The sequence below is a fragment of the Camellia sinensis genome, chromosome 11 (assembly GCF_055761805.1).
Source record: "Camellia sinensis isolate YWXY chromosome 11, ASM5576180v1, whole genome shotgun sequence".
NCBI classification, from domain to species: domain Eukaryota; kingdom Viridiplantae; phylum Streptophyta; class Magnoliopsida; order Ericales; family Theaceae; genus Camellia; species Camellia sinensis.
Window position 1 is genome coordinate 104,810,512 of NC_138971.1, and position 144,179 is coordinate 104,954,690.

General features: G+C 36.1%; 5 protein-coding genes, 3 long non-coding RNA genes and 2 pseudogenes across 8 annotated transcripts; 9 read left to right on the forward strand and 1 right to left on the reverse strand.

Moving 5' to 3' along the window:
- LOC145802531 (secreted RxLR effector protein 161 pseudogene) overlaps positions 1-1,997 on the reverse strand; it is a 2,080-nt pseudogene extending 83 nt beyond the window's left edge.
- Positions 1,998-27,992: 25,995 nt separating this feature from the next.
- On the forward strand, positions 27,993-29,589 carry LOC145802532 (uncharacterized). Its single transcript, XM_082895259.1, has 4 exons — positions 27,993-28,506; positions 28,612-28,712; positions 28,905-29,265; positions 29,408-29,589. Exons 1-4 carry the CDS (start codon positions 27,993-27,995, stop codon positions 29,587-29,589), a joined length of 1,158 nt encoding a protein of 385 aa, XP_082751385.1.
- A 7,254-nt stretch (positions 29,590-36,843) lies between these two features.
- Positions 36,844-37,630, forward strand: LOC145803195 (uncharacterized). Its single transcript, XR_014345319.1, has 2 exons — positions 36,844-37,207; positions 37,371-37,630. It is a non-coding gene; the product is annotated as an uncharacterized LOC145803195 (long non-coding RNA).
- Positions 37,631-43,193: 5,563 nt separating this feature from the next.
- LOC145802533 (secreted RxLR effector protein 161 pseudogene) lies at positions 43,194-43,580 on the forward strand (annotated as a pseudogene).
- A 9,121-nt stretch (positions 43,581-52,701) lies between these two features.
- Positions 52,702-63,047, forward strand: LOC145803196 (uncharacterized). Its single transcript, XR_014345320.1, has 2 exons — positions 52,702-52,784; positions 62,692-63,047. It is a non-coding gene; the product is annotated as an uncharacterized LOC145803196 (long non-coding RNA).
- Positions 63,048-67,855: 4,808 nt separating this feature from the next.
- On the forward strand, positions 67,856-68,476 carry LOC145802534 (uncharacterized). Its single transcript, XM_082895260.1, has one exon. The coding sequence runs from the start codon at positions 67,856-67,858 to the stop codon at positions 68,474-68,476; it is 621 nt and encodes a 206-aa protein (XP_082751386.1).
- A 13,232-nt stretch (positions 68,477-81,708) lies between these two features.
- Positions 81,709-85,412, forward strand: LOC114256898 (uncharacterized). The gene is made up of 5 exons (XM_082895261.1): positions 81,709-82,494; positions 83,342-83,964; positions 84,064-84,259; positions 84,645-84,741; positions 85,069-85,412. Exons 1-5 carry the CDS (start codon positions 81,709-81,711, stop codon positions 85,410-85,412), a joined length of 2,046 nt encoding a protein of 681 aa, XP_082751387.1.
- Positions 85,413-111,896: 26,484 nt separating this feature from the next.
- Positions 111,897-120,559, forward strand: LOC114286536 (uncharacterized). Its single transcript, XM_028229716.2, has 4 exons — positions 111,897-112,058; positions 112,381-112,823; positions 113,990-114,590; positions 119,953-120,559. Exons 1-4 carry the CDS (start codon positions 111,912-111,914, stop codon positions 120,409-120,411), a joined length of 1,650 nt encoding a protein of 549 aa, XP_028085517.2. The 5' UTR covers positions 111,897-111,911; the 3' UTR covers positions 120,412-120,559.
- Positions 120,560-126,027: 5,468 nt separating this feature from the next.
- LOC114286535 (uncharacterized) lies at positions 126,028-131,823 on the forward strand. The gene is made up of 3 exons (XR_003637572.2): positions 126,028-126,190; positions 130,416-130,457; positions 130,897-131,823. It is a non-coding gene; the product is annotated as an uncharacterized LOC114286535 (long non-coding RNA).
- A 1,283-nt stretch (positions 131,824-133,106) lies between these two features.
- On the forward strand, positions 133,107-137,056 carry LOC145803197 (uncharacterized). Its single transcript, XM_082896507.1, has 4 exons — positions 133,107-133,346; positions 134,024-135,092; positions 135,556-135,952; positions 136,387-137,056. Exons 1-4 carry the CDS (start codon positions 133,338-133,340, stop codon positions 137,027-137,029), a joined length of 2,118 nt encoding a protein of 705 aa, XP_082752633.1. The 5' UTR covers positions 133,107-133,337; the 3' UTR covers positions 137,030-137,056.
- The last annotated feature ends 7,123 nt before the right edge of the window (positions 137,057-144,179 follow it).

Consider the following 144,179-nt stretch of genomic DNA (forward strand, 5'->3'; position numbering starts at 1 on the left):
TAATCAAATCTGCAAAACTTGATTACCAGTAAGAAAAGTAGAAATTTGCTTAAGAAACTCTTCATCGAAAACTCAAAATCAAGAGAGAGAGAGAGAGAAAGAGAGAGATAATTACAAGAATGCTTCTGAATTTTGTGGATCGAATGAAATGGATGATTTCATAGCTTATTTATAGGACTTGATGCACTTGATCGAATGGTTATGTCCCTTGATCGCATCCAATCAGATCTGACCGTTGGATCGACGATCTACGGTATAGATCATTCTTACACCGAATAGATGTCTTGACTAATCACACCTGATCACGATTGGGTGCTATCTCAACCATATGATCGTGCGCATCTCCAATCAACGGCTATGATCAAATCACTCCAGATCAGATATACAACCGTTCGATTGGTTGGTCGACTCACCACCAACGGACGCCACGTGGAGCTGACTGTATTCCACGTCATTGCTCCAACCTGTCCGATGCAAATAGGAAAGCGCCCTCATGACGCCTTTGCTAAGTGCAAAGTGTGCCATCAAACGCCACACAGCCCACTGCCCACACCACGCGCACGCGTATGTGTGCATGTGCGGATTGTGCGAAGCACCATCCTTGCGATGTGAGTGCATGTACACTAGCATTCATCCCATAATACCATATTTAAAGGAATATTCCATGTAGCACTTTATTAAGTGCTCCATGTTTTCCTTTCTTTCCGATGTGGGACAAAGCTCAAAGCTTATTTCATGCTTTCCAAAGAAAAACATGGAAGGTTTTGAAAACACCTAAAAATAAACTATAAATTTGAAAACCCATTTTGAAAATTCCCCAACATTCCCCCACCATTTTCAAAATATCAGATGATGATTCTTGGTTCACTTGGCAGCCTTATGCATAGGTGAAGATATCCTACGATTTGAATCATTCACTTAGTGAAGACATCTCAAAGATAGTTAAGATGGCATAGTAGACTTGTGTTTGAGTTAGTGATCTTATACGACTAACCTGACATGTCTCACGCATAGTACAGGTTACCTCAAGTATTCAAACAAACTGACACGTAGATTAGCCTTGTGTTTATATCCTGCTTCATGAGCGCTCTAGAGTCAAGCTCTTGGACTCATAGGGAGCAACACCACCTCCTACACTCACATAGGCAAGCTTACTAAAAGTACCCCTGTAATTTATAGTATCCTAACAACTCAGTTGTAAGCTTATTAGGAGTTTGCTAACTCATCCTCTTCTTTTCACATTACAGGTACCAAGCATTTCAACCTTGGGATGAAAATGAAATAAAACTAAGTGCTTGCAATCTCGACATATGGTGTGCTTGGGCTCATTGAACTCAAGAATTGATGTTTCTTCAAGCGTTGAGTTGAGTTTCCACCAAGAGTGATTATATTAAGTGGACTTAAGACCTATCCCTTTTGATGTTTTCCACACCAAATCCCCTGCAAGTCCCTTTGTTAAGGGGTCAACCAAGTTTTCACTTACCTTCTGTGATTAATTGCCTGACATAACTATGTCTTAGTCCTATATGCCAAGACTTTCCATTATGGACATGGCTATAGGCCCGTGATAGAGTTGCTTCACTATCACAATGCAAAGATATTTGTGGCATAGGTTTGGGCCATATCTTAATCTCTAACAAGAGATTCCTTAGCCACTCTGCCTCTTTGCTACAAGAAGCCAATGCTACAAACTCTGACGCCATGGTTGAATCTGTTATGCATGTTTGCTTCTTAGAACCCCAGGAGATAGCTCCTCCTCCAAGAGTAAAAATCCAACCACTCATGGACGAGTGATCTTCATGATCAGTTATCCAACTAGCATCTGTGAATCCTTCTAGCACTGCTGGATAGCCATTATAGACTATTCCATAGTCTATTGTTTTCCTCAAGTACCTAAGTACTCGGTTAACAGCATGCCAATGCACACTACTGGGATTACTAGTGTATCTACTAAGTTTTCCCACTGCAAAAACAATATCAGGTCTAGTGCAAGTCATGGCATACATCAGGCTACCTATTACTTTTGAGTATTCTAGCTGATCAACAGCTCTTCCGATATTAGGATACAATTTCAAATTTGAATCAAAAGGTGTAGACATGGGTGTACAATTATATTGATCAAATTTCTTAAGAATTTTCTCAATATAGTATAACCGGATTAGAATCTTAATACCCAGAATTACATCAGCCAAGTCCATGTCTTTCATACTAAAGCTAGACGACAAGAAACTTTTAGTACTTTTAATGACATCATTGTCAGTATGAAAAATAAGCATGTCATCTACATATAGACATATGATTACACCTCTATTGCCAGTAAACTTACTCTATACACACTTATCAGATTCATGTATCCTAAAACCATTTGACACTATTACTTTGTCAAATTTCTCATGCCACTGTTTTGGAGCTTGTTTCAGTCCATATAGTGACTTCACAAGTTTACACACTTTGTACTCTTGACCCTGTACAACGAATCCTTCAGGTTATTGCATGTAGATTTCCTAATATAACTCTCCATTTAGGAAAGCAGTCTTAACATCCATTTGATGGATTTCAAGCTTATAGGTTGAGGCTAAGGAAATCAACACTAGAATGGTGGCAATTCTGGCCACCGGAGCATATGTATCAAAATAATCGATACCCTCTTTTTGAGTAAAACCCTTAGCAACTAATCTTACTTTGAACTTGTCAATTGTGCCATCAACTTTTATTTTCCTTTTCAAAATCCATTTACAACCAATTGATTTGGATCCAGGTGGCAAATCAGCAAGTGTCCAAGTATTGTTACCCATGATAGAATCCATCTCATTATTTATTGCTTATTTCCAGAAAGCAACATTTTGAGACTTCATAGCCTCCTCAAAGGTTAATGGATCTGAATCCATATTCAAAGAAATCATTGTTTGCTTACAATAAGCTTTCCTAGTTCCTTCTACAAAGTAAACAATGAAATCAGGGCCAAATGACTTCTCAATCCTAGCCCTCTTCCTCCTCCTTAGCTCAACAGGCTTATTTGGTTCATTAGGCTCAATTTGTTCATGATGTTTATTTTCCTCTATAGACATCAAAGGAGTTGATTCATTTTGTTGATTAGAATCCAACTTTGGAATGGTTGTGAAACGATTATCATAAAATACTGCATCACGTGATTCAATTATGGTATTTGTTTCCACTGAACCATTGGGCTCTACTACCAGAAACCTATATGCTTCACTATGTATAGCATAGCCAAGGAATATGCATTCAATTCCTTTTTCACCTAATTTCTTCCTTTTAGGTTCAGGCAATCTGACTATTGCTCTACAGCCCCATGTTTTCAAGTAACCCAGATTAGGTTTCTTGTTTTTCCAAAGTTCATAAGGAGTAACATTTCTTCCCTTGAGAGGAATTCTATTGAGTATGTGACAGGTAGTGAGCAAGGCTTCACCCCCAAAACTAGAACTTAAACTTGAGTAAGAAAGTATAGCATTAATCATTTTTGTTAATGTCCTATTCTTTCTTTTAGCTACTCCATTTTGTTGTGGTGTGTAGGGTGTAGACTTCTCATAAATAATACCAACATTTTCACAATATTCTGGAAAATGGTATTCATCGCCTCCATTAGGCCTAAGTCTCTTTATTTTGACATTACACTGATTTTCCATTTCTGTCTTAAAAATTTTGAATTTATCAAGCATCTCATCTTCTAAATGCAATAGATAGATATGATAGTACTTAGAAAAACAATCAATGAATGTTACAAAATATCTTTTACCACCCCTAGTGGGGGTACTATGTATGTCACATACATCACTATGCACAAGTTCAAGCATATATGTGATTTTATCTACTTTAGGAAAAGGAATGCGAGTAATTTTAGATTGCACACAAAATTTGCATTTTTCAAACATATCAATGTCATACTTAGGAATTAAATCTAAATTAACCATATCATGCATTTTCCTAGTATTAACATGACCTAAACGAGCATGCCATAAAGAAAGAGAATCAACAATATAAGTAGAAACATATGTATTATTGATAACATTAAGTTTGAACATTCCTTTATACATGTAGCCCTTCCCAACAAAAATCTCATCCTTAGACAAGACAAATTTGTCTGACTCATATACTAACTTGAAATCATGCTTATTAAGCAAGCTTCCAAATACAAGGTTTTTCCTGACATCAGGTACATGATAAACATCATTAAGACTTAAGACTTTTCTAGATGTGAACTCTAGATCCACCATCCCCTTGCCTTTGATAGTAGCAGTTGAAGAGTTCTCATGTAGAGAACTGTTTCATCACTCACTTGTTCATAAGTAGTGAAACGACTCTTGTTGTTGCAGACATGCCTTGTTGCTCTTGAGTCAATCCACCAGTCACCAGCATCTTCGAGCATGTTAACCTCAGATATAACAGCCACGAACTTTTTCTTGGCATTTGATGCTTCTGGCTTCTTCTTGTATGACCGGCATTCATTCTAAAGTGCCCTGGCTTGCCACAGTGCTAACAAACGCCAATCGGCTTCTTAGCATCTTTCTCGGGTTAGGTTCACGCTTTCGCTTATTTCTGTTAAATCTCTTGCCATCATCTACCATGTGGATCTTGGAAGTCTGAGCCAATTGATTATTTTTACCTTCAAGAAGCCTTGACTCTTCTTCAACTCAAAGGTGTTGTGCCAATTCCTCTAAAGTAAGATCTTCTTTTTTGTGTTTCAGAGTTTTCTTAAAATCCTTCCAAGAAGATGACAGTTTCTCTATTATAGATTCAACTACAATAGATTCATCCATGTTCATATTCTTTTTTCGAAATTGACTTAGAATATGTTGGATCTCATGGAATTGTTCCATAATGGGCTTTGTATCAATCATAGTAATGCATAAAATTACTAACAAGAAATTTCTTATTGGTGGCATCCTCGGTGAGGTACTTTGACTGTAATATGTCTCATAGTTGCTTTGCTGTTTCCAGATATTGATACACATCGAACAAAGAGTCTAACAGCGCATTCAGAATGTGTCCTTGGCAAATGTAGTTGTCATTTTCCCATTTGGTTTTGGTACGAATTTGCTCCATAGTCTCGTCTTCTTGCTCCACCGAATAGGGGGCAATAAGCACATAGACCACTTTGAGAGTGGTGAGCAAAAAGTGCATCTTCTTTTGCCAGCGTCGGAAATTTCCTCCATCAAAACGGTCAAGCTTCATGAAATCTTAAGTCATTTTCTAAATAGACATCGCCATATCTAGATATTGTCTTTAGATTATGGGAACAATTCGTCTTGAATTCTTCAGTTGGTGGTCTTCGGGTCTTCAAAACTTGGCGATGAACTTGTCTATATAAAACATAAATTTGATACTTTAAGTCACGTTACAAAGTCGCTTTTCTAAAGACAATATTTGTACCAACAAAAAGGTGTGCAGGGGGTTACAACAAATTTGCCTCCAAGATACAATGAAGCCTGATCTAAAGATCAAGTCTATTGGCATCTGCACTGACGACAATAGATCAGAATACTCTTGATATAATCAAGAAAACTAAGACACTGATAATCAAATTTGCAAAACTTGATTACCAGTAAGAAAAGCAGAAATTTGCTTAAGAAACTCTTAATCGAAAACTCAAAATCAAGAGGGAGAGAGAGATAGTTGTAGGAATGCTTCTGAATTTTGTGGATCGAATGAAATGGCTGATTTCGCAGCCTATTTATAGGCCTTGTTGGATCGACGATTTACAGTGCAGATCATTCTCACACAAAATAGATGTCTTAACTAATCACACCTGATCACGATCAGGTGCCATCTCATCCATACGATCGCGTGCATCTCCAATCAATGGGTATGATCAAATCGCTCCAGATCGAACATACAACCGTTCGATCAGTTGGTTAACTCACCCATAACGGACGCCACGTCGCCGATGCGTCCATGCAAAGTGCGCTGTCAAACGCCACATATCCCATGCATGCGCATGTGCGGATGGTGCAAAACACCATCCTTGGTATGTGAGGGCATGTACACTAGCATTCATCCTTTAATACCATATTCAAAGGAATATTCCATGTAATACTTTATTTAGTACTCCATGTTTTTCTCTCCTTTTGATATGAGACAAAGCTCCAAGTTTATTTCATGTTTTCCAAAGAAAAACATGGAAGGTTTTGAAAACACCCAAAAATAAATTATAAATTTGAAAACCCATTTTGAAAATTCTCCGACAAAGATTGGCCACAAGACAAACATTGTCATACATAATAGTATATACTATCAAGTGAGCCCAGGAGTTCCTCCAAACACTTCAATAGGGAGTGTGGCGTTGCCCTCTTGCTTGAAGAAGGAATCCCCAACGAAGTGGTCAGAGGAATTCTAGGATTACACGTGATGTTCTTTCAATCTTCTTGTTTCAGATGCTTGGTAAGGCAAATGCCAGTACCATACTATTTATAGTCGTTGCACTATTTTTTATTTTTTATTTTTTGCATTTAGTTGACATTATGGAGGGGCAATGCTTGACAGGATAAAGCTGTAAGCACTGAACCTGGCTGCGAAAATGTGTTAAATGAGAAGTAGAGAATCACATAGCAAGTTGAGTGCCCATCTCTGCCATCCACCTATCTTTCTTTTATACTGTGTAATGCAAAAGCTATTAACAAGTTAACAACTAGATTCGGCAGAGAGAGAGAGAGAGAGAAAGAGAGAGAGAGAGAGAGAGAGAGAGAGAGAATCTTAGCAAGAAATGTAGGAAGTGGCTTCTTATCTGATCAATCTGATCTGATGCAAATGCAATTATACAAAAGCTAGTGATAACTTTACACCAAGTTGTTCTTGATGGCATTATGTTATTGGTCCACATATCTCATTCCTTACATCTTCTCAAGACATTTAAAAAAAAAAAAATGAAAATAAAAACCAAATTTATGCATGTCTCCGGGATTTCAAACTGGTAATTGAAATTTTTATGCAAGGGTCATCGGTTTATATGATTCCACTTTAAGGAACTGATCAAAGTAGATTAACATTTAACCAGTTAATCATTATTAATGCTTAGAAAGCATATCGCTTTCTAGTTTTTAGTATGGTTTACAAAATCAATGGTTACTGAAATAGAGTCCGCAGAGTATGCTGTGGAATAGCAGCCAGACTTTTGAAATTTCCTGTTTCTATCACCAACATATATTCTTATCTTTGATATGGATATGTCATGATAGGCACAGGGCTATGATGAAGATCAATCTGCTCTATTCATTATTCATTACTCATTACTTCTTCCTCTTCTCTCTTTTTTTCTTTTTCTTTTTTCCCCTTCTTTTTGGCTGATATTCTTTATCTGCATAAAAGAAAATAAAGAATGTAAAGAGGCAAGAGAAATCAACTAGCTTAATTGTGGAACTGGATTTGCCCATTTTTTTACTGAGTTCACTTCCTCCCCATATCGAAAAAGAACATGATATTCATTGATAAAAATCTAGGCATGAGAGTCACAAGTGTTGAATTTTTATGCTTGGATAACAAGTGATAGATCAATATCAGAACCATTTGTGTCCATATAATTGTATATTTATATAATCCATGCAAGAAAAAATATCCAGAAAAAGCAATGTATGGTTAAAATTCATTCTAGATGTGGGTCCTACTTGAATTTTTGTGTATCCCTCCCTAATCCTCTTTATATACTATTTATTTATTTATTTATTTTTATCATAGTCTTTAAAAGGTGTGTATCATATACTCAACTATAAAAATTTGTGATGCTTATGAATAATGTTAGAGCTTAAGTATGAGGTTTTTGTGGTGATCAAATTTACAGGACTTCATGATTGTTAATTATCGGACTTTTATGCTATTTTTTGTTATGATCCAAATTACCTTTGGTTATAACACTTTTCAATATTTGGTTATGTGAATCAAAATGGTCTTAGTTATGAGGGTTTGTGATAAGGTTTTTGTAGTGTGCTTTCTTCCCTCTTTTTTTATATGAACCATTTTAATTTTGTTCTGACTCAAATCGGTGAAAGTTATGATTATTGTAGTTGAAATTTATTAATACCAGATGCACCTTTTGAAGGGTGTATATAGTAGCATTTTTCTTTAATTTATATTATATATTTGCAGCAGAAAATTAGCATTCTCCCCACAATTTCCAAAGTCCAAACTTCTTTTTCTTCTTAAATGTCCTAACCCAATAAAATCCATTATACTTGGGCTTTGATGTACGCCAATAAGGTCCAAACCCCTTGAACTTTAACCTAATTCATTCCCAACTGTTAATATAATATTGTTAATTGTATAGCTTTCTTGCTAATTGTATAGCTTTCTCTTTTCCTTTATGCTTTCGGTGGTAATGGATCATCATTTGGTATCCAATGTACATTTCTTCTCTCTATAAAGAGAGAGTTCATTTCTCTTGTAATTATTAAACACATAATACAGAAACATTTTGCTCTCTAGCTTCTCTCACTCTTTGCTCTCTAGCTTCTCTCTCAAACTAATCTTTCATGGTATCAGAGCACATCAACCTGTTCGAAATTTTCTCCTGAGTCCAACGGCACCAAGCCCGTTCTCAGAAAAGCCAACACGCGCCCACACGCGCCGCCCTTAGCCTCTGCGCGTCAACACGACCGCCACCACTCTCACACGCGCCCACACGCGCCAACTCCTGTCGCTCACTTCCGCCACGCGCCCACACGCGCCCACACGTCCGCGGCTCCCATACGCCGCGCCTGCTACCGTACGCGTACCGTGCGCCGCTTTGCTAGTGTGCACCCGCGTGCGCCAAACCAGCTACCGTGCGCCGCGCCTGCGCCTGTCTGCTAACGTGCGCCGTTGCCTTCCTGTTAACGTGCTCCTCCCTGCACTCTGCTAACGTGCGCCGCTGACATCATTGCTGACATCATCTCTGTCCAGCATACCTTTTCTTGCTATTTTCGACCTTCCGGACTCACTGGTACACTCTGTTTTACCTAATTTTGCTCCTACGGATCTATTTCTATTACTTTAACCCTACTCAACTAGTATTATGGATCGTCATGATGCCTCCCATCCCATTTCCGTCATTTTAAATGGTTCAAACTATGTTCTGTGGGCCCAAGCTATGTCCTCTTTCCTCAAAAGCAAGAAGCTCTGGCGAATTGTCACCGGGGATGTGGCTAAACCAGTAAAAGACAGTGCCACTACTGAAACTCCTGTTCATACTGCTACATATGAAGACCGACTTGAGGAATGGGACAGTAAGAATTACCAAATCATTACCTGGTTTCGTAATACCTCTATTACCTCTATCAGTCTTCAATTTGGCCGCTTTCAGCTTGACTCTATAACTACTCCTGCGAAAGACATCTGGGATTTTTTGAAAGAACGATACCAGACTACTGGTCTTGCCCATCAATATCAACTTCAGAACCAACTTCACCGCATGCGCCAAGAATCCACTCAGTCCATTAATGACTTCCTTTCTCAAATGTACTCTGTTTGGGATCAGCTTGCTCTTTCCGAACCAGCATGGCATGACCCCGAAGATGCCGTTTTATTTACTATCCATCGCAACCAGCAAAGGTTGGTGCAATTTCTCATGGCTCTTACCTCATCTTTTGAGCCCGTACGTGCCTCTCTGCTTCATCGCCATCCATTGCCCACTCTTGAACAAGCAATTTCTGAGTTGCTATCCGAGGAGACTCGTCTCGGTACTCTTCAAACTCATCATGTGGACTCTGTTCTTGCCACTCCTCCGTCCCGGCCATCATTTCCCCAGCGGACTACTGCTTGCCTCTACTGTCAGAATCGGGGCCTTCCTTCAACCCATCTCCTGGTCCATTGCCCCGTCAGATCCTGCCGCTACTGCAACAAACTTGGTCCTGGCCATCTGCAACAGGATTGTTTTCGCAATCCCTCTCGCTCATCCTCCAATAGCCACTCCTCTCGCGGTGGCTCTTCCCGGGGAAACTTTCACCGTTCCGGCAATCAGTCTCATCACACTGCTGCTGCTGCTTCCGGGAATCAGTCTCATCACACTGACACTGCCACCTCTGCCGGGTTCTCTAAGTCCCCTACTCCATCTACCCCTCGCTTTTCTCCAACAGATGTAGAGGCCATGCTCAAACAGCTTCTCTCCCCATCTGGTACACCTCCTCCTACTGCTTTGTCTGTCATTCCAGGTAACTCTTCTTGGTATTTTGACTCTGCCTGTTGTAATCATATGACCTCCAGTTCTACTATTTTTTCTTCCTTATCTTCCTCTCCTCATATTCCCTCAATACATACTGCTGATGGTTCTCTCATGTTCATCATGTTGGTACTGTTTCCACCTCTTCTTTATCCATACCTCACGTTTATCATATCCCTGCTCTTACCTTAAACCTTATTTCCATTGGTCAATTATGTGAACTTGGTCTAACTGTCACATTTTCTGCTACTGATTGTTTGGTACAGGACCCTCAGACAGGGCAGACTATTGGGATCGGCCGTAAGCATGGACGTCTCTATGAACTCATTCATCTTCATGTTCCTGCCTCTCCTCAGATTGCAAAACTGCCTCTACTCCGATTGATCCTCAGATTCGTCTCACTCCTCTCGATGGCACTCTTCTCTCTGATGCTACTCTTTATCGCCAGCTCGTCGGCAGTCTTGTCTATCTCACAGTCACTCGTCCTGACATTGCCTATGCTGTTCACATTGTCAGTCAGTACATGTCGGCTCCTCGCACTCCCCACTATACTGCTCTACTCCGCATCCTTCGCTACCTCAAAGGCACTCTGTTCCATGGTCTTCACTTCTCGGCTTCTTCCTCTCTTGACCTACGTGCCTTTTCCGATGCTGATTGGGCGGGGGATCCTACGGATCGACGCTCCACCACGGGATTCTGCTTCTTCTTAGGGGATTCTCTTCTTGCTTGGCGTAGCAAAAAACAATCTCTCACTGCCCGCTCTAGCACCGAAGCTGAATACCGAGCTCTTGCTGATACTACTCAAGAACTTCTCTGGCTTCGCTGGCTCCTTGCTGATATGGGAGTTTCTTCATCTACTCCTACCCCTCTCTACTGTGACAATCGGAGTGCTATTCAGATTGCTCACAATGATGTTTTTCATGATCGCACCAAACATATTGAGATTGATTGTCATTTCATTCGCCAGCATGTTACTTGTGGAACTGTTCATCTTCTTCCTATTGCTTCAGTCGATCAACCCGCTGATATCTTCACTAAGGCTCATCCTCCTGGCCGCTTTAATGATCTTGTTTCCAAACTCAACTTGGTAGATGCTTTCCCTCATTGAGTTTGCGGGGGGCTGTTAATATAATATTGTTAATTGTATAGCTTTCTTGCTAATTGTATAGCTTTCTCTTTTCCTTTATGCTTTCGGTGGTAATGGATCATCATTTGGTATCCAATGTACATTTCTTCTCTCTATAAAGAGAGAGTTCATTTCTCTTGTAATTATTAAACACATAATACAGAAACATTTTGCTCTCTAGCTTCTCTCACTCTTTGCTCTCTAGCTTCTCTCTCAAACTAATCTTTCACCAACAAATGCAACCTATGCATGATATTAGAGTCATAAACTTTTGATTCACGAAAAATAAAATAAAATAATCGTAGGCAACTAGATAAATTTTAAATCTTCATTAACACTATGAATTTTTTTTTTTTTTTTTCAGCAAGGCTTGTGAGTACTTGACTCGGGAGCAATTATTATTATTATTATTTTTATTTTTTATTTTATTTTTTGGCAAGAGAGAGTATGAAAACAATTTATGACAAAGATGCATAGTTTGATCCCCTTGAATCAAATTTCTGGTTCCGCTCCTCATGAGTTCTGAGTTGGCAACTTGACTGTTATAATAACTTATCACAATAACAATCCTCTGCATTGCATAACATGCAACCCAAAAACCAGGCCTTTTTTTGGAAAACTTCAACCTTTTTGAGCAATATTAATATTCTTCATATCCTATCACCCTATGCAATTTGCAAACAATTATTGTAACTGTTCCAAAAAGTAGCCAAAGCCTTCCTCACTTTTTTGTTCAATGCTTCTGTCACGGCAACCATTGCATGATAAGCTCTTCTCATAAGGGAAGGGGTGGGCGCGGGTCAGTTGCGGTTATGAAATTTTTAATCCGTCATCCGTTTGTCAAATTAACAAATTGGAGAAAATCAATCTGCATTCGTCTGTCAATTCGGGAGATGCGGATTGAGCGGATTGGTAGATTGACAGATGGATGCAGATCGGTTTGGCGGTTTAAAATCTATAGATTTTCAACATAATTCAACATGTGCGCTTCCTAAAAAAAAAAAAATTACCACAGTCAATGACTTAAAAGAAGTATTACAATCACAGCATGTCTCATCCAAAGAATTTTTTTTTAAAACTTTAGAATATTACAATCACTGTATACCTCATTCACATATTACAATCACAACATGCCTCATTCACATAAAGTATTACAATCTGTGATTTTTAAAATATAAAAATAATTCAAACCATCAAAACCATGAACAAAACAGTAGTAGAGATTATATGCCTCTATATTATTACATCTATATCTATTTTTGAAACAAAAATCAACGGGCATATATCATCTTTTTTATTTATTATTTTTAGAGTTAGATTTAAAAATAAAAAAATATAGATAAATAAATACATTTATTTTTTTTCAATTCAAAAAATATATTCAAATTGAAATTAAACATTTTTCGAATGACAAACATCATAATGCTGCTGCCTTCAATGTAATAATAAAACATCATAATGCTATGTTTTTCCTTATAAGATCAAATAAGCAATAATAAATTAAATTAAGAAAAAACATCATAATGCTGCTACCTTCAATTGTTCCTAAATTTTCTTGTTTCTTACTTATCAGTTTCCACAGTTCCATACAATCATGATTTCAATCCCACTAAATGGGGAAAAAAAAAAAAACTGTCTTGTTCAGAGACAACGGGTGTGTTTGGTTTGTGTTTGTAGAGTAGTTTTTGAAATAAAAAGTACGAAAACTTGTTTGGTTTGTCTTTTTTCAGAAATAGTTTTGGAAAATTATTTTGGAGAGAGAGTTTTAAAAAAAGTGATTGATTTGATGTGTATAAGAGAGAGAGTGATTTTGGAAAGTAGGTAACCAAACAAAATTTTGAGATTTTTTTTGAAAAAATTTGTTTGGTTTGATTATTCTTGAAAATTTTTTTGTAGAGAATTTTTCCCAAATTTTTTTTTTGAAAAACAAACCAAACAAGACCAACATATTTAGAGTCAACAAGTATCACAAGGACAACAAAAAAGCAATCCCAGGTGCAGATTAGAGATTGAGGAGAAGAAGAGAAAGAAAGGAAAGAAGAAGAGAAAAAGAGAAGAAAAGAAGAGAAAAAGAGGAAAGAAGGAGAGAAAAGAATATCTTATCTCACCACCTCGATCGCCGATTGCCTTTCAGTGTAGATTGTCGCTCGTTGTTGGTCGGACGATGTAGAAGATCGCCGTCGCCGCTGGGTAGGGTTTTGAAGAGAGAGAGAGAGAGAGAGAGAGAGAGAGAAAGAGTGTGTGTGTGTGTCTATCAAAGAATGGGTTGATTGCCTTTCAGTGTAGATCGCCGCTCGCTGTTGGTCAGACGATGGAGAAAATCGCTGTCGCCGTCGGTAGATAGTTAGGGTTTTAGAAGAGAGAGAGAGAGAAAGAGAGAGAGAGAGTTGTCTCTGTCGAAGAAAAGGGCTGAGTGTGAGATGAGATCAGAAAAAGATTGGCTAAGGGCATAAAAAAGATTTTTTTTAAAAAAATGAAGAGTGGCGGACAGGTCACGTTCAATGGGTAAAATGGCAGATCAACAGCCACCCAACCCGAACCTACGAAAACACAGAATCTGGACCTGCATCCGGCCTCCACGTGTCATGCATCCACCCAAATGTGGTCGAGTCGGGTCGGGCCAGATGGATTTGGCGGGTCGGTGAATCCGCTGCACAGCCCTACTTCCCATACATAACCATTCTATTTTAGGATATCCTTCAATTTGGGTATGCTTCTTCATTTTTTTATGCTTACATATATGATTCCTAATCATATATATATATATATATATTATAAATTTATAAACACACAATCGATCATAGAACTTACAGAGATATGGTGTCGATTTCAAAATATCATGTCCATCAGTGTATTTTTTGTATTTGATTTTATACTTGATTTTTGTGCAAATTACGCTAGTAGTTCTTGTATTTTGTTCATTGTGTTTTTTTGGTCCTTGTAATTTCAATTGACTTGATTTTGACTATAAATTTATGACTTTATTTCAATTAAGTCTCATGATTACCATTGAGGTAAGTTTTTAATGGAAAATATATATAGATAGCATAGGGAAAAATTAAAAACTTGCTTAGCCTAGTGAATTAACCTCAATCAATTCAGTAATCATTTTTTTATCAAAACACTAATAACGTTATCAATTAGGCCATATTAACACAAAATTCAAAATTAAGTGTTAAGATTGAGTCAATTGAAAGTGTAAAGACCAAAATGATACAATGGACAAAATGTAGGAACTGCCGATATAATTTGCCTTTAATTTTTTGTATTTCAAGACTTAGGGGTCATTATTGTGCCTAAGGTACACCAGAGAGTGCTATGCGCCTTGGTGGGCTCCACTTTAAACTTAAATCATTCATTTTATAAGATTCACTGAGAACATTATCTAGTAGTGTCACATGATATATTCGTTTATTGAATAATTTATCATCAAAATTACATTTGCAATTTGTAGTTTTTAAGTTGAATTTGTTTAGACAGTATGGTTATTAATATTCAATTAATTTAATTTTTTACATAAATAATTTTTTAGACGAGCCTTATTAAATGAACAATTCAGATCTCTACGGAGTATCCTGAGTACGGCCTACCCAGGGGCACAAACCCTCCTTGTTGTGCCGCAGGGACCCTTTGCTCTCCTTCACTCTACTGTTCTAGGTCTTCAATTCACTGCATAAAATTTTAACTATATACTTTCTAATGTATGTTGTCATTTTACATTTATTTTTTCCTTCTACCCTACAAATCTGGTAAGGAATGCCATCACATTCACACATTTGTAACAAAATATAATGATCTGATTAATTAGAAAAGTATAGTGTATTTCCAATTTTTTAATGCCAAAAATGAAACATGTATAGTTAACCTCTTACAAAATACTGTGAAAATAATAACTAAAGTTCAATAATTTACATAAATTTGTTCATATAAGTTGTACAAATAGAACCATTATTTTTATCCAAAAACAATGGAGTTGATATCTTCCTTTCCATTGCAGCAAGCATAGTCAAAAACCATATTGCACATATTTTATCAATGAATCATACACATGGAAGGAAAAAAAATAATTTTATTTCTTCATAACTTGAGATCGGAGCACTTTATTTCCATGCGTTCAAATATAGCTAAAAAGTTTCCATATAGTTTTGGATTAAAGTGTAACATTAACTATAGATATGAAAATGAATTACCCTAATGTCCTTTTTTCCTCTCTCCTCTCTCCTCTCTCATACACATAATTTATAATTCCTGACATTAATTCAATTAAATCAAATTAATCATAAATCTTTAATTATTTACTATAATTCTTAACTTCTTAATCTAATTTTAATTTAATTATATTTTAGGTCACAATTAATTTTAAATACTTAATTATTTATTGTAATTCCTAACATCTTAATCTAATTTTAATTTGTATTTTAGATCAATCCTTGAATATATTTTAATTAACATCTTAATCCAATTTTAGCTAAGTTCGGAGAAAAAGGGGTAAAATTATCTTTTTGTTGTGTTAATTTCACTTTTTTCTTTTAAAAAATCAAGCACACCCTAAGAATAGTGTGTGTGATACGCCTTCCATTCATTTGAATAGAAAAATTTGTTGAAAAAAATAGTTTTATGGTGACTTTAATGAGAAATTAAAGTAGGTCTCAACCATTGGTTGAAGTGGAATTAAATGGGTTTAGATTCTTTGTAACAAGATCTTTATACCATAAAAAGAATGACTACAAACCATTAAGAATTGAATGATAAATTATCTCATAAAGTTGGCCTCATGAATGAGGTATTGGAAATTGTGTATAACTATCAATCCCACATTGATTGTAAAGAAAAACTTTGATGGGTATTTAAACCTCAAGATTTTGATAAGGGCATGAGCCCTTTTGAACATCCAAATTTTTCGAAGGAAATGAGTTATGGATGTTTCAAGAATGGGCTTGGGCTAAAACTATAGTTCAAGTTGGTTATGGAAAAATTGCCACACGCACGTGGGGCCCGGACCAGGCTGGGTCCGGGTCCGGGTCCGGGTCCGAGTCCGTGGATTATGGATCTTGGGCTTAGGCTTGGGCCGATTTGGTGGTCCATCAACCTAATCTTTTTGGGCCAAGTTTGCTGCATATATGTATATACAAACAGGTGTATAGTGTGTAACTCTACACATTGAATCTCTATCAATTTTGTGCATTACTCCAGCAGGTTTACAGGAGTAATGGGCATTGGTGGCTAGCCTTCATGGCTGGAGGCTCATTCTCTCTCCCCTATGGTGTATAAATAGAGACAAACCACTTTGGTTGTCAGCACAAATTTTTGCCTTCGAGAATTATATAGTTAGTTTGCTTAGTCCTATAATTTTCTTCTAGTGTGAGAGAGTGCTACCATTGTTAGGTCGCCAAAGCTATCAGAAGGTGCTTCTGCATTAGCTGGTCTAAACCGTTGTATCCTAGGAGACAGAAGCCGACGTACCTCCAGCACCCACAGTGAGGCGGCTAATATATTTTAAGGAGACTGTGATATCTCACAGGTTTTAGTTTGTGCTTTCTTTACCATTTTATTATATTGTGTATTTCTGTGTAATATAATTGTAAATTCCAGCATATTTTCTTAGTCTGAAATTTAATTTGATTAATCATGAATCTATTTATTTTAGTTAATTACATTATTTGTACAACAATTTTAAAGCATATTATATATGTTTATCATGGAATTAGATAATTAGATTCATATGTATTTTGTAAGAATTTGTGCTACTATTTTGCTCCAACAATTGCACCACCTGTATGGTTTAGATTCATGTGCAGTTTTAATCACAGTCTCAATTTCTTTGTATAAATAGCCTACTATTACATGTGTTCTAAATGTCTCTGACTGTGGTTCACTATGTTGTTGCTTGTGTGAATCTTTAATTATAATATATATATATATATATGTATTTATTTGCTTGTTTCTTGGCTTTGGAAGATCAGAATTTCGTTTAGGATTGGCATACTAGTGGTTTATTCTTGTAGAACCAAAACTGTTGTCTAGTTCATTGGTTTTATAAAAGCAGATTAATATATGCACAGTTTAATTACACTGTTTTGATTTCTTGATCTCTAACATCATTACTAGAAAAAGGGGCATTTGACACAGAACTATTTGCGACGGTTTAAGTGTGTAGACGCGCCTCGAGGGCCTCATGCTACAGTTCAGATTCAAATAATGTCACGGTTCTGAATCTGATTCGCAAAGTGCAATGCAAGACCGATAAATCACCAAAGAGTCCAAATCCGGCAAATCGTTTTGGAAAACTGATTTTTTAGAAAGAAGTGCTAAACATGAACTGCTTTGCCAGATACAGAGTCGCCACCTAAATATTTTATTTTGGGAAAATTTAGGAAACCCTGACTCGTTGCCTAAGGCCGCGTGTCCGTCATCACCAAAGTTGCCTCAGCTCGGGAACTTGGGTACGATTGGGGAAGGTCATCTATGAGCACCCCCGCTCGCCCGATCAAAGATCGGCCTGTACTAAGCATGATTTCTTGTTTTTGACAAACACATGCGTTCTTATTCCGGTTAATTAGCTAGAATTACTATGTGATGCGCACAACACACAAGTATAGACTAGATCGCCTAATTTGGAACAAAGCATCGCATATCCGTTTGTTTGGAAAATGGTTTGAAGTTTGCTACTCGTAAGTAGGCTAAAAACACGGATTTCAATGAATCGTTCCAATTCAAGTAATCCAACCTTCACTCACAGGCATCCAGCCAGTTTATATCAATTAAGCAGTTAGCCTCATGGCAAGTATGCTTTCATGGCCATCAATGACACACATGCGGAGATGCTAAAGTATAAACACTTACAGTGTACTCCGAGCTAAAACAGAAACTAGTTAGTAATTAATGCATGATCCTAGTTCATGTTAAGATGACTAATGCAACATATACAAAATGCAACTAGAAATAGGCTTGGCTATTCTAATATGGCATATGAGATGCGATAATTGATACATGTATTCAACTTAGAATTGAAATACGATGCAGTTAGTATGATACGCCGAGCCCGATGCATGCAAAATATATGAATGTATGCAAACATGTGAAGCATAAGTATGCTAGACAGATGAATAGATGCAAACATGCAAAGCATAAGTATGCTAATTTGAAACATAACCTAAAACTAACCAACGAAAGCAAGTAAGTAAAAGGGAGAAAGAAATGGAGGTTGGAAGACATGTACACACGCACACACATTTATTACAAAATTGGCCCTCTCAACGGAGGGTCCGAATAAATAATACAAACCGACTAATTAACTAACTAACAAGCTAATTAATTATTACACAACCGAATTGAATAACTAGCTACAACAAATTATTACAAGAATTAACTAATTAACAAATTAATTAATTATTACAAATTGATGCTAACTAACAAGTAAGCATGAAAAATAAGCTACTCCAGCTCTGTTCGAAGGAGGAGAGGATGCATGTTCGGATGCCGCCCCGAAAAGCTCTCTGGTTGCTCTTTAGAGGCTCTGTCTGCAGGGTGTCCTCAAGGAATTCCTGCTGAACCTTACCAAAAACATGCTGGGGAGTGCATCAATGGCCTGCTGGCCATGGGGAGCCACTGCCGACCAAAAATGAAGGGGTGCCGGCCAACAACAAGGCACTGCCGGCCACTGATGTGCTGGGACACCAAGCTGCAGTAGAGCACAAAACAGAGAAAATGGAGGGTCTCCCAAGGGTATGTACGCACTATGCCACCCCATATCATCTCAAAACATCAAGGGAGAGGCATAGTCAGATCTACGACCATTAATCACGCATCCCGATGCATGATGGCCAAAGATCCAACTTGTGCAAATCAATATGAAATGAATGCACAAATAAACACATTAAGCCTAAAACTTTATCATGAATCATCAAGAGCATCTGTGACCGAGAATTGAGACACGTTTCATCACTTGAAGTATGAAACGCCCCTTGTTCCTCATGCTAGGATTAATACTTAATCCAAACAACAATGCAATGCAAGGATGGCATACACAATGCTAACTTGAACATGCAATCATGCAATATGACTTAAGCATGCAAAATGTAGTGTAATAAACATGCAACAATATGTAATGGAACTAGCATGCGAAAACATGCAAAGATGGAGCAAGCATGCAACAACATGCAAGACAAGCATGCATCAACAATATGGGCAGACCTCAACTATGCCCAAATCAGTGGCCATAAGTGATGAATTGATAGTATGAAGAGCATGAAAAGGCAAGGCAAACATGCATGCCAATTGGCTCAAGGATTAAAGCACCAAGATGTAACTCTTAAGCACACTTAAAGGGTGACAAGCATGGAAGTATGACAATACTACATGCTCTGAAATGATGTTAGGAATGATGCCAAATCACACACATAACATAAGCATAGCATGCATGAAGCTCAAAAGCTAAGAACTAGCAAAGGGACTTAAGCCATGGCCATACAAAGCAAGCCTCAAAGGGCTAAGGGAACCTAAAACAATCCCAAGGCAGGTCCAAACAAGACCAAAAACAAGCTCAAAGCTAGCCAACACAAGCTAGAACACTAGCCAACACAAGCTAGAACACATGGCCAAATACATGGAGCATGCAAGGCTACAAAAGAGGCAATGCACTACACCTATTGAAACCAAACATGGCATGACTTGGACAACATAAAACAGAGTTACATCATGGTATAACAAGACAAAAAATGCACTGATATGATGAGCCAAAGGCTTAGGCTTAATGGCATGCACAATGATCCATTCATGAGGCATAAAGAGCCAAGGCTCCAAGGCATTAAAAGCATGTCAACTGCAAGTGTATGGCCACATTTCATGGACTGAAATAAACATTTAGAATGATGGCAAAGCATGCAAACATCACATGTATGGCATGATAGGGGCCTCAAAACCTAAGGCTAGCCTAAGCATTTACACTATAGCTATTCAAAACATGAGTGATATGGCCATAGAAGACCAAAACAGTGTTAAAACACCTCAAAATAAGAACAAAATCATGCTGGAGCAAACCCAAAATATGCTAGGATGATGAGTCAAGACATCATGCACATAAAGCTACTAAGCAAGATTTGTTCTACAAGTATATGGAGTATGCAAAATACTACCAAACCAACAAAAGATAGAGTCATGACATGCCAAATGATGCCCAAATACATGCTGAAATGGACTGAACATAAGCTAGGATGACATGCTAAAGCAAGAAGCATATAAAGCTAGTTTATGAGATTTACACTACAAGTGTATTGCACATGCATGGAGTGACAAAACCAACCCAAAACAGATCTAAGGCATGGTAAAACATCACCAAAAACCTACTGAAATGGACTCAACACAAGCTAGGCAAACATGCTACTTTGATGAGCTACAAATGGGATTACACTACACATACAAGATGCATGCAAAAGGTGACCAAACCAGCCATGGAAAGAGCCAAGGAAGGTCCTAAAAGTGACAAAAAAGGGCTTAAACTAAACCTCAAAAGTACAGAGAGGCATGCTCCTTTGGAAGGCCAAAAATGCAAGCAAACAAAAATCAAAAGAGAAGAGGCCACCCCCTTTGATTTGAGGCCTCAAAACCACATGCCTACCACTAAAAATCCATTGGATTTCAATGGTTAGAAGGCCAAACCAAGGCTAGCTCGGAGGCCTTCAGGCATGGCTCAAAACAAGGCCAAGCAAGGCCAACAAGAGGATTGAAGACCCTCAACAGCCAAAAGACCTTAAACAAACTTCAAAAGCACTTAAATAAAAGACTTTTTTCAGTTGAAAGCAAGGCCTAAAACAATATGCAAGGATGGCCAAAATGAGGTACAAAAAGTGCTAAAAATGGAAAGAAGCTCACCCTTGAAGATCAACTTCGAAACCAGCAACTTCAGGGGGTAAAATCTCACTTTCAGAGCTCAAAAAGTCCTCCCAAGAACCTCAATCCAAAGATGGTGGTGTATCTCTAAGTGTTGTAGTGTAAAAGTGCAAGGAAAATGGACTTCAAGGCACAAATCAACAACAATATATATAGAGAGAGAGATATATTTCTTCTCAAAATGCTGAACCTCTGCTAAAGAGAGAGGCTCTCTCCTTATATAGCAGAAAATCAATGCAAAGCTTCTTCAAGAAGCTTGGCAAGAGCTTCATCCCTCCATATATGGAGGGCAGATAAAAGGATTCTAGCTGGCTCAAAAGATATGGAGTGAAACCTGTTGAGACAGGGGTGCTGCTGGCCATTAGGGATGGCCGGCAGTGGCTCATTGATGGCCGGCAGGCTCAATCAATGGCCGGCAACAACAAAGTGAAGGCTGGCAGGGCCAAAAGGTGGCCGGCAGTGGACCAAGAAACACATTCTGAAAGGACCAAGTCATGGTCCAAGAATAGGGCAGAAAGGATACAGGGTTTGGAAAGCTCGAACCTGTGATGTTCCGCCGCAAAGTCGAATACTCGACGAGCAATCGAACTTGTGTCCAGATGTACCTGCAAGTAGAACCGAGTCTTGAGGACGGTCAAAAATGAGGTGTCTACAAAGTTCCGTTGCAAAAAACGTGTTTTTACGACTATATTTAATGACGTCGCGAAATTATTTTTGTTGCGGTGGAAAAACTAAGCCCGTGGCAAAAAGTAAGGTTAGATGCGACGGTATGTTAAACGTCGCAAAATTTTTCTGGTTTAATTTTTTTTTTGCGACGCTCTTTTGGCAATCCGTCACAATTTTCTTTTTTTTTTCTCATTCACTCGCGATGGGCCTTAATATCGTCTCAAATAGTATTCCTAAATTCGTGCCAAAATCCTCTCCCACTCTCCCTCTTTCCCGAAATCCCCAAATTTTCTGTAATCTGTTGGAATCAAAAAAAAAAAAAAAAACCCTTCTTCTATCTCACTGCTCTCTTCCTTTGATACTCTACCCTAATCTCACCTAATCTCACTGCTCTCTCCCTCTCTCTTACCCTCTCTCTTACCTAGTCGTCATTCTATCTCTCTTGCAGCGGCAACATCTTTGTCTAGGTAACCCTCTTCTTTTCTCTCGCTCTTGCTCATGTAGACCCTCCCTCTCACCCAGTTGTCGTTCTGTCTGTCTTGCAGTGGCAACAACAGTGCCACTCTAGTTCTTCCTCCGGCATCCAGGTATAGCCTTCATTTTCTTTCCTCTGCTCTCCTCTGGCCTTCTATCGTCTGTTTCTCCCTGCTCATTAATTCATTGAAACTCTTTTCATTAAGAATAGAACAGTTCAAATGTGTGTGTGTGTGTTTGATTTGTGCGAAAATTGATTTTCCGTTGGTGTGTGTTTGATTTCGGCTCTACATTGTGATAAGCCATAGACTTGGTTTTTGGCTTTGCCATAGGAAGTGTTAATATAGCCATTTAGGATTGTACCCTTGACCAATTGAGGCAAGAAGCGATCAATGTTTGCTGATATTTGATTATTGCTTATGTTGGTGTTTGTATTGCAAAATTGGCCTGAGGGATCAGTGGATTCTGCAGGGGAAGTGCAAAGGAAGAGTAAGACTATGAGAAGAAAAAGACGGCATAACAAACAACCCATGCTTTTGCTTTTGGTTTTTTGATTCTATGTTGAAGCTCTCTTACATGGGTTCCTTCTTATTAAGCTTGGGATTGGAGGTGGGGAAATGAAGTGGGAGATATGACCAAGCAGAAATTATTGACTTTGTGACACTCTCGCCACTATGAGTGGAGGAAAATTCAAGTGCTTCCGGAAGAATATCAATTTCCTCAGTAGGATTAGTGCAATTATTGTTCAAAATCATATCAACAGCTCACACATTTAAATTATAGCTTTACTCCACTTTGTTTCTAATCCTTATTCTAGGCTTGAAAACCATCATTAGCTAACTATCTAATGAGGGAGTGCCTTCTAATAGATATTGCAAATTCGTAGTTGCACTCTCCAGATGAACTTCAGTCATAATTTTATTCTAGTTTTATTAAGAGTATAATAGTAAGGAATTAGTTACTCAGAATTAGTAAGCAAGAGTCTTGCCCGTCTAAGTTCATACTGTTAGATTCCTCACTAAATAGAAACTTCTATGATCATGTCCAAAGAAAATTGTAACACATTGGTAGCCTCCTCTTACCTTTTTCTGTAGCAAAAAATTAATAATCTAACTAACTTCCCCCATGTGAAGTAGATTTGTTAAGAAACAAATTTTAAGAAACATGTATATATTTTGGGTATCTTCATAAGAAAATGAAACTGAAAGCATTAAAATTATCACTCAATTATCAGCTTTACTTGAAAACTGTGTTAATTTGTCATGCCCAAAGAGAATTGTACCGCATTAGTTGTCTCCTCTTACCCTTTTCTTTAGCCAAAAAACTAATAATCTAACTAGCATCCCATGTGTAGTAAATCTGTTAAGAAACAAAGTTTAAGATATATATATTGGGTATCTTTACAAGAAAATGAAACTAAAAACATTAAAATTTTACTCAACAATCAGCTTTATTTGAAAACTGTGTTAATATGCATATTTAGGAGACTTTTGAAAGAGAACAAATCAAGATGGAATGGAGTAGGATGGACAACCTTATTTTGATGGTCTGCCTTACTCAGGTATGAAGGTATGCTGTTGTTGTGAGAGGATGGACTGTTATGCAATGCTAGTGTCTTTTTTTGCTCTGCTTTGTTTTTCAGTGTTGCTTCAGTTTCTGCTGCTTTGGCTCAGGCTCTATTCCTCTGCCTCAGTCTGTCAGTTTGTTTCAGTTTGCTTTGTGTGTGTATGCTGCTATGTGTGTGTTTGCTGCTTCTGTTTTGTCTGTATGCTGCTGCAGTTGAGAATTTAATTTAGTTGGTGTAGTTGCTAGGTTTGATCAAATGCAAAATACACTTTAGTTTGCTCAAATGCATGACAAGGCCTTATTTTTGCCTTAGAAAGGGCTGTCTGGAGGTTTCTGCTATTGGGCCCTGGTGTTAGCAAATCTGCAGAGGATGCTAAGAGTATTATTCATTAGTTTGGTCATTGCATCCTTTGTAGCAAAATCTGCCCCATCAGTAGTAGTCTCGGTAGTGGAGTTGGTTGATTCTGCATTCATAATATCAACAATTGCTTGAATATATGATCTGCCTCTGGTTGCTGTTTTGGGGTTTTGGTGCTGGTTGGTCTGTTTTGATGAATGGTTGGTAGCTGCTGGCCTATCTGGTTTGATGAATGTGGAGTTAGTTGTTTGGTAGCTACTAGTGCAGAGTTGTGAACTGTTGTTAGTCTGCTAACATATGATGTAGGGTGTGTATTGCTGCTATGATGTCTACTGGTGTATTGTCTGCTGGTGTATGAGAGGTGGTTTTCTAATAGATTTTGAGGTGTTTGCTGCTATAGGGTGTGTATTGTTGCTGGTGTCTGATGCTATAGGCTGTATGATGTCTAGTATATGTTGTATTTATCTTGTTTGTTAAAGAGCATTTTTTTAGGTACATCGGAAAGTTAAAAAACACACAGCAGGGCTAAGCCCTCTCCCTAGCTCTACCAATGATGTCTGTAACTAGCAGACTCCTAATTTCTGCTGGTGGTTCATTAACCACCAATATATCCTCTGGTTGCTCCGCTCCAAGCTTTGGTAGTGCATCCGCACACAAATTTCCTTCATTGTAGATATGTTGCACAGTACATTCATACCCACGCTTAATGATCTTAGCATCTTCTATTAAGCCTCTGTATGGAGAGTTGATCTCTTCCACCACGACAAGACCTTGCAATTCTTGATTCTCAGATTCTCATGCTTAGAGACTGTGTCAGGCCTAACATGTTCACTTACTCTTTTGTTTTGAGAGCCTCCCATGGTTTGCCCAACCTTCAACAGCTCCACTCTAGTATTAGGAGACAGATGGCCAATATAATACACATTGAGTGATAATAATTTTTTAAGTCTTAGTCGCCCTCTTTGATTTTGTTTTCAAAATTTGTTTTCTGAAAAATAAAAATAACTAGTTTGATTAGAGTGATACATTTGTAAGGACCAAGATATATTTATAAATGATCATACTGAACCAAGATACTTGTTAATAAACCATTCCCTCTTTAAATCAAGAAAGTAAGATCCAAGAAAATAGAAATTTCTTCAATAAATCATACACATTTCAATTGTTTGACTACTAGAACAACTGCTTTGTGAATTGCGGTAGATAAATGAAAGTACTTACCAATGAAATTGATCCCCAGATGATGGTAGATCGGAGAGAAGAAATCCACCAAATGAATGAAACTCCAAGTGAAGTAGCATGTAATGGCTATTGGAAATAGAATGACACTGCAACCAATGTAAAAAATTTACAATTACTTCCCCTTTGGTTTATGACAAATACATTTGATTTCCTCAGGTTCTAGAAAATGCATCTCTCCCGTGAGGTTTCAAATCACATAACAAATACCCCTTCTGTTCTTCAACCGTTAGGTCAACTATAAGAATTTTATGCTGTCAGTAATTTTAAATTTTAAAATTCTCTTTTTACCCCTAGAATAATCTAATGTATTTGAAGAGCACTATCCTCAAAGCTAAGTCTGCACCTTCACACTTGACATCCCTAGATTTACTATTGCCCCCTTTGTCCCCTGCTTGCAGAACAAGTATATAATATGATCATATGTATGTCTTTGCACAGCATAAAAGAATTTAGACTAAAAAGCTCCGCAAATCAATTCGACTGTATCTATCTCCAAAGCAACAATCTAGTGTTGCAATTCCTTCGATGAGAAACATTTGGAAAAGGAAGTAACATTTAGTTGAATCCTAGAGTAAACAATGAAAAGATTTGGAGATTAAAAGTTACTTGCATAGATCAAACTTAAAAGGGGTGGAGTCCCTTGAGAAATGCACTGGACAGCAGCAGACAATGAGTGTTTCACATGTATGGTCCATCACTGCTTGAAGGGTCATTGCATTTGCACCCATACTTCCAACACTATTCAGCATAGTGGAAACAAACTTTGTTGGAACCTGAGTTTTCTGTATAGGAGGGGCTAACCTTAAAAGAGCAACATAGAACCACCGCATGCAAAACAACTTTAAAAGTGGCTGATCCACATCTACATTAGGAACAAAATCTGAACATATTTCAACAGTAGCAGGAAGTAGAGGTACAAGCAAATCTGCTCCACTCCTGTGGATGTTAAGGCCTAAATCAATAAATATCTAAACACATGCACTGAATTGGTGGTGGGTTCATAGCTGGTACTGGTAGTGCGGTGTGGGTGTGGGTGTTTTTTGTTGGTAGGGGTAATGGAGGAGGTGGTGGTGAAAGGTGATGTATCTGTGTGAGGTGGCTGTGAGAGGTGATGGTGAGAGAGAACATAGATGTTTGATGCTCTGGTTGTGGTAGAGGGCTGGATGAGGAGATGAAGGGGGGTTAGTAAACTTTTTGTGTTTTAGTTTGTAAGGGTAATATGCTAATTTTATTTTTTCTGTTAACCCATTAAAAGTCAAAACTCTGACAGAAGGGAATTGCAATTTTCAGAAACACAAGGGGAATTTGTAGGTAACTGTAATTTATCATAAAAACATTATAATTCTCATTTATTTAAGCTATTACTCTATGAGTCTGAGCATATCTTTGTCTGCTTTGTTCAATCTGATGTACGAGCTTTAATTGGTGCATTCTATTATTACTACCTACTTTGGGTTGGTCCTTTTTCAGTTATTCTAGCCCCCTTTTAGGTTTGTCAACTGTATAATATCCAAAGAGCATGGTCATGAACATGCAACATGATATGATACAGATACGTTGACATGATAAATTTTCACAATGCAGAACACAACATGTAGAGGACTTGAGCGTAAATATAGTTTTATATATTTATCTTGTCATATATATGAGCATTCCTTTCAAAGATAATAAAGATTACAACATAAATCTAATTTCCAAACTTTGAAGTAGGTAAGAATAATAGTTATAAATATATTAATATACATAGGTTTTCTTTTTATCATTGAATCCCAAGTTATTTTGTCCGAACTTAATATGTGTTTCTTATGTGTTTAAGTGATCGACATGTGTGTCTCCCAAAAAAAATTTTCAAATAGAATTTTTTAATATTTGTACAACAGTAACCTAAACACCTTGAGATAAGGAATGTTGTTAATGTGAATCACCTTCTTCTATATAGGTTTGTGACTTTTAAGATTATTTTTTGGTGACTGATGCATTGAATTGTTACGTGGTCTGGTTTTTATTGGTAATGACACAATCTAATCATAATGAAAATTTCTATCTTTAACTTCCATTTCTGTCCATGATATATTTGCTCACCTATTGGAATGTTTGCATTTTTGTCCATGATATATTTGCTCACCTATTGGAATGTGAGCATTTATGATGTATAAAATATTAGAATTGTTGTTATGGTTAATTAATATGCATGTTCATGTGTACAGAATATATATTTAGGAGAAGTAAACAAAATGGACAAGAGTTAGATTGATTTGCCAAATAGGATGTCGAGATAATACATGAATGGGATCGATTGATTTCTAGTGTTTGCATACACCAATAGGGCTACAAGTTCGATGATTTGTTGTCCATGTAGGAAATGCAAGAATCGCTATCATCTTGTCCGAGATAGTGTGCGAGAGCACTTGATTTCAAATGGCTTTCTAAACAAATACAAACATCGGATTAATCATGGAGAGTCGTATACTTCTGTGCATGGTAACTGAGATAATGAAGCCTTAGTGAATGAAAACATTAGGGATGATATGGTGGGAATGATACACGATGTTACTGGTATTTTAGTTCCTAGTACAAGTGTTGTAGGTGATGAACCACAGGCACCAACTAATCCCAATGTAGCAGAACCACTTGCAACTGATCTGCAGTTAGGTCCAAATGTAGAGACTAAAAATTACTTCAAACTTTTAAAGGATGCTCAGAGTGAATTGTATCCGGGTTGTCAGAAGTTCACATCTTTGTCGTTCATTGTTCGACTTTTACATATGAAGGTGCTAAATCAATGGTGTGACACTTCTGTTACCATGTTACTTGAGTTATTGAATGACGCCTTCCTTGAGGGTGCGAAACTTCCTGATTCTTACTATAAAGCTCAAAAGATCACTACAGATTTGGGCTTCACATGTGAAACTTGGGATGTATGCCCCAATAGTTGTATGCTGTTCCGAAATGAATACATCAATCTTGATGAATGTGTCATATGCAAAAGTTCTGGGTGGAAACAAAATAGAGCTGATAGTTCAAATGTTCCTCGTGGAGGCGGTAAACAGATACCCTCTAAACAGATAAGGTATTTCCCTTTGAAGCAAAGATTGCAGAGGTTGTATATGTCATCAAAAACGACCAAGCTCATGAAATGACATGCAGAGGAATGGCAAGATGATGGTGTCTTAAGACATCCTCCTGACTCCCTTGCATGGAAAGATTTTGACCGTCGAAATATTGACTTTGCTGATGATTGCCAAAGTGTAAGGCTTGGGTTAGCATCGAATGGTTTTAACCCATTCAGATTGATGAACATAGTTCATAGCACCTGGCCTGTTGTTCTCATTCCATACAACTTGCCGCCATGGATGTGCATGAAACAACCATTTTTGATTTTGTCGACACTTATCGATGGCCCAAAAGGACCTGGTGACAAAATTGATGTGTATATGCAGCCATTGATTGAGGAGTTGAAGGAACTATGGACTGACAGTGTCTCTACATTTGATGCATCAACAAATCAAATGTTTCAAATGCATGCAACTTTGTTATGGACAATTAGTGATTTTCCAGCATATGCAAACTTGTTAGGATGGAGCACGAAAGGAGAATATGCATGTCCATGTTGCAATAAGGAAAGTAGATCGCGTTGGTTGAAACATGGTAGGAAACATTCATATTTAGGTCATCGCAGATTCCTATCTAGTGGTCATAAATTTCGAAAGGATAAAGTATCATTTGATGGTACTCGAGAATTCAGTCTCAAATCGAGATTGTTATCTGGATCAGAGATTTTGCTACAAGTAGAATCTGAGGGTATCTTAACCCAATACAGGCTGGATGACCTTAAAGAGAGCTGGACCTCGCACTCATAGTTGGAGAAAAAAGAGTATATTTTTTCAATTGCCATATTGGGAGCACAATCTAATAAGACATAACCTTGATATGATGCATATAGAGAAGAATGTATGTGACAATGTATTGTGGACAATACTGGGGGTTGTAGGGAAATCCAAGGATAATGTCAATGCTTGGCGCGATCTGCAAGAAATGAATATTAGAAAACCCCTACACTTGCAGTCAAGAGGGACGAATAAAGCTTATTTGCCACCAACACAATTCACAATGACCAAGGATTAGAAATATTTGTTCTTGAAAATGCTTAAGGACGTTAGAGTTCCTGACGGGTATTCATCAAATATTTCTCGTCGTGTACGATTACAGGATAGAAGCATTTCGGGTCTAAAGAGCCACGATAGTCATATTCTGATGCAACAACTTATTCCTTTGGGTGTACGAGGATTGTTGCCTAAGAATGTTGTTCAAGCCTTGATTGAATTAAGTAATTTCTTCAGATAATTGTGTTCCAAAGTAAATCGTCAAACAGATGTAGCAAATATCCAAGGTTGTATAGTACTAACACTTTGTCATTTGGAGAAAATATTTCCACCAGCTTTTTTTGATATAACGGAGCATCTGCCTATACACCTAGGTGATGAAGCATTGGTGGCTGGAGCGATTCAATTTCGATAGATGTATCCAATTGAGAGATATCTTCTTACTTTAAAGCAATATGTACGTAATCGGGCTCATCCAGAAGGTTCAATGGCTAAAGGTTATCTCATGGAAGAATGCATGAATTTTTGCTCTCAATATCTGAATGATATGGAAACTAAATTGAATCGGCCTGTAAGGAACTACAATGGTGCAGCTAATATGGGTCGTGCTGTTGGTGAAACCACAACTTTCAACCTTGGTCATACTTCTTATGTACAGTGTCATCGATATATCTTGTTCAATACGAAAGCAGTTGAATCATTCCTAAAGTAGATACCCCTCTTACTCAATATTTGACAAGTTTTTTTTTGTTTTTTATTACATTTCAAATATTAATTTGTAATTGATAATTTTTCAACGTATATAGGAAAAACCTTGAAGAATTTAAGATGAAAATGCCTCGTGCTGATGATCATCAACTCCGAAATGAACATTTCAAAACTTTTCACACTTGGTTTAAAGAACATGTATGTATGGACAAATCTAGCTATAGATTACAACTTAGGTCGATTTGCGTTTTGAATTTGCTTTCATGTTTTAAATAGGTTCAAACTTTGCGAAGGACTGATAATGCCACATTTTCCGAAGAGATTCATACATTGGCAAATGGTCCTCATACCGGAGCAAGAAGGTTCACCGGTTACATAACTAATGGGTTTCATTTTTGGGTCAATTCTATGGATGACCGTCAAGCCAGTCAAAATTCAAGTGTAGCTTTGAAAGCAGATACTATTAGTTATGCAAGCCGGAAGGACAAAAATCCTCGTATTGGGGCTGTGTACTATTATGGACAAGTGACAGATATCATTGAAATCTGGTACACCAATGCAATGAAGTATGTATTGTTCAAGTGTGACTGGATAGACAATGTTCGGGGTAAGAAAGAAGATAATTTCAAGTTCACGTTGACTAACTTCAACCATTTGTTGTATCGAGATGATCAAATCACCAATGAACCTTTCATCTTGGTATCCCAAGCTGAGCAAGTTTGGTATGTTGCAGACCCTATAGAATCAGATTGGCAAGTGGTTGTGAAGATGTCTCAAAGGGGTTTATTTGATATGTGTTCTACTGATCCAGAAACTGAGCCATATATGAGTCAACAATTAGAAGAAAATATAATGGTCCGTGATGAAGAAGTTTGCTTGGTGAGGGAAGTTGTAGAAGGAGAAACTGTTGATGTTGAAATGAGAGAGAATTAGGATATTTTGTAATAATTTTTGGATTCTATAATGACACAGTAAATTTTCATGCTTTAATGACTTGCATATTTGGGCATGTTACTTTATTTAACAATTTTATGTGCTTCCAATTTATTTATTATGTTTGTTTTGTATTTACATTATTAACTCCAAACTATTCTCTATATTTTCAATTGTATTTGTTACAGCTTGTTATGGCACAGAAGAGGAAGCTTAATAATCCCTCTCACACTATGGTTGATGTTTTGCGTATGCAGACACAATCACCACCACCATCACAGCCATCGATACTGCCACCACCACCATCACATCCATCGATACAGCCACCACCACCATCACAGCCACCGATATAGCCACCACCACCATCACAGCCACTGATACAGCCACCACCACCATCACAGCCACCGATACAACCACCACCATCATCACAATTGTCTCGACCAACGTTGTCTTCACAGGCCACCATAGGTATACAAATTTGTTATATACTTAAATTATATTAATTAAATTATTTCATTTTCACTATACATAAACTTTCTAATTTCATATGCTAGGATCGACAACTTCTTCATATCCCACCTCAGGTACACGGAAGAGGAAGCTTAATAATCCCTTTCGCACTATGGCTGATGTTTTGCGTATGCAGACATAATCACCACCACCATCACAACCATCGATACAGCCACCACCACCATCATAGCCATCGATACAGCCACCACCACCATCAAAGCCACCGATACAGCCACCACCATCATTACAGCCACTGATACAGCCACCACCACCATCACAACCACTGATACAGCCACCACCATCATCACAATTGTCTCGACCAACGTTGTCTTCATAGGCCACCACAGGTATACAAATTTGTTATGTACTTAAATTATATTAATTAAATTATTTTATTTTCACTATACATAAACTTTCTAATTTCATATGCTAAGACTGACGACTTCTTCATATCCCACCGCAGGTACAGGTTTGTTTTCATGCATTTAATTTATGCTTTAATTTATATGTTGTTTATTTTATTCTGATATAATTTGTTTATTCTTATAATGTGTTCCAAATCTAGCGACTGATTCACAAACCAACTCAAGTGTAACAAATGGTTATGTATCTAATTACATTAATTTAACTACAAGTTATTTATTATCAATTTTTGTAATATGTGTTTTTTTTTCCATTACTCCTCACATGCCCTACAGGTTCTTTATCTTCCCCCCGAGGTCGAGGATTTGCAAAAGGCATTAAAGATTGGGGTACGGGCAAGAAGTTGGCCATTGATTTCGACGCCGACTTCAATCCTACGGGAGATAATGAGTCTAAGTTAACTAGCCAACTTGGGTTCATTGTACGTAATGGGAACATTGTTTCTCTTACGTACGTTGATTGGACCGAAGTGCCTATTGATGTTCTTGAGTCAATATGGGCGGATGTTAAGGTAAAAGCATATTTACTAAATTGTTCAATTATATTATTAATTGAACTAATGATTTAAATTGTACTGTAGGATAATTTACAAATTTGTTCGGAGGGGTACAAACCACGTTGCTTGAAAAAGTGCACTGACTTGTGGAAGGATCACAAAAGCAAGATCAAGAATAAGTATTTTAAGCCTAACAAGGATCATACTAATATCAAAGACATGGTGCCTCCGCAAATTGTTCTAGAACAGTGGTACGATCTTGTTGATTATTGGAAGACTAAGAAAGCAGAGGTATATAAAATAAGTTAATTACAAAGCACGTATCTTTAGAAAAATTATTAACTTTGTATACTTGCGACTTACATTTATGCAAACTTTATAGGACATTGCAGTCCACAAAGCTGGAAGTCGTTCCTTTCATTATATTAATCATACAACAGGACGTATTTCATTCACTCAGATTTGAAGGAAGTTATATATTATTTAGGTAGATATCAATATGAATGTAAATTACTGCGATAATAATTAATTTTTAAATTTTCAGATGGTTGTTGAAGGGTTGCCCACGGATAAAATGAGTGTTTGGAAATATACACGCAATCAAACTGACCCTGATGTTAGGCAAACCATGGTATTTTCAAATCCTTAAATTTGTATTTATATTTGATTTTGTTTGAACTGCCTAATTATATGTACTTGTTATTTTAATTTATAGGATGAGTTTGAGCGCCAATTGTCCATGTTGCCTGAAGATTACCGCACTACCGAAGATGCTCGAGATAGTGTTTTCCACGACGTGGTTGGTGAAGATGGGCATGGATGTTGTCGTATTTACGGCAAGCATGTGCCTTGGAGCATGGTGTATGGAGATAAATCTAAGTCATCACAGTTAGGATCTCAGTCATCGATTGTTGCCGAGCTCACAAAGCAGGTTCGTACGGAGTTGAGACAAGAGCTGAGGGATGAGATTAGAGAGGAATTGAGGGAGGAGATGAGAACAGAGCTTTCGACACAGATACAAGAAATGAAAGATGAAATGTTGGCTATTATGTCCCATGAAAGGAGTACAACTCACAACAAACAGGTTCGGTATAAATAAATGTTTTATAAATATCTAATTATAGCACAATTATATCATTGAATATAAATATGATTAACAAAGAATACAATGAATATCATAGGTAACGAATGCATTGAGTGGACACCGTGAACCTACGGATTATGATGCCGATGAGAACCCACATACACCACCACCAAATGATGAGGTAAACTTTCAAACAATTTGAAAACTTGTCGTTTATCAAAATTTGTCGTTTTGTAACTTTTTCTCCAAACTGGTTGACACACTAAAATGCTCAAACGAGTTTGCATGTAAACGAAACTTGACACGCACAACATAGTAGGCACACATGACTTGTAGGAGAAGACAGGACTCCAAACCGATTCCCGGCTTTAAATCTAGAGCCTAATTTCAGTTTATGAAAACTTATTAGTTAATAACTCTTTTTCAAATTGGATGACGCACTAAAATGCTCAAACGGGTTCGGATGTCAACGGAACTTGACACACACAACATACTAGGCACACATGACTTGTAGGAGAAGATATGACTCGAAACCGATTCCCGATTTTGAATCTAGAGCCTAATTTCCGTTAATTAAAACTTGTTACTTAATAACTCTTTTTCAAACTGGTTGATATACTAAAATGCCCAAATGGGTTCGGATGTCAACAAAACTTGACACAAATAACATACTAGGCACACATGACTTGTAGGAGAAGTCGAGACTCGAAACTGATTCCTGGTTTTGAATCTAGAGCCTAATTTCAGTTTATGAAAACTTATTAGTTAATAACTCTTTTTCAAACTGGAAGACGCACTAAAATGCTCAAACGGGTTCAGATGTCAACGGAACTTGACACGTACAACATACTAGGCACACATGACTTATAGGAGAAGACGGGACTAGAAACCGATTCCCAGTTTTGTATCTAGAACCCAATTTCCGTTAATGAAAACTTGTTACTTAATAACTCTTTTTCAAATCGGTTGACACATTAAAATGCTCAAACAGGTTCGGATGTCAACGAAACTTGACACGCACAACATACTAGCCACACATGACTTGTAGGATAAGACAGAACTCAAAACCGATTCCCGGCTTTGAATCTAGAGCCTAATTTCCATTTATGAAAACTTGTTACTTAATAACTCTTTTTCAAACCGATTGTCACACTAAAATGCTCAAACGGGTTCGGATGTCAGCGAAACTTGACACGCACAACATACTAGGAACACATGACTTGTAGGAGAAGACGAAACTTGAAACCGATTCCCAGTTTTGAATCTAGAGCCTAATTTCTGTTAATGAAAACTTGTTACTTAATAACTCTTTTTCAAACCGGTTAACACACTAAAATGCTCAAACGGGTTCGGATGTAAATGAAACTTGACACGCACAACATACTAGGCACACATGACTTGTAGGAGAAGACGGGACTCGAAACCGATTCCCGGTTTTGAATCTAGAGTCTAATTTCAGTTTATGAAAACTTATTAGTTAATAACTCTTTTTCAAACTGGATGACGCACTAAAATGCTCAAACGAGTTCGGATGTCAACGGAACTTGACACGTAAAACATACTAGGCACACATGACTTGTAGGAGAAGACGGGACTCGAAACCGATTCCCGATTTTGAATCTAGAGCCTAATTTCCATTAATGAAAACTTGTTACTTAATAACTCTTTTTCAAATTGGTTGATACACTAAAATGCCCAAATGGGTTCGGATGTCAACGAAACTTGACACACACAACATATTAGGCACACATGACTTGTAGGAGAAGACGGGACTCGAAACTGATTCCCGGTTTTGAATCTAGAGCCTAATTTCAGTTTATAAAAACTTATTAGTTAATAACTCTTTTTCAAACTGGATGACGCACTAAAATGCTCAAACAGGTTCGGATGTCAATGGAACTTGACACGCACAACATACTAGCCACACATGACTTGTAGGAGAAGACTCGAAACCGATTCCCAGTTTTGAATCTAGAGCCTAATTTTCGTTAATGAAAACTTGTTACATAATAACTCCTTTTCAAACCGGTTGACACACTAAAATGCTCAAACGGGTTCAGATGTCAACGAAACCTGGCACACACAACATACTAGCCACACATGACTTGTAGGATAAGACGGGACTCGAAACCGATTCCAGGTTTTGAATCTAGAGCCTAATTTCTGTTAATGAAAACTTATTACTTAATAACTCTTTTTCAAACCGGATGACACGCTAAAATGCTTAAACGGGTTCGGATGTAAACAAAACTTGACACGCACAACATAATCGGCACACATGGCTTGTAGAAGAAGACGGGGCTCGAAACCGATTCCTGGTTTTGAATCTAGAGCCTAATTTCCGTTAATGAAAACTTGTTACTTAATGACTCTTTTTCAAACCGGTTGACACACTAAAATGCTCAAACGGGTTCGGATGTCAACGAAACTTGACACGCACAACATACTAGGCACCCATGACTTGTAGGATAAGAGGGACTTGAAACCGATTCCCAATTTTCAATCTAGAGCCTAATTTCCGTTAATGAAAACTTGTTGCTTAATAACTCTTTTTCAAACCGGTTAACACTCTAAAATGCTCAAACGGGTTCGGATGCCAATGAAACTTGACACGCACAACATACTTGGCACACATCTTGTAGGATAAGATGGAACTCGAAACCGATTCTCGGTTTTGAATCTAGAGCCTAATTTCCGTTTATAAAAACTTGTTACTTATTAACTCTAAACCGGTTGACACACTAAAATGCTCAAACGGGTTCGGATGTCAACGAAACTTCACACACACAACATACTAGCCACACATGACTTGTAGGATAAGATGAAACTCGAAATCGATTCTCGATTTTGAATTTAAAGCCTAATTTCCGTTAATGAAAACTTGTTACTTAATAACTCTAAACCGGTTGACACACTAAAATGCTCAAACGGGTTCAGATGTCAATGAAACTTGACACGCGCAACATACTTGGCACACATGACTTGTAGGAGAAGATGGATCTTGATCAAAAATTCTTCTTTACAAACTCTTTTTGTGTTTATTCGATTATTGCTATAGATTATAGCTCAATGTGTACAATCATTGCCTATATTTAATAGTATTATCATCATTGTAGGATGTAATTAAAGTTTCTTTGGAGAGTTCTGTAATACCAAGAGTCCAATTGGCGGAGGGACTTCTTATTAGTGTTGATCCGTTATGTGAAATTGATGGAGTTCCAATTGGCCCTGGATTTTGCAAAGTTTTTGTTTTAAAAGCGAACAAGCCGAACGCTATTTTGGAAACAACATCCCGATGTCTAAGAACAGTTAGAAAAGCTGTGGGAAGATACATTGTGTGGCGCTCGATTCATGTATATGTTACAATCTTATTTATTTATTTATTGAAATAAATATCTAATGTTTTACATTTTCTGTAAGCTTGAAATTAATTATATTGTAAATGATTTTTTTTTTGAATTTTTTTTGCAGGTGCAACCCTTTTGAGTACGTGATAATATCTTCGCATATCGATATTAGAGTTTACAATCTTATTTATTTATTTATTTTTTGAAAAAAATATCAAATGTTTTACATTTTCTGTAAGCTTGAAAATAATTATGTTGTAAATGACGATTTTTTTTTTTCTTTTTTGTTTTTTTTTTTGCAGATGCAAACCTTTTGAGTACGTGATATCTTCGCATATCGATATGGGAGCTTACTATTGATATCAAAACAAGCTACATTATATCTGTTTTTATTTTTTTATTTTTTTATTTCTATTGTCGATACTAAAAATTTGAGTTCTTGAATTTCAAAAATTATTAGTATTGTTAGAGATTATTTTATATATTTTTGTAAATAATATTTGATTGACAATTGTTACAAGGTACATACATTATTCTTGGTATATGATTTTTTGAATGTGAATTGGGTGTGGATGTGGATGTGGATGTATTTTTAAAAATATTAATAATTTGTATAGGAAATATTTAATAAAATATGATTTTATAAAAAATAATTTTATTGCGACAATAATAAACTGTTGCTAATGTAATTCTTATTTCCTTATATTTTATTAGCGACAGGTTAACCTGTCGCATATACATATTAGTTCCAATCTTTTGCTACGGTTTCAACTGTCGCAAATAAATCTTTTGCGATGGTTTAAACTTTTGCCATTATGGTATTAACTTAATACTACTTTTTTGGCGACGTTTTAGACCGTCGCTAATAATACCTTTTGCGACGGCAAATATAGTCACTAAAAAAGGTTTTTTGTGACGGCAATCAACATCGTCACTAAAAATGCCATTTTTCCCCTTTTTATGTGTTAGGCGAAACCATCGCAAAAACTATTGATTAGCCATCGCTACAAGAATGCGATGGTTTGTAACTGTCGCAAATACTTTTTGTCACGCCCCTTTTTGCCACCCCCCATTTTCCGTCGCTGCTACGTTGCAAAAAGTCTTTTGCAACGATATATGGACCTTTTGCGACGTTTGAGACCGTCGCAAAAAGTTCGGTTTTTAGTAGTGCATAATATGTATTATTATTTGTTCTAATATAATTTTATTTTATGAGCATGATTCTTGATTTCCTACCATGTTTTGCATGTCATTTTATATTATAATTTTATAATATAATTTGTATACTCATAAGTGTTTAAATTTATTTTAGTGACATGCTAATTAGTGTCTACTTTTCTAGTATCATATATATGTTTCTTAGATCTTAGATTTGTAGGAAATTTGCATGTTCTTTGTTTCCTAGTTTTTTTTAGTCTGTTACATGCTTATAATTTTTCTAGAATAGTTGCATGATTTTAATTGCTTATTGCTTCCTAATTTCTAGAATTGTTAACATGAGTTATTTACAATGTAATTGTTCTAGAATCAGTTACATGTGATTTGCTAGGTTTATTTACATATATATTATGAAGTAATTTCATGTACTCTTGCCTATTAATTTAGTTTATTTATTTGGAGTTATAATTTAAATGTTTATTGTGAATTAATTTCATTCATAACTTATGACTATTAAATTTTAATTTAATTCTTAGAGTTATAGGTTTATTGTGTAACTCTTACGGTTTATTGTTGTAACTCACCTAGCATTTTAATTAGTTAATTTTTATTATTAAATAGTTTGCTAGATGGTTTTAAGTAATTGATTATATTTACAGTTTCTTTAGATTGTTTGGTTTGTATTTTCTTGTGTTTTCTGCTAACTTGCTTTGGAATAATACCTACGTGAAAGGGATTGGATAAAAACAAATACAAAATCAAATGAATAGGATTTGGGTGATGTAAAAACAAAATTTTAGACTACTAACTTTTGTGCTGAACAGGAATACCTAAGTGTTGAAATGTTTTTCGCACTAAATTTCCAGCAATTGTTTGCTTGAGTTCTAGTTATGGTTTTTTTGCCATTTTGTAGAAGTAAGATTTGTTTGCTTGTAAGGTTGGAAGCATTTTATATGCGTGTAATTGTTATAGCAATTTTTTACATTGTTTGTAATTTGGTTAGCAATTTTTAAATTACTTGTAAGTTTGGAACTTGGTTTGATTTTCTGAAATAGAAACCAAGTGTTTAGCCTTGGCTAAAGAGTGTTTCTTATTTGTTCAGAAATGACAACCGAGACATTTGGTTTCAAACATTTGGGGTTTGAGGAAGTCTTTGGGTTTAATAATTTTATTCCCAAAGTGTTGGAAAATCAAGTTTGGAGAAAGTTTTTGGTTATAATTTGATTATTTCCAAAGTGTTTTAGTTTTGATAAAAAAAAAACAAATTTTAGCATTAGCTAAAATATTTCTAATTTTTATTCAGAAATAATGGGCTCAGTTCTGGGAGTACTAGTTAACTTTTATGAGTGGTGTAATTTCGGTAGCAAATTTTATTTGCTTGGGAATTGGTTTGTTTTGAACCTGGTTTATCCCTTGGAAAACTTAATTCTAAATTTGTTTACCATGAACTTGGTGTCAACATGCTCTTGAAAGTTGTCTAAGGTTAACTGGGTCTTAAGTGGGACTAGTGTGACCCCTCCAGTCTTCCTGGAAACTTTCCTGACCATGTTCGATTCTAGGGTAAGTGGTGAGATCAGTTTGAATTAAATTTCAAACTTTGGATTTTCCAGTGTTAAGTTTAGTGTCTAAAAAGAAAAATAGTGAAATTCTATTGTGATTTTTTAGAAATGGCTTTAAGAGGTGACAACGGAAATGTTGTTTTACCTGCCAATCTTAAAGCCTTGCGAGGTTCTTAAAGGAAGATCTAGAGAGATAAAGTGTTATTAAAGGAAATCATAAGATTGCATGATCATACCTCTGAATTAATCAGAGGCGATTAGTATCTTATCCTTGTGCCAATTATAGCGTATATGATTGCTATGTGACATTCCTTGAAAGAAAATATGAGACAACCCGTTAGGGTTGGGTGAATATATTTTTGAATTTTTAAATTCCAAATATATTTTTAAATTGGTGGCTCTTAGTGAGTACAAGATCACTGATCACAGAGATAGAAAACTGGTGGTTCCTAGGAAGTGTTAGACCACTGGTTACACAGTTATGAGATCGTGGTTCCTAGTAGTGAATAGATTACTAATCACATGTCAAGGTATGATGGTTCCTAGTAGTGGAGAGGCTACTAATCATATGACAAGATATGATGATTCCTAGTAATGAAAGAGTCTATTGATCTTATGTCAGGATGCTGTGATTCCTAGTAGTAAAGTGACTACTGATTGCATGTTAAAACATTGTGATTTTTAGTAGTAGAAAGTCTACTAAACACATGCTGAGAAATTAGTAATTCCTAGTGATAAGACTACTGGCCATGTTATGAAGTTCCGAATAATAGACTATTGAACACTGGATTTGTGTTTCCTAATAGTAAGGCTATTGGCTTCAAAGTGATAGGTTGGACCAAATATGTTTGGGTACCTAATTCGGTTGATAACATTTTGGGAATGTATTTACTATGATATGATTTTGAGAGTTTCATAATCATTGTGACACAATGAATTTTTTAAAGATCCTGTATGAATTTTTGGAAAAGGCCAAAAGCCTTTGTATAAATTCTACAAATGTGGGGGTGTCATGCAAAATGTGGTAATACTTAAACCCAAAAGGGTTAGGATAAGCCTAAAAATCTGTTGACTTTGTACTCAATGATTATGCACATAACAACAGTGCATATTGATTTCTTGTGTTTAAGTCTGCTATTCTAGATATGCACAAGAATATTATCATGGAATCACGACATGCATCTTTCTTTAAAAATGTATTTTCGTGTCATTTCCAAGAAGGGGTTCCGAGTTCCATGAAAGAGGTTGAAGGTGACAATGATCACATAGATGATCACGCAGATGATCAAGTCGATGATCAAGCTGAGGAAGTAGATGAGCCAAGAAGGAGTAAAAGGGTTAAGACTGCAAAGTCCTTTGATCCGGACTTCTTGACTTATATGTTAGAGGGAGAATCTCGAACTTTCCATGAAGCCATGACTTCATTTGAAAGTCCTTTGTGGAAAGAAATAATTATGAGTGAGATTGACTCCGTCTTACAGAACCATACTTGGGAGTTGTTTGATCTACCTCCAGGGAGTAAGGCCTTGGGGAGTAGGGATGGCAATTTGAACCCGGCCGATGGGGACCCGACCCCCCGACCCCGAATTGAACGGGTTTTTCCCGAAAAATACTCCCGACGGAATGGGGATGGTGTTCAAAAATCAATCCCCGAACAGATTCAGGCCGGGGACGGGGATAAGTGTCACAGCCCCGTAATCGGCCCGACCCCGTCCCCGTTCCCCGTTCCCCGGTTTATCTCCGATATGAAATTACTATTTTACCCCTATATATATATATATAATCAAAGCATAAAATCCATTTCCAAACTAAGCAGGTCTCACTCACCTCTCTCTCAGAGCCGTGTCTCTTTACCTCACTCATTGCCTTCTCTCTCTCTCTCAGATACACCACCAACGCCATCCAGCTCCCACCACCACCACCACCGCGTCTCTCATCCACTCCCTCTCTTCTTGACGTTGCCGACCACCACCGTCGTCCACCTCGCACCACCACCACCACCACCACAGCGTCTCTCACCACCACCGCGTCTCGCATCGCCGATCAGATTTTTTTTTTTTTAGATCTGGTTCAGATCTGTCTCAGATCTGTTTCACAAATTTCAAATTTGTTTCAGATCTGTCTCATTAAACGGCGGTTGAGGTGGCGACTCCGTTATCATCGAATAATAACTTGATTTCGGCAGTTATCGTAGTGCCGAGGTAGTTGAGCAAGCTGAAGAAGAAACTGAAGGAGCTCTATTTTCAATTTTTTGTTTTGGTCTACCAAAGGAAATAAATGTGTTATGGTGTGTACATATAGACACACTAATGTAATTTATATTCTTTGTTAATTTCTTGAATATTCCATTGATTATATTCTCTCTATTGGATTTGATTTGGTGGACTCTACACAAATTTCAGATCTAATTTACATAGTTGTTGTTGTATTTTTTTGAAGGTTTTTTTTTTTTTTTTTTGGCCAGGGAATGTTTGGGGTCGGGGAAACCCGATCCCCGTTAGGGGGTGGGGGTAGGGGCGGTGATGACTTCCCAGTCAAGGATCGGGGCCGAGGCCGGGGAAAATTTGACCATCATGGATCGGGGACGGAGAGAGTGATCCCCGGCCCCGCCCCGCCCCGTTGCCATTCCTATTGGGGAGCAAGTGGATAAGTATAAAACTAGGCCAGTTATCAAAGGATACAGGCAACGAGAAGGTCTGAATTACTTTGATACATATTCGCCTGTGACAAGGATTACATCCATTTGCATGGTGATTGCATATTTACGTGTTCTGGAGATACATCTGATGGATGTAAAGACAGCTTTCTTAAATGGAGATTTGAATGAAGAAATCTACACGGAGCAACCTGAGGGGTTTTCAGCTCCAAGACAAAATAAGAAAGTTTGTAAGCTTGTCAAAATCATTGTATGGCTTGAAGCAAGCTCTTAAACAATGGTATGAGAAGTTTGACTATGCTATGTTGTCAAATGGGTTCAAAATCAATGAGTGTGACAAATGTGTATATGTCAAAGACACTGACAAAGGTTATGCCATTTTGTGTCTATACGTTGATAATGTACTCATTGTTGGTAGTAATGATGAAATGATTAGAACTACAAAGAGATTGTTAAACTCCAAGTTTGACATGAAAGATATGGGCCTTGTAATTCTGGGTATTATGATTACCAAAACATCTAGTGGTATTGTACTTTCTCAGTCTCACTATGTTGAGAAAATACTTGAGAAATTTGATAAATCAGATACAAGTGTGTCTAGGACACCGGTAGACGTGAGTCTACATTTGACCAAGAATAATGGTTAGAGGGTCTCTCAGCTAGAATATTCTCGAGTCATTGGAAGTTTAATGTATCTGATGAGTTACACAAGGCCGGATATAGCCTACTCTGTTAGCAGGCTTAGTAGATACATGAGTAATCCGAATGCTACTCATTGGAGGCGCATTATGTGGGTGTTAGGTTATCTACGCTACACCCGGGATTATGGGCTACATTATACTAGATACCCAGCGATACTAGAAGGGTATAGTGACGTTAATTGGATATCTGATATAAAGGACTCTAAATCTACTAGTGGTTATGTGTTTACCCTCGGAGGGGCAGCTGTGTCTTGGAAATCATCAAAGCGAATGTGTATATCGAGATCAACGATGGAATCTGAGTTTATTGTTTTGGATAAAGCAACTAAAGAAGCTGAATGGTTTCTCCAGTTCATTGAGGATATTCCAAATTGGCCGAAACTTGTGCCTGCTATTTGTATTCATTGTGATAGCCAATCAGCGATTGGACGAGCATAGAGTAATATGTATAATGGAAAGTCTAGACATATCCGTCGTAAACATAATTCCATATGATAACTACTCTCTAATGGAGTTGTCTCTCTAGACTACGTAAAGTCTAAGGACAACATTGCGGATCTACTAATCAAAGGGTTAACTCGACAGTTAGTAGAAACGTTGTCAAGAGGAATAGGGTTAAAGCTTTTAGTAATGTTACTAGAACGGAAAACCCAACCTAGTTGACTGGAGATCCCAAGATCTAGGTTCAAAGGGACAACCTAATTTCGTGTAACGGGTGAGTCACTGAAGAACTAAATCCTCTTGACCCATTCTTTTGTATAGTGATACCCTGTAACGGTGGAAGGTTAAACTAATGCTTTTAATGACCTAAGTGATATGAATGATCAACCATGGTATAATGTGATATCTTATATAGGTCACCTATGTGAATGCGAAGTGAGGCCGCTTCTTTAAGAATTGGTAAGGCTGAATTCTTTAAAAACACTCACTAAACTAGGCTAGTGTTCTAGGGCTATACCGGACACACTAGTGAGAACAAGAACAATGGTTGGACTAGGTTTATTGTCTCAGTTTACACAAACGACATAATAGTTCAAGACATCATGTTCATTGGTCAGCTAATAAATTCGATAGGCTTTCACTATGAAAGGTTCAAGGCCAACAACTACTTTTTCTGATGCAGGGTTAGTCTCTGTGCTCTCTCTCCGAGTCTTTGTTGTAAACATTGTTCTTTTTCTTTATTCGTTCAATTTTTATTCATGTGGGGGATTGTTGGAACAAATGGTTTTATGGTGACTTTAATGAGAAATTAAAGTAGGTTCCAACCATTGGTTTAGGTGGGATTTAATGTGTTTAGATTTTTTATATCAAGATCTTTACACCACAAAAAGAATGACCAAAAACCATTAAGAATTGAATGAGAAATTGTCTTATAAAGTTGGCCTCATGAATGAGGTATTGGAAATTATATATAACTACCAATCCCACATTAATTGTAGAGGAAAACTTTGATGGGTATTTAAACCTCAAGATTTTGATAAGGGCATGAGCCCTTTTGGGCATCCAAATTTTTTGAAGGAAGGGAGTTATGGATGCTTCAAGGATGGGCTTGGGCCAAAACTATGGTCCAAGTTGGTTATGGAAAAATTACCACAAGCGCGTGTGTGGGTGCCACCCGCCCTCTCGGACCGTGCCGGGTCCGAGTTAGTGATCCGTGGGTTATGGGTCATAGGTCGTAAATCTTGGGCTTGGGCTTGAGGCTTATTGAAATAGGTTAGGTTTGGGCTGGGCCGTTTGGTGGTCCACCAACCTAATCTTTTTAGGCCAAGTCTACTGCAGATATGTATATACACACAGGTGTATAGTGTGTAACTCATAGATTGAATCCCCATCAATTTTGTGTATTACTCTAGTAGTTTTGCAGGAGTAATGGGCATTGGTTGCTAGCCTTGGCTGGAAGCTCCTCCTTTCTCCCCCATGGTGTACAAATAGAGACCAACTGCTTTGGTTGTCAACACAGATTTTTGCCTTTCAGAATTATACAGTTAGTTTGCTTGCTCCTATAATTTTCTTCTTATGTGAGAGAGTGCTGCCATTGTCAGTTCGCCAAAACTATCAGAAGATGCTTCTACATTAGCCGGTCTAAACCGTCGTATCTTGGAAGACAGAAGCCGACATACCTTCAACACCCACAATGAGGCAGCTAATCTATTTTAAGGAAACTGTGGTATTAGTCAGGCTTCGGTTTGTGCTTTCTTTACCATTTTATTGTATTATGTATTTCTGTGTAATATCATTGTAAATTCCAGCATATTTTCTTAGTCTGAAATTTAATTTGATTAATCATGAATTTATTTATTTTAGTTAATTACATTAATTTGTACAACAAAACTAACGGTGACACTTTAATCTAAAATCACACGGGGATTTTCCAACTATATTTGAACCATAGGAGTAAAATGCTCCAACTTCAAATTACAAGAGGGTAAAATAATTTTAAAAAAAAAAAATAAATGTACTTACTCAATTTAAGACGATGGGAGAAGTTGTCATTAAAAATCATATTTAGCAGCAAAAATTTTGGCTTCATCAAAAAAGAAAGAATTTTTTTTTGCTAGAAAACAAAATTGTTATAAATGCACAAAATCTATTTAATTTATTTTTTTATTTTTAAGGTAGGTGCATTCACTGGCCATTCATCACCTACATCATGTCTATGAATTCTTTGGGTTAACGAATTGCCTTTCTTTGGTGAAAAGAGAGAAGGCTACAAATGAGAACTACAATAAATGTCAACAAATCTCCCCCTTAAGAAAAATAAAAACAAAAATTGACTGGATCCTCTAAAATTGTCACAATCCAAACCCGGTACCTAAAGATTCAGTGTCGCAATGAGACAATAACAGAGGTCATAACAGAATATAGTGCAGCGGAGTAACATAAAATGGTACCCAAAATTTTATTGAATGAAGCATATATACATTGGAGTTTCTATTCATTTACATTGTCAAAGCTGGAGTACCAAGTACCTTTTGTCTACCCCACGCATTGGTTCTGACACGTCACCTGAAAGTGGTAAACAATTATAAACACATGGCAGAGTGAGAAATATTATACTAAGAGCATAAGGGTATAAAAGTCGCCATGAATAAATATTTGAACTAAATAGAGATTTGTTTGGTAATAGAAAATACATAAATCATTTTAAACAAAATGTAGAAATTATATAATCAAAATAATTATAACCATGGTACAGAACAAAACAAAGGGTCAATGAATATGTAAGTCCCCACAAACATGCGACCAGCTAGATATTTAAGTCCCTAGGCATGGGACCTTCAGAAGGCCAGATATTTGAGTCCCCAGGCATGTGACCTTCAGAGGTTCACAGAAGTGACAACAAAATAGAACAGAGGTTCAATGGATCCATGACAAATAGAGGGTTACTTAAAGTGACAACAGAACAAAACAAACGGTCACACAAAGTGATAAATCAGAGGGCCAATGGATATTAATGTCCCCCTAAGGCATGAAACCATTAGAAGGTCAATGGTTATTTAAGTCCCCCAAGACATGGGACTTCCGTGGTGATATTTACAAAATCATTGGTCAAAAACACACTTAATAAACAATTTTATCCATGGGTTTCCCTTTTAAGCAAGTAGGGTTCATTTAACAAATAATATCATTTGCAAATCATAATTTATATAAAACATTTTATGATATGTCAAAATATAATAAAACTCACCTCAATATCTATTCCTAATTTCTTTTACCGTTCACCAAAGCTCACTTCCCTCGCATTGTAAATTTGTTTTGTATTTCTCTGTGCTCTTCTTCAGCATAAGCTTACCTATTTATAGGTCAGTTGGTTGCGTGGCCTTCTCATTGTTCTCATTTGACACCTCACATCTCAATTCACTAATCAACCCATTAAGCAAAGTTATCTAAAAGGCAAAATCATTCAACAAATGGCTGCAAAGCCAATCCCACGAAGGAAAAGTTTATTTCTAATTATTCTATGGCCCAAATATTAAACTAATTGCATTACCATCTTTTAGTAAGACACAATGTTCCTTAATTAAATTACATTTAGCACAAACAATTATAAAATTAAATATTCTTTTCCAAATATCAATTTAGCTATTTATATTATAAGGGAACTAATTTAGCTCAAAGTATTCAAAAATAAATTATCATATAATTTCTGTAAAAGGTATTATTCAAGGTGTTATAATCTTCCCTCTTTTTAAAATTGCATCCTCGAAATTGATTTATAGGGCCGTCTTTTTGTTTCTGCTGCATACTCTGATAGAATTATTTCCTACTATTTTTTTTTCCATATTTTTTTTCTATATATTTTTTTCTTTTTCTTTTTTCTTTTGTCTTTTCCTCCCTGTTCCACTACTGAGGCATCAGGCACTTACCTTCTTCTTCTTTTCCTTCCTCTATCGAGCGTTATGTCTAGCTTTCATAATTTCAACAACTACGGTGCCTGACAATGTGTCTGCCCTCGATTTCCTCCTACCGCCCTCTCCTTTGTCTTCTTTGTCCTCATCGTCCTCTTCATTCTCTTCTTAAAGAGAGCCTAGAAGGGAATTGATAGAGTGAAAATTTACCCCAGCCTGCCAAATTCTTCCAAATTCAATTCAGTTCAAATTTTCCTCTGATATGGTGTCCTTTCGTCCTCTTACCCTTTTCCCTAACCTCAACCAAACTACAATAGGGATAACTAATTCTAGCTCTTATGTGCCTTCTCGAGGTACTCCTACCATTGTTTTCAACTTTCTTGTAATGTCAGTCGAACAGATGATAGCAGCATAGTCTGACATCGAAGCCAACTCCTAAGCACTAAAATCATGTGTGGAGACCGTGCCTGCAGTATCCAATTTTTTGCACCAATTGCAAAGCAGAACAAATGAGGTGCAGTGATTGTCAGCATAGCTTTCCCTCTTCCAGCGTATGTATCAAGATGCTCGGCGAGAGATAAGCCAATTAAAGAGGTAGAATAAGGAGCTAAAGCGCCAGGCAACTAGGGGTGTGCGTGGTGCGGGTCGGTGCGATTTAAGAGTAAAATAGAAACCGTATGGCGGGTGACGGATTAATAAAAGTGTCACTAGAATTTGCCATTTTCCTTATCAAAAACCGACGGTTCAGTTGGCAAATAATGACGGATTTGCCTTGGCGGGTCGGGTGGATTGGCGGTTTATTAAAAATATAATTCAAATTACAAAACTTAAATCAAAGAGTAAAAAAAAGACAAGAGATACCGTGATGTTAAGCATCTTGCGAAGCTTTCTTCTGATGTAGCAAGTGTAGCAACAACATGATAATATCAACGACTATGCCATCAGTTCATTACAAACATCTGTGGAAGCTACAATGATAAAATACAATACATAAAATTAATATCATTCAGGGTTTACAATATATTGAAAAGTATTTAGATTGAAAAGTGAGTTGATGCAAGTTTGCAACATGGCTAGAAAAAAAAAAAAAAGGATTGAAAAGTGAATTGGAATCCAACTTTATTTTGGATTACTGACATCTTGAATTCCCCTCGAGCAGCAATATAATACTATATTCTAAGGTACAAAACAACAAGCAAACTTAAGTAAAAAAGAATTTTTAGAATCTTATAAAGCATGATTTAATAGCGGTGCGGGTCGGTGCGGTTTGGAAGAAAAATAGAAACCGACGGATTGATAAAAGTGTCACTAGAATTTGCCATTTTTCTTACCAAAAACCAGCGGTTCGATTGGCAAATAATAACGAATTTGCCTTGGCGATGCGGTTCGGTGCGGTTTTGGCAGTTTCGGCAGTATTATGCACACCCCTAGAGGCAACAAACATGAAAAGATTTCTGGTGCCTAGGTATTACTCATTTGATGGCCAATAGGGGATGATTTCCTTCGGAAGCCCTACGAATGCTGAGGGATGGTCTTCAAGGCCTTCCCAGAATGAAACTTGAGATAAAGTAATCGGTGGTAGAGTCGTGTGGCAAAGCTGTCTGCAAGTGAAGTTGATCTTTAATCTTCGTCGCTAGGCTGCTGCTGGAACTTGAGAAAATACCACCATTTTTTGTTTTTGTATTTTTGAATTTTTTTTATGTATTTTCTTCTTTCTTTTTCTGCCCATGCTTTTTTTGGGTAAAATCTTGATTAGGGTTTAATCCTTGAGATTTAATAAAAAAATTTTGCTTCGCAAATTCGAATGGCATGAATAACACAACACCCGAGCATAAAAAACATTTTTTTTGAATGAACGAGTTTAGAATTGGATGTTGAACCTATAACTGACCAAAGCACAAAATATAATTCAAAACAAAAACATCCTAAAGGCAAGCCTTAATCCAAGTAATCATAACTGGGGGCCAGGCAACAATAGTTAGAATCATAGACTTGACTAGCTCCGAACATGATCGCGGGCACGGTTAGATAGACTGCAAGCGTGAACAACTAAGAACTCGAGGGCACGATTCAGACTATCGCGGGCCAAACAACTAAGAACTCATGGGCATGGTTCAAACTACTACGAGCCCAAACAACAAAGAACTCGCGGGCATGATTCAGCTTACGTGGGCGCAACACATGTGAGGCCCTTGACTTTTTGTAATTTATTTCTAGACCCTTACTTTTGAATTATAAAGACCCCCGACTTCGATTTTACCTCTAGCGTCAAAAAATGCACGCCAAAAAAAAAAAAAAAAAAAAAAAAATCGCAAACCCTAATCAAACTTGGGAACTTAGGGATTATTCTCAAAGACCCATGAAGAATTAACTCTCTAATTATAGATTAATCGTTCAAAACCTTAGGTTTCTAGTTCTTATTACAATTTACAATTTAATTTGAAATGAAGAAACTTTAACCAAATTGAATTTCCAAATTCTAATTCAGTTAAACACTAAACTGAAACAAATGCTTCAATTTATAAATTAAGGCTTTAGCTCTCATATTTTACTTGAGTCACAAATTGACCCCTATATATGTACATATAGTTGCACATATATTTTGTACACAAAACATCTATATAATAAGGGAGGAAAGTTTTTGAAAATGTATAAAATGTATGTGAGATACATTTTGATCCAATGGCTGAGATTAATCCCAAGCTTATATCAATGGTTCACATCAATAGTGATCTCCCGCCCAAACACTTCTCTTCCTTTAACCTTCTCACCTACCCACGCTCCTCCTCATTTCCTTTTATCTCTCTCTCCCTCTCTGCTCTCACCCACGTCTCTTCCTTCCTTCTTTATCTCTCTCTCCCTCTCTGTTTATTCTTCAACAAAACCCTCTTGACCACCGCCATCGTGACCACCTCTCTTCTCCCTCGCAAGACCCTCTCTGTTTCTCCTTCTTCAATAGATCCCTCGACCACCGCCTTTACGATAGCCTCTCCCTCATCTCCCTTTATCACTTCAGTCCTCTCCTCCTCTCAACAGATCTCGCTGAAACCCTCTTTGCCTCTTTGCTACCGATGCTTGGCAAGGTACGATTTTTGTTTGTTTTGATTTTGGTTGTTATTTTTGTTTGTTTTGATTTCAATTTTTCTGAATTACTATTGTATCAGTCCCTTATTTTCCTGATTTTGATTTCCCTTATTTTCCTAACTTGGGTCTCTCTCATCCCCCTTTTTCTGATTTCGATTTTTGTCTGTTTTGGGTTACTATTGTACCAGTCCCTTATTTTCCTCCACCGTTGTTGTTTGTTGAGTTGAAGTCTGGAGTAAAGGACTGACCCATTGCCATTCTGAGAAGGGAGAGAGAGAGAGAGAGAGAGAGAGAGAGAGAGAGAGAGTTTGAGACAAAGTTGGGAGAGACCCAAGTTACACAGATCTGAGAGAGAGAGTTTGTTGAGTTGGGAGAGACCCAAGCTACAGTTTTTAATTTTTTTTTTTAACTAAATGGTTGTATAGCTTTTACTTATAATTTATAATATATAAATAACTTAAATAAATTATAAAAAATTAATTACTGAGAAGTAGGAAAATTGATACATTCATAGCTTTGATTTTTGACTTTTGAACTTTTTAATTGCAAGAAATTGTACCAAACAAGATAATTACACCAAACTTCTCGATTTGAAGTTTGTTTTAATTGATTTTTGGTTTTGTCTCTTCATTAAACAAAAGAGTAAATTAGTGGAAAAATAATTTTATTTTTATGGTAGTGTAGATCTCAGACGTGTATATTTTTTAGTATCAAAGTTACACAAAACAAATATGGGGCATTTACTAATAAATTCTATATCTATGATTTACGAATCATTTAGTCCCACAAATGTTCTTATAAACCCAAAAGTCCTATCTCACATTAAAATTTTCCAATTAAAGTATGCATATATTTATAAACATAATAAGACAATAGTACACATTAGAAACATTTTAAGAATAATACTTTTAGTAAAAATTTTATAAGATAATTATACACAAATGCCTCATTGTCACATTTTAAAAAAAAATGACACATTTTGCAAAAAAATTAATAAGACAATAATACACACATTTGACAAAAGTTTCATAAAATAATAGTACATAAATGAAATATATTCACATTTGAAATTTTCCAAGAAATATAGTGAAATAATCTCATGTCAGATTTATTCAATTTAGAAACGATGTAATAGGTAGAGCTGGTTGGATTTAAGGTTTGGTGAAAGTAAGGTTTTGAAATTGAAGGGGGCAGAGCAAGCAACAATGGCTGAGATTTATATTCAACAATGACTGCGAATATAAATTCTGGATATTCTTCTGAGATTTTTAATTAGGGCATTAGTGGCCTTTTGTCCTTCAAATAAATAAATAAATAAATACGGCTTTGTTTATGGTATATTATACAAGTATACTTTTTATTTTTTAATTTTTTTTATCATATCACTTTTTACTTTTCTACATATTTTTTTTTTATAAAAAGTTAAATAGTATACTTATTTAGATCATCTAAAATAACTTTTTAATTTCAATTAATTAAGATTATTAGTCTAAAAAAAACTTTAGCAAAATTAGTCTAGAATTCCATTATGGTGGTATACTTATTTTTATAACATAGATACATAGGTAAATTCCCCTGTGTGTGTGTGTGTGTGTGTGTATCTATGTTATGATTCTTCGAGACTAAATTCTCTTTTGTTCTGATTCTCTTCATCTGTACTGCTAGAAGTGGCCACCACCGTTCAATCAACACGACCACCAGGTAGTTTGATTGCTCTTTCTCTCCCTTTCTCTCTATCTCTATTTGTTTTTGGCTCTCCTTTCCCAGATTTCTAAAGCCTAGCTGTGCTCACATTTTCTGGAGAGAGAAAGAAAGTAAAAAAAGAAGAGTAATTGAGTAATTGAGTGACGATTTTGCTATGAAGTTCACTGACTTCTTTGTTCAATTTCATGATATTTTATTTGTATGTATATGATTTTCTTTGTTCAATCTCATGATTTTTTTTCTTCTTTTTTTTAGAAATGTTTGAATGTTGGTGCTGTGAAATGTTCTATTTTTGGTTTGGAATTGGATTGTTTTACTATGAAGTTTTTGAGTGGGGTTGTTGGCAAAATTGAGGGTTTAGTTAAAGTGCTGATAAAGTTGGTTTTTTCGCATACATTTTGGGTTTGTTTTATTTGTGTTGACAGTCACTGGAGTGGATAGTGAAAGGAGAGTTCTGCAATTTCTAGGATTGGATGATGAGGAAAAGAGCTCTGTTGGGATTGATGTAAGTGTGATTAATTTATTGTTATACAAGTTAAATTTAGTTGATTAATTTACAATAAATTGATCTTTTGCTTTGTTGGGTTGGGTTTTTTTTTTTTTTTTTTTTTTCCAGGGTTTGAAGGTGGATCTGATAATCACTTAACTTTTTTATCGGTTAATAAATTTTCTGAATTTGGAGTTTATTTGGGTTACTAGTAAATTGGTGTATTGTGTTCATTTTGAATTTCATGTCTTTATTTAGGAATTTTTTTCCTTCCTGTGAATTCACTCCCTACTCTTTGAAAAGAAAAAATAAAAAAGCAAAAAAAATTTCATTGATTTAATTCATTTTGGACCATAATGCATCTTGAGATAGTCTGTAGTTTATGGAAAATTTTGCCTGCGTTTGGTTGTGTTTTGTAAATGTGATTTGAGAGTATGAATTGTATTTTGAGTTTGTGAGTTGTAGAATTATGATTTGAGTGTAGAAAATTTGTTTGGTTATGGTTTTTAAATAGAGTGTTGAATTGTGTTTTGAAAATGTATTTTGAATTAAGTTTTAAAAATTTAATGTGACATGTGAAAGGTGAAAATTTGTTTGGTGATGTGTTTTGAAAATAGTTTTCAAAACTTAATTCAACCAATAATTTATAATCAAACACACAACTCATTTATCGATATCCATATTTTTTATCAACAATAATAACCAAACTATTTTTAAAATACTGAAATTAAAAATTGATTTTTTTTGTCAATTAATTTTTTTAGTAATTTTTTTGAATAATTTTTTTTTTCAAATAATTTTTTCATTTTAAAATAAACCTATGTCAATTATTTTGTGTCAATTAATTTTTCTATCAATTCATTTTTTACGCCTGTACAAACATCTTATAAAATACGTTTTTAATTTTTTTTTAAAATTTTGTTAAAGTCAACAACTTTTGAGAATACATATTAATAAAAATTAACATAAATACACTAAGTTTAATATTTTAAAATACAAATCATAACGTAAATCTTACAAAACATTATCAATTTTTTTTCAAGTACGGGTTCCCTTTGTGCAAAGGTTCAAACAGTGCAAAGGTTCAAACAGTTCTAGGTTCAAACAATTCAAAGCAGAGCAAGCTGGCCACAGGGGATGACCGGTAGGTCAATCGGCCGGTCGACCGGCCGGATGACCCGGGGGACGACCAGCCGGGTGTCCCAGGTATCTCTTCGTGCAAAGGTTCAACAGTTCACAGTTTAAAATACCAACAGATCTGAAATGAAAAAAACTCGTCTACAAATTCTCAAAAATCATTTGGGAACTGATTTCAACTTCTCTGAATCATTTATACCTAACAGATGATGATTGATTTACCAGATTAGTGGGCAAAAGGTTGAAACAGTTCAGGAAAATCAGATAACATCTGAAACAAAAAAAAAATAGTCGGCTACAAATTTAAACAAAAAGATTTGAGAACTGATTTCGACTCGTCTGAAATCATTTGCACATAATAGATGAGGAATTTATTTACTAGATTAGTGGGAGTTGAATAGTTATCGCAAAAGAGGAAGAAGACAGACACGTTGAAACCGGAGAACTGAAGTACGAGATGCCAAACGGGTTTTCAAAGTGTAATTTGAATTAACATGCGGAATTGTATTTTGAGTGTCCTATCCAAACGTGAAGCGGGAGTTCATGTGTTGAAAGTTAATTTGAAAATTCAAACAAACAGAGCCTTTACTTTTCCGTATGCTCCAAAGGTTTAGTCTTGGAATTCTTGGGGTTTGTTTAGAATTTCATTAGAGGAAGTAGAGCCAATTCAAGATGATACTGTCAACCCTACTTACTGTAGCAAATAACTTATAAAAACATACACTGTTTGCCATTTTCCTAAGGTAGAGAGACAAAGAGGCTATTTCCGTGGTTGTAATGCGAGTGTTAAAAAGTTTGATAATTTGTTTGGTAGTTGATCTATTTGCTATTAATCTCGATTGTTCATTAAAGTCGAAACTGGATCTGTATTTATAGTTTGATCGAAAAAAATTTAGCAACACATTTAATAAATTACATTTTAATTTAATAATTTTATTTTAATTTATATTTTAATTTCATCATTAATTCTACCGTGCCTTCAGGCACAGGTATACACTATATATATAATAAGGCAAAAAGATTTTTGAAAATGTATCAAAATGTCTAAGAGATACATTTGCTTTTAATGGTCTACATCAATTCTAAATATATATCAATGATTCAGATCAATCCTCTTAAATATACCAAACACATAGTTCTCGCCCAAACACTCATCTCTCTCTCTTGCACCCCAAGATCAATATATGTATGTATAGATCTGCGTTTTTATTTTTGTAGTACAGAGAAAGAGAGATAGTGGGTGTTGTGCTCTCCTAATATCTAGGTCATTTTTTTATGGGTTTTTCACTCATCTCAGGGTTCATGTATGTATGTATGTATCGATCTGTGTTTTTATTTTTGTTGATTGATTGTTTAATTGATAGGAAGCTTCCAACTGACTTTCTTGCCTAAATCTGTGTTTTTATTTTTATTGATTGATTGTTTAATTGGTAGGAAGCTTCTAGGAAAATTATTTTTTTTGGGTTTTTGTTTTCACTCATATCAGGGTTCATGCATCCAGATCTGTGTATAATTGATTGGTTACTTGATCAATGCTTGGTGTTGAGTTGAAAAGTTGAATAAATTTGTTTAAAGATGAATTGGGCTGTTTACTTTATCTCTTGATTTGTCCCCTTTTCCCTGCTATGTTTTCTAGGTGTGTTTTTGGGTTTACCCACATTGGTGTGATGTATGTTGGATTTTGTATTTTATTTTGTATTCAAAGTTTGATTTTTTTTTTTTTTTAGTATTGAAAATGAGTATTCTCTCATTTTCCCATTCTTTTATTATAACTAAATTTTGGGTGTTTGGGTTGTTTTCCTTGTATTTTTCCTTTCTTTTGGGATTTGGGTTTTTGGATCGTACAAAGTCATCATTCTTTTTTATTTATTTTCTACATATTAATTGGTCATTCTTGAGGAGTGCCTATTTTTTCATCAGATTTTTCCTAGATTTTATTTTTACTTTGCTAATCAAACAGCAAATGGTAAAACTGGTTGATTTGAAAAGGTTTATGAAGATAAAAGAGTTGGCCTTGATATGAGAAAAGAGTTGGTCTTGGAGATAAAAGAGTTGGTCTTCATAAAAGAGTTGAGTTGGTTGATTAGTGGTTAATTATACCCACAAACGAGGCATTCTTGAGGAGTGCCTTTTTTTTTTTTTTAATTTTTTGGTAACTAATGGATTACTTTGCTAATCAAACAGCCAATGGTAATTTTTGAAAAGGTTTGTGAAGAGAAAAGAGTTGGTCTTCATAAAAGAGTTTGTTGATTAGTGGTTAGTTATACCCACAAACAAGGCATGTATCTTTTCTTGGTGTGATGTCTTCCTTTATATCTTTAATCATGTTATGTTTTACTAGGATTCTGTTATGCATGGATTTTTGAATGGTGAAGTCTAAGCACATTCTTTCATGTCTTTTATTCTTTTTCTCTGGATATTTATTTTCATTTTTCCTTTTATTTCTTGGTGTATGTTTTCATATGATTGTTGCTTTGGACCAATATTTATTTTCATTTGACTGTTGTAAGTCAATTTATTAGTTGCAAACATATAAAAAACTTATGTTCTGTTTGGGCTGCTGTCATAAACTTTTGACATGGCAGCAAGCTTTGGAATCTAAAAGCATGATATATAAACTTTAGCAAAAAAAATCAATCAATAAATAAAAGGATTGTAGACTGAGGTCAGTGATGAAAAAAATGTGTCCATTCATATTTTTAGTCTGTAATTTTATATATAGATTGTTTTAATTGTTCTGGTCTAATTATGTGATTATGGACATTCATGTTGAAAAGTTTTGGTTTCTATTAATTTGTATTTCCTTTCTTCTTCACTTATGTTGGTTGTTAATTTTGATATCTTTGGGTTTTTATTAGTTGGTGCACTCTTTTTGGATTATTGTAGACACCCCATTTTTGACCGTCCTCAAGACATGGACGTCATCGTTTGAACACTCGATGATCATCCATGTTCGTGTTCGTCTTGAGTTCTCGGAGGTTTCAGCCGCGCGCCTTGCCTCAAGACCTCTCGACTAGTTTGTTTTGTGTTTGGTTTTGCACCAAACACTTGTTATTTTGCTTCTGAGGGTGGGAAATAGCTCGTTAGCCATCCCCACACCTCACATGCCATGGTTTGAGGCCACCGGCCCTGTTTTCTTGCTACCAGCCAAAGGTGTTGGCCGGTCGGCATTGTGTTTGGTCGGCCGGCCACTGATTTTGGTCAATTAGCCACTTTTTCTGGCCGAGACCTTTTCGTGGGAAGGTTTGAACCTTTTGAACCTTGGTTTTAGCTTCTTGAGAAAGTTTGAACCTTTTGAACCCTTGGTTTTAGCTTCTTGAGGAAGCTTGAACCTTTTGAACCTTTGTTCTAGCTTCTCCAAGAAGCTTGAACCCTTTACCTAGCTTCTCCAAGAAGCTTGGCCCCTTTGCTCCAAGCTTCTAAGAGAAGCTTGACCCTTTCTTATCTTCTTGAGGAAGCTTGACCCCTTTGCTCTAGCTTCCTCAAGAAGCTTGGCCCTTTTGCTCCAAGCTTCTAAGAGAAGCTTGGCCCCTTTGCTCAAGCTTCTAAGAGAAGCTTGCACCTTTGTTCCTCTATAAAAGAAGAGTTCATCTTCCATTGCAAGGGTTCCAAGAAATTTTTCTAAGGCAAAAAACATACACTTCCCTCCATATCTCTACATTCCAAGCTCCAAACTCCATAGTTCTTGCACATTTACACTACACCTCTTAGCCTAACACCTCCAACACCAACCTAAGGATCTTGGAGACCATTTTCAGAGGCTAAGGGACTGATTTTCTAGACCAATAAGCTGCTGTCCCCTTTTGGCTACAAGGGTAACACACTTTACCCTCTTTTGGTCTTTATTTTGCTTCATCTTTTATCCATACTTGCAAGAATTTTCGAGCTTTGTTATAAACTGAAAAAAGTCTTCTTTTGAGCTTCTTTTTAAGTTTGTTTAAGATCACTTTTGTGTTTGGGGTTGTTTACCCCCTCTTAGGCCTTGTTTGGCCTCATTTTTGTGCCTTTTTTGTGAGCTTCAGGACAACCTTGTTTGGGCCTCCTCACCACTGAAATCTTGCGGGATTTCAGTGGTGAGGATGGTGTCTTAAGGTCCTAAGAAGGAGAGGGTCATCCCTTCTCCTTGTTGTCTTCAAAAAGTGTCATTTTAACCTCATGTGTGAGCACCATTTTTAAGTTCATGTTGGCCATGTCTTAAGTGTTATTTGTGCTTATTTTGCCATGATATAGCACCGTTTTTACTTGGTTTAGACACACCATGCATGCCTTGCATACTTGTCTTGTAATGCCATGAATTTGCCTTAACATGCTTTAGGCTTTGACCCTTGTTCTAGCATGATCTTGGCCAAGCTTTGTGAAGATTTTATGCATGTTTTAGTATGATTTAGCTCTGTTTTCAGTTGCTTTGGTCATGCTTAACATGTTTTGTAAGTCTCTTTGCATTCTAGCTTGTAGGCTTTGAGTGTGTAAAGTTATGTGCATGTTTTGCTTGATTTATTTAGTTGGTTTGGCACATTTTCTAACATAATTTCAGAGTTTAGTATGCATGCCATGTGTCCATGTTCATATCTTTTAAGTGTGCTTAAGAGTCCCTCCTTTATGCTTAAGTGTTGGTCCATTTGCATGCATGATTGTATGTGTACTTGGCCCCTATTTCCTTAGCATTTGGCCACTGTTTTGGGCCTAGTTGAGAGCTGTCCAAATTAGTTTAAGACCATTCTAGCATGTTGTTGCATGCTTGCCCTATGTGTTGTTGCATATTTGGCCTTGTTCCATGCTTGTTACATTACATTTTGCATGTTTGATACATTGCACCTTTGCATGCTTAGGTTGTAATGCATTTGGCATGAATTGTACTTAACATGTTGTCCATGTTGCATCTTGCATGCTTGCATGGTTAAGATTACACTTTGCATGTTTGCTAACTTGCATACTTGCCCTCATGTTCATGTTGCATACTTAGCCTCCATGCCTGGGTTGTATTGCATAGAGCATGCATGTTTTGCCTCTTGAATTGAGTATGATAGAGGTTGGGCTTTATGTGTTTATTTGGTTTGCATGTCATTTGAAATCAAAATGCACAACTTGGTTTCTTAGGCCATCACGCATTGAAATGCGCGATTGGTGGTCCGAGAATCGAGAACCATACTCCCTTGAGTTCATGACATGATAGGGAGGGTGGTTGTGCATACATTGCTTTGAAAATGCATTGCCATGCTCAGTTTGCCCTCTGCTGCTGTCAAACAGGATTCTGCAAGAAAAGATGGCCGGTCGGCCATCTTCAGTGCCGGCTGGCTATCCATTTTTGGCCGAGAGCACAATTTTTGGTCGATGACCTGTTTCACTTGGCCGATGGTCCCATCTCATGGCCGATGGCCTCAGCGCATGTCTCCAAGATGTTTCAAAGGTGTCACAGAGGTTGGCATAGTTTTCAAAAGAGCAAAGTAGTGTAAACAGAGGCAATTGTGGCATGGCGATGGATTTCTGAGCAAAGCCGACCGAGCATGCGTGCATCCCTCTTCCCGAGGCTGTTTTACTGCTTTGGTAGACTAATTGATTTGTTAATTAGTTAAGTGGTTTTGTAATTAATTAATTAGCTCGTGAGTTAGTTAATTAGGTGATTTGTATTATTCTTTTGGACCCTTCGCGAGAGGGCAATGCTGTAATAAGTGTGTGTGTGTGTGATGCATGTCTTCCAACCCCATGTCTTTCTTCCTTTTATTTACCAGCTTACGATGGTTAGCTTAGGACATGTTTCAATTAGCATACTTAAGCTTGCATGTTTGCATCATTCACCTGTATTGCATGCACCGGGCTTGGTGCATTATACTAACTGCATTTGTATTTCAATTCTAAGTTGAATGCGTGTTAGCTGTAGCATTATCATATGCCATCTTAGAATAGCCGAGCCTATTGTAGTTGCATCTTGCATGTGTTGCATTAGCCATCTTAACATGAACTAGGATCATGTATTTGATTACTAACTGGTTTCTGTTTTGGCTTGGAGTACTCGGTAAGCATTTACGCTTTAGCATCCTTGCCTATGTGTGAGTGTTGCCATGATAGTATGCTTACCATGAGGCTATGTGCTTATGTGATATATCTGCTTGAATGCCTGTGGGTGAAGGTTAGATTATCTGAATTGGGAAAAATGCATTGACTGTGAGTTTTAAGCCCACTAAATAGTGGCAAAATCATGTTTTTCTAAGCCCACCCGAGGGTGGCAAAATCCGCATTTTAGCCTACTTACGAGTAGCAAACCATTTTCAAAACAAACATGAAATGTTTTATTCCAATTCAGGCGACCCAGTCTATACTTGTATGTTGTGTGCATCACATAGTAAATCTAGGCTAATAACCAGAATAAGACCACATAACGTTTTCAAAACTCGATATCATGGTTAGTAGAGGCCGATCTTTGATCGGGCGAGCGGAGGTGCTCATAGCTGACCTTCCCCAATCGTACCCAAGTTCCCAAGCCGAGGAAACTTTGGTGATGACGGACACGTGGCCTTAGGCAACGAGTGTAACGCCCTCAAAAATATACCCATTATATATCATTGACATGCATTGCTTAAAGAGAACACTTTAATAATTCCTTATAATGTCCATCAGAGTCTTACAAATAATAAAAGCATTACATGCAACATGAAAGTAAATGCCCTACCGGCTTACATCTTTCCAAGCCAACACTTGGACACAAAGTATGAGTTCTAACTCAAGTAAAAATAAAGCCCTAGGCTTGAGTGTTTACATGTATTAACAATGAAAAACAAATAACTAAAAGTAGTCTTCCAAAATCCAAGTCCTTCCAAGCTAAGTCCTTGGAGGTAGCTTATCACCTGAACCTGAAAATGATGTTCCCATAAAGGGTGAGCCACAGCCCAGTAGAAATATACTAAACCACATATAAGCAATGAATAAAGCAATGGCATTCAACAGATGGTTAACCAAGATAGTCCATTACTTCATTTTACAGTCTCATAACACTATTGTCTAAAACTCATTTTACCTTCCAATTCTATCAACATGGCTCAGAACCTGGCCAAACTTACAACAGTGAATTACATATATCATATTCACATCCTTCCATTATCAACAAACAAATGAGACTCAAGCTCAAATCAAAACACTTCATACTTCCAGATTGATACACATTTTAGTGCTGTATCAATAAAACACTTCTATAAATAAGCACACATAAAAGTGATGCTAATGGAGTCCATCCCCTATCTCCTCCCAAACAAAATCCGGTTTAGAGGTCCATCCCCTATCTTCCCCTAAACCGTGGAGTACATCCCCTATCTCCTCCCACACAAAAACAATGTATGCAAATGCAATGCTCAACCAATACACGTATTTTCTGAATCAATGCAACAGTCAAGATTAATGACTTAACCAATATGATTAGTTTCAGTTATTCCTAATCCACATGCAATGTCTACAACAATCACGACTATCCTCCACCGATAGCCCAAAACAGTTATTTCTAAACTGGAAATAACTATGTCAACAATTCAATAGACAAATGATATCAATTACCCAATTACGCCATTTAATCAATAAATTCCCCAATTCCATGAATTACTTATAAATATTAATTCAATAATACAACTATGGTTTTTCCCAAAATTTACCAAAGTATCCCCAACATATCAAAATACCAAAACTTAGAACAAAACCTATAAAATGGAGTAGGAAATCCCTACCTCGAAGAGAGTAACCCGAATGGAGAAGATGGAGATGAATGCCCAAATACCAAAGTGCTCCAAATTGCCAAAAGTTCAGATTAAATGGAAGCCCTCGACTCCCTCTATCTTTTTAATGAAGGATCTAGGGTAGAAACACACCCTAAGTGGATCAAATCTAAGAGAGAAGGTGAGTAGGGAGATAGAGAAGTCGGACCTAGGGTTTGGGATCAAAAAGAAGATGAAAAGGACTGATCAAAACCCGCTGCTGTAAATATATACTGGACAGGCTCGCTCGAGCGAAGACTTGGTCGCTCGAGCGACCAGACACAGAGAAACTACGCTCGAGCCAAGGAAGCCTTGCTCGAGCCAACAACTCAAAAGCTCGCTCGAGCGAAAGAAAGCTCGATCGAGCGAAGAACTCAAACCCTCAGGTCTGCAACAAGGCACACGCTCGAGCGAAGGAACTATTGCTCGAGTGAAGGACGAACTAACTCGCTCGAGCGAAGAAAATCTCGCTCGAGCCAAGAATGAACAGCTACAGGTCCAAATCAAACGCAACCATTCGCTCGAGCGAACAACTCCTCGCTCGAGCGAACAACTCCTCGCTCGAGCGAAGAACCAAAAACCTGGACAGCAACACTTGGTTTCTAAACCCAACCAACCTGAAACAAACCTGCCCAACACATCCTATAATTCCAAATGAGAAAATAAGGGACAACAACAACAACAATTATACAATGACAGAATCCACGGAACCTAAGTCCGGATACAATAATCAAATGTGAAAAGACCGGGGTCGCTATAACGAGTCAGGGTTTCCTAAATTCTCCCAAAATAAACATTTAGGTGGCGACTCTGTATCTGACAAAGCAGTCCATGTTTGGCACTTCTTTACAAAAATCTGTTTTCCAAAACGATTTGCTGGATTTGGACTCTTTGTTGATTTATCAATCTCACATTGCACATTGTGAGATCAGATTAAGAACAGTGACAATTGGAGTTCGAACTGTAGTGAGCCCAATTGAACAGAACGGGGGTTCTCCCCCGGGGCGTTCGGGGACATCTACAATTACATTAGCTTATTTTTTAAATGGCAGCTCCTCGCATTGTGAAACTGAAGACTGAGGTTGTTATAGCCAATTCAAAGGTTATCAAAGAGACAACTTTTTTCTTGGCCAGTAAATTTTTCTCTTGCTCTTTATGTCAGTTGATCTTCTACTATGTGATATATCATAGTTTCTTGAGTGGAAGCCACATTGACGAACTTTGACAACTCCTTTTGGCCCTAAATATAAATTGACATTGTAACTGTGTATTGAAATGTGTATATGGAAATTTCTGACTGTAGGGGCAAAGTTTCAAGATAAAAAAAATGTACCCATGTGTGCTCCCTACCACAGTAGGGACTGTGTGTACTGAAATTTCTTTCCTGAGTTGGCATATCTAAGTTTATACTTCAAAGAAATGTACCCATGTGTGCTCCCTCCCTCTAAAACCCATTAATGTTCCCATGGTTGCTGATTTTGTTTTCAAGTGCTAGACTTTTTCTGTGTTTTCATTCTCTTCTCATTCTTATTTTATTATTATTTTTTTTTTATAACTTTGTTTTCAACTCCATGAGGAGTTATCTTTGTTTGCTGCAACATTGTCATCTAATTGTGATGATATAATAGATTTTACTTGCAAGAGTGATTGTGTTTTTCATGTTGAAAAATTGTCACTCACTATGGAGGGTTGAAACAGTGATTGTATTTTATTTTATCTTTTAGTCAGAGTGATTGTTATTAATTGTATTTTATTTTATCTTTTGGTCAGAGTGATTGTTATTAATTGCTATTTATTGCCTGTTGATGCGAATCATAGATGAAGGGAAAGATATGTATCAGATTAGATAATGGGAAAGACCAAGAAAATTTGAGATAGTTGAGATAATTGAAATTTTTTTAGACTAAGACATTGAAAATTTGTTTTTGCATTGCCTCTTTCTAGCATGCTTATTAGTAGCTGATTGGTGTACTTGGTTTAGTGTGTAGCATTTTGTTTTTATTTATTTATTTATTTATTTATTTTTAGGGAGGGGGGAGGGGGTTGTTAATGAAGTAACCCTAGCAAGAGTGCTTGGTTTGTTTTTCTATACGCTCATAGAAATTATTTTTGTGATTTTTTGGCACTCATAGTTGTGGGTTGTGATGTCACATTTGTTTGGTTACTTATTGGTAATTGTAAAGAAGTAACCTCACTGTAAATAGATGGAGGCTTCCATTCCCTTGCATTGTAAAAGGGAAAGGTGAGATAAATGGATAAAAAATTTAGCTTATATTTCATTGACATTTCCCTTATCATTTTTTATTTATTTATTTAAAATTCCTATTCAAATCCATGATCTATACTCATTTGGAACCTATGATTTTGTTTTTGTTGTTTTATAGGTGTAACCTATGTTATTTGGTTTGGTTTGATTTGATTTGGGTCTGAAATAATATTTGATCTTCATAAAATGGTTTTTGATTTTAGAAATGTATTTTTATTTTTAGTTTGATTTATGAAATGGATTTAAATCCTTAATGTAAAATGAGTGTTGATTTTTTATGATTTTGAAAAAGTTTTTGAAATGAGTGTTGAAATAAGGAACACATCGCCACCTCCGCTCTGTGATTGTCCACCACCATTGAAAAAGATCGAACAAAGAAAATCTTACCATTATGTTTTAATAATTTTATTTTGATTTATATTTTAATCTCATTATTAATTGCACTGTGCCTTCAGGCACGGGCATACACTAGTCTATATACATGTTAGTAGCGATTTTGGTTTGAACCAGACCCGTTCATTGTTTTGGATACAGGTTTTCTTGTTTTAATGGTTGTTCATGTTTTCTTTCATCTTATTCCTTGTTGAGTTTGACTATTAGAGTGTTTTGTTTGTGTTTGAAATAGGTTGGGAGTTAGTCTTTTCAGAATTGTGCCATCTAGATTTTGGCCTGTTTGCTCGAGTGAACTTTTTTGCGTTCGAGCGAACTTTGAGGCCTTCTAGTACTTTTGCAGGTCTGCAAAACTACTAGAAGTATGGCGTTTTTTGCTTGAACGATGTTTCTTGTGCTTAAGGGGTCTTTCTTATGCTCAAACGGTCTTTTGGAACTATCAGTACTTTTGCAGGCCTGCAAAAGTATGGGGAGGGTGTTCTTCGCTCGAGTGGTACTTTGTTCTAATCGGAGAGGTTCATGTTTTTGGCTCCGTTGAGTTCTACCCATCTTTCTTTTGAGTCTTCTTCTTTGAGGTAGGGATTTCTCCACAATTTGTATGATTTTTAACTTAATTATTTGATTTTCTAAGCTATGTTGTGATTTGGGGGATTTCTAAACAAAAATCTAGGATTTTTATTTAAAAATTCAAAAGAGGGGTTTTAAAATTGGTTCTTGTATAAGATTGTGGCTTCTTAAAAATGGTTGGGTTGTGATAAATGGTGGATTTTATCCATGGGAATTGATTTTTAAAGAAAGGGGGTTTTACTCTAAATTGTGAGAATTTGATTTTTGTAAAGAGAAAATGAAATTGATGTTAGTTTTGTGGTATTGAAGCAACGATGATGATGGTAGTGGAGTTGGATACGAATTATCACTCTTGATTGGAAATGTTGGAAAGTATATATGTGTTAAAAATAAACTATCTGTTTAGAGATATCTGTTTTGGGCTATCGGTGTAGGATAACAATGATTGTTACAAAAATCGCATGAGAATTAGATGAATTGAAACTAATTTCGCATCCATTGCATTGAGCATTGTAACATATTTAACACGTTGAAAATGGTTACCGTTTTGAGAAAAATTTAGGAATATCTTGGTAAATCTTGGTAGGAGTGTAGTTGTAGTATTATGTTGGCCTGTGTGTCCTTCGTGATAGTCTAGAACCGCGCAGATAAGTGCTGAGCCTTCTGCTTAGTACTGGTAAAAATGATAATTGGTAGTGCTTGTAGCCTACTTGCAGACACATCCTAGAGATTTCCAATGCTGTATCCACTACCCTGTTTTCTATTGTGAAGAAAGTGATTTCATGAATTATGATATAACCTGGCATTACATGGTTTTTGGAAAGAGATATAAAACATTTTGGCATAAGCATTGCATATGCATTTATCTGATAAATCTGTTAAGATTCATACACTGTGTTAGAGTATCTTAAGTAGGCCTTGGCTCACCCTATATGGAAAACCATTTTCAGGTGTTGATGATATGCCTCTGCCAAGACCATAGCTTGGGAGGACTTGTAGCCAAAAGCTTCTATTTTTGTTATTGTTGTATTTATGTTGTACAAGCCTAGGGCTTTATTTGTATTGAGTTTAAACTCACTTTTGTTATAACCAAGTACAGTCTTGGACAGTTGTGGGCAATAGGGCATTACTATATCTGTTTAACTCTTATTGCATATCTTTTGCTTATGATACATGTTATATATTTAGGGTTAGGACTTATGAATGTATTATTGCATGTGTCACACATTTGTAAAAAGATGAAACCTTATGAATGAGAGAACGTTATATTCAGACATCTGTTATTATTTAATACCTGTCGTGGGATGTTATTATTGTAATATTTTTAGGGCGTTATAACTTGGTTTTAGAGCTACCGGGTTTGAATACTTTGGGATTGTCGGAAGTGGTTATTACCACAATGGGTTCCCTTGCCAAATGATATTCGGAATAAACCTAGTTTGCTATGTGATAACATGCTTATGTAACTAAGTGGGTATGAAATTTAATTTCTAAGATATTTATTAGGTCTACGAGTTTTTAGAAGTCCTATTAGAATAGTACTTGATCACTGCTATTTCTAACTGGAACTCTAGCAACATCGCGGGACGATTATTATCTAGAAAGAAAATTTGTGTGTGTTTATGTGACTGTGCTTATATGGAGTGAATTAATTGTTGTCTACTACATTAGGACACGAGTGAGTTAGCTTCGGCACATTTGTAAATATAATAATCTCTTGTATTACCTTCATTAGGATGTCAAGACATGGACATGGTAATGGTAGGCGTGGCAGGCCTAAACAGCAAGAGATGTAGTTACCGAATAATATTCCGGCATAGGAGGAAAGGGTTGGTTAGGCCAATGTGGCCGAACCGGTTGGTCAGTAGGCCATGGGAGTTTTGTCCCGTGAGATGACCAAAGCTTTGCAAGAATCTATGGACATTATCAGAGCTGAGAATTAAGTCCAGGCCTATGTTGCTAAGATAGGGCTGTCGTTTTTGAAGAGGGAGTTCTTCCGGTCGAACCCGGATGAGTTTTTAGGGGATCTGAAAGAACCACTAAAGGGGGATGAGTGGTTTGAGCAGATGGTGAAGACGTTCAAGATGTTTAGCATCGAGGACGATGGGTTGAAAGTGACCTTGGCATCCTTCCAACTGAAGGGAGATGTGGGTCAATGGTGAAAGTTTGTGTGTGGGCATATTGGGGTGACTTGGCAGGATTTTTTCAATGCCTTCCAGGATAAGTTTTTGCCTCCCACTGTTAGAGAGAAATTGAGGGAGCAGTTTTTGAAGCTTAAGTAGCTCAACACACCAGTGGCTGAGTTTGACGCTGCCTCTACTAGTTTGTAGAGGTTTGCATTAGAGCTTGTAACGACAGAAGAATGCCATTGCTTGGAGTTTGAGAAGAGGTTGAAGATCGGACTCCTTTTCAAGGTGGTCGTGCCCATGATTAAGGATTATGGTCGTCTCGTGGAGGCTACGGCGGCTCACTTAGAGACCGTGATTTAGACTGAGGAAGAGCGGATGAGGGGCTCTAGGTAGAGGAATCAGGAGGTTCAGGGGGGGACTCGGGACACTAAGAGGCAGAAGGGTTCCAATCCACAGTATTTCCAGAGAGCATAGTCTAGGTCCATTTTTTCGGTACCGAGTTCTAGTTCTGGGAGAGGTGGTCAGGGACAAATCACTTGCTTTAGTGGTCAACTGAGCCACAAGTCTGTAGTTTTCCTACAGAAGGAAAGAAGGCAATAGTCTGCACCATCTTCGACTTGTTTTTAGAGCCAGAATAAGAGGAGAGGGCAGCCGCCAACCTACTATCAGTGTGGTCAGTCAGGGCACTTGAGGAGGTTTTTTCCTTAGGCAGGTGGCACATCTGGGGCGTCTGGTTTGAGGCAAACACAAAGCCATCTATCTACACCGTCAGCACAGGCCTCAAGGGCCAATGAGGGAGCCTCTTTGGCTCAATCAACATTTCAGACTTATGCTTTGAGGGATGAACAGGTGGAATAGAGACCTATGGGACGTGTGTATGCTGTTACCATGCCAGATTTGTTGCCAACACCTTTGGTAGTGAGAGGTAACTTCTTTTTGTGTAATTCTATTGCCAATATGTTGATTGATACTAGTGCATCATATTCTTTCATTTCATCTGCATTCGCATCAGCATTGGGGTTAGAAGTGGCTCAATTAGCATCTCCACTCAGGGTGGAGTCACTTGTTAGTGGTGAGATTGTGTTGGACCAGGAGTGTCGGGGTTGTGAGATAGAGGTTGCCAGTCGCCAACTTCGTTTTGCTTTTATGTTGATTGATATGTTGAGTTTTGATATTATTTTGGGCATAGATTGGTTGTCATCCTATCGAGCCATTATAGACTGTTACCGTCAAAGAGTTACGGTGTGCACCTCAAGCGGTGACTGTTTCTATTTCCTGGGTGATCGAATTGATAGGGCCTTGTTGCCAATTTGTGATCTGCGTGGTCGAGGCGAGCTTAGTCTATTTTTTGCTACATTCTTGGGTGTTGGGAGTGATGTGGTCCGAGTAGAGTTGCCAAGGGTAGTTTGCGAATACCCAAAAGTTTTCCTGAGGATCTCACTAGTTTACCACCTCACCATGAGATTAAGCTCTCTATTGACTTAGCGTCTGGCATAACATCGATCTCTATGGCATCATATAGACTTGCATTCACCGAGTTGAGTAAGTTGAAGATTCATCTCCAAGAATTACTAGATAAGGGCTTTATTCGACCTAGTACTTCACCTTGGGGAGCACCGGCTCTCCTTGCCAAGAAGAAGGACGGCACATTACAACTTTGTATTGATTACTGAAAGTTGAATAAGGTAACTATTAAGAACAAGTACCCATTGCCTCGTATAGATGACTTGTTTGACCAATTGAAGGAGTCTTATTGTTTCTCTAAGATAGACTTGAGATCGAGTTATCATCAGTTGAGATTAAAGGAGTAGGATATCCAGAAGATGGCAATCCGTACGCGGTATGGCCATTACGAGTTCTTAGTGATGCCTTTTGGGTTAACCAACGCACCAGCCTTGTTTATGGATTTGATGAATCAAATCTTTCGTGAGTTCCTAGACCGTTTTGTAATTGTCTTCGTTGATGACATTTTGATCTACTTACCATCTGAGGAGGAAGACGAAGAACACTTACTGGCTGTACTTGAGTTGCTTAGAGCCCACAAGTTGTATGCTAAGTTTGGGAAGTGTGAGTTCTGGTTGAAGGAGGTGAAATGCTTAGGCCATGTGGTATCCGGGGAAGGAATGATTGTAGATTCCTCTAAGATTGAGGCAGTGCACGATTGGGAACAACCTAAGAATGCCTTTGAGATTTGGAGTTTCTTGGGGTTAGCCGGGTATTAATGACGTTTTGTAAAAGATTTCTCTAGATTAGCCTCACCGTTGATTGGACTAACAAGGAAGGGAATTAAGTTTGTGTGGATTGAGACTTGTGAGAAGTCATTTCAAGAGCTCAAAATTAGACTTACCACTGCTCCAGTGTTGATTATTTCGGAGAGGGATTTAGGTTATTCTGTGTATTATGATGCGTCTCGGGAAAGTTTGGGTTCTGTCTTGATGTAGGAGGGGAAGGTAGTAGCTTATGGCTCATGACAGTTGAAAATACACGAGAGAAACTACCCTACTCATGACTTAGAGCTATCAACTGTGATCTTTGCCTTGAAGATTTAGAGACATTATCTGTATGGTGAAAGGTTTGAGGTATTCTTCGATCACAAGAGTCTGAAGTATCTGTTTTCACAAAAAGATTTGAATCTGAGGCAGAGAAAATGGATGGAATTTATGGAGGATTACAACTTTGAGTTACACCATCATCGGGGGAAGGTCAATGTAATGGCTGATGCCTTGAGTAGGAAATCCATTAATAGTGTAGCTAGTATTGCCATCCGGGAATGGGAGATGTTGGGTGCTATTGGCGAGTTTGACTTGCATCTTGGTGAGTCCGTTGAGTCAGCAGCTTTGTTTACTATGGTTGCACAACCTATGCTTGTGAGACGAGTTATAGAATCATAACGGGGTAACCACGAGGTAGAGTTCATCTGAGGGAAGATATCTAGTGGGAAGGTAGAGAAGGGCTTGAACGTATATTTTGACTCGAGTGTTAGATATCTTGACCATCTTTTCGTGTCGGAATCTTGTAGGGAGGAGGTACTTCGAGAGTTCCACCATTTGCGCCTTGCGGTACACCCGGGAGGCATAATGATGTACCACAACCTTAGTCTCCTGTTTTGGTAGAGGGGGATGAAGAGAGACGTAGCCTTGATTGTATTGAGGTGCCTTACTTGTCAACAAGTGAAGGCTGAGCATCAGAGGCCAGCGGATTTGTTGCAACCCTTGCCTATAGCCGAGTGAAAGTGGGAGCATATCACAATGGATTTTGTTGTGGGTCTTTCGAGGACTCAACGGGGTAATAATGCCATGTGGATAATAGTTGATCGGTTAACTAAGTCAACACACTTTGTACTTATGCGCACGAGTCACTTAGTAAATTATCTCACAAACCTTTATATTAGGGACATAATGCTTCTTCACAGGGTCCCTATGACTATTGTTTCAGATAGAGATCCGCGTTTCACGACTTGGTTGTGACAGAGCCTACAAAATGTCTTGGGCACTATATTGACATTTCGTACCGCTTATCATTTTCAAACTAATGGGCAGTCAGTGCGTACCATTCAGATCCTAGAAAATATACTTCGAGGGGGTTGTGTTCTTGACTTTAGGGGGTCGTGGGAGAGACACTTGCCTTTAGTGGAGTTTACATACAACAATAACTTTCAAGCAAGTATTGGCATGGCATTATTTGAGGCCTTATATGGCCGACCGTGTAGATCTCCTATGTATTAGGCCGAGGTAAGTAACGTATCTATGTTAGGTCCAGAGTCACCAGAAGAGTTATGTTGACCGTATAAGGAGGTCGTTATCATTTGAGGTGAGAGACCACGTCTTTTTGAAAATATGACCTAGATAGGATTTGATAAGGTTTGAGAAGAGCAGGAAGTTGTTTCCTAGATTTATTGAGCCTTTTGAGATCCTGGAGTATATTGGAGAGGTAACTTATTGTTTGGTCTTGCTGTCACAACTTTCTGGAATTCATGACGTGCTCCATATTTGTATGCTTCAGAAGTATGAACCAGATTTGTCACATGTGCTGGATTGGACCGAGTTGGAGGTAGATGAGGATACTTCATACAAGGAGAGACTGGTTAGAGTCCTAGATACATGGGACCAAGTCTTATGAGGCAAGACAATTCCATTGGTAAAGGTGTTGTGAAGACAGCACGGGATTGAGGAGGCAGCTTCGGAACGTGAGGCGGAAGTCTGTGAGAAGTATCCGGATCTTTTTGTTAATGGTTGAAACGTTTAATGAAAATCTCGTTATGTTGATTATATGTGAATGTTGTATATGTTTTGGGAAAAATGAATTGTATATTCAATATTGAAAACTTGTTTATCATTATTATGAGAATGAATGACCGGTGGATGGGTCATGGTTATAAGGATGGTTGGATCATTGCTATGTTGATTTAAATACTGTGGTTATGGCGTTGATTTTAAAATTTCGAGGACGAAATTCCTTAAGAGGGGGAGGTTATAGCAATTCTAGTTTAAACCCGACCCGTTCATTGTTTTGGATCCGGGTTTTTTTGTGTTAATGGTTGTTCATGTCTTGTTTAATCTTAGTCCTTGTTGAGTTTGGCTATTGGAGTGTCTTGTTTGTGTTTGAAACAAGTTAGGAGTTAGTCTTTTCAAAACTGTGCTGCCTAGATTTTGGCATGTTCGCTTGAGTGAACTTTGAGGACTTCCAGTACTTTTGCAGGTCTACAAAACTACTGGAAGTATGGTGTTCTTCGCTCAAGCGGTGTTTCTTGCGCTTGAGCGGTCTTTCTTTTCCTCGAACGGCCTTTTGGAACTCTCTGTACTTTTATAGGCTTGTAAAAGTACTGAAAGGGTGGTGTTTTTCGCTCGAGCGATCCCTCTTGTTGTGTCTGGTCGCTCGAGCGACCATTCTTGTGCTTGAACGGTCTGAGCGTATATTAGGTTGTAAAATTCAATTGTTGGATCGCTTTTTCACTTCTTTCTCTCTCTTTCTCTAAATCTCAAATCTACACACTCTCTCTCTTTAGAAACCATCTCTAAACTCCAACTACACCTTGATCCATCAATCTCTACACCCTAGTCCCTTTGATAAAAAGAGAGAGCACGTCGAGAGCTTCGTTCTAATCGGAGAACTTCGTGTATTTGGGTCCGTTGAGTTCTACCAATCTTTCCTTTCAGTTTTCTTCTTTGAGGTAGGGATTTCTCCACACTTTGTATGGTTTTTAACTTTGTTATTTGATTTTCTGAGCTATGTTGTGATTTGAGAGATTTCTAAACAAAAATCTAGGGTTTTGGTTTAAAAATTCAAAAGTGGGGTTTTCAAAATAGGTTCTTGTATAGGATTGTGGCTTTGTAAAAATAGTTGGGTTGTGATAAATGGTGGATTTTATCCATGGGAATTGATTTTTAAAGAAAGAATGTTTTGCCCTAAATTGTGAGAATTTGATTTTTGTAAAGAGAAAATGAAATTGATGTTGGTTTTGTGGTATTGAAACAATGATGATGATGGCGGTGGAGTTAGATATGAATTATCACTCCTAATTAGAAATGTTAGAAAGTATATATGTGTTGAAAATTAACTATCTGTTTAGAGATATTTGTTTTAGGCTATCAGTGGAGGATAGCTATGATTGTTGTAGAAATTGCATGAGAATTTGTGAATTGAAACTAATTTTTCATCCATTACATTGAGCGTTATAACTTATTTAACACATTAAAAATGGTTATGGTTTTGAGGAAAATGAGTGAATAGCTTGTTGAATCTGGGTAGGAGTGTAGTTGTGGTATTATGTTGGCTTGTGTGTTCTTGGTGAAAGTCCAAAAACCCGTGAGGATAGGTACCGAGCTTTCCGGTTAGTACTAGTAAAAATGGCAATTGATAGTGCTTGTAGCCTACTTGTAGACACATCTTAGAAATTCCCGGTGTTATATCCACTGCCCTGTTTTCTATTATAAAGAAAGTGATTTCATGAATTTTGATATAACTTGGCATTACATGGTTTTCTGTTAAGATTCATATCTTTATTTGTCCTTGGCTCACCCTACGTAGAAAACTATTTTCAAGTGCTGATGATATGACTCCGCTAAGGCTATAGCTTGGGAGAACTTGGAGCCAAGAGCTTCTATTTTTGTTATTGTTGTATTTATATTGTACAAGCCTAAGGCTTTATTTGTATTGAATTTAAACTCACTTTTGTTGTAACCAAGCATTGTTTTGGAAAGTTATAGCCAATAGGGCATTACTATATCTGTTTAACCCTTATTGCATATCTTTTGCTTATTACACATGATATAGATTCAGGGTTAGGACTTATGGATTTATTACTGCATGTGTCACACATTTGTAAAAAGGTGAAACCCTATGAATGAGAGAACGTTATATTCAAACATTTGTTATTATTTAATAACTGTCATGGGATGTTATTATTTTAATATTTTTGGGGCGTTACACATGTATATATCAATTTATACACTAAAAGAGATTCTCTCAATTCAAAAGCACGTGGCTAGCCAATTCTAGGATGTTACATTTGCAAACATTTTTTTATTAATGGAAAAGTTTTGTTTTTGTTTTTGTTTTTGTTTTGGTTTTTTTTTTTTTTTTTTTTTTGGACTTGGTAGAGTTGTACATATTCAAATTAAACCAAGGGCATTTTAGACAATTTGTATCACTTTTCTTATAAAAATACCACCACCTTTCACATTTTCTCAACTTATACACTCACTTACACACACATTTAGCTAAGAGAGAGAGAGATGGAAGAGGATGCAAAATAAAAATTAACATCAGTCGACCGTCTGGACAACTGCCCTGTCCACCGGCCAACTGAAGGGTTCTGTTATATCACCGGAGAACACCACCATGTACACAAAGCAAATCCATTGCTGGTTGACCACTCGGTCAACCGTCCAGATGACCGATTGGTCGACCATATTGGATTGCCTCCACTGGTCCCAATATCATTTCTATCATTTGCCATTACTACAGAGTAAAACTTTAAATGAATCCAGCCCACAATTCATATACAAACAAATTTCTATTTATTACATATATAAAATGTAAGTTCCATCGTTAGTCACCTTATTGATTCAACTTTTGAACAATAATATCCCCACAGCTTTTCTTTGCTTTTGGCAAAGTAGTGATTGAAGGCGGACAAAAACTTATCCCTGGAGCTTTTCTTTGCTTCAAACAAAGTAGTGATGGAAGAGGGATACTAAACAGTTTTCAAAAATTTAATAGATTCCTAATGATGATATTGTCCAAACACTACAATAGCAAGCAATTCACCCTTTTCGGGTTTTTTTTTTTCCTCTCACGGGACTATTCATTGCTGGCAGTACTATTCACCCTCCTTAGTCATTATTAATCTTACGAGCATTTTTTATTCGTGGTTAGTATTCACCACCGGATGTTACTATTCATTCCTATAACCTGGGCTTATATATATATATATATATATATTAAATATTATATTTGCATAAAAACATGAACTCACACAAACCTATAAACAAATAAATAAACATTAAGGTACTGTTCACCTCTATCCAATTTCCTAATTATGCATGTGTCCTATACTCCAATATTTTTATTTATTTATTTATTTGTTTAAAAATAAACAATAATAATAAATTTTTTTGTTTTTTGTTTAAAAACAAAATAAACCATTGCTCTAATACCACTTTTGTCACAACCTAAATCTAGTACCCAGAGTTTCGGCTCCGCGACGAGACAGTAATAGAGGTCATAACAAAATAATAGTGCGGTAGAGTAAGATAAAGTGGTACCCAAAACTTTATTATGTTAAACATATATACATTGAAGCTTCTATTCATTTACATTATCAAAGCTGGACTATCAAGTGCATTGTATGTACCCCATGCATTGGTTCTGACGTATCATTTGAAAGTGGTTAACAACTCTAAACACATGGCAAAGTGAAAAATATTATACTGAGAGCATAAAGGTATAAAAGTCACCATGAATAAATATTTGAGCTAAACAGAGATTTGTTTGGTAAGATAAATACATAAATCATTTTAAACAAAATGCAGAAATTATATAATCAAAATAATAATAATCATGGTACAGAATAGAACAGAGGTTAATGGATATTTAAGTCCCCTAGACATGAGACCTGCTAGATATTTAAGTCCCTAGGTATGGGACCTTCAGAGGGCCAGATATTTAAGTCCCCGGGCATGAGACCTTCAGAGGGTCACAGAAGTGACAACAGAACAGAATAGAGGGTCAGTGGATCCATGACAAATAGAGGGTCACTGTAACGCCCCCAAAATAACTACAATAAACCAATTCCAAACACCAGTACAATGTAATATAAATAAAATAAGAAGCTTTCATTAATCAGAGTTAATATACAAAATGTGGCACATGCGATATACATTCATAAGTCGTTCATCTTGAATCTACAGCATACGTTACAAGAAGTGATAAGAAATGAAAGCTAAATAGATATTTATATGCCCTAATGGCTTACATCTTTCCAAGACCGTGCTTGGTTACAACAAAATGAGTCATAAGTTCCATACAAATAAAGCCCTAGGCTTGTGAAAGGTAAATAAAAAAAAAAGGCAGGAATTGAGCCTTCAGCTCCACAGTTCTCTCAAGCTAAGTCCTTGGTAGAAGAATATCACCAGCACCTAAAAATGATTTTTCCTAAGTAAGGTGAGCCAAAACCCAGTAGAAACAATCTAGCACAATATATGAATCTTAACAAAGATATAAGTATGATATGCATATACAATGCCTATGATAAAATCATTCGTATTGTTACAAGATCATAATATGCCAAGTTTCATATCTTAAGCTATTTTATCTTAATTCATTCCATGGCAATTCATTTCACTTCAATCCATGAGTCAAGTCCATTGTTGTCTAGACAACCTAACTGAGGCTACAACTCAGTGGTTCCCTAACCAATACAAACAGTTCACAAACACTTCAAATTTGTCATTTTACAGAAATTTCGTTTGCGAGAATCGGTACCCACATACGCACGCAGTTTTCGGGACTTTTACCTTGAACACACATGCCAACTTAATTCAATGGAGTCCATCCCCTTTCTCTTCCCAAAGATGAAGTACATCTCATTTCTCCTCCCAAACATCATACATATATAATGTATTAAAAACACAGTCATATTCAATGACAACCGATAAGAGATTAGTTTCAATTCACCAAATCCTTATGCAATGTCTACAACAATCATAGCTATCTTCCACAGATAGCCCAAAACAGATATTTCTAAATAGATATACAATCTCTAAAATAGATAAACTATCCAAATTTCCATAGGTGAGAAACAACAAGCATCCAACTCCACCATTGATATAAAAATCTATCCAATTTGACATATCCAATACTAATTACATTTATTTATACAAAATAATTAATTGAGACATTTTAGGGTAAAACTCCATTTTTTTTCCAAATCCAATCCTTGTGTCAAAATCAACAAATTTAACACAACACATTCTCATATCTATACCCACAACCATTTTCAATACCTTCATTTGAAAACCCCCATTTTGATTTCAAATCGAAACCCTAGGTTTGTTTTAAATCCTCCACATCCCAACATTGTTTACACAATCAACGAATAACTAAGTTAAAATTTATAGGAGAGTATAGAAAGTCCCTACCTCAAAGTTAGAAGACGAACAAAGCAAGGAGAAAACTTCAAAGACACCGAAACCGACTTTTGTTCGGATCAAAATGGAGCTCTTGAGATGCTCTACCTTTTTTCCAAAGAAAATAGGGTAGAGAAACCAACGGATCTAGGTGAAAATGTAAAGAGAATGTGGGTTTTAGAGAGAGAGACTTTAGATCTAGGGTTTTGGGAGGAAAAGAGATGAAAAAATGATGTAGAAGGAGACTGTTGTGAACTGATATACACACAGTCTGCTTGAGCGCAAGAAGGACGCTCGTGCGTCAGACACAATAAGTTGTTCCACTCAAGCGTAGAATGCACACCCCTAGTAGTTTTGTAGACAACAGACCAACGCTTGAACGCAAGAAGGGCCGCTAGAGCTGAGCTCGCTCGAGCGCAGAAAGGACTGCTTGAGCATAGAATACACTCTTCTAGTAGTTTTGCAGACCTACAAAAGTACCGAGAGTTTACAAAGTCCGCTCGAATAAAAAAAGTGTCGCTCGAGCGGAGGAGCAAATTCTAGGCAACAAGAGTTTGGAAACTGAGCAACCAACTTGTCCCAAATGCAACCACAACAATCTCATAGCCAAATTTAAGGAGATGTAAGGGAAGCAAGATGTGAACAGCAATATGAAACCATTAAACCTGAGTCTGGGATACAACAAGAGTCGGGTTAAAACCGGAATCACCATAGTCACTTGAAGTGACAATAGAACAAATCAGAGGGTCACATAAAGTGACAAATCAGAAAGCCAATGGATATTAAAAGACATGGGACCGTCAGAGGGCCAATGATTATTTAAGTCCCCCAAGGCATGGAACCTCTATGGTGGTACTTACAAAATCATTTGTCAAAAAGATATTTAATAAAAAGTTTTATCCACGTGTTTCCTTTTTAACCAAACAGGGTTCATTTAACAAATAATATCATTTGCAAATCATAATTTAAATAAAACATTTTATAATGGCTCAAAATATAATAAAACTCACCTTAATATCTATTCCTAATTTCTTTCACCGTTCACCGAAGCTCACTTCCCTCTCATTGTAGGTTTGTTTTGTATTTCTCTATGCTCTCTTTCAGCATAAGCTCACCTATTTATAGGTGAGTTGGGTGCGTTGCCTTCTCATTATTCTCATCTGACACTTCACATCTCAATCCACTAATCCACCCACTAAGCAAAGTTATCCAAAAGGCAAAGTCATTCAACAAATTGTTGGAAAGCCAATCCTACAAAGGAAAAGTTTATTCCTAATTATTCTATGGCCCAAATATTAAACTAAATGTACTACCTTCTTTTAGTAAGACACAATGTTCCTTAATTAAATTACATCTTAGCACTTAATTAAATTACATCTTGGCGCAGACAATTATAAAATGAAATATTATTTTCCAAATATCAATTTAACTATTTATATTATAAGATAACTAATTTAGCTTAAAGTATTCAAAAATAAATTATCATATAATTTCCGTAAAAGGTATTATTTGAGGTGTTACAAAAACAATATTTTTTCTCAATCTTTGTAGTTCCCTTGTATCAATCTGGTACTGTATATGTGCTTGATCTTTTAATGTTACATATGATTTTTAGTCAAATGTGTATCATTTTGGATGTCGCAATACATGGAATTTTTATTTTTTATTTTTAAGGTTAAATGTGTGCTAATTAGTCAATGAATAAGAATTTTGAATACCCAGTCAATAAATCTTCGACACCTTCATTTCAATCTTTCCACACCAGGCACTACAAGAAATTACAGCTTTGGCGACTAATTTTGCCGACTAAACTCAATTTAGTCGCCAAAGGTGTACACATTAGCTACTAAAAATTTTTTGGTCGCCAATGGTACACACATTAGCTACCAAACATTATTTGGTCGCCAAATAAAGATGCATTAGCTACTAAACTATTTTGGTCGGTAAATGTGACCTACTTCGCTGCTAATGTCATATGTAGTCGGAATAGTCTTCACTAATGGCGACTAGTTACATGTTAGCCGTTAAATATAAACTTTTTTTCGACTAAATATCACAATGGTCGCTAATTGTATAGTATTTATACATTATTATTTTTTATTTTCGTATTTATTTAATTTTTTGCTACTAATAGTGTGTTAGTCGTGGAAATAATTGGGTTTCGGCGACTAATTAAATTTTGGTCGCCAAATGATAAAGTTTCACCGACTATGTTTTTGGTAGCCAAACGTGCCACGAATTTGTGGAGGGAATATTAATTTTTCATAATATATATTAGCGACGAAAATGATTTTTGGTCGGTAATAAATATTTTTTTCTTTTATTTTCATTGTAAAAGTATTCCATTTCCCTCCCTCTCGCACTCCTGCCTCTATCACTGCTCTGTCTCCATCGCAAGAGTTGCTGTATCATCCCCTGAACTCCCTCCCAGGTATCTCCCTCTCTCTCTGTGTGTATCTCTCTCTCTCGATTTCTTAAACATCTCACAGAGGTCTCTCGGTTTCCCTCTTTCTCTCTCTCTTTCTCTCTCTCTCTCTCTCTCTCTCTCTCTCTCTCTGTTTACACACACACACACACACACATACATGCATATATATATATATACACACACACACAAATCATATATTCACAACCTTGATTCCATATATACTCAATTTTATACACAAATCATATGTACACTCACGCCTCTGCCCTTTTCTCTACAGGAATAGTCTCCATCACCATCGCCATCGCCATCGCCATCGCCGCAAGGATTGCTGGATCATACCCCGAACTCCCTCCCAGGTATGTCCTCTATTTCGCATCTGTCTCTCCCTCTCTCTGTATCTCCCTCTCGATTTCCTTCTATTTCTCTCTGTTTGTATTTACACACACACACACACATACATATATATGTATATATATATATATATATATGTGAAAACACACAGAATATGAAGTAGGAAATGCCCTCAATTAGGGCATTGTTATTGAAATGTGATTCAAATTAAATGTTAGGGCAATGCCTGGGGTGAATCAAGCCATTTGCTACATAAACTAGGTCAAAGTCTTGTAGTAGTAGTATATATAGCAGAGGTGCACTGTTTTTCCCCTTCTGTTTATAGTAGAGTGCAACCATCTTTCAAGGGCAAAAAAGATATTTTTCTTTCCCCCTAATATTTTTAAAAATCGCATTAAAGTATACTGAAAGAGGCTTGTCCATTATGTTTCTAATTCCACCCACATATTGAATGAGAGCACTATAGTTTCTTTACCAAAGATGAGTAAAGAAAAAAGTGGCAAGGCTCTGCCAAATATCTCATTTTCTCTTACCAATATATTATTGGTACCATTATGTTTCACACCAGAATGATGTAATTGTTGCATTCTACAAATTATAACCCATATTAATGGGTCTTTTATGTTACAGTTTTTTTCAGTCTACCACATCATTTTGTATAAAATTAATATGTATCTTCTTGTTTTCACTCTTATTTGTATAGGCCTTGCATGTCGTATAAAACAAGTTGTTTAATTTGTGTAGTTCGTTTATTTATATAGATCTAGTTTTAGTCACCAGTTTCAGTCACCAAAAAGACAATTTTTTAAATGCAACAATCTTACTACAGTCTCTTGTTGGAAATTTATTAAAGTAGGCTTCCATTGCCCTCCCATATGATTTGTTCTTTCCTACTTAATCTGATCCAAATCTCAAAACTATTTTTTCTGGTGCAGTGATTGATTCATCTATGTAGTTAAACTCAACCATTTATCAATGCATTGGTTATAGATAATGGTTCTAGTATGAAAAATAAATCTACTCTTGTTTTGAACAATCAGCATCCTTTAACAATTGAGGCAGGAATACAATTTAAACTCTTTTAACATATGAGGCATCACGTCTTCATTCTAGTATTACCTATTTCAATATGCAACACACTTAACTACTTCAAATTGAAGGAAGAAAAAAAAAATCGGAAGGGGAAAAACTGTGCACCTCTACTATGCTTGGGGTGAATCAAGCCATTTGCTACACTTAATTGTTTTTGTAAGTATATTATTTTCGTAAGCATGACCTTTTCAAAAGGAATTTTTATGGTTTTGAGCTAGATATACAATTAAATCATACATATGGATAGCATTGCCTAGCGTAAATGTTTACTTTTGTGCTATAAATAAGCATCGTAGTTTGTGGATGGATAGCATTGCCTTGTCTCGAATGGATAGCATTTACTTGTTAAATTCTTGGAAACTACTTGGCAAACATGATAATTACATTGTAGTAATATTTAAACATCATTACATAAAAAACTACAAGGAGGCTGCTCTTGGTGTGGGAACTGAGGAGAATATAACCTTGATGCTTCCATTTTAGTTCAGGTTGGAAATTTATGATGCTTGCATCATGGCGGCATATTGCTGATGTTGCCTCCTTAGTAATTTAAGTCCGTATTTTCAATGAAGGAGAAAGCTCATTCATGCCCAAAGCTTAGGTTGAAAATGTGTGAATATGCATGTTGCAGACATGCATAGCTGACATGTATGATTTTTTGTTTTATGATTTTCAGAATAAGATGAATGTTCTTTTCTCTTTTTTTGGTGTTTCTGTCTTTACTTTTCTATTTTATGTTCTCTTCTTCACTTCCTTTTTTTTGGATGTGCAATGACTGATTTCAGCCGTCACAACAATGCATAGCTCATGTGTTTGCAGCCAATGTTGTAAACTTTGCTTTTACTGCCTCAACCTCACGAGTACCCGTGAGGCATTTTTTTTGTAATAAATAATATGTCATGCACACACACTGTGAAGAGCATGAAAATGGTTTTGTTTCTTTTGATATATCATTCTATTATTGACCATATGGTTTCACTAGTAGTAGTGCTCTATTAGTTATGTTATCTAGTGGTCCAAAATTACGGGTCATTTCTTAAATTAACTTCCATAATTATGCAGTGTTTTAGAACAAATCGTGTCATAAAGTTCCACCCTAAAAGAGATTTATGTGACAAGCCAAATAGTGAATGAAAAACAACATAATCTATCTCAACTTGAAATGCTTGTTCTCATTTGTTCCTCGGTTAATCTTTGTGTGAGTTGTAGGTGACAAAATGGACAAGAGTTGGATGACGATAAATAATAGGCTGACAAGTAAAGAGTATCAACAAGGGGTGAAGTCATTCCTTGATTTTGCTACGGCAAATTTAGGCGTAGAGGATGAAATTAGGTGTCCGTGTGTCGATTGCATTAATGGCACAAAATATAGCAGACAAGTTGTGTGGATGCACTTGATCCGAAGAGGCATGGTATCTTCGTATATAACTTGGGTGCATCACGAGGAACATGTTCCCGTGTCTCATCCTTGTGTATCAAATGACCAATGTGGAGGTAGTGGCGAATGTATGACAGATATCAATGATCCGTCCATGGATGAATTGCCTATTATGTTGGAAAAAATTTACGTGAGTGGTCTTATGGATGATCATACCGGCGAGGAACCTAATGGTTTGGAGAGGGAGGATTTGCATAAGTTCACTAGGTTATTCGAAGATGCACAACGCAAAGTTTACCCGACATGTGAAAAGCTTTCTGTGTTATCATTCGTCATTAAGATGCTTCATGTGAAGGTGTACAACAAATGGAGCAACAAGTCATTCGATATGGTTATGCAAGTATTCAAGGACATTCTACCAGAATGTGATCCAACAGTTCCATGGACACTCTATGATGCTAAGAAGTTCTTACGTGACTTGGGTTTGGGATATGAAACAATTCATTCGTGCAAGAATGATTGTGCACTATTTCGGAAGGAGAGTGCTAATTTGGAGAAATGCCCTACATGTGACGCGTGTAGATACAAGTTGAACGATGATGGTGGTAAAAAGATTCCACACAAGGTATTGTGGTACTTTCCTTTGACACCGAGGTTGAAAAGACTGTATATGTCCAAAAAAACAACCGCTGATATGAGATGGCACAATGAGAAGCGTGCGGATAATGACATATTAAGGCACCCGGCCGATGGTAAAACATGGAAGGACTTTGATAAGCAACATCCGATGTTTTTTAATGACTCGAAATGTAAGGCTAGGGCTGGCAACAGATGGTTTCAATCCATTTGGGAATATGAGCACATCATATAGCATTTGGCCCGTAATCTTAATACCTTACAATCTCCCACCGTGGAAGTGCATGAAAGAGCCATATTGCATGATGTCATTGCTTATTCCCGGACGTTCGGCACCTGGAAGAGACATTGATGTTTACTTGCAACCACTAATAGAAGAATTGAAGAATTTGTGGGAGCATGGTGTGCAAACATATGATGCATCAAACGGGCAAATTTTTAGAATGCATGCGGCGGTAATGTGGACCATAAATGACTTTCCTGCGTACGGTAACATGTCAGGGTGGAGTACAAAGGGTTACTTGGCTTGCCCTAATTGTAACAATAATGCATCGTCCCAAGGATTACGAAGTAAAATAGGGTATATGGGTGCTCGTCACCACTTGCCTGAGAACCACACTTGGCGAACAAGTAAGCTCTTCAATGGTCAAGCAGAGCATAGGTCCAAACCTTTGGACTTATCGGGGGACCAAATACTAGAGCAAATTGATTCTGGCACTTACAAGCCGTATGGAAAACACCCACAAAATCGAAAACGACAAAGGAATGAACATCAAAATTTGAATTGAAGCAAGAGAAGCATTATGTTTGACTTGCCCTATTGGAAAACGTTGAAGCTTCGACACAACCTTGATGTCATGCATATTGAAAAGAATATATGTGACAATGTCGTTGGGACACCTTTGAGCGTAGATGGAAAGAACAAGGACACGGACAAAGCACCCTTAGATTTGGAGGACATGAAAATATGTAAAGAGTTACACTTGAAGAGGCGTTCTAATGGGTCATTTGAGAAGCCTCCCGCATTGTATGCATTGTCTGTGAAAGAGAGAGAAGGCTTTTGTGATTTCTTGAAATCAATGAAGTACCCTGATTGCTATGCAGCAAACATCTCCAATTGCGTGACCGCTCAAGCTGGAAAATTATCTGGCCTCAAAAGTCATGACAGTCATGTCCTTATACAACGACTTCTTCCAATTGGGATGCGTGGCTACCTTAATAAGGAAATTGGAATGACACTTTTTGAGTTGGGAAATTTCTTCAAACAATTGTGTTCAAAGGCATTGAAGCGTTCAGATTTGCATAAATTGGATGAACAAATCGTACTCATACTTTGTAAGCTTGAGATGATTTTCCCGCCGGCTTTTTTTGATGTCATGGTCCACTTGGCAATTCACTTGCCTCGAGAGGCTATGCTTGGAGGCCCAGTGCAATATCGATGGATGTACCCAATTGAGAGGTATTAACTCAACCCTCGTATTACTGTCAAATTTTAATTAACGCTTTACTGCTGATATAAAGATTGCAGTATAACATTGTCATCGGCTTGCAAAATTAGGTTGCTTGGCCGTCTAAAAGGGTTTGTGGCCAACAAAGCTCATCCTGAAGGTTCTATTGTCGAGGCTTACATTTCCAAAGAATGTACAACATTTTGTTCAATGTATTTGGATGGAGTTGGAACATTGTTTAACCGCCCAGAAAGGAATTATAACATGGGTGACCGTGGCCCAGGGTTGGCGGTATTCACTCAAACTGTACGTCCCTTTGGTCTAATGACAAGGGCGTCCGATGTGTCCGTAGCTGAACGCGAGTTGGCTCATTGGTTTGTCCTACGCAATAGCACAGAAGTGGATAAACACGTAGAGTATGAATCCTTCAAACGTATTTATAATGTTTTTTGTTGTAAATTGATTAGTCTTTATCTTAGTACATATTTTTGAATCGCATTTCTTGTAACTAGGGAGCACAAGAACTTGTTACACCAACAAGCCGGTGCATTCGACATCGAAAACAGACATCAAAAAGAATTCCCTAAATGGTTCAAAGATCATGTAGGCTAGTATGCTCATATCCTACCATAGATCGTACATTACGTAAATGTCACGCATGCTAATAACATGACACATGTTCTTCATGTAGATGAATGAATTGCGGAGCCAAGCTTCCCCCGAAGCAATTGATGATATGTGGTCATTAGCCAATGGTCCTAGTGGCTTAGTGAACACATATTCAGGATGTATTTGTAATGATGTCCGTTATCATACTATCGACCGTGACAACTGTCAGAAAAGTCAGAATAGTGGATTAGTTGTTGAAGGGGAGCATCAAGGCCAATTGATACACTTCTATGGACACTTGTGCAGAGTGTGGAAACTAAACTATTTGTTCAAACGTCAGATTGTATTGTTCCAATGTGAATGATTTAACACCGGTAGTAGTAGAACTATGCGTATAGAACCACATTTCACAACAGTTGATGTAACAAGTCGATGGTACAAAGATGACTTATTTGTATTACCAAGTCAAGTTTAACAAGTATTCTATGTTAATGACACCAAATTAGGTACCAATTGGAGAGTCGTAGAAAAGTTCCAACATCGAGGAATTTGGGATATGCCAGAGATGGATGTCGTACAACCTGATGATGTGCTCCAACAAGAAGAAACCACCGAGGTCGTACCTGCTATGGCTATTGATGATAATGTGGTTTTGAGTCGACATGATATTGAATCTAAAATTATTCCAATAGAAGTGTTGCAATCTGTCAGAGGTGTAGAAGCCAAGGGTGTTACAAATGATGCCTTCATCTGTGATGATGAAGATGGATTAATGAGGGAGGGTGATGACACAGACGAAGAATATGACCTACAAAGTGATTTTGATACAGATGTTGATGTAGAATCTTGATGTATATCATGCTTTAGTGCATGTCATAGTTAGAGCAATGTGAATGTTCAATTGGTGCACAAATACAAAGGAAAGTCATTATAATGAAGGGGGATCTATCCTTGTAAATGTCAATATGTCGTGATATAAAACACTATCATGAATGAGTTTTTTTATTATTATTATTATTTTGGAACAATTGGTGCTCGTCAAACTTCTATTATTATGAAAATTCTATAGTTATAATAAGAAAATCTGGAAATCTGGAAATCTGAGCTGCTTAACTCTGAAATTTGGAAATCTGGAAATTTGAGCTGCTTAAAATCTGAGCTGGAAATCTAAGCTGCTTAAATCTGAGCTGAAATCTGAGCTGCTGATATAAAACACTATCCCAGGGTCTCTTTGCCCTTTCAATATCTATATTTTCATCAGAAAGCAAAACTTGCATTTCAGGAGGCAAATTGAGCTGTTTAAATACCTGTATTGGCATTCGAGGCAAAAACATATATGCATTGATGAAAATAACATATCCCAAAAATTCCAAAAATGTTATATGGAGCCACAGGCAGTGAATACCTCAATGGAAAAGGATGGCGTAAAAGGTTCCAACAGACATGCAAGAAGATATACTAGTCCAGCTGAAGTCTTCATAACTACTGAACAAGAAAGTTGGTCCTCCTTGTAAAGCAATATTCCAGGTCAATTGCATGCAAGAACACCAGATTGGCAAGTAGGGCATCAATCACCTTCTCCATAGCTTCAAAATATTGCACTACATAATCACCAACTTTTTCTCCAAATGCCTTGGTTAAGGGATGTAATTCTTCTTCTAGAGCATCAGGTATGATAGAATGATATCCTACGCCTTTACTTTCTTCCAAAGCTGTCAATTTGCATTGTGATTAAAGGTCAAACCATGCAATTAGAAGAGAAAACTAAAAATTCCAAAACCCATTAGTCTAGCAACAAATATCCCTCTGAAGCACCAGCACAATATATAAATAAATCATTTTTCGAGGAAAACACATGACAAAGGAACAAGGATAATGCAAACCAAACACCTAGAATATCAGACATGAGATTGGTGTGATACAATTTCAAAAAGGAGATATTATATATATTTTCTAATTTCAAGTACTGATAAGCAAAATAACGACCATGAGGTATGAATGGAGCATGAAAAAGGCCTATTCTATCATTAGGGATAGCATTTGACCCAAAAATAGGATGCCGGGATGGGATAGGTAAAACCAGTGAAAGGAAATATGAATGTAACCTGAAACAGGTTTAGGAGGGATCAGGATAAGTGGATTTTATACTACGCCACACCATTTATGTCCTCACAAGATCATATAAAAATGCATCATCAAGCTAAAATTTCAACGAGAGTTTAGGTAGCCTCCTTCACCCCTATTCTAGTTCTTTTAAAGGCACTTTCTGCTTGGATCAAGCTGGCCATCCCAGCCTTGTGAACGGCATGATATATTCCTAATTTCCAATTACGGCTCTAGTTCTACTATTCTACTCCAATTGTTCACAAATAAATCAGCACAATATGCAAAAGTAAGCTGCTTTTTAAGTTGTTATATTACTATAAAAAAATGTCCTATGCTTAGTGAAACTTTAATCCCATGCCCCTTCTAAAAGAGAGGCCTCACAGCCCTTACCCTGCTCACACCAATCTCATGGACAAGCTTACGCAAAGGATATGCATGGAATGTATGCTTGCTATGCAGGATCTAAGTTTCATAGGTTCTCATTGGCATTATGTCTTGGTGTATGTAATGCCTACATGGTACAGCTTTAATAATTATTGTTATTATTTTTTGATGAGTAAAATTATATTAGAAAGAAGGCACCAAGGGAGTGTCACCCATATACACAAGAAGAAAAGCACTATAAGAAATAAAAACAACGCACATATTTATACATTAATTATTTACTCAAAAGACCATGAAATCCAAAAAATGGTTCAAAATGGATCAACACTCAAAAAACTATTTATACATTAACTATTTCCTCCTGTTTCTATTCAATCAATTGTCAGTTCCTGCTTCTAGGACCATCCAAAACACTGGATTGGATGCTATGCTTCTAAGTTTGTCACTATAACCTTATCTTATATTCTCCACATCACTGGTATTTTAAAATTTCACTGGGATAGCCCGAATGATATCTCTTTCTCAGAGTTGATTAGAATGCTATGCATAAATGGCGGCAATCAATAACGAAGATACAAAAAAACCTATGTTGAATAATCTTGCTCCTTTTTGGCCTCCTTTTGTAATTTTCTAACATTAGTTATGGTTTGAATTTGTGCAGGAAGATGCTAATATTCTGACAGCTTCAGGTGATCACAGTGTAAGTGAAAAAAAAACCTATGTTGAATAGTCTTGCTACAGTTTAAGGCTTCATTTTATTCAAAACGAAAACACATCAGTAAAATCAGCAATAAGCTAAAATTATAATCCGCAAACAACTTGCATTTAGTTTATAATCATTCCATGCTTATTGGTCAATTACATATTTCTTTTGCTTGTGGACAAATAAAGGTGTGGGACGCACAAGAAAAGAAATGTATTGCAACACTGTTAGGGCACAGAGGAAGTGTGAAATCCATCTGTTCTCATCCAACAAACCCTGGTAAGTTGCTGATTTTATTTTCTTGTTCTTGGTATCCTTATGAGTATCCTTAATTGCGGAAATTTTAGGCTTTAACCAGGGTATCATGCTCTTTTCCCACTTGCATGTGCCAAGATTTCGAATTTCCATAAGAATGCTGATTGTTAGAAAAGTTATCAGGATAATATGGGTTTTGGTGCTCAAGGATGGGCTTCAAAATCTATCATGGGCTAGGAATATAAGATGTTGGATTTGAAATCTTCAAAATGTGGAGAAAACGAGGAAGCTGGGGTTTTAGGATGGAACAAAGTACATATTATGAACTATCTAATATATGTGTGAATCGATACTAAGTTTGTTTGAACGAATACTTTTTTGATCATTATGTGTAAAAATAATAAGATTAATGATGTTATAATAGTCTTTTGGAAACTTTAGAGGTGCCTGAGTGTAAACAGCACATTTCATAACTAAGCTTTATCTATGTCTTTTAAGATTTGGCACCCTTAATTTTAAGCATCATGGCTGTTATTTGAGTTTCAGATTTCTATTATGAAAAGATGAAGCCCTAAATTTGGCATAAGTGGAGTTTGTAGTCTATATACTAAGAAAGAACAAATGAATTCATACTAAGACTGAGTGGAGTTTGTAGTCATAGTTCATTCTAATTCTTTCTCATCTTTTTCTCTCTCATCTGGCATATCTGCATTTTATACTTTTCATTTTAGTATTGGTGGGAACATTTGGGTGGTTATACTTCAATTTAGCTAAATCCATTTTGTATGCTTGGTGTTTGTCTCGTTGGTTCTTAAGTCTGTGAAACTGAATTGAGTTTCATTAAAGTTTAGCACTGGTTAGTTGCAGTAACACTTCTAAAGTAGTTAACCTTTATCGGGTTCTAACCAAAGTTGCATTCCATGCATCTTGTGTCGAATTTATTAGGTTTCTTGAGGGCATCAAGAAATGTATTTTTCATCTCTCTGGTTTCAACCAGTAACTAATGGGTTTGAGATTAATATAGATGTGACTTATTATTATTCTCTGCTCTCTCTCTCTCTCTATATATATATATATATATATATATCTACATATTCTTCTTCTTTGTTCAGATAGATAATTAGAAAAAGATTAAGGTGTATCTAATTTGATAACTTGATCTATGGTGTCACAACATAAATTGCTCTTCTCTAATATTGCACTATTTGAATGCAGAATATTGCAGGTATACATTTGAATCTTGATATTCCTAAATGGCTACATATACTTCACTTGGACCAGCTTAACTCATATGCAGGTAAAGGCTATGCTTTCAGGTTGTTTGTTTCTTGTAATTTAACATCATGTGTTGTGTGTATTTCATGTCAAATATGAAATTTGATTCGTAAGTTCATCAATGTGGAATACGTTTGGGGCTTATCATTGTTTGTTTACTTGAACTATTATATATGAACCCTGCAAATCTTCTTGTGATGATTTTTTGATATGCATGTTCCTTTTGATGATTAAGTTTACTTCTATAACGAGTGTTACTGATAATAAAAATTAAGTTGCTTGACAATGGAATTGATCAACTTAGATGTTGAAGTTGGTTTTTAATCTTTTTGTTAATGAGAATATTATCCAAGTATCAACTATCCGACAGCAGTACTTCACAAATTTAGAATTCATCACATTTGAATGTCATTCTGTATCAGCTGACATAATGGCTCTACAAATGATGTGTAACATCTTGATTCCTAATAGATGTGATCCTGGTGTTGATATTTAGAACCATAGTTTCACAATTATTTGCAAAAGATATAGCATTATATGATTTACAATGCAAGTTTTCACATGTATCAGAAAGTTTCTCCATGTTCTTAAGTTTTGTATTCCTTTACCTGCTTGTTGTTATAGTGTTACTTGTGTTATTGCAGATTGGAAAATGGTTCCTGGCTTAAAGACTGGTCGGCTTCGGAAGAAGACACTCACGCAGCCAGAAACAGACTCGCCAATTGCTATTCCTTTAGCATCATCCATTGCTCCGTCTCCTGTTCTCCCCGTCCGATCAAATGTGGGACTATCTCATCATGTCACTAGCCAACCAATGGTTGATTCTGAGGAGACACAAGCCCCATCCGAAACGCAGCCGAGTGGCGTAGGTAAGATTAAAGTGTATCAAATTTGTCAATTATCACTTGCCATTGCCATTGTTTTTTTGTAGCCAATTTGTAGCCAATTTTTGTGTTGTTATTTTGTTAACAGGGACTTCGAAGCCCCTACGTGTACGCGGACCGACACTTGGCAAAGGCATACAAAAAATAATTAGAGCCTAGAAAGGGGAAAAATGTTATGTTCACATCGATCGGGGGTTGAATGCAATGACTGGCAAGTATGCCACTCCAGCAACTAACGAGTTAGGAATTCAAATTAGAACCTTGTGCCCTTTGAAAGATGTGAAGTCATGGCTGGATCTTGATGAGACTACAAAAGCTGCCGTCATCCAAGCTGTTCTTGTAACTAATATTACTTGTCCACAAGATGTAATTGTATTATGTATGCTAATAAGAAAGACTATTATTTAATGATTACAATTTCAATTTGTTATGCTTGTAGGACAAGTTTCAAATTGGAGATGATTTCCACAATGACTTACAAGCACAAGAGATTGTGAATAAGAAGGCCTATGGGTTGTATAAAGATTGGAGGTACACCTTGAAGCAAGAATTCGAATTGTAAGAGGGACTTCCACGTGATGAGATCTATGCTCATCCGCCCGTAGGGGTGAGTTTAGATGATTGGAAGCATATGATCGATGTGGCATGGCAAGATGCATCTCACCAGGTAAAATAATAGACTACATAGAGTACATACATCTATGTGAAAATTTGATATACCTTAATATTTACCAAAAAATTGTTTATCTGCTTATCTTATTTTTAGAAACGGTCAAAAGATGGGAAGAGTAATAGGAGTCAATTGCCGTATAATCATACCAATGGGTCTCGCTTATTTCCTATCGCAATGGCTGCTATGGTGAGTTTGATTTTTTTTAAACTTGAATCCATTATATTTGTTTGGATATGAAAATGTTATGTTGTGATACATATATATATATGTTGAACTCTGTTACTAAACATCCACTGTCTGCAAAAAAAACTGTGTAGAAAAAATATGTTAATGATACCCTTGCCACATGTTTGCACTCAAAATCTGTCCAGGGACTATACTCTGTTTTTCATTCAAAATCTGTCTCGCAAAATTTGTCTGGGAAAATCTGTTTGAAAATCTATCTGGGAAATTCTGTTAGTGATACTCTAATTGAAAAATTCTAAATCTTAACCGATGATGTATACATTTCTGTTGGAAGCAATATGTGACTTATATGTACTATTTTTACAGTACTGTTAAACATAGATCAAACAGAGACTGGGACACAGATGTTATGTTAGCGTGAAATGCTTGGCATGGACTGTTTGTTATGTTGATTTATTTGCATTGGTATTGGTTTAGGTACTTGTTTTGCTGCCTTAAACCTAATGCTTGGCATGGACTGCCCTGTTGTTAATAGGATTATCAAATGTGAACAAATGATATTTATAGTTGGACCAGAGTAGAAACAAAAAGTGGCTATGAGTAGAAACTTCAAAAATCTGTGCTAGTCATCTTGGTATCCACACCAAATAAGGGATGTTGGTTGTATATGCATGTATTAGTCTTGTAGCTCTATTTGTTTTAGATTTAAGTAAATACATTCACAAAAAATAAATATTCCTATACACACACATGTTAGAATACACATAATCTAAAGTGATTAGAAGTGGCTATCTGCGAAAATCTGTTTGCAAAAATCTATTGGACAGAATCTGTTTGACAAAATCTGAAAATTGTGTTCGAAAAAATCTGTTGTAAAAAAATTTTCAATTCTTAATTTATAATCTGTTTGAATTCTGGTACAAATGTGTTTGAAAAAATCTACAAAAGATCTATCTGAAAAATATAAATCTGTTAATGATAATCTCTTTGAATTCGAACTTTGTATAAACTACAAATCTGTCTGCAACAGATTTCCAAATCTGGCTGCAAATCTGTCTGAAAATATGGCTGCAAATCTGTCTAAAAATCTGTCTCCAAATTTGTCCAGAAATTTGTTTAAAAATCTGTTAATGAAAATTTGTCTATACAAATCTGTCTGCAAAGAAATGTGTCTAAACTATTAATCTGTCTGCAAAAACTCTGTTATCATACAAATCTGTCTACAACAAATTTGTCTGCAAAAATATGCTTAAAGTGTCATTGATTTATACGTTGATGTGTTAACAGGTAACAAAAAATGGAGAGTTCTTCCAAAGTTCTATGAGGACAGCCACACATCAAAGAAAACGAATGACTGGATCCATCCGAAATGCCGTAAGCTACATATAAGTATGTGACAAGGAAATATATGTATTCAATATTTTCTTGTACTTAGTACCCAATAATACGTATATGTTGCCAAAGTTTTTTTCGTCTTATTTATTTGCAATGATAGCAAGAGATGGTCAATGTACAAGCGACTGCCATCGAGTCGGGGACGCCATTGACTCAGGAGGAGATTTCAAGGCAAGTGCTTGGACAGAAGAAAAGGTACTTGCTTGGATTTGGGAGTGGCCCACAACCCTCTACAATATTTGCATCATGAGCACATGATAAGGACATGAAGGCAATATGAGCTGAGGTGGAGGCACTTCGTGAGGAGCAGCAAAAAGATCATGACGAGTTAATGAAAGAGCGAGAGGAGCGCGAGAGATGTTACAATAAGCTGTTGAAAGAGCGAGAGGAGCACATTCAATTATCCAATGAGATGTTGAAAGAGCGGGAGGAGGGACAAAAGACAAGGGAGGAGACAAATACAAAGGTCAAGCATCTTAATAACGTAGTCGCCAAACTGTCACAACTCTTGGGAATCTAAGTTGGGCATCCGACGTTTGCTTTTTGGTAAGAATAATTTCATTAATGTCACACTTACTTTGTGTAAATATGTTCGCTTTAAGAGTTGAAAATGCCATCAATTTGGGAGTTAATCTGCCTCACAAATTCAATGGGAGTTGTTTAAATATGTTCGCTTTAACTTTTGTTCATAAGTTTCCGAGCTGATTCTTTATACTCATTCCTAGATTACAAACCAAGACCGTCATTCACTGAAACCTTTGTTTATACCCACCAACCATCAACAAAAACCTTTGCATTTTCAACTATAATTGACATTGTACCATTACCACCCAAGACCCTCATTCACTGAACAACCACAAGTCAAAAAGAATACTTCAAATGAGAAGTTGTAAAGGAAGAGCACTGCTAAGTGACAATTAGGAGACATTTAAGATGCCTTGACAATTCATTGAACACTTTACTAACCAAGTTTAAAGTCTCATAAAACGGTCTACTACCTAGAAGTTTAAAGCTTATTTATGAGTTTTTATAAATTAATAAAAACTCAAATCTCCTAAACTACCAAATGGTATTTCTGCAATTGATTTCTTGTGTAGTTACTAGAGTTTGGTATTGAGTATTCTTAACAATGAACTTGTATTTAAAATATGTACTTGATTAAGATTAAATATAGTAGCAACATGTTAAAAAAACATAGCGAATTTCAATCTTCATTTAAAGTAACATGTAAACTTCAACAGTGGTATTTTGAATAGTAACTCGAACCACTATTTTAACATAATGGTAAGCTTCCTGGTGACAAATGTGACATGTAGGGATAGACGGCACGTAAATAGGACACATACGTTGGGAGTTCGAGTTGAAAATGTCATAAACTTAGTCGAAAAAAGGGGTTCGAGGGCGAAAATGCAAAACAGCCCCCGGAACACTATTTTTTCGTAATGGGAAGCTTCTTGGTGACAAATGTGTCATGTAGGGATAGACGGTACGTAATTATAACACGTACGTTGGGAGTTAGGGTTGAAACTGTCATAAACTTAGTCGAAAAAGGGGGTTCGGGGGGCACCATTTTGCAAGAACTAAATGTAACGAAGGATATATCCTGTTGACCTATTCGGTTGGAAATTCGAATAATGGATTTGTAAAGTTCAGCTAAGGTTTTGGCGCAATTGTGTATTTGATCAGTTTAACTATCACCACTACAAAATGTGCAACAACAGTTGAATAGTAGACAGTTCATATATATAACATGGCCTCAAAATTTGGCTGATGGGAGGATAATTCCTCAGCAACAGATCAGGGAACTTAGGACTAAAGAAGCTAAGTATTGAAGATACATATCAAAATTAGATGGTGTTATGGAAGAATAGTTAAGCATAATCTGTTTCAGTTCTTGTCCCCATAAGCCTGTGAAGAACCCAAGGCATTACTCATTCACAAATAGAAATATATCTACATCTATAAACCCACTAATTAGTTAAATAGAAATGAATAGTATTATGATTTCATTACATTGTTCACTTAGTTTCTTCTTTAAGGAAAGCGTTTCCAAACTCACTATGATTATATCGAATAAATTAGAATCTTTTATGAAGAAAAAGTACACACCAATTTCCATTTGTGGAGGTCAGGAAAGCACTGTTTTAACTAGGGGTAGGCAACGGTTTTTCCGAACCGCTTAAACCGCCCAATCTGCCTAACCCGTATATAATGCGTTGTTTCGCAAACATAATACGGGCGGATGCGGTTTGAAATATGACAAATTAGCGGGTTGCGGGCGGGTCGCGGTTTAAACCCGCAACCCGCAAAAACCGCCTGCATTTTAATTATTATTTTTTATATACCAACTTTGTAACTTTTACAGGAACACCATTATATTCTCTATGACAGTAGGATCCTTATTTTTAAGTATTTCTCAACTTTCTTAATGCCGTAGAATTATCAAGTCCTAAACATGGTTTATTATATGATTTTCATTGGTGATTCATCCACTTTTTCCTAATAAAATTTTCCTTCTGGTGGTCTATGGAACTTCTAGTTTGATTATTGATTACTGAACTAACAATTCTAATTGAGTACAACCTTTAATGCATTGATATATATTTTTTTCATGACAAAAATGCTAGTGTAAGGTCTCTTTGTTTTGGGTACTTTCATTTAATGCATTGATATTCAATTTTTATTTGTAAACTCATCAGAAAATTGTTATCACAAATATATAAAATGAATCTGATGCCTAAATTCGATGGGAAAAAAATCTCAAAAATTAATTTTTAAAGAAAAAAGTGTAAACCGCAAACCGCCCGCACATTTGTAAACCCAATCTGCACAAACCGCAAACCGCACTGCGGGCGGTTGCGGGTTGACTTTTTCCCAAACCGCATAGATACGGGCGAGTCAAAATCAAACTGCAAACCGCACAAAACTGATCCGCGAACACCCCTATTTTTAACCTAAATGGAAGCTTCATGGAGGTCACAAAAGCATAAGCATAGTGAGTTTTATGGATACCAGACAAACTCTAATGATGGGTCCTCTTACATTTTTATAACAAATAATTTTTGGATGAAATGGTAAGTACACACGTAATTTATGTAATTTGGTAATACCTACACAGTTTAGTTTCACATTTAACTACTAAAATTTACTTAGATAGATTTAGAGATTAAAAAGCTAAAACAAGAACTCGTGATGGGTCCATGTTTGGATGTCTTTCATTAGTTAATAGATATTACTCTCCTTGTGTTTTAATGTTTGAAATTATTACAATATATATATATATATATGTCATCCAGAAGTGCCTCTACACGCACCAAACTAATGATTTTTTTTCCCCTTTTTTTCAGATGTTTTTGGACATACAAATGACCTTGTGTTTTTGTTGACAAGTACGGGAGGACATTGTTTTTATATCTCTATCCGTATATATAGTGGTTTGTACAAATTACTTTTTTGGTGTGGTAAATATCATCTTCTTTGGCATGGTAGAAATGAACATAGCACGTGGTACAAAATAGTTTTGAGGCAGTACAGAATATAATTTTTGTTGTGGTACAAAAGTTGTAGGTGTACAATTAATTTGGTTATTCCTGTATTATGTATGAAATTAAATTATTGACGTCGGATTAGACTTGGTTCTTATGGAATTTGTAATATATATATAATTGGACGTTCAATATTAAACTTTTGGATGGTTGGAACTGAAATGTGTGCACGTTGTCGAATGCTTGATAACATATTTAGCGTTGATGGATTGTATTGATTATATAGGGTACAGGTTGTTGAGAATTTTTTTTTTTTTTTTAAAAAAAACATGTTAAAGTATTTGGCCACCAAATATTTTGGTAGCCAAATACGTAATCAAATGTTTTGGTGACAAAAAATTTAGTACCAAAAACATAATCCAAAAACTTTTTGCGACTAAATAATTAGTAGCTAAAACAATTAAGAATGAGAGAATGAAACTATTGGCCACTAATTTTTTTAGTCACAGAAAAAAAATGGTATCATTTGGCGACTAAAACATTTGGTGGCAAAAAGTGAAGAAGTGAATGTGAGGAGGCTTTTGGCTATGAAACTTTTAGTGGGCAAAAGTAACAACGACAAAAATTACTTAGTCGGTAAAAATATGTACTCTATTGGTGACAAAAATGTATGGTCTATAATAGTCATTCTCAAATTATGGTAGCACTTTTAGTGACTAACACTTTAGTCGCCGAATTCACATTTTGCCGACTAATAATGTTTCGTAGCCAAATGTGTACTTTCGGCGACAAATTATTTAGTAGCTAAAAGTGACACCTTCCCTGACCACAACAACTTAGTAGCCAAAAAGCCTCATTTGGCGACTAAAGGTTTTAGTGGCGGAAACATAACATTTGCCGACTAAACTAAATTTAGTAGCCAAATGTAGCCATTTTCGGTGACCAAACAAAGTTTAGTCACCAATACTATCGCTGTACGGGGAGCAAATATTCCGGCAAGCCCGTACTCCTTTCTTCCGAGCTCCGTCTCTGTCCGATCACCTGCGAGCCAATAAGGGTGAGCTACTCGGCAGTGTGTGGCCGGAAAAACCCTCCGACGATCAAGTTAGCACACACCTTAGGATAGAGAAAGAGAGGAGTGTTTGAGTGTAAGAATTTCTTTACCAAAATGTTCGTGTCCCCCGTATGGGGGGCGCAGACATGCTTATATACCCTCTGCGCTTCATATCCACTCTCAATCATCTCCCGACACGTGGCTCTGCTATCCCATCTGTCAGCATAAACCTTGCTGAACGCCACCTAAATCCAACTGCCTCCCTTCAGTTGGAGCTCGGCAGCCGAGCTTCTCTATCCACGGTCGTGCTGTGCTTCATACCCAAGCACTTCACTGGCTAGGCCCAGGGAGGACCGGGCTAGGCGGCATCTCGGCAAAGCCGAACCCGGGGCACCTCCTGTGATTGGCCTTCCTGCCGATCAAGCGGTTACCTCGGCTGACCATACCTTTCCGGCCGTCGATCACTCAGCTTGTCTGGCTTCAGCCATCCCCATGATCAAGCAGCTCGGTCCAACCGAGCATTGCCTTGCCGAGTAGCTTCTTTACGGTCTGAAGCGGCACACACTTGGCCCAATTTCTGCCCGGCCCAAGTTCTGGCAGCCCATCACCGGGCGGATAGTCGATCATCTCGGCCCCATACACCGTTGGGCTCTCGACCTGCTCGGCCGTTATCTCGGCCCAATTCCAGATCATAAATCACCCTCTCAATCGCCGACAGAGCAAAGGCAACGAGCTTTGCGACAAAATATTTTAGTCGCTAAATCGTTTCCGCGACTAAATATTGGACTTTTGGTGACCAATATTTTGGTAGCCAAAAATGACATTTCTTTTAGTAAGGATATATGTCACAATAGCAATTCTCAAAAAAAAAAAAAAAAAAACGGAAGGGGGGGGGGTTCTTAAAAACACAATGCAAAACATAAAATATATGGATAGACAATATTTTTTAAAAATGGATCTCATCAACCAGTCTTGTAAAATTTGATCCATCCCCATATTTTGTGTGTTGGGTTCTATGTTTAGCTTTTGTGTTCCTATATTGTTTCAAATAAAATAAGGTACTTGAACTACAGCTATCTTGTTGAACATAGCTTATGTTAAATTAGAATATAAAATTTGTAAAGAACTGACTCCGAAACCAAATGGATGTGAATGGACAAGTGATTGTCTGATTACCTACACTGAAAATAATTTATTTAATGGTATTTTGCCTGTGATTTAAGAAGACTAAATTGAAAAATTTATTAGACGTTGGTAATAGCCATTGATAAATATGGTCTGTTTCTGCAACTTATATTTATATTTTTTGAATACCCTAGAAATATTGTTTGGAGCCGCCACGGAAAATTCACTTTAGTCTACTTTTGTTGCAATCCTAGATGACCAACCAAACTTCTCAACTATATTGCTTCCTTCATTTCATGTGCAACTATCATGTACTCTATTTCAGTTGTAGATAACGCATAATTTGACAAGAACGTTTCTTTCACATCCAAAAATGGTGAAGCTGCAACATCTCAAGAATCTTCATCTATCCAAGTCTCTAGTATAATCTTAATCGACATATTCAATAGCACTGCCTGAAGTTATTTTCAGTAAAATCTTACTATAAATATATCAACAACATAAATCCAGTAAATATAGAAACTATTTACGATAAATTTTCTTGACATGACACATTAACATGATATGAACAATGTACAGGAAAGAAATAAACCTTCTCGTATAATCCTGTAGATCAAGTCTGCGCTCCTCTGTACGTCGTCGCTTTATCACTTGAAAACACAAACGTGAACTAGCCGCCGGGTGTGTGCCAGAAACCTCTCCGATGCCTAAGTTAGTAAGCTTGACAAATAGACAAAAGCTCTGTGTATTCAGAAAGCAAAGTTGTGTGTTACCTCTCCGCAGGTGATATTTGTGAGCTTTATAGGTTTCGTGTGGCACAATCCTAGTAGGACTTTTACTTCTCCATGCAGAGTCCTCCTAGGATTTAACCTCCTGAAAGATAATCCTTATCCTCCAACACCCCCCTCACTGCTTAAACCAAGTGAGATGGTTCTTCTATGGCCGGGCTACCACGACCGAAGTAAAATGACCATGCTATGCTAGCAACCACATGGCCGAGATTCAACTAGCCTGGTCTTTTACTCCGCAGTTTGTACCTCGGTTTCCCTGTCGAGACCGAGCTAAATCATGCCTTGGTTCCAAATAGTGCGGCCGAGCTATCCACGCCTATGGTAACCGAGATAACTACGCAAGATTATGACCAAGTTAACTTTGTGCGACGACCGACCTTACCTCGGGACCGGTGTAACTTCAAGATTCCCCTAGGCCGGTCTAACTCTAGCCCTTTTACTCAGCCCTTCGTATTGCGGCCCGAAACGGCCCATTTACCCAGCTCGGCCCAATTTTCACATAAATTACCCTCTCAATTGCCCCTTAATTCCATCTGCCTAGCATGATTGGGATTACCTGACAACCAGCCGAGCTAAGATTCCTCTTCTGTTCCAGCCAAACTAAATTCATACCGGGCTGTACTCGTTTGGTCAGAACGTCCCTTCAATCACAGCTACTGAATCGATTCTTATTCTAATGACACGTGGCCGGCCCTGATTGGCCCTCTGCAGCTGTCCCGCCGCCCTCGTACTTCGCAAAATTTGAACAGTTCCCGCCCTTCCACTTTCCTTTTCACAAAACAATCTCCTCATCTTTGGATTCACCACTGCATTTCTTATTTCCCTCATTCTCTCTTTCAAGCTCCATTACTCTCCAACTTTTGCAACTGTAAAGCTTGATTTGTGCTCCTTTTTTACTGCTTTTGCTTCCATCTCCAGGTCTTCTACTTCAATTTGGTAAGCAAATCCATTTTTCTTGCTCTGTTTTTTTTCGTATTTGTTCAATCCATATTTTGTTTTGTGTGCTTTTTGCAAACACTTTTTCTGTTTAGCCTTCGTCATTTCTGCAAAACATGTAATAGATCCACTCAACTTCATGAAACCTGTAGAACATCACTTTTTGATCCACAACCCCAACATAACCGAACTAAAAAGTTGTTTGTGGTTGGTGCCTGCATAGCCAGGCTACCCACCGGACTAACACTTCACACAAAACTAGTAGTTTCACCAAGTCAAACCACCTTCTAATTTACTTTAACCGAGATAAACGAACCGAATTAAGTTTAAACTAAGCAAACTGGAAACCTTTGCCTTCGACCGAGCTAAGTCTTCGGGGCTAATCCAGCTTTCCTAGTTTTTAAACCGAACTAAGAAAGCTGCCCCAATAGGTTTGACCGAGGTAACAAAACCCGTAGTTCAAACCGTATAAAACCAATCCCAAACACAAACCGATCTATCGAACCCCTTGCTCAATCCGAGCTACCATGTACTTTGCTGAACCGAGATAAACCCTGTAGCATCCCCCATAGGCCAAAGTAGGACTTATCTTTACTTTGATTTTGTAGCACAGTCAACGATCTGTGCTTAACACCTTTGTTTTCCACTTTGCAGACTTAGGTTGCCCAGGCACTCCTCTGCGCGCTCAACCGAGCTACTGAGCACAATTTTTGGACCGAACTAATTTATTCATAATTTATACAATAAATGGGGAAGTATAGGTTTTTAGTAAATACTCCGGGCGGCCTAGCCGAATTCCGAAAAGATTACAATATACTCGATGACGTCCACCTGATTTTAGCGGAAAAAGATGTCATTCCTTGGGGCAATGAAGGCTTTGTCCCCTTCACCCTCTTGTCCATAATTGAAACCGGACTACGATTTCCAGTCCAACCCTTAATTTGTGAGTTTCTTAGGCAAACTAGACTATGCCCAACCCAACTATCCACCAATTCATACCGTATAATAATGGGAATAGCCAAACTAAACAGCCAAGCCGGTCTCAACCTCGGTCTGGCCGAAATCTTTCATCAATACCCCATTGGTTCAAAGGAAGACGGCTGGGTGTACTATCTTAGAATACGCCGTCGACGTGAGAAAATAATAAAAAACACACCGGATAAAGACTTGAATGACGACAATTTTTTCTGGTTGTCTGGGAACTTTGAGGATCACCAAGCCCAGATTTTTGGCCGAAGCATTAATTGGAAAAAAGGAGAACCCAATATATTTACTTCGGTTTTCTTGCGTGCTTTACTATATTTCGGTTTTTCAATCTTTCAGCCGAACTAACAGTTGTCTTCTTTCGCAGATTCTGCCCACCTCCATTCTCTATACAACTACCCAAATCTAGCGACCTTGCGCGCCACACTACGGTACCCAGAACGTAGTTGGGCCAAGCTGCTAAAGTTTGAGCCGACCTATAGATACAGCGGCCGCCAAAAAGCGAGAGTGACCGACTTTCTGCTAGAGGAGGCCCCAGAACTGGACCCAACCTTACCAGAAATCAGACTAATCCCTCTGACCGCTGAAGAAGAAATGGCCAAGAGAAACAGAGTCAGGGCCCTCTTGACCGAGACCAACAGACCCGAAGTACCGCCACCAAGCCAAACGCAACCTGCCGTTGTGGCCCTCCTTTCTCAACAGCCATCCTCATCTCGGGCGAACAAGCATGCCCGGACTAGCCAAACCGAGCAACGACTTGTTGACGAGGATGAGACCATTCTTCCGCCCAGCCCTCAACCAAGCCCTCAATCGGAGTATTCTGACCGAGCTGACTCCTCCAAATGGGCTCCAAGTCTTACCTTTCAAAATCAAGATATTCAGGAAACTGACTCGGTTGTTGCTGAGAAGGATCACTTGATGGCTTTCAATCTAGCCATGAGTGTTTGCCTTCCAAAAGACATGGAGCACCACAACAAACAACTAAACACCGAGCTGAAGGCCATCCGGTCATCAACAAAATCAATGATCCTGGTAAGTGGCTCTCCCTTTTCTTTGTCTAACTTTTCCCAACTGTCAGTCCGGCTAAAGAGAGTCACTACTCTTTTGCAAGCCATTTAGAAGAACAACATTGCACATAAGAAAGTGCTGGAGCTCCGCAAGACTACCAGGCAGGCCATGGCAGATGCCGAGACAAAGACAACCGAGCTGGAGCAAGCCAAGAAGCAGATAGCCGAGCTACAGTCCGAGAACGGTCGATTGACCGGACTTGTTAGCTCGGCTGAAGCAGAAAAACAAAAAATTGCAGCAACGGTGAAAGACAAATACTTGGGCGAGTTGGCCAAACTTGAAGGTAAAAAGAAAGCTGAAATAGCTAAGCTTGAGAAGAAGCTGGAGGAAGCTGAAAGCCGAGGTTTCAAAGAAGGTGAAGCCTTGTATATCCAGCAGTGTGAAGCTGCGAAGGATCTTTTCTTCAAATGTGGCTGGAGGGGTGCTGTGGAGCAGCTCGGTAGTGGTCCTGACACCGAGGTCTACAATGCTCCACAGTATTTCATACCGGATTCACTGGCGGAGTATGCTGCCGATCTTCAGAAGCAATTTCTTGGGGAGTCTGATGATGAAGAAAATGAGCAAACTGAAACTCCGGCTGTCAATGAGCAAACAAATAATCAATCAGCTCGGTTGGAGCTAACGACGGAAGACTTCACAACCGAAACCGTGCTTCCGAAAGAGACCGGGCTTCAAACTGAGACTGCTTTAACCTCTGACACCGGTGTTCCTATTGATGTTGACGCCGATCTGGAGAATCTTTTCAACTGATTCTGTATTTGTTCTTTTTCTTTTGTTTGCTTTGACTTGTAACCGGGCTAGGTGCCCCTCCCATGTAATCTTTCTGAACTAGATCAATGGAAATCATTTTTTCTTGTTCCAACTGTTATTCCGGTTTTAGCTGGTCAATCTAACTACGCTTACTAGCCAACCACTCTTTAGCCGACATAATTACTTCAGCTGAAGAGTACAAAGTGTTGGTTTAATTCTGCCAACCGCTAAGTTGGTTTAGTCCAGCCAACCATTCTTTAGCCGATTGTACTTACTTCGGCTAAAGAGTACTAGGAGTTGGTTTAGTCCAGCCAACCACCCTTCAGCCATACCCTTACTTCGGCTGAAGAGTAACAAAAGTTGGTTTAATCCAGCCAACCACTCTTCGGTCATACCCTTACTTTGGTTGAAGAGTAACAAAAGAGTTGGTTTAATCCAGCTAACCACTCTTCAGCCATACCCTTACTTTGGCTAAAGAGTAACAAAAGAGTTGGTTTAATCCAACCAACCATTCTTCAGCCATACCCTTACTTTGGTTGAAGAGTACAAAGAGTTGGTTTAGTCCAGCCAACCACTCTTCAGCCATACCCTTACTTCGGCTGAAGAGTACAAAGAGTTGGTTTAATCCAGCCAACCATTCTTCAGCCATACCCTTACTTTGGCTGAAGAGTAACAAAAGAGTTGGTTTAATCCAGCCAACCACTCTTCAACCATACCCTTACTTTGGCTGAAGAGTACAAAGAGTTGGTTTAATCCAGCCAACCATTCTTCAGCCATACCCTTACTTCGGCTGAAGAGTACAAAGAGTTTGTTTAATCCAGCCAACCTTTAGATTGGTTTTTCCAGCCAACCTAAAGTAAAGTTGTTTGGTTATCCCGGTCAAACGTCCTGCGGCCTGGATCCTTATCCTGGGCTTAGGAGGGGTGTTGGTTTAATCCAGCCAACCTCTAAGTTAGTTTTTCCTGCCAACTTAGAATAAAATGTTTACAATGTTTCTAACTTGCTAAAACTTTCTTTTACAGAAAATAACTTTGCTGAAAAGAACTGACTCTATTTTATTGATGAGAAGAAAAAAAAAATTTACACCAATTTTTAAAAGAAAAAGCTAAAAATAAAATAATTTGAGATTGGCAGTATTCCACGGCCTGGGAATTGTCTTGCCGTCCTCGTCTTCTAAGTGGTATGCCCCTTTGCCTGCTAATTCAACCACTTTGTAAGGTCCTTCCCAATTAGGCCCTAACTTGCCATCTCCGGGCACCAAGGTGTTTCCCATCACTTTGCGTAGTACCCAATCTCTAACTTTGAATTGTCTTGGATGAACTGTTTTATTGTATTTCCTGGATAACTCTTGTTGATACGAGGCAATGTGAACCAGTGCTCTTTCTCTTCTTTCCTCCGCAAGGTCGAGTTCCAAAGTTATGGCTTCGCCATTTAAGTCAGGATCAAAATTTTCGCTTCGAATTATGGGGAGACCAACTTCCAGTGGGATCACTGCTTCCATTCCGTAGGCTAAGGAGAATGGTGTTTCTCCTGTTGATCGTCGAGGTGTGGTGCGGTAAGCCCATAAAACATGAGGAAGTTTTTCCGCCCACTTGCCTTTTGCCTTCTCTAACCTTTTCTTTAGTCCATCCAAGACAACTTTATTTGATGCTTCTGCTTGGCCATTTGCTTGAGGATACGCTGGTGTAGAATTGTAGAACTCTATTTTGTATTCTTCACAAAAGCTTCTGAAAATTTTGCCATCAAACTGGGTGCCGTTGTCTGATATGAGGGCTTTAGGTATGCCGAATCGAGTAATGATATTTTGCCAGACAAACTTCTTCACATCTCTTTCCTTGATTGATGCCAATGCTTCTGCTTCCACCCACTTTGTTAAGTAGTCTGTTACTGCGAGAAAGAACTTCCTGTTGCCGGGTGCTGTTGGAAGTGGTCCTACTATGTCCAAGCCCCACATTGCAAAAGGCCATAGGCTAGTCAATGGTAGGAGTTCTCCAGCTGGTTGATGTATTTGGTGTGCAAATTTTTGGCATTTCTCGCATTTCTTTATATATTTCTCGGAGTCTGCCTGCATGTATGGCCACCAGTATCCTTGTGAAATGGCCCTGTAAGCTAGCGATCTTCCTCCTTGATGGCTTCCGCACACCCCTTCGTGTATCTCGTACAAGAATGCTTCCACTTTGCTGGGGTGGACACACTTTAGATAGGGTCCTGAGAATGACTTTTTGTATAATGCCAAAGATGGGGAGAGCCAAAATCGCTATGACTTTGCTCTAATTTTGTTGGCTTCTTTCTTTTCTTTCGGTAGGACACCATCTTTCAAGAATAGTATGATGGGATCCATCCATGAGGGGCCTAGATCGGCGCAACATACTTCTTCTGCTTCGGGGTCTTCGATGCTTGGTCTTGGCAAGTAGTCGATGAGCAATGGATGAGGGATGGATGTATCTGCCATTGAAGCAAAGCCTGCTAGTTCGTCTGCTCTACCGTTCTCTTCCCTGCCTATCTGTTCTATCCTCACTACTAAACATTAAACCCATCAAATAAGACATTCATTGACATATGAAATAACCACATTCTTCTATTCATCAGAGTTTCATTACAAAAGTATTACATGTTAACAACAAAAGCAAAATGCCCTACGGGCTTATAGCTTTCCAAGTTAACACTTGGTTACAACAAAAGAGTGCTAACTCATCTACACATTAAGCCCTCAGCTTGAATATACATGTAATACATCAAAAAGGAACTAAAACAACAACAATCTGCTCGCCTCTAGCCTCCCAAGCTATGACCTTGGAGGTGGCATGCTACCTGTACCTGAAAATGATATTCCCATATAGGGTGAGCCACAGCCCAGCAGAAATACACTAAACCAACCATGAACAATGACTAAAAGATTAGCAATTGATTGATGGCCAACACTGATACATTCACATAAATCACATTTTATGTCATCCGACTTATGAGTCCAAGTTACTTTTCATTTTTTCCTTTTTCAACAGATATGCATATTAGCTCTATCATCATCTCAACAGATATGTATAACAACTATATCCCACATTCATAGATAAGCATATAAGCTATATCCGCATTCTCAACAGATACGTATAACAACAATATCCCACATTCACAGATAAGCATATGAGCTGTATCTACACTTCACAAAGATAAGCATATTAGCTCTATCTTCACTTCTCTAGACAAGCATATGAGCTGTATCTACGGAGTTCATCCCCTATCTTCTCCCAATACTATCCGGTTTAGAGGTACATCCCCCATCTTCCCCTAAACCGCGGAGTACATCCCCCATCTCCTCCTCTACACATAACGTATACAAACACATTGGTTCTATATACCATCACTCAATACATACAATTAATGTATTCTATCAACCGTCAAATTCCATGACACATTCCATTGATTAGTTTTCGTTTGCCTAATCATCATGCATTGTCTACAACAATCACGACTATCCTCCACCGATAGCCCAAAGCAATTATTTCTAAACAGAAAATAAATGCACAAATGGATATTCAATCAACATTTCATTTCGGTGTGTGATAAATAATTCAACTACACCCTTTAACCCCATGCATTCCCAATCTCAACAATTCCATTTCATTTCCTCATTTTTCACAATTAATTATCTCAATTAATCAATCAATGTAATTAGGTCATTTTCCCTAATTAACATTACAACCCTTAGGTCCTATTTTCATCAATGATTCAACATTTATTCCATTCCTCTATACCAAACATGCATCTAGGTTTATTATAAATAAAACCCCAACTTTTGTAAAATAACACAAAAGCCCCAAACTTTCACAAAAGTACCAAACCAACCCCAACATCTCAAAATACCAAAATTTAAAGACAAGATCCATAGAGAGGAGTAGGATATCCCTACCTCAAATTCGGAGCCCCAAGGGAGAAGATGACAAAACCCAACATGCTCCAAATCCTGAAATTTTCAGATTAAAATGTAGCCCTCGACGATCAACAACTTTTTTGTAAAGGCCAAAGGTGAGCAAATCACTCCTACTAGATCAAAACCTAGAGAGAAGGTAGAGTTCTAGAGTGAGAGGCTCAACAATGGTGTTTTTGGAAAAGTAGGAGAGAGAAGAGAAAGTGAAAAAGTGATTTGAAAAGTCAAAACACGGAACTTAAACCCAGTCGCCCCGCTCGAGCGTCAAACACCCCGCTCGAGCGTCACTCACAGACTCCCGCTCGAGCGTCAACAATCCCGCTCGAGCGGCGGATACACACTCCCAGAACTTTTACAGAACCAGGTCTCCGCTCGAGCTTCTAACTCCCCGCTCGAGCGGCACTCACACAACCCAGCTCGAGCGGCCAAGTACACGCTCGAGCATCCAACCCTGCACAGGAAATACTGGATGGGTGCAATTCCCGCTCGAGCGCCAAAACCCCCGCTCGAGCGGACAGGTCAAAATCTGGGCAACTAGTTTTGGTTTCTAAACTCAACCAACTTGTAACAAACCTGCCCAACACATCCCAGAACTCAAATACAAAGTAAAAAGGATGTAAACAAGATAATAAACAATACCAACATCCACGGACACATGTTCGGATCACTGTACAACAAGGGTAAATCCGGGATCGCTATAATACATACCACTCTTTGTTAATACAAATTTATCAGACTCAAAAACAAGCCTCAAACCATTTTTACTTAACATAGAACCAGAAACTAAATTCTTCCGGATGTTTGGTACACGCAGTACGTTGTTGAGGGTCAGTTTCTTCACTGATGTCATCTTCAAGATCATCTTTCCTTGTCCAGCCACAGTAGAAGTAGAAGAATTTTTCATGAAAAGTTGTTCACTATTTGCAGCCTCATTGTAGTTAGTGAACATTTTCTTGTCCGCACAAATGTGACGAGTTGCTCCAGTGTCAACCCACAATTCTTTGGGATTTCCAGCCTCAGACATCATTTACCCCGTCAAAGATGTAATCTAATTCTGTCAGATTGGCTTGATTGGTGGTCTTCTTGCTTGTACTTCTACGATCCTTCTTAAGGCAACGGCAATCAGAAGCTCGATGTCCGATTTTGCCACAATTATAACATTTTCCTTTGAACTTCTTGTTGCCATTGTTGTCGCCTTTTTTTAGGACCATCTCCAGTAAACTTCCTTTTTTTTTATGTGGTTTGTGCACTTGTTCAACCACATTAGCCTTGGACTCAATGAGATTTTTACCATTTCTCTTTTCAGCCTTCCAGTTATCTTCCTCAATTCTCAGTCTTATAATAAATTCATCCATTGTCATCTCTTTGCGTTTATGTTTTAAATAATTTTTAAAATCTTTCCAAGCCGGTGGTAATTTTTCTACTAACGCAGCGACTTGGAAAGACTCGCGCAGAGACATACCCTCAGAATGAATATCATGTAAAATTAATTGAAAACTTTAAACTTGAGAAATTACCGTTCGAGAGTCTACCATAACGAAATCCAGAAATTTACCGACAACAAATTTCTTTGTACCTGCATCCTCTGTCTTGTATTTTTTCTCCAAAGAATTCCACAATTCTTTTGCTGATTTCAGAGAGCTGTAAACATTATACAGCATATTGTCAAGGCCATTGAGGATGTAGTTTCTGTATAGGAAATTAGAATGTTTCCAAGCGTCCACAGCGGTAGCAACTTGCCGATCACTTTATCCTCTCTAAGTACTGGAGTCTCTTCACGAAGAAACCGAGCCAAATTTATAGTTGTAAAATAGAACAACATTTTTTGCTACCATCTGTTAAACTTAGTGCCATTAATTTTTTTCGATTTTTCTCCATAATTTATCGGAACTTGAACATGGTTCTGGAGAGGGACCGGAGTCGTTATAACAATCAAATTTGGAGTACTACTTTCAGCAGCCATTATATCTGATTACAAAAATCAAAAAAATCAAAACACAAATTAATTTTCTAGTTACTAAAACCAGAAAATAAATTATAACACAAAATAATTTTATTTTCGTTGTTACTAAAACTAGAAAAATAAAATACCACAATAATTTTCTATAACACAAATTAATATTCTGCAATTGTTAATGACACTAGTATATTACTACTAGTTGTTTTCCAACCAAAATATCACTTTGTGAAAACGCAGAAAATTAAATACAATGAAGACAAAAAAAAAAAAAAAAAATCTATCTTAAGATTGTTGGACAATGTTCACTGTATTTAATGAAAATTAAATTCTGTTTGTGTACATAACAACAAACGGAATGCAAAAAAAATAAAGGCAATGAGAAAGATTGTTTTATTACAAAAATCAAACCAATAAATAAAAATGAATTTTTATTTTGTTACAAAAATAAAACGAAAATCTGATTTAAATAAATAACAATAAAATAGAAAATAAAATAACAACTTACTTGATTAATTTCTTGAACAATATTCTGATCAAGTTCAGTGTTTGACACTGTGTCCTTAAGACAGATTCGTCATCTTCACGGTGTTTTCAAAATATAGACGTCTATCTCCCAAGATAAAATGATCAACAATGAATAAATGCAGCACTACAATTTATTTGCACAACGAACACAATAAGTGTATATATTCTTTCTCACAGAAAATTATGTAATTAATGCAGCAAAATATGCAGAGAGCAAAAGCAGAATTATGGACGAAAATTCTAGTGCAAATCCAAATGAAGGACTAGTCTATTTATAGATGGAGTGGTGGCTCTTCATATTTGAACTCAACAGGTAAAAAACCTTCGGATAGTACTCAACAGGTGCAAGACCTGTTCAATTTGAATTAAACAGATGTGAATCTGTACAGTTAAACATATATGAAACGGTTTTGGGATTTGAATTTTGAACGGATAAAAAAAATGTATTTGAACAGTTTTGAATCTGTACAAACTTTTAGATCTGTTTGTGAAGAGGTGCAAAAAATTGAATTTGAATTTTATTTCCAACCAGAATTTGAAATAAAAAATGGATAGATTTTATTTCTAAATAAATAAAATAAAATTCAAGTATTTTTTGCCCAAAAAGATTAGGCACCCAACTAGACGGACGAATGGGAGGCACGGGCGCGATTCTTTTTGGGTCCAATGAGTCTAGTCCATTTTACTGATAACTTCATTCTTTACAAAACTTGGGTGCCCTTTGGGGCCTACCCCAAGTTCCAACTCCAAGTCTTATAAACCCATTCAAAATTTTCAATTAAATCAATGTGGGACAAGCCTAAACTACACCTTTAAGAAATTTCCACCAAAACTCCTTTTCCATAGAACTCTCTTTGGTTTCAATTTCTCATTTATCCGATAATGGTTTATTAGCAACCAAATATATCGCATGAATCACAACGCGACATAGAATGCGTTACTACTTTGATCTGCGAAATTCGGCGCATGGGTCCCTCCTAAAAATTAGACCAAAGTTTAGAAAATATTCTGTTTTTTCAAAACTTTCGAAATCATTTCTAACACAAAATATATGAAATCAATATTTGTAGAGTCCATACCTACAAATACACAAAATGTTTGTAATAAATATTTGCGGCTGAAGATGGTCACGCAGAGGACTTAATGGATGTGCATTCATTGGCCATTCATGCATTAGGTGGTTGGTTTAGCCTATAATCCATTTTGGGTTACAATAATGGGATTTTTTCATAATGGATTTGGTTATTCTCTTACTGGGAAAAAAAGTTCTAGTTTATGTTGCTGAATGAATCAATGAATCGGAGTTCTGTGATGAAATTGAACCATCCAATAACTGAGACTTACAAGACTACAAACATGATGAGAGCTGCTCAGCTGTGGTTGGCCGAAAAACTCATTCGATGCTAAAATAAGGAACCTAGGAATGAATAGAGACAAGGTGATATTAAGAGAATTATTTTTGTAGTGAGAATAGAATGTCTTTCCAAAGAGGATGATGGTTAACCTTATATACACTAGACCGCCATGCTCTTCAAGATGCGCATGCGGTAACCGCTTCACATGCCCCATTGCTTAGGTCATCATCACATTTGGCACACCCCCACATTGGAAAATGTGTTGGACCCCACTGGGGTACTGGGGTCTTCTCTGATTGGAGGAAAAAAACTGTATTTTTTTTTTTTCAGCCAATGGGGAGCCAACACCTCACTGGGGTTGTCAGTGGGGGTCAGCTCACTGGGGGTCGGTAGCACTACTCCCCCACATTAGAGTCGTTCATTTTTTAGGTCAATGTATATGGGTTCATCTATGAAAAGATATTAAATCAAGCCATTAATCATGACTAAATAATTTTAATTAGATTTGTTGTCAAATAAATGAAAAATAAACAAATGAATGAAAATTATGATTTTCAAATAGACTAATTTTTTTTTTGAATTTTTTTTTTATAGATAAATCTAATGAAATTATGTAATTACAATTATTAGACTCAGCTAATTATTTTCATGAATGGTTTACACACATAGACTTAAAAATGAATAACTCAAATCACCATAATAGAATCCAAAATGAACCTCACAGGCCTAGCAATACTGAACTAAATGTCTCTCCAATTGAAAAGAAGTTGTAGATCCTCTAATAATCAAATATTAATTTTATGTACAAATGTTTTACGGATAATTTTGAAAGTATATGCTATCTTAATGGGGTATTATGTTTTCAAATTGTAAAATCAACATTTATCACGCCATTCTATATTAATTTTATTTGTATAGAACTATTCTAAAGTGATTTTTTTTTTTTTTCAAATAATCTTAAACTGGTATGGTAGATGTCTGAATTTAAATTTTTAAATACTTGAGAATGCAATAATCATTTTTAAACTCAAAAGCTTTAATCTTATCATTTTAAAATCACTATAAAATAAATACACCAGAAAAAGGTGACTTCAATTTGTGACAAGTGAGAATGCATTAAATAAAATTCCAAAAATGAGAGCTACCAAAAACGTAGGGATTGGAGGTGGGTGCTGTGTTACTCTAGGTGGTTTATTCAAATCATATTTTAATAATTTGAACCGTTTATATTATTGGGTTCGTTGAGTATATCATTTATATAAAAAATAAATTTAATCGGATAAGTATAATCTTATTATCAAACCGAATAATAACTTTAAAAAATTATTAAAATCATGTTAATCATTTATTTTTCTTAAACATAAACGTCGTCTTATTGTGAATTTAGAAATGTCTAATTAATTTAAATTTTTTCATAATCTATTCAACAAATCTTATGTTATGAACAATTCAAATTATTAAAATAAATTTTAAACACGCTTTTAAAGATTCACAATACGATATTATGCCTATAAAACATTGCACCAACTCATGTTCATACTTTTTTTAACCAACTATAAGTACGATTCTGCTTTCTCATCTCTTGATAAAGTACATCTTCATGCAATGGCTTTTACACACAATCATGGTTTTCTTGTGATCCTGCTAATGATATTGTGTCTGCATACCGTTGCAGAGGTAAGGACTAGTTTTTCTCGTACAGTTTTCCAGTTATAATAAATCAATCAGAAAATTGTTATATTCAGTTTTGTGATCGGTTTATATATTATTAGATTTTTCCTTTCTTAGATGATATAAGATTTTTTGTTCATAAATCTTCTATTCTTTTGTCTCAAAACACTCGCACTCATTATATATTTCTCTACATGTTCACATGATCTAATAATTACAAGTGTTTTGAAAAAATCATTGGTCTCTCCTTAGTCCTAATATATTTATGTCATATTATTATTTTTAGGGTTTTCTTACGATAACCATTATTTTCTTTTTATGGTTTTAGTGGTGTAATCATGGAGGAGACATAGGTAACACTAGGTATGCCAAAGAAGAACTTCTGATCAACCCAAAAACTGTCTCAAAACTACATTTAAGATGGAAATTCTTTGCCGGAAAAGACATATCTGCGACTCCGGCGGTGGCCAATGGAGTAGTCTACTTCCCATCATGGAATGGGTATGTTTATGCAGTGAATGCTTTCAATGGTGCACTGATATGGAAACAGAACGTTGGCGAGCTGACTGGGCTGAGTGCAACTGGGACTATAGTGAACGTATCGGTGTCAAGAGCCACGCCAACGATCGCTGGCGACCTCTTGATCATCGCAATCTATGGCCCTGCGTATGTGATTGCGGTGTGTCGGTTAACCGGAAATCTGGTCTGGTCGGCTCAGCTAGACCCACATCCTCTTGCACTGATAACTGCATCAGGAACAGTTCATATGGGGTTAGTACTCTCTCTCGTTGCCATTATTGCCCCTTCAATTACTCCACAATTTCAATCAACCTTTTAGACATTAACACCTCGTTTGGGAACAGGCTAATTTAGTAATTTTTTAGTTATTTGGCTAAAAATATAGGTAAAAAAACTTGTATATTTGTGATGATTTTTTGACTAATTACGAAAAGATGTGCAAAAAGTAGAGAGAAAAGAGAATCTTTGACTTTTTTGTATGAGTTGTTGGTTTTTTGGCTAATTTAGTAACTTTTTAGTTAATTGACTAAAAAAGCAAGTCCCCAAACGGGGCCTAAGGCCATGTTTGGAACCTTCCATTTTAGTTAAAAAGTCAAAAAGTTACTAATTAGTCAAAAAGCCAACAACCCATATCAAAAAGTCAAAGATTCTCTTTTCTCTCTACTTTTTACACATCTTTTCGTAAAGAGTTAAAAAGTTATCCCAAACATACTAGTTTTTTTTAGTTCATATTTTAGTTAAATAACAAAAAAGTTACTAAATTAGCCTGTTTCAAACGAGGCCTAAGTAAGTGTTGGGATGTTCTCAATAAATGTACTTTTTGATTTCTTAGTTAAAAAAGTAAAGAAAAAAGATGAATGTTTAAGATAATTTTTTGATTTTTTACGAAAAGACGTGTAATAAAATATTGTAGTAAAATTGAAATGACCATTCTACTCTTGTTGACTTTTTGACTTTTAGATTGTTAAATGCAGAGGGCAAAATAATAATTTTGTCTTATAGCTTCCCCCACAAGCTTTCAAAATAATAATTTAAAACATCTAGACTTCTCCCACAAACTTTTTTCAAATAGTATGAATTTTTTGACTTTTTAAATTGTTTAGTTTATGTCAAACCAACACTAAGGCTGGTCAATTTTCAATTTTGGTTAAAAACTCAAAAAGTTATTATAAGTTATCATATCATTCTTTTTATTTTTTTTTCATATTTTTTTCATAAAAAGATAAAATTTACTAAAATAACATATTTCTAAACCACACCTAAGTGAAAAATAAAATAAAATAAAATAAAATAATAACTTCTTATATAAAGTGCTTGTTTTATGCCATCAAATTAGTCCATTTTTTTTTTTATAGATTTTAAAAATAAAATAAAATAATTTTCCTAAAATAACTTGTTTTTCTTTTTTTTGGGTTCAGGGCTTTTATCGTTGGAGTGTCATCACTAGAAGAAACCTTACCAGCAGGCCAATGTTGCTCATTCCGGGGCAGCCTAGCAAAGCTGGACCTCCGAACCGGTGCAATTTTGTGGCAAACCTACACTCTCCCCGACAATGGTGGCAAATTAAACGTATACTCCGGTGCGGCCATTTGGGGAAGCAGCCCCTCCATCGACACACGGCGGCGACTCGTGTACGCCGCTACCGGCAACCTCTATACTGCTCCACCAGCGGTGTTGGAATGCCAAGCCAAGCAAAACAATCAGACCAAACCGACCCAACCCGACCAGTGTATTGGGCCGGGTATCAATTTCAATTCGATATTGGCTTTTGATATTGACTCTGGGAGGGTAAAGTGGGCTAGGCAACTTGGGGGCTATGATGTTTTTTATTTTGCGTGTTTGGATCCGACGAGCCCGGATTGTCCACCCGGCCCGAATATCGATGCTGATTTTGGAGAGGCTCCGATGTTGGTTCGGGCATTTGTTAATGGAACGGTTAGGGACGTGGTTGTCGCGGTTCAGAAGAGCGGCTTTGCTTGGACTTTGGACCGGGATACTGGTGATATAGTTTGGTTCAAGGTAAGTTGATGACAATTTTATTTTATTTTATTTTATTTTGGTATAAGATCACAAATGCACCTCCACCCCCCTTATTTTTATTTTTATTTTTATTTTTTTTATCGACAAAAGAATAAACTTTATTGATTTAAAATCAAGGGAACAATTCCACCACTTTGATGCACAACCAAGTATGCTATATAAAATACTAATGCTGTGTTTGGTTGAAGAATTTGAGAAGGGATTTGGAAAGAGAAATGGAAAAGGTAGGTGAAATGTGAAAAAAACATGCCTACATTTCACATAGTTTCACACACATTTTCCCTTTCCCTTTCCAAATCCCTCCCAAAATCCCCCAACCAAACACAGCGTAAGAGTTTGTCATGGTCACAACTCAAAATCAATTTAATTCATACAGTTCAAATTCATATATTTATATATTATAGTCAAGCTTTAAAAAATTTGTTCAATTTGACCTTACAATTATACATTGTTATAAATCATACACAAGTTAGGACGAGTTCAGCAAGTTAACGGGATCATATAGTCTTATCATCATGTAATGTATTTGGCCAATACATTAATTGATAGAAGACTTTAAAGGGTAAGAACAATTAAATTACTGAATTAATAACACATTATTGAAAGATGGTATCTAAAAGCATCCTACTTACAAGTCCAACAAGTCCTTCTATCTATGATCTCTTAAATGAACTTGGTCCTTCTCCTCTAATTTTAGGCACGATGACAATTGCTTTGATAAAGAAAAATAATATTCTTGCAATTTTGATATTGTAATAGGATTTGAAGTCTTAATTTGATGCAAAATAGAACTATATGAATATAGAATACAAAATTTTAAATTTGGTGTCATAGTCAACACTCAAAATGAATTTAATCTATAACATTTATGGATGCAAACTATGGATGTTATGAATTTGGTAATCTTGTGCTCTAGATCACAAAAACACCAAATTTAGGTAGCAGATTGACTCCCGAGTGTAAATTTTATTTTCAAACTCGTCTAAAAATAAAATAAAAGTTTTCGTTGTTGCTCATATGGTTTTGATATTATTTAATATAATTATTTTTATCATATTTTAAAATTAGAAGGAAAAAAAAAAAAGGTAATTACTTTAATGGTTTGAATGCCTCTTTAATCTATTCAAAGTTGGCAGTTTAAATTTTCTGACCAATTCCTTTTTGTTGTTTGGGATGTGAGTTAGTTTTTTAATTTTTTAGCTATTTTAACCTGAGATTAAAAAGTCTCTTTTGGAATAGGTTTTTTTGACTCTTCTAACTTTTGTGACAGAAAAAATAAAATGATTATAGGTTAAATGTGATATTTTGTTTTGTTTAAGTAAAATAATCTATTTTATTTTATATGACTATTTTAGTCTAAATATACTTCCCAAACAAGCTCTAATACACAAGGTTAAACAATACATATAAAATATACACAAAAATATGTTTATCTATAAAAGCGTAATATATAATATAATATAATTTGTGGATGGTATGAGCTTGAAGCACTCTTTTTAAGCCCAGCCCACATTATAAGCTTCAAAAAAATTTGTCCAACCTGGTCTCACGAGTAAAAATTATTATGCATCATAAGCGAGTTAGGACGAGTTTAGCGAATAAACGAGACCATGTAGTTTTATATGTATTTTCACCAAAAAAAATTTCAGTGTGCATTGCACACCGTATACAATTTTATTATAAAATTATGTAATTTTTTACGAACTTATCTTAGTGATCTCATAAAAATGTATAAGTTAAACTTAAATTCACGTAAATTCACAAAAGTACATAAATTTTCACAAATTTAAATGAATTCGTATTCAATTTACTCTTTTTTGTAAATTTGTAAAACTTATATAATTTTATGACAAAATTACATACGGTATACATTGCAGACCCGAGCATTTCCCTACATTAATTGATAGAAGACATCAAAGGATAAGAACAATTAAACAACTGAATTAATAACACGTCATTGAAAGATGGTATCCAAAAAGCATCCTACTTAAAAGTCCAACAAGTTGTTCTATATGTCCCCGTTTGGGATGAGTTAATTTAGTTTAGTTTTTTAGTTTTTTTTACTATTTTAACTTAGCAAAAAAAGTTATATTTTGAATAATTTACTTTTTTTTATAGTTGATTGTATGGTTATAAGAGAAAAAATAAAATAGCTATAGTTTGAACGTGACATTTTATGTTATTAGTTAAATTAACATATATTGTCTTTATTATTAACTAATTTAAGCCAAAATAACTCAAGCCAAACAAAGATGTCTGAAATGAACTTGGTCCTTCTCCTCTAATTTTAGGCAAGATGAGGATTGTTTTGATAAAGGAAAATAATCTTGCATAATTTTGATATGCCAGGTTGACCATTTGTTTTTATAGAGCTTGTTTGAGAAGAAAATTTGGACTAAAATAGTTACATAAGACAAAATAGGTTATATTAGTTAAATAGGACAAAATGTTACATCTAACTTACAATCATTTTATTTTTTCTCTCACAAAAGTCCAAAAAGCTAAAAAGCCTATTTTAAATGAGGATTTTTAACCTCAGGCTAAAATAATTAAAAAGCCCACATGTCAAACAAACTCATAATTTAATGTGATAAATTTTATGATTCTTAGATATTAATATTATACATGTGGAATCTATTGTATTATTATATTAATAATAATAATAAAATATGTCAGGTCAAATAACAAATAATTTTCAAATCAAAAGGTATAACGCATAATCAATATGGCAACTGCAATAATTCTTCAATGCCCTAATAGCTCTTGCCTGAATTTGCCCCCAAACACAGGTGGAAGCTCCAACTCATCAAATCCAAGTCATCAACCCACATCATTAAAGGTTTTAATTATTATAAAATAACTTTTGCAAATTGGAAAAATTACAAAAAAAATATAAAATATTAGATAAAATTATGTTATGTGAAATCTTATAAGTAGTGCTTATATGTTTTTGATTATAACACTAAGAGCAGAAGCAAAAGATAGTTTAGATTATATTTTTTAATTAAAAAATTTGTTAAATTTAACTATTATCTCGAGACAATCTATAATAAATTATAACTAGAGAATAACTAGTATTAAAAATAAAATATCATTAGAAAATGCAAGTGTAGATTATCAATGAAGGTTTTTACAAGAATTAATATTAAATTAGATCTGCAGTCTCGCAATTGAAATTGGTATCAAAGTCCAAGTATTAAAATATACTGAAGAAGCATAATCTGATAACTTAAATAATAATATTTCTTTACAAATAATAATAGAATAAAATAATGCCTTAATTAGGCTATTAAAAAAATAAACGAAAAACTTAGAACTAATCAATTAGAAATAATAAAGGAAAGTAGACATTTTATACAAAATCTAGAAAAACAAGTAGCCATTTTTGAAGAAAAACAAAAAGAATTAGATCTCTATCCATTCCATATAAAGGAAATAATTCAGAAGAATCCTTTGAATTAGTTTCACCTGTAAATGAAAAATATAATGGAGTTGAGTAACTATAGCTTAAAATAAATAGAAGAAATGATTGAAAAAGAAAATGATAATGAAATAAAATACAAAATAATATTACAAATAACTGAACAATTAGATATGGTAGATGAAGAAATAAATAATAAGAGAATTGAATTAAAAAAATATATCTATAAACAATTAGGATTAATCTGCTTGAGAGAAATGGAACACATTCCTCTTGAAGATTTAAAACAAATAATGGGAAATAGTGAGATAGAAAAAGAAAAAGAAAAAGAAAATAATGTCCTAAAAAATCTCAAAGACGTAGAAAAAGAAAAAGAAGATAATGCCTTAAAAGATTTTGAAGAAACAAATAACGTTAAGGATACTAAAATGACAATGGTAAAACAAGAAGGGAGTAGTTCATCTGCTCCACTTAATCCAAATCACCCAAAATTTAAAAATTTTACCAGCCAACAATTGAAAAATGATACTAGAGATTATGACTATAGAACAAGAACAAGACACTACAGTTATCTAAATAGAGGATCTTTTCTTAGGGGAATATCTAATTATGCAGACTTTATCCCTAGAAAGGAAATATTTTTAAGAGAGGTACCACGGAAACCAATAAGTAATACATGATATTTATTTGACAATGAGTGTGCTACAAATACAAGTGAGGTAATAAAACAATGGAAGAGAGGCATGCACCATATCTTAAATATCCATAATAGCAGCTGAAGCACGCAAAGTTTTCTAAATTATATCGAACATAGCTTTACGGGTATATATTGAGCCTTCATGAAGAAAAACATACAATAAGAAGAAGGAAAAAAAAACAATTTATAAGAGAAAAAATTTTAACAAATAAAGAGGAGAAAATATAAAAGAAAATATAATAATAATAATAATAATAATAACAATAATAATAAAAACCCTTATAATTTCAACAAAAGGAGAAGATTTTCTAAAAAAAAATAATTATTATCCAGAAAGAAAAAAGAGTTGTAAATGTTGGGCATGTAGAGAAATATGTCATTTTGCTAATCAAGGTAGAAATAAGAAAAACAATAAATAATAGAAGAAGTAATAAGTTTTTTTTTATTATTTTTATGAGTTTTTATCATCATTTCTATATCCAAGATCTAGTACTAATCGTAAATTGTCAACAACGTTATAATTTTTCACAAAATCTACTCAATACTGGTGCTGCTAAAGAAATAGAATTTACTAGAAAAATAATTGATAAAATATCTCAAGAAATCATATATTATCAATAACAATAGGTTTAGTATCCTAAAAAATAAATACATAAAAATTAATTTCCGCATCATTGCCACATCATTTGAGTAAAGTTCGATCTCTAAAAGTTCTAGCTACCTAGTATTGGTCCCGTTTGGTAGAGTTGTGGAAAAATGATTATAACTTATAGCCTAACAACTTATAACTTATAGCCTAACAACTTATAACTTATAACTGTGAACATAAGCTGATTTTTGACTTATAAATTAAGTTTATCCTCCCCCACTCAAAGAATAAGTTGATTTTTGACTTACAAAAAGCTATAAGCTGTATTATTAAGCTGAACCAAACACATCAAAATAGCTTAAATTAAGCGAAAAGCTGAAATAAACCCTATCAAACAGGGCCATTACCACAAACTGACCACATTAATGAGACTTTTGCTTTAAAATAATAAAATCAAATTTGTTATATTATTCCGTATTAATTTTTTTGTACAGTCATTTCGTTTCTACAACATTTCTCTTTTAAAGTCTCTGAAATTGGTTTACTTTGGAATTTAATCTTGGTAATTGCACAAACTCTCTCCACATATCAAACTGGTTTTACAAAAAAATAATTTTCAAAATTGATTTTTCAGTTAGCAGGACCAGGAGGCAAAGGAGGAGGAGGAACATGGGGAGCAGCCACAGATGGAAGAAGGATTTACACCAACATAGGCAACAGTGACAATCTCAACTTCACCCTCGCCCCATCTAACCGAACCACCACAGCCGGTGGATGGGTGGCTTTGGATGCCAATACAGGGGAGATCCTATGGTCCACAGCCAACCCCAGCAATGACTCTGCCCAAGGACCTGTTACCCTAACCAATGGTGTCCTTTTCGCGGGGTCTGTGGCTTCCAATGGACCTCTTTACGCGATGGATGCCAATACCGGGCACATTTTGTGGTCATATAACACGGGTGCCACCATCTACGGTGGTGCTTCGGCTAGTTATGGATGCATTTACATTGGGAATGGTTATTCAATTGGTTTGGCCAAGTTCCATCCCACATGGACTCCTGGAAATTCACTCTTTGCCTTTTGTGTTTTATGAAAAGATCATGCATAGGACATGCCTTGGATTGGTTTCTAACGCGGAACCATCAAATAAATAAAAGTTTTATCTCGCTTGTCTTGGGTTATGATATCCAGTGACTGTAATAAAAGGGATTGTTTCCAATAAAATTTTGATTTACCAAATATTTTCAACTGCCTTGTCATATTACTTTGCAGTTATTGATTTTTCTGTACTGTTTTTCCTTTTAAATATTTTTTATTTTTATTTATATAGTATTACTCGATTTAGAATCTCTATAATTAGTCACTTGACCACATTCACGTTTATAAGAGTAAAAAGGAAAGGGAATTGTATGTTAGTCTTTTTTTCTTTTGGACAAATATAATTTAATCAAATTGCTATCAATGTCTAATTAATCTAAATTTTAGTTTGAATAATATATATAACAGCCCTCAGGGGATAAACAATTTAAGGTTGCGTTTGGCAGAGTTTTGTAAATATGATTTGAGAGTATGAGTTGTATTTTGAGTTTGTGAGTTGTGGAATTATGATTTGAGTGTATAAAATATGTTTGGTTATGGTTTTTGAATTTAGTTTTGAATTGAGTGTGTAATTGAGTTTTGAAAATTTGATTTGACATGCGAAGTAAGAAAATTTGTTTGGTTATGAGTTTTGGAAACAGTTTTCAAAACTTAATTCAAATTGTTATAACTCATAACAAAACATACTACTTTCACACTATTGAAAATTCTGATCAAACACTCATAATCAAACTCTTTTTAAAATTCAATTAAAAAAATTTATTATTAACAGAAAATAACATTAATCAATTTTTAATTAAAAATACTACAAAGGAAATAATTTTTTTTCAAAATAAAGATTCAAAAAATTTAAATCATAAATATTTAAATAATTTAAATAATCTAAAAAATTTAATAAGTAAAAAATTAAAATAAATATTCAAAAATTTAAATCGTAAAAATTTTAATAATTTAAATATTCAAAAAATTTAAATAATTTAAAATATTAATATTTTAAATTTAAAAACAACTCTACATTCAAATCGTAACCAAACTCATAAAACAAAACTCAATTAAAAAATTATTTTTAAAACTCATAATCAAACACATAACTCGAAATTTCATACTACTTTCATAACTCTACACTAAAATCGTAACCAAATAAATAACAAAAAATTTAAATATATAAAAATATTTTTATAAAATAGAGTTTGAATTTATTTTTATAAAATATTTTAAAATTTAAAAAATTAAAATCGTAATATTTTGAAATTAAAATATTTTAAAATATTCAAAAAATTAAAAATTTAAGAAAATCGTAACATATTTAAATATTAAAATATTTAAAATCTTAACAAAATTAAAATATTGATTTGAATTAAGTTTTGAAAAGAGTTTTGAATTATGTATTTGGTTATAAGTTTTGAAAAGTAATGATTATATTTTGAATTGAGTTTTAAGAAATAGGTGTAGAATTATGATTTGAAAACTCAAAATAAATAACACACTCAAATCAATGAGTGAAATTATAATTTAAGAGGCTTACCAAACAAAACCTAAATGTTTGAAGTGAGTCCAGATGGGCCCACTGTGGATCGGGCTAAGGAGAAGCTACTTCCAATTAAGATACATTTTTAGGTGTGACTTACAACACATAAATTTGAGCCATAAAGTGTATGTTCTAATCATTTTTCTTAGTACTAATTATGTGCACTTAACATTTTTAAGGGTTGTTTAGGATGACCTAAATAAGTGTATTTTTTATCTTTTTACGAAAAGATGTGCAAAAAAGTAGAGAGATTATGTGATGAAAAAAAGATAAAAAGATAAAAAGTGTATACTTATTTAGGATAGCCAAACTTGACCTTATTAATAACCGGTCCAAACACCGGCAAGACCTAAAAATTCAGGGCAAGATCCCTAATGACAATTACGACTATGGATGAGTACTCAAAAAAAATAAAATAAAATAAAATAATAATAATAATAATAATAATTATGACTACGGATGAGATGATATATAACATGATAATATAAGATGCCTAGTTTTTCAAAATAAATAAATAAATAAAACTCTTCAATTTGCTGCATGAGAAAGGAATCATCAACATTGCAGTTGACCTTATAAGGCCATGGTTGTCCTAGTTATTAGAGCAATTCTCTGTATCTCAAATTAATGCAAGCCTAATAAAAAAAATTTAAAAATTATATGGCTTAAATAAATAAGCAAATAGCAATGCTAGCTGTGCATAAACAAGTGTACAAGCCTCACTGGAATAACTTGGAATTAAGGTGAACTAGATCAAGTTGTCTGTTGCATGCCTCATGAGCCCATAAAGCAAACCCAAACCCAAACCCAATTTTGAACTACTGGTTGGCATTTGTTACTTCCATGGCTTCACAGCTTCTTCATTCCAGCCAGACCCAAACAAATTATGACAATGAACATGTAGAACAGACTTTAATTAAATCACTGCATTGGCACAATATATGTCAATTTAATATCCAATCAAATGTTTCTCTACTTCAAATATAATCCCATAATTATGGAACTTCAATCATTCACTATATTTTTAAAGTGTGGCAGCTGATTTTTGATGTTATATTGGGATGAACTAGAGTATTTTTATTTATTTATTTGGAGTGGAGCGCACCAATATTATTGTGAAAGACTTTTTGAATTTGAGATTGCTGGTAGATTTTGAAGTAGAACTGTCTTTGCTATGAAGCAAACTGTTGTTGCTAGATCATTAATTCTTCCTTTTTCTTGAGACCAGGTCATTTATTCTATCTACTTAATTTTTATTTTAAATCCCCTATATACTAAATGGTTAAAATCAGAGAAATTTGTCATATCATAGAAAAATAATTTCAATAAAAAAAAAAAAACAATATAAGATGGGAACAAGGATCATATGTGCTGCTCCTCAGCCAATTTTCAACAAATTTTGACACCCTAATCAATATCAACCATATTTAGTAGTCTGAATTTTCATAATTCGAATAACTCTAATATCTCAAAATAACATTATTTTAATATATTCGAATCATTCAAACTATACAAATGCAAACTACCACATATTTTTCAATCAATATCAAGGAACCCACCCTTGCTCTTATTGCAGAGAAAATCAACAATAATGTAGCAACTTTTGGATTGCTTTTTGGCAATGCTTTTTGTCGCGACATATGATCTATTGACAGATACAATATTCTAACTGCAAAAAGTAACACCTTTTTGTGCTTTGTGGTTTGTGTTCAAAACCCGTGAAACCAACCAACATTCTTCTTCAAATAACCAATCTTGGTGTAATGATTATGTTTTTTATGTCACTGTTGGTAAAAATTTGATTTGAGGCAAATTGACATTGAAAATTCGATAGAGAATTCAAAATTTTACAAACAACAAACAGATCAAGTAATTGTGATTAGTATCTTATATCTTGATAGATTTAAGGACTTCTTTGGAGGTTATCGACAGAGAGAAACAAATTAAAAACTGATATTGTATTGTTGAAATTATTACTTGTTACAAATATTTAAACAAGAATAAAAATAAAAATACATAAGTACTAGAAAAAAGTTAATTGATTACAAGAATCAAAAAATCGTTACAAAACCACTAAATTAAAACTACTCATAGCAAAAATAAACTACTCCTATAATATGTTCAAGTAATCTACTCCTAGATAATCTATTCTAAACTCTTGTTGAGTGTTGATAATTGATCCATTTTGCTTAAATTTCTTTGCCTATTTATACTCAAAACCCACTGTTAATTTCCTTTGGCAAGAAACTTATTGACAGTTTCTTCCACTAGCCACGTTCTTGTCCTTTGCTACAACATGAAAACTACCCCAATATATCAGCAACATGGACAGTTATCCCAATATATTAGTTATATCACAGTCACACATGGCACCACTTCAATTTGTAACCACCTGGTCCCTACACAAACACCAACAAACTTAATAATAATAATAATATAATTATGGCCATAGTAAAATTTTGAACATGGTCATGATCTTAATCGACAGACCAAAATTGACAAGTTACAATAAATGAAATTAGTTCTGGTCATAATTGACAAGTTACAATAAATTAAACGAGACTTGATCATAATCAATAAGTCAATTTAAGAGAAAATTATTTTTTTGTATCAACAATCACATAAAATAATTAGTTGATTAGTATTTGAATTGTTACCACTATATTGATGTAAGGGTAAATTAGGTTGCTAGTTTTTGTATTTTGGTTATTATATTATTTTGGTTTTTAAATTAGTCCAATTGCTTTTAATTGTGAGCAGTTTATGTCAAACGTGCATGAGCGGTATTTGTCATACTTGTAAGAGCAAAATTATAAATTTGATCAATTCAGTGATTTAATGTCAACCAATTTAATGAAAATTTTCTATCAAAAATCGTAACGATGTTATCAATTAGATTAAATTGACACAAAATCTAAAATCAAGAATCCTCTTCTTTGACCTCTTGATCTCCCTTGTGCTTTGGCTACTTTTCATTTGTTGCGTTAGTGTTTTAGTTTGGCATTTGGCCTTCTATTTTCCTTGTGTTTGCAAAGGGATTGCACTTGATTTACGTGCTTATAGGTGCCAACCTAATTGGGATGTATGTTGCAAGCATTGATGTATTTTTCCTCCTTTTTCCCTGTTATTGATGTATCAAATTGAGTCAATTAAAACTGTGGGGACTACAATGATACAAATGGCAAAATATAAGGTCTACCAATATGCATATTTTTAATGTAATGGTAAAAATTTAAATAGTGGGCGTTTGGAGACTTTCCAAAATTATATAAAAACTAAAGTTAAATATCATATCAATTGTTTCACTCATTTAAAAAAAAAAAAAAAGTCATTGGGTCTTTTTTTTTTTTTTTTTAAAGTCAAAAAACTAAAAAAATTATTAGAAAAACAAATCTCAACCAATAAACAATTGAGAAAGGAAAAATTTCTTAAATGTGCTATATATATGATATGCAATGCTTATATATATTTGTGCTATTAATTATGTAATTTTATTATGATTTTTGTTATGCATATATGCGGTTCTAGTACATAAATTATTTTCAAGGTATTTTGTTTAGAAGGTTACCAAGCAGGTCATTAGTATTAAAACAATAAATTATACTAGTTATGGCATAATAGAACTTAGGGCTTCAAATTAATGGAACAATTCACGAACAGGCTCGGCTGGACTCATTAAGGGTTCGACTCAGCTCAGCTTGACTCGTTTTGTAACAACCACGATCCATAATTAATTACTAATCCGTAGTTAAGACCGTTAATCAAGTAATTAAAATAAATAATGTGTTTATTGTGTATTTTGTATGCTATTTGGCTTCCTATCTGTTACTCATAGAAATATTTGTCTAGAATTCTGCTTTGATCTGAAAATTGAAAGCCTTATCGGCATCTGAAACTGAAATTGGTTACATCAATATGTTATTTGGAATTTTAGAATTATATGGCAAATTTTATTAAAAACTGATTCAATCCGATTAATTAAGTTGTGTTTGGCAAGCCTAAGGTTCCAATTAATGTATTATGGCATTACAACTATATAAGTGGGCCTTTAAGCTCATTTGAACTCATCCCTTCATCATTTTGAACTCCTAAAATCTGAGAGTATGTTTGAGAGAGAGAGAGAGAGAGAGAGAGAAAGAGAGAGTGCACTTTTAGAGAGAGAAAGTGTAGATTGTGAAAGAGAACTTGAGGATCATTGTTTGTAAGTTCAAGATTGTACAAGAACAAGAGAATTTGGAGACTCTAGGTAAGAATTCAACTCCTAAATTATGAACTTATATCATCAAACATGAGAATACATGAAGAATTTAATTGCATATTATGAGCTTAGAATGTAGAATTGAGTTACAATTCACACATGCATGCATTCATGAGTGTTAATCATCATTTTGATCATAAGCTCTATCATTATGTTGAGTTTGGACCATAGGACCATGAAACTAACATGCATGCATATTAGATCAAGCTTTGAAAGCAAATTCCATGTTTGAAGAAGTTTTGAAATGAATCGATCCTACATGCATATTGAACCTTGTCATGTTAAGTTTGATTTTGAGCATCTAAATTATTATTGCAAGTTATTCGGCTCATTTATGATTGAATCGTCTTGTTTTACCATTTAAATTCATGTTTTGAAGAGGAATTTCCCACATGCATAGAACTTTTGAGCTCAAGTTTGTGAAAACATGGGATTTGAGAAAAAGGTTTTATAAAACTTACATGTTGTAGCTTGCTTTTCATGCCCCTTTCAGATACGACTAGCCCTACAGTTCGGACTCCCATAGTTCTGAATTTGATTCCTCAAGTGCAATGTGAAATAGATAAACACAAATGAGTCCAATTCTGGCAATTCTTTTAGAAAATTGATTTTGAATCAAAATATCAAAATGGACTGGTTTGCCAGATTACAAAATTGCCACCTAAAGTTTTTTGAAAAATTTAAGAAACCCAAGACTCGTGCCAATGGCTATTAGTCTGTCATCACCAAAGTGTCTCGGCTCGGGAATTTAGGTACGAGAGGGGAAAGTCATGAATTGAGCACCCCCGCTCGCCCGATCAAAGATCGGCCTCTACTAATCATGATGTGATTCTTATTTACATTATATGCTCTTATTCCGATTATTAGGCTAACCTTACTATGTGTTGCACACAAGTATAGACTAATTTGAAAAAATTAGAACAGTTGGATTTCATGTTTGTTTTGAAAAAAAGGTTTCAATACGTACCACTTGAAAAAGTGGGCTCGTATGTACATTTATCAAATTATCCCAATTTGAGTAACTAGCCTTCATCCATAGGCATTCAAACAAGTATATCAATTAAGCACTTAGCCTCATGAAAAATATGCTTGATATGACAACAATCACACACATGCGATATGCTAAAGCAATAAGTGCTCACCTAGTACTCTAGGGCAAGCCAAAAAAAACAAAATAGTTAGAAAAATGCTTGACCCTAACTAATGCAACTTGACTAATGCAACATATGCAATATGCAATTAATAGGCTCGGCTACTAGCATGGCATGAGAATCGATTTGATAGCATGTGGTTTGAGCACATTTTCAAAGAAGTATTTAGATAACAATGTGAGTTAGAATGATGCATCGAGCCTAATGCATGCAAGACAAATGAATGCAAGTAATGGAAAATGCTAATTAAAACATGATGCTCTATGCTATCTATCATAAGCAAGTAAATAAAAGGGAGAAAGAAGTGGGGTTGAAAGACATACGCATTATTATATTTTTGCTCTCGCGCAGGAGGGTCTGAATGGATGTCCTAGCTAATTACTACGAATTAACTAACTATTACAAACCAAATGGAAATAATTAACTATACTAGCTAGTTATTACAAATTGAAATTAACTAATTAATTACACTAACTAATTAGTTACAAATGGGAATTCACTAATTATTACACATGGGAATTCACTAATTTAATTAACACATTAACAACTAATTCACCTCGAGCGGGGTAGTGAATCGTGCATGCCAATTTAAACATCCTCCCAGAAACACTTCTGTTTTGCTGCCATGACTGTTCTACCTGCAAAAAAAGCTCTTGTTTTGCCTCTACTTTTGCTCTGCCTTGCAAGAAAACAACATTGTCTGTTGACAAAAAAGTGGCCGGCCAGCCAGAAGTAGTGGACAGCCGACTGCAAATAGTGGCCGGCCGGCCACTAATGTAAATATGGCCCTGCTGTAACAGAAAATGAACATAGCAGAAACAAGGTGTTCCCAGGGGATATTCATCCTCTTTGCCTATCCTTATCATGAAATTGCTCAAATGAGGGATAGAATCGATTCACAAATCATCAACAATTGCAAAGTTGTTGCATGATGATCTATGGTTCGATTGGACAAAAGCTCAATGAGGGAAACCAAATGACCAACAAAACCTCCTTCCTATCATGAAATGGATCAAGGGAAGCAATTTACATTTGACTCTCAAACCATTATCATCACTAATAAGTATGAAATGAACTAAGACTCAATGTGTTTAACTAACGTCCAGTTAAACCCCAAACCATATTATTATCTTATTCCATTTTAGCCCCAATTTTATTATTCCATATTAATTACCTTTCCATTCATTAGTCAATTAAGTCCAATAATGAAAATTGAGTCCACCAATGAAGAGAAGTATCAAACAAATGGTTGTTTTGTGCATGAGAGAGATGTCATGCCATTGGTAATGAATCTCCGAGGAGATTAAACCATTAAGCACAATGATCTATATCTCAAGCTTAAACAATCAATCGGTTGAAACGATTCTCAAGGCAAGAAAAAGAACCAAGAAATGAAAGAGGTGTAGAGGTGATTAAAGATGATCACAAGTATGGAAACACACTAAATAAATGCTATCAACTCAAGTAGGTTGGTGTCTAGTGCCTAAAACACTAAACCTATGAGGACCATAACACTACAAGCATACTATGCAAAGCATAAAGGAAACTAACACCTAAAATCAGTCCTAAAACAATGCTAGAATCAAGGTAAAAACAGCTAAAAAATTAAGCTAAAAAAAAAGAGAAATTAAGCTAGTAAACAAGCACAAGGAGGAGAGGCTACCCTCCTTATTTTTGGAATTTCAAAACATGATTTTTAGCATCTGAAAACTCTGAAATTCAGCCAAAAATAGCAATAAATATAGTAGATAAATAAGGGAAACAAAGCTAGGAATTATACCTCCTGAAGAGGAGTATCCCTTTTGAATTATAAACCACCAATTCACACCCTTAAGAGCTAAGATGCAAGCTTAAACACCTCAGCAAAGAACCCTCCAAGTTTGGTTTAGAGAGTGTAGGTCAAGAGTAGGTAAGGTGCAAGAGAGAAAAAGAAATGTAGAGAGTGAAATATTTTTCAAACTTTTGCTCCACAAAATTTTTCTAACCCTATATCATAAGAGTGGGTCATCTATATAAAAAAATATATGAAAGACTCTTAGAAATATCCAAACAAATACAGCTGGTATGGTGTATGCATCTGTGGAGACAGTTGACCAAAAATATCTGATTTTTGCATAAGTGGCCAGTAGGCCACTAATAAGGGCCGACTGTACACCATTAGTGGGCCTGCAATCAAGCTTGAAAAGCTATTGTTTTGGTCTAAAAATTGGTGCAAAGTTAGCATGTTTTTAAGGCTCAAAGTTAAGGCTTTCTACTGAGGAATTCGAGCATTTGACAAGCATATATAAATTCATCATCGGGTGATCACTTGGCGGCGCCCAAATCGTAAGGGTAGTCGAAAATGGGGTGTCTACACATGCATAGAAGTTTTGAGCCCAATTTTGGTTAAATTCATGAGTTTTGGGCAAAGGGTTTGTAAAGAATCATGTATTCATGTTTATGGAAAAGTTTTCAAGCTTTAAAGACAAGCCATGCATGACTTTTGCCTTTGAATTTGCATTTTAGAAGCTTAAAACCCTGTTTTGAAAACCCAGAATTTTTGGAGGTCACTCGAGTGAAGGATTTGCAGCTCGAGCGAACATTTCGAGTATCTAGTAGTTTTGCAGTCTATTACAGACCACTCGAGCAACCACTTGGTGGCTCGAGCAAACCTTTTGTGTATTATGGGACCGCTCAAGCATAGGAGTTATGGCTCGAGTATAGAACGAGACCATCCAATACTTTTGCAGGCAGAGTAGTCCGCTCGAGCGACCAAAGGTGCACTCGAGCAACTAAGCCAAATTCAACATATTTTTGGAAGACATTCAATATTCATATTTTTGTCCTCATCCTTTTCTGAGCATATTTAGACATGAATTATGAGTCATTAAAGAGTAATAAGCTAATAAATGACATGAGTAATTGAATCAAAAAACAAATTTGAGATCCGAGAATATGATTTACATGTATAAGTTATGAGAATGGACTGAATAAGAAACTCATGTAAAGAAAGCTAAGCCGTAATGGCCGAGTACATGTGTAATGATAAGATATGTTTGTGTTATGCACTTTTGTGTTTGTAGGTCAACGTTCAAAGATTGATTGACCGTTTCCGGATGCCCACTGTAAGTAATGTTATTGTAAAGATGTGTTCATATGAATTATGTTCCAAATGTGATTTGATAAGTTATAATTTCTGAAATGATATTTGTTTATGTGAACGAATGTCCTATGTTTGAAATATATTATAGCATCCATAGATAGTCCCAAGTCATGGGGGACGGCATGTTAATGCGGGTCCATGATATATATGTGATTACGAGATCTCGTTAGCCACTTCATTGTGGTGATATGCATTTAATCGGTATTCGGAATCGATTACTCTAGTCGGATGACAATATGTTATGTTCTATGAGATGTACCATTATTATGTTTGGATATGAGAGTTGATTCTGTTATGATCTGTTTTATGGATATGATATGTTCGGAATTCGTTCACTAACTTCTTTACGTTAATGTTATTCACTGGGCTTTAGCTCACTGTTTGTATATATGTATATGTAGGTGAGTGTGTGTAGGACCAGGCCTAAGGGCTTCTGTCTGACTTCCATTTTATCAAGCCAACCATTATGCCTCACGTGGAGGTTCCTAAAGTGTCGCATGTCACAAGCTCTGGTTGCCTCTGTATATAAGGCTTGATTTTGTTTCATTGGCTGTATTTAAGATGCTATAGTTAAGTGTGTGGGTATAATGTGAGAATGATTTTTGGTTATACCATATATAAAGTTTTAAATATTCTGTTTCACTTAAATCCGCATAGCTCATTGGACACTTATTATTATGTATTTGCTTTGGCTAGCCCCTTATTTTGTGATTCTGTTTCAAAGGCCGTAGATAATCTTAGGATTACTGGACGGTTACGACGCTAAACCTATAGGGACAGGTTTGTGTCATGACACGTTTAGTAAACGAGCCGAGTTTGAACTCGAATATTAGGCTCGTTTAGTAAATAAGTCAAGCTTATGCTCGAATAAGCTTTGTTTGTCAAGTTCGGCTCGTTTGGCTTTATTTAAATAATATAAATAATATTAGAAAAATCTTATCAAGCCAAGCTAAGCCAAGTCGAGCTGAGCTCGAGCCCAGTTAGTTATCAAGCCAAGTTCAAAATTAATAAGCAAATGAACCAAGTTCGACCTCGGAAAGGCTCAGCTCGTTTACAGCCCTAATAGAACTACAAAATTTCAATAACTAATCTATAAAAATACGTAACACTACCATTAATATGCATAAAAATTAAATAAAAAACAAAAACAAAAACAAATGTAACAGACCATTAAGTGTCGTAATGAACTATACTATAACATCACTTGTGTGTTTTAACTAAACAAACCACTAGGTACGGCCTAATAGAACTATAAAATTTTGATAAAAAATAAATAAAGCCACTATTAATATGCGTAAAAGTTTTTTTTAAAACATATAACAAGATCATTAAAGTACGTAACGGATCATTAAGTAATGTAACTCACCATAATTATAAATAAAGAATTATACTTTGACATAGCTTGTGCATCTTAACTCCCAAAACTATTAGCTATGGCATAATAGAACTATAAAATTACATATCGAATCCATAAAAAATACATAACGCTAACATTAAAATGCGTAAAAATAACAAAATAATAATAAAAATCATTAAAATTTATAACGAATTATCAAGTTTCGTAACTCACTAACAGTTTAAGTATAAAATTAATAATATTAAAATAACATTAGTAAAATTACAAAATGAGTGATAATTTGAAGAATAAAATGAAATTTCCTCAATCTTTAAATCTCGTGCATAAGTGGCAGTTCCATTTTACTTTCTCAGTCGATTCTAAAAACTATCGATGTTGTGACCAACCATTCTAATCAATTACCCAATCAACTCTCTAGGCAACTGGGACATAGGCAATTGATTGGGAAATCATTTGGTGGTGCAAAAATAATTCAATCAATTAGTCAATTGCCCAATCAATTAACGGTGGCAAAGTGATTCAATCAATTGCCCAATCAATTAATGGTGCCCAAATCATCCAATTCATTGTTCATTTGATTCCAATGCTAATTTTAATGAAATTCATCGAATTGTCCATCTATTATTTTGCTTTGTTGTATTTTCAATTAATATTTTTGATAAATTATACTTTTCATTACTATAGTTTGACTCAAATTTCAATTTAAAGTCTCTATTTTTCAAATTAATTCATTATCTTATGAATAATTATATTGTAAATAATAATATGTAACTATTGCTTCAAAATTGCATAGCATATTTTATAAATTTATTTAGATTGCAATCAATTATTAATACTAATCACAAACTGTCAACAATGCCATAATTGTCTACAAAATGTATTAAATACTAGTGTTAGTATTATGAGGGATATAGAATTTATTAGAAAAAGAATTGATAGAATAAATCAAGAAATTATATATTATCAACAATCACTAGATTTACTATCTCAAGTATAAATAATAATAATAATAATAATAATAATAATAATAATAATAAGGAATTTTTATTGATAAATCCATTCTAGAGTTGTTATAACCCATTAGGTCCACTAAAGAATATTATAACCTAATTAGTCCCATAAACTTTTCTGGATATTCCATAAGGTCCATTTTTCTAATTTAATATAATTTCTTGGACTATTTTGCCCCTGTATATATATATGTACAGTGTTAATACGTAATAGGTGCCTGTTTCTTCGCTCATGCAGTTTGGCAATTTCTATTTTACGCTTTTCATCATCAATCCAATTCCGAGAGATACGTTTATGTTTTGCATGGTCGTTACAAGGATTGGTTGTGCCAGGGTTTCATCCTTGCTGTTGTAGTCTGGTTCTGTGGTTTGCGAGTGAAGACGACGAAGAGGAGGGTGTTCGGTTGTTACATTTGCCGGATTATAACTAGTTCAAATCAGTTTTTTTCAACTTTCTGTACGATTGTAGGATTGCATGATCAAGGTTAGTATCAATTTGGTTATGAATACATGTTCAGTTTATGGTTTCATTCGTATAATGGATCAGATGCTCTGTTTTTGGATTTATATGGATTGAATGCTCTGCTTTTTCAATTAGATGCATTTTACGTGGTTATGTAGAGGGGAGTTCATTCGTATTATGTGAAGATTGTGTAGTTCTCATTTGACTTTGATGCATGCGTAATGAGGCTCTGTGTGGATGATTTGATTATCAGTATATATATCAATGTGAATCTTCACATTTTGTGAATGTGGAATATGTGAAGAATGTGGATGTTCTCACTGTAAATTGATGTTTGCTTAATGAGGCTCTGTGAAGATTGTTAATATTATGTGAAGATTGTTAATGTTCTCATTTTACTTTGATGCTTGCTTAATGTTAACATCTTGTTAATATCAATGTGAATGTTTACATCATCATACACTGATGTGAATGTTCACATCATTATATTATGTGAAGATTGTTGATGTTCTCATTGTACTTTGATGTTTGCTTAATGTTGTCATCTTGTTAATAGTAATGTGAATGTTCACATCTTCATATTGTGAATTATGGATTTAGCACTTGAACTGTACACGTAGTCATCTATTTTTCGCACAATGTGAATTTTCATATCGATTTTCAATACTGTTCATTGTTGTGTTTTTGTGTTTTTACAGGAGATGGATACCTTTATGCTATTGGTGTGTACATATGGTTGTAGTACAACTGTAATAAATGTTGCCCGCGCAATGTGTTATTCTCGTTTGGTGGAGTGTTTGTGTGAGAAATGGGATGAGTTGTCTGCTAGTTCCATTTCATTATTCTGTAAACTACCTGGGATTAATAAGTGTCATTTGGACAATGAGGAAGAATTTCAGAACATGGTACTGCTTGCTAAATCAATGGGGGTACAACATGTAGAAGTTGTGGTTGAGTTGAAGGGTGATATTGGTCAGTCAAGTAGTTTGGGATTGCTGCGTGTGGGGGTTGAGGATGAAATTGATGCACTACGGAGATTTTGCCACCATAAGGAGAAGGTGTTGTTGTCAGCCCCTCGGGCAAATGGTATTACGCATGTAGGACAACGGTTTGTTGGCGGTGCACAAGAATTTCGTGACGTTTTATGTAAGTATGCCATCCAATGTGGGTTTAAGTTCACATACGTGAAGAACGAGACAACAAGAGTTACTGCTATGTGTGCGATGCGGGAGGAGAGGGGGTGCTTGTGGGCTATACATTGTAGAGTACAACAAGCAAATGATTTTTTCTACATCAAGAGGTTTAGTGATGTGCATACTTGTGGTACGGATGTCCGAACATCGAAGAATCCGCGAGTTAGTTCGGATTTGGTGTCGAGTACCATATCTGAAATTGTGAGGGACAAGCCGTTGACTCGGCCGTGTGAAGTGGTGACTATTTTGAAGAGGGATTATGGGCTAGATGTGAGTTACCATGTGGTATGGTTGGGTGTGGAGAAAGCAAAGGCTGGTATTCATGGAGATCACTCGTTATCGTTTGACCAGTTGCGGTGGTATTCGGATGTCGTGATGCGGTACAATCCGGGGAGTTATGTCAATATTGACTATGATGCGAGTAGTCAACAGTTTTGTCGCTTCTTCGTGTCATTCGCTGCATGTATTTCTAGGTTCAATGCTTGTCGGCCTTTATTATTCCTGGATGGAACATTCCTCAAAGGAAAGTACAAAGGTCAGCTACTTGCGGCAACAACGAAAGACGGGAACAATGGTTAGAAGTTTTTTTTACTTGTCTATTCATGTCAATATTCACTCTGAGCAGCGTAGTCTGGACGAAAGAGTGATTGCTAAATTATAAGTAATGTGAACATTGACATTAGTATGCACTGATGTGAATGTTCACATCTTTGTATGCTAATGACAGAAATGTGAACATTCACATTATTGCAGACTGATGTGAATGTTCACATCAGTGTATACTAATGTTAGTTGATTTATTAATGAACAGTACTGTGAATGTTAACCTTGTCAGTGACTCAACAATCAACAATGAATTATTAATGGTCGTTAATGTGAATGTTCACATGGTTGATGTTTATGAACCTGAATCCGAAAACATCAATAGTAAAGAGGGCAATGTACATATGAACATTCACATGACCTGTTTCGTTTATACTGTTTTTCTATTCACTTTGGAATATTGTGAACAGTTGTGTATTGGTGTTGTGTTGTAGGTCTGTTTCCTGTTGCATTTGCAATTGTTGATTCGGAGACCACGGCTAATTGGTCATTGTTCTTGCATGAACTTGGGAAGGTTGTTGATGGGAAGCGCCATATTACTTTTATTTCGGATCGTAATCTTGGTCTGTTAGAAGCTATGCCAAAGGTGTTCCCATCGGCTCATCACGGTTATTGCTTACAACACTTGAAGAGCAATTTAAGAGACTGGATGAAAGGAATTGATAATGGATTCAGGGATCACCTAGTAAGGAGTTTGGGTGACTGTGCCTACGAGCCAACTGTGGTAGGGTTCCATGAAAAGCTTGCAAAATTAAAAGAGGAGGGTAAACAACGAGCTCATATTTTTTTCAAGGACTTAGCACCTGAGCACTGGGAAAATTCATACTTCAGGTAATAATAGTTTCCTAAGGTGTTCCATTTTTGAAGTTTACAATGGTAGTGATGTGAATTTTCAGTTTAGAATGGTGACAATCTTCGAATTGTGTTTCATCTTCAATGTAAGTGATGTGAATGTTCACATCTGCTAATGATGGCTGATGTCATGTTCACATCTGTTAATTTTTCAAATAGCCATGCAATGTATTACAGATTTGAATGTTGACACGTGTCATATTTTGTTGTTGTTGTTAACATTCGCATCTGTCTATCATTTAAGTTGACAACGTAATAAGCATATAATGTGAACATTCACATTATTATACCATGATGTGAATGTTCACATCAGTGTATACTAATGGCAGTACTGTGAACGTTCACATCTGTCAACGTGAATGGTCAGGCCTGTTAAATTCCGTATTGTACAATGTTTGTGATATATTGTGCAGGGGCATGCGTTATGGGGAGATGACATCCAATGCGGCGGAGTCATTTAATAACTGGATTAAAGAAGCACGTAATCTTCCTATCACTCAAATGGTGGACAAAATTCGTACTCAGTTGATGCGGCAAATGTCTGCACGGCGTGACCAAGCAAACAAATGGAATGAGATTATTTGTCCGACATTCGAAACAAGGCTTATGGATTCGTTCAATGACAGCAAGTCTTGGCAAGTTAGCAAAGCCAACGAGGATGTGTTTGAAGTTCATTCGATACCATCTGTTACAGTTGATGTTGCGAGGCGTACATGTTCTTGCTTCAAATGGAAAATCAACGGATTCCCGTGTGACCATGCTGTTATTGCCATTCAGAAGAGCCGCTACAATCTCAATGATTGTGTAGAACATTACTTTCATGTAGAGACATATCGTGCAGCCTATTCGGGAGCCATATTCCCTATACCATTGGTGGAGAAGCCGCCTTTTGATCCCACGGATTTCACTATATACCCGCCAACCGTGAAAAGACCACCCGGAAGGCCGAAGAAGAATAGGATCCCATCAAGGGGTGAGAAACTGAAGCAAATAAGGTGCGGGAGATGTGATAAGTTGGGGAGCCATAATCGAAAATCATGCACAGAGCCGATATAAGATGTACCTTTTTTCCTTTCAACATTGTATTTTACATTGGATTCTTATATTCATTTTTTTAATAAGATTGTGTTGTGTTGGGAAATATTGGGTTGCAATAAGATTACGTTGCGTTGGCAAACATAATAATGCATTAGTGTTTGATTTGTGTTTTATTTTTACTTTTTAAAGGTACCAATCTGACATTTATGTTGGTTGTGTTTTGGATGAATGCATGCTATTAACATTCACACTTATGTAATATAATCACATTATGTGAATGTTCACATTGTTCAACTTTCAAACATTTCTGTGGTGGGAATGTTCACATTGTTGTTACTGTTAACAGCAATGTTTACATCAATGTAACCATTCGCATCATCAACTCATAAGATGTGAATATTCATGACATCATTGTTGCCATTCGCATAATCAGAAGTTATGATGTGAATATTCACATCATCAAATTGTTAGATGTGAATATTGACTTGTGTTAAGAAATATCATACTCACACCTGTCATATTGTGTTACATGAACACTTTAAGCAATATTCACATCCATGTAGTGTGGTTTAAAATAGAAGAAAGTGTACGATCATTCTGTGGTGTGAACATTGACATCATGTCATGTGTATCCAAAAAAATGAAAAGGAAATACAATCTCAATGTGCATGACCAACGCAAAATATGCCTGAAAATGCATATACATATATTGACTGGAAAATATCTGTACAAGCAGTGATATAGACTTGATTTACAATTAAGCTAGTCTGCTCCAATATGAAAAATCTATTGAAACTAAATTGTCCTAAATGTAGATAACAGATTTGGGTAACAGTGATAGGTGGACACCCCCCACTTATAGGTTTTCACATTGGACTGTCTTTCTGTGGTTCAGAAAAAGGTGTACTAATGAGTCTCTTATTTGACACCATTCAAAGCGATCTAGGCTGGCAACAATGTCTTCACGATATACATGCGCCCTCATGATGTAACAAACTGCAGGCCCACAATCCACCCTGAAAATGCAAACTTCTTGTTAGATTTTGAAATGTAGGTGGGTAAAGGTTATGGAACATGTGTAGAAATCGATTTTAGGCTTACGAATTTGATGCTTGCTGAGGACAGATGTCCACTGATATGATTGTTTTCGAAGTATGTTGGCTTGATAAATTGGTCCATAATGGTGATGATGGTCCAATGTTGTGCACCAAAGCTGTGATGTAGTCCCTCTGCCAATAATGAAATTTCATATTAGGCACCAACCAACATAGGGCATACGTCCAAGTTCAAATATTACACATCACGACAAGTATTATTTTTGTCAGCCACTTACCAGTATTTGTGCTTTGTCAATATGTGGGTCATGTATGCCTTCTCTTGGGCACAGTGAGTTATAATGCCTCCATACATTCTCTTTCACGTCGTACACAACAATTGTCCAGTGAAAGTTGTCGTGTATTGGGAAGATTAAGAATCTCTGGCCTTGATACTCCTTGATGTGTACATCAATTAGTTTATTCCTCTTGTGGGGGGGTACTGTTCAATGATTTTCTGCACACCAAGGGCATACAATGATGTACCAAGTATTTATATCAATGTTTGGTGTTACTGATTTGAATGTTCATCTGCTAATGGGGAGTTATGTTACTGATGTGAATGTTCACATTTCCTAATGGTGAGTGATACTACTAATGTGAATGTTCACATCTGTTAATGTCAGTGATATTATTGGTGTGAATGTTCACATTTGCTAATGGTGGGTGATATTACTGATGTGAATGTTCACATCTGTTAGTGTGAGTAATGCTACTGATGTGAATGTTCACATCTGTTAATGTCAGTGATATTACTGGTGTGAATGTTCCCATTTGCTAATGGTGGGTGATGTTACTGATGTGAATGTTCACATCTGTTAGTGTGAGTAATGCTACTGATGTGAATGTTCACATCTGTTACTGTGAGTTATATTACTGATACGAATGTTCACATGTGTGTATCATTTAAGTTTATCAACATAATAAGCATATAATCTTCAATGCGAATGATGTGAATGTTCACATCTGTCAATGTGAATCTTCTCAAAGGTCATTTTATGTTGTTGTTAACATTCACATCTGCCTATTATTTAAGTTAACAATGTAAGCATGTAATGCTGAGAAGAACATCCACATGTATTGAAACATAATCAAAATTAAAGTCTAGTGGTTACCAAACATGTGCTTGTAAAGATGAATGATGAATTTTCCAAACTTGGGTTGACTAGCCCTTGTAGTTCAAGTAGAATTTCACCATAAGCATCTATCACCTGCAGAACCGGAGGGGTGGCAGTACATTATTTACAGTGTCTTTACTCTGTGTGTGTGTGTGTGTGTGTGTGTTTTGTACACATTTACAGTTGCCATACGTTGTTGGTTATTGATTTTTCCTTGATGAGGTGTATGATGTCATCAAAATACACATGTTTAGTCTTTGAGTCCCCTCGCCACACTAACAACCTGTGCATTGTGATTACAGAAAATGTTAATGTCCACATTGCACATTTATGAAATGATCTAATTTATTAAGTATGTATGTGAACTGAACATGATGGAAAAAAAAAAAAAAAAACAGTTGGGGATATGTAAGATCACTTACTCATCACCGCCGTTCTTGTGCAAATTTTGGACTTTTTGCTTGTTGAGTTTGTTCATGTTAGCCCAGACCTTCAGTTTGTTGTTCAAGGTTAACTTCTTGGACTTTGTTGGCTGCTTTTTTGGTGGTTGCTTGTCTAAATCTTGTGCAATTTGGACTGCATGTGATTGCTGTTCGGCTCCCTCTTTCCCTTTCTTCTGACCAGGCAGGTTGGGGTATTCAAACTCGTCCAACCTGTGTTTTTTCCTTACCTTCTGCTTTATGCGCTTTACCCTTGATGGGGGGCTGATAATGTGTTCCAATGCTGCAGTGGGATTCTTGTTAAGGCTGTCATGAGCCTTTTGTGCTTCAACTTGAGTGATGATGTGGACGAACTGATCGTCAAAAAGGTCTTGAAGTATTGTTTTTTCACATTCCAAGTTGATGACCAACTTTGTCAGCCGCTGAATTTCTGTATCTTTCCACTCCATGCAAGTCTTCATGTCCATGTCCACATTGGATGAGCCCGATTGGTCAAATAGTTTGGCTTCAAGGGCAGCAATCACCCTTGCCCTCAACTCCCATGATTCTTCCAACTGTTTGTATTTCGCTTCCCATTCCTGTACAAGAGCCCAAGCTTTTTGGTTTTCTTTTATGAGTACTTCCACAATGTCGGGCTCAGTTGGTTGTGCTATGATGATTCCTTTCTCAGTATTGGGGGTGCTACAGCTGGGGTTGATATAATGTCCAACATCATTCTGGTCCACTGCATCGACAGAAAATGCATCCCTGTCATCACTGCGTTGACTGTCTTTGCTTTGATCCTCATTGCTTTCATCTTTCTTTTCTACTGCACTTGACAAAATCTCAGGTTTTGGCTCCACATTCAATTTTGTATGACGATACATCTTCGCTTCAGTTGGTGATGCCATTAGCTCGCCGCCATATACCTGCATTTCGAGACAGTATGTTAGTTAGATAGTTCCTCGTCTCACTATGTGAATAAGCACAATATATTTGGTTGTACTTCTACCTCACTTAAACCTAGCTTAGCCAAAGTTATGGACTTCATGTTGCTATGTAAGGCTGTGAGGTCCCATTTTACGCATCGTGGAATGGCATTGGGGTTGCGGGGTTGTAAGATTGTTGTATGCTCACACAGCCAATACTGAAACAAATAACAAATATCAGTAATTTGAATGTTCATATGATTTAACATTGATGTGAATGTTTACACCACTGGTGCAATAAGGTGAATGTTCACAGTGCACCACTAGGCCAGTAATGTGAATGTTTACATCACTTAAAACTGATGTGAATGTTCATATGAATTGACATTGATGTGAATGTTTACACCACTGGTGCAGTAATGCGAATGTTCACAGTGCACCACTAGGCTAGTAATGTTCATATGAATTAACATTGATTTGAATTAACAGTTATAATTTGAATGTTCATATGAATTAAGATTGATGTGAATGTTTACACCACTGGTGCAGCAATGTGAATGTTCACAGTGCACCACTAGGCTAGTAATGTGAATGTTTACATCACTTAAAACTGATGTGAATGTTCACATCCGTTGATGTGAATGTTCACATTTGTAATGTGGAGTAATGTTACTGATGTGAATGTTCACATTTCCTAATGTTGAGTGATACTACTGATGTGAGTGTTCACAACTGTTAATGTGAGTGATCTTACTGACCTGAATGTTCACAACTGTTAGTGTCAGTGCTATTACTGATGTGAATGTTCACATTTGCTAATGGTGGGTGATGATACTGATGTGAATGCTCACATCTGTTCATGTCAGTGTTATTACTATGTGAATGCTCACATTTTGCTAATGGTGAGTGATGTTACTGATGTGAATATTCACATCTGGTAATGTGAGTGGTACAACTGATGTGAATGTTCACATCTGTTAATGTGAATGTTTACACCAGCATCTACTAATGTGTGTTTGTACATTACTGAAACAGTAATGCGAATGTTTTCATCAATGTTGTCAACTTCCACACCAAAGCTGAGAAATGTGAACATTCACATCAGAGTGTTCAGAGCCCGTATATGTTCATATTAAACATAGAATAAGTTTTATGAGATTTGATTTACCATTAACAACATCACACATCCGGTGACTCGTTCTGGTTTTCCACAGTTTTGGCCCAATGAACCCATCAAGGTTGCCCGGATGCTCTCAGCCCAATCATACTCAATCATCTTGTGTAATGGGTCCATGTATGAGTAGAAAACCCATCCAATTGTTTCTCCGGATGTAGAAAAGAATAGCTTGACGCATGCATACATGCAAACTAACCTTGCGACCTCCTCATCGTCATGTTTTTTTGTGCCTTCAATGCTTCCCTCAGAATTTCTCGTATTTTGGCAGCACTTAACCGACTAACATCCTTGCACATTCGGTGTATGATGCCGGTTGTTGGTTTTGCACCATAAGAGAGGTCCATCGACTTGGTGCCGCAGTCCACTCCAAAAATCAGTGATACGTCGCTTCTAAAAATCTGGATGTTCTTATCCCCAATGTAAAACCTTCCACTAGATTGCTTGAATGTTTGTACTATATGTACAATGACATCATCATATTTCATGCAGTGGTTGAGGTCGATTTCGTTACCGATCAAGCTATCAAATAATGGCCAGAACGGTGTTTTTCTAAGGCACTTCAATTGGCCACTTGTAAATTTTGTATCCTTTAACAGTTTGACCAATCCAGTTATATTTGACCGATAGTTCACTTTTTTCATGTTCACTTCTTCAGGAACAGCTGTTTGATCAGGCTTGGTTTTGGAACGGGATTCCCCTCGCTTTCGCTTGCCATCAACTTTATGGGGAAGACCTGTGTGTTCAAATGAGCACATGTAATTGGTTGAAACACAGAGGATGGAACCCGAAACACCAAACAACATTCAACAACCAACATTGACAGTAATTGGAACATTCACAGCATTGTACACTGATGTGAATGTTCACATCAGTGTTTATTACTGTAAGTTTACACAGTAATCAATACTAATGTGAATGTTCACATCATCCATGTTTGAAAAATAAATTCGGAAAACGACAACAGTTACTGGGCAATGTAAATGCTTACATGGGTGATCACATTATGTTATAATTTGCTAAAAATCAAAGGGGGGAACCAACATCGCCAAACTACACCCAATAACACAAACAACTTGGGCATTGATGTCACAATGTGAATGTTTACATCATACTCCATCATAGTGTTGAGTGAAGTTTGGGGGTTCTGACATTAATGTGAACATTCATCAGTGTGTACTACTCTAAGTTTACCCAGTACTCAATAGTAATGTGAATGTTCACGTCATCCATGTTTGAGAAATAAATTGCGAACACGACAATAGTTACTGGCCAATGTGAATGCTTACATGGGTTATCACATTATGTTATAAGTTGCTAAAAATCAAAGGAGGGAACCAACAGCGCCAAACTACACCCAATAACACCAACAACTTGGGCATTGATGTCACAATGCGAATGTTTACATCATACTCCATCACAGTGTTGAGTGAAGTTTGGGGGTTCTGACATTAATGTGAACATTCACATGATGTGAATGTTCACATTAGTGTGTACTACTCTAAGTTTACCCAGTACTCAATAGTAATGTGAATGTTCACGTCATCCATGTTTGAGAAATAAATTGCGAACACGACAACAGTTACTGGCCAATGTGAATGCTTACATGGGTTATCACATTATGTTATAAGTTGCTAAAAATCAAAGGGGGGAACCAACAGCGCCAAACTACACCCAATAACACCAACAACTTGGGCATTGATGTCACAATGTCAATGTTTAGATCATACTCCAGCACAGTGTTGAGTGAAGTTTGGGGGTTCTGACATTAATGTGAACATTCACATGATGTCAATGTTTACATCAGTGTGTACTACTCTAAGTTTACCCAGTACTCAATAGTAATGTGAATGTTGAGATCATTCATGTGTGCAAAAACAAATCCCGAAAACTACAACAGTTAGAGGCCAATGTGAATGTTTACATGGGTGATCACATTATAACATAATTTGCTAAAAATCATAGGGGGAACCAACTGCAACAAACAACACCCAACAACACAAATAAGTCCAACATTGATGTCACACTGTGAATATTTACATCACATTTCATCACATTGTTGAGTGAAGTTTGGGGGTTCTGTGGACATAAAAAATGAACAATATCAACAGTGATAGTAATATGAACATTCATATCATCATACACTGATGTGAATGTTCATATCATTATACACTGCTGTGAATATTCACATCAGTGTCTACTACTGTAAGTTTAGCGAGTAATCAACACTAATGTGAATGTTCACATCATATATTTTTACAAAATTAATTCCGAAAACATCTATGTTTACAAATTCAAATCCGAAAACCAGAAGGTGTATGTATACATCAATGATGACATTTATGATTGAAAAGCAGAAGGTGGAATGGCATTCCTTACTTTTGTTCGTCATGGTTGGTGGGTATGGATCACACTCAGTGGATAAAATAAACTC

Bases quoted from the DNA above. Each gene is read 5' to 3' on its own strand.
- LOC145802532 (XM_082895259.1), top strand. From the start codon at position 27,993: ATGGTGGGAATGATACACGATGTTACTGGTATTTTAGTTCCTAGTACA. The intron at 28,507-28,611 runs GTAAACAGATAC...AATGACATGCAG, and splicing joins AAATGTTCCTCGTGGAGGCG to AGGAATGGCAAGATGATGGT. The intron at 29,266-29,407 runs GTATCTTAACCC...TGATGCATATAG, and splicing joins GCTACAAGTAGAATCTGAGG to AGAAGAATGTATGTGACAAT.
- LOC145802534 (XM_082895260.1), top strand. From the start codon at position 67,856: ATGGGACGTGTGTATGCTGTTACCATGCCAGATTTGTTGCCAACACCT.
- LOC114256898 (XM_082895261.1), top strand. From the start codon at position 81,709: ATGGACAAGAGTTGGATGACGATAAATAATAGGCTGACAAGTAAAGAG. The intron at 83,965-84,063 runs GTATTAACTCAA...TTGCAAAATTAG, and splicing joins TGGATGTACCCAATTGAGAG to GTTGCTTGGCCGTCTAAAAG. The intron at 84,742-85,068 runs GTATTTGTAATG...ACACCAAATTAG, and splicing joins AGTGAACACATATTCAGGAT to GTACCAATTGGAGAGTCGTA.
- LOC114286536 (XM_028229716.2), top strand. From the start codon at position 111,912: ATGTTCATACTTTTTTTAACCAACTATAAGTACGATTCTGCTTTCTCA. The intron at 112,824-113,989 runs GTTAGTACTCTC...TTTTGGGTTCAG, and splicing joins TCAGGAACAGTTCATATGGG to GGCTTTTATCGTTGGAGTGT. The intron at 114,591-119,952 runs GTAAGTTGATGA...TTGATTTTTCAG, and splicing joins GTGATATAGTTTGGTTCAAG to TTAGCAGGACCAGGAGGCAA.
- LOC145803197 (XM_082896507.1), top strand. The intron at 135,093-135,555 runs GTTAGAAGTTTT...GTTGTGTTGTAG, and splicing joins AACGAAAGACGGGAACAATG to GTCTGTTTCCTGTTGCATTT. The intron at 135,953-136,386 runs GTAATAATAGTT...TATATTGTGCAG, and splicing joins TGGGAAAATTCATACTTCAG to GGGCATGCGTTATGGGGAGA.